Genomic DNA, 106,277 nt, shown 5'->3' on the forward strand with positions numbered 1-106,277 from the left:
AGGAAACAGTTTTATTTGGCTGCAGCCAGGTTCAGAGGGTATAGCCTTTGCTGTAATCAATCAATCCTCTGAACCCCGAATACAATAATTTCAGAGTTTTATACCCAGCATGTAAGGGGAGGGGCTCAGAAGTTCCCAGTCTGCAGAAGTTCACACAAAAGCAGCTGTTTCCTTCACTGTTTTGAGCAAGTTAACTCTTCAAGGACAACACCTGAGAAGGGAGAGCTTCTTCTCCCCTTTCTTTCTTCCCCTGCCAGCTGTTACCATGGAGCTCAATTGGTATCTTCTCTTAAAAAATGTAGACATCTCTGTGAAGCCCAGCTCAAGGCCAGAAGCCTCTTTACCACATATCTACAAACTACTATACTGGGTACATTTGAGAGAAATTATTAAGGGGGTGCCCAGCACCTGGAGTGCTGGTATCTTCCTGGCCGGTGGCCAAGCAAAACAGGGCAACAGGAAAATGGAAATTTATCCATATTGAACTTTTTCTCAGAGACTCTTTGGCTGACAGTCCCGAAATCAGCCATGGTGAGAATTCCTGGAGAAGCCCAGTTAAGACTTTTTCTGTGGAGAGAAGGGATGCCACTTCAGTTCATCCATTTACTTTCTCGTCATTGTGAGATCAGGTCAGACAGGTAGCGACCAAAGGAGGTAGATTTAAAAAAAAAAAAAAACAAAACTTTTTTTTTGTAGTTGTAGATGGATAGAATGCCTTTATTTTATTTATTTTTATGGAATGCTAAGGATCGAACCCAGTGCCTCACACATGCAAGGCAAGCTCTCTACCACTGAGCTACAGCCCCAGCCCAAAAAACGCAGCTTTAAAAAGATCACCAAAGGAGGCTTTATTTGAGACTCTCTCCTGGGGGGAACTGGATCAGACCCACAGAGGGGACAGGAGAAAGGTCTGAGGAGAAACCACGTGGTGACAGGACTGGAATTTTATGGGGCTCCTGGCAGGAAGGGAAGGGCTTACAACAGGAAGAGGGATTTTTAGGGTCCCTTGTCCTGCTGGAGTTGGTCAGGGGAGCTGGGAAACTCCAGGATTGGCCAGGGGTCCTGCTGATTGACAGGCATTTTCGTGGGCTCCTGATTGCTGTTTCTTTCCCGTGCGCCTGTGCGTGCTGTTTGTGTTTTGTTTCTACTTGGTGCTTCCTTCCTAGGTCATTGCCACCGACCTGACAGTCATGTAAGCCAATCTAATAAATCCCCTTTTTGTAATAATACTTCCTGTTGGTTCTGTTCCCCTAGAGAACCTGAAAAACCAGCCTCTACCTCAGAGCAAAGCCTGTCCAAGGAAGGGACATGACCTTAGTCCTTGGGAAAACCCACAGAGAACTCCTAAGTACATTCCCACCTTGCTAAGTTGTTTATCTACAAATAACAGGAGAGATCTGCTGCACCAGGTGTCTCTGACTTAGTCAGGCTAGGTGGGGATCCATAGCAGCCCCCTAGCAGCCACCAATCAGCATGAGACAGGGAAATACCTGGGATGCCAGATAACCCTCCCAGTGGTTTATGGTGGTTAACAAGTTGGGAAACCATGTAGTTCAGCACGTACACCCCTCTTGGATTAAACCAATCATTCAAATGAATACCCCTTTTGTACTGACCAATCACCCCTACCCAACTTGTTCCCGCCAGTGAATGTGCTAATTATGTTTTAGAGTTGTTATTTGATTTTTCCGTGGTGTGCTATGATGTATGTGATGTCCCTGCCCTCTCCAAAGAATGTATAAAACTGCTGCAAACCCTGGGCTCGGGGCCTGTCAGTGTCACCAGTTGCTTTGTGTGCGTGCTGAGGACCAAGCTAGCTCGCAATAAACACCTCTTTGCTGCTTGCATCGATCTTGGGTCTCTGGTGGTCTTTGGGGGTCCCGAATTCGAGCATAACAAACCCTGACTGATACAGAAGTTGGTACCAAGAAGTGCGGTGTTGCTGGACTAACCTGATAATGTGGTTCATAAATTTTTGGAGCATTTTGGAATTGGTGGGAGGAATTTTGAGATGCTTAGCAATACAACCTGGAAATGCTTTAGACTGTCATCAGTGCAGCTTTTTGATGGGAGCTCAAAAGACCAGAATGCCAATAGCATCATGGACAGTGAAGAGAGGGATCAAGAGAGTTTAGAGGAAAAGGAGGAACCTATGGGTAATTGGACTAGAGGCCATTGGGGTTCTCTTCTAGCTAAGAAGGTGTCTGCATTTTGCCCGTGTCCTGAGACCTTCTGTGAGGCTGATTTTTAAAAGTGATGGACTTCTTAACTGGGCAGAAGTAATTTCTAGGCATCATAGCATTCAGGTGGTGGCATGGATATAGCTGGTGGCTTTTAGCCTAGTTCTTTGTGATATTCAGGAGCAGAAAGCAGAGCAGAAAGATTTGAAAAACCTGGACTTGAAAGGCCAGAATAAAAGGAGGCTAAGGAAGTTGCAGTTTTTAAAGACATTAAGGCCACTAAAGAAATGCTAAAGACTTTGCCCAGAGACAATGTCAAAGATGGCCTGAAGGCATCTCTGGAATTGGCAGGACTACACCCATCTCAGACTCTAGAAAATAAAAGTAAAAATTCTCTTGAGAAAAGACCTTTGGGGCACACTTTTTTGCACTAGGGGGCCTAGGAAGTTTTTCAACATGCTCAGCTACCCATGCACTCAGAGGCTGCTACAACCAGGGTCCCTGGAGGCTTGGCTACTGCTTGAAATGGAGAGATGGCAGTAGACCTTGGCATCAACCATGTGGTGCTAGTTCTTCAGGAATGCAGGATGCTGGAGTTAGGGCATCATGGAGGATTCCACTAAGATTTCTAAGGAAGGTCTTGGAGGCCAGGAAAAGCATAGTACGGCCTGAGTCCCTGCAGGGTCCCCCAGAAGTCCAAGTGTGGAGATATGAGGAGGAAGCCAAAGCTGCAGTGGACACCTGAGATTAAGAAATGCCAGTAATGTGAGACATCATCCTAGAAAAGCTGCAGGAATCAAGCAGAGAAGAGCCCACAGAAAGGCCTGGACAGGAGAACGGGACTTGTTTGCAAAACTACAATTCAAGGGGCTGGGGATGTGGCTCAAGCAGTAACGCGCTCGCCTGGAATGCGTGTGACCTGGGTTCGATCCTCAGCATCACATACAAACAAAGATGTTGTGCCTGCCGATAACTAAAAAATAAATATTAAAAAAAACCTCTCTCTCTCTCTCTCTACCTCTCTCTCTCTTTAAAAAACAAAACAAAACAAAACAAAAAACTGGAATTCGATCTAGCTCTGGTTCCATCCCTTCTCTATGCCCCTAGTTTTGTAAATAGAAATGTTCACTCTATACCTTTATATATTGGATACTTATAAATTGCTTTTATTTTGACAGGCGCTCACAAGGTGATATTACTTGAGCCTCAGAGAAGACTTTGCACTTGAACTGTGAGCAATCTTGGAACTGTTGAGTATGGGGACTCTTGGGAATGGACTATATGTATTTTGCATGGTCAGACGAGTGTGAGCTTTTGGGGGCCAGGCGCAGAATTTTATGGTTTGGATGTGAGGTGTCCCCCAAAAGCTCATGTGTGAGACAATGCAACAAGGTTCAGAGGAGAAATTGTTACTGCTGTTTACTGGAGTCCTTGCTTCCCCAAATGCTGAAGTATTACACCACAGAAGCTCGCTGAGGGAAGTGTAGAGCCGAAAGTGGAGGCTTTATTAAGGACAGCAGAAAAGACTTCCTCCCAGAGGAAGAAGGGGGCCTGAAAGGTGGAAAGGGGAGGTGGTCCCTTTTTTATATTTAAAGTCTTCTTTTAGTCTCCCACGTTCCTGTCCTTTGTTTCCTTCCATCCTGCAGTGATAGAAAGCAGGTGCAAGGCCAAAAAGTGGGAGACAGGGGGACTGATGGGGCTGGGGGGAGTAATCTGGGCAGGAAGGGCCTGGGGTGGTCTGATTAGCATCTCCCTGTTTGCTGGGAGCTGCTTCATTAGTTCCTTAGGATGGGTTCCGGGCCTTGAGGACATTCACTTTTCAATTTCCCCAGGTGTTGTTCTGGTTTCCTGGACTCCATTCTCCATAATGGTCTCCATTTTCTTTATCCTACTCAATATTAGACCCGACTTACCTAACTACACTAACTACCCATCTTTAAATCTGGCTTCAAAATGACTAGGTTATAAGAGTTTTAACCCAATCAATGAGTTAAGTGAAGTGGTAGGGTGTGGCTGGAGGAGGTGACAATTAGGGGCACAGTGTTGGGGTATACATATTTGTATCTGGCAAGTGGAAAGCTGTCCCGACCGGCAGGACACATCAACAATGGCCGAGAACCTAGGTGGGGAGGAATGAGGGGACAAGAGGCAGGAGAGATGACAGCAAGACAGGAGTTCTGATCAAGCTGCAAATTTTTATTGTTCACACAGGGGTATTTATATGCTGGGCATGGGGAAGCTCTCTAATCAGCAGTTGCTGGATGTGGGTGGTAAAACTGCCAGCTGCAAGATGTCTGATGATCCTGATAACCGCAGGATGTTCCAGGGAGATAGGTAGCTGCAGGATGTTTCCCAGGCAGGATGTCTCCCAGGGGGCTGTCAGGCTATTCTTTGAAGGAGAAGTTCCTTCTAGCCCCTGACATTTCCCCCTTTCTTTTATAAAATATTTGACCATACCTTACTGGCCATGTTTTTAAGGGGTGATAGAGCGAGCATATTCATTAGGAGATTTTGTGGTGGCCTTGGCATGTTTTTGGAGGAGACGGTTTTGAGGGGGAAGCATACCAACCGCCATGCACCAGAGCATGTCACTCAGAGGTCTTGGGTTTTGGGATCCGTGGATCCATCCTCCTGCAGTCCTTCCTACACCCTCCGTTATTATGGCCTAACGTCTTCACTCCATGGGTGCGTCCTCCCCCAAGCGGAGGGGTCCATGGAGGAGCGATAACTTAACCCTTATGGCAAGGGCAGAAGATGGTTGGTCAGAGCTGTTACTTATACTTTTATATAAGAAAGAGAGATCTGTGGGGATGTAAACTTAAAAAATAAGCCTGTGAGAAGGGTAGAACATCCTTTTAAATGTTGGCAGCGCGGTCTTCCATCTCCAGATGATGATAGTGGACCTGTATGGGCTTAGAGGCCAAAATATTAATCTGTTCTTTAATAAATTTTACCAGCCTGTTTATAATGCAGGGTCCTATGGACACCATTAAAAGTAAACCCAACAAAGGGCCTAATAGGGGAAGAAGGTAGGGTAGAAATCCATTAAGCCCAGTCCAGAGGGGATTTTCAAATAGTTCCCTTCTTCTCTTTTCTAGATCTTCTTGAAGCTACTTAATTTTAGTGCGTACTATGCCTGATTTATTGGCATAAAAGCAGCATCGTTGCCCTAGGGCCAAGCAAATACCTCCCTGGTTAGCTGTCAGCAAATCTAAGCCTCGTCTGTTTTGAAGGACCACTTCTCCAGGGAGTCTCTTTGGTCCTGTAAATCTTTAATGGTTCCTGATCGAATTTGTACATCATCTATAAGTTGTTGAGACAGGTGACGGTAAGAGTGTATAGCCGTGCCTAAACCAGCTGTACCTGTGCCCACAGCAGCTGTTATTCCAAGGCTGGCAAGGAGTGGTAAGGCCTGTATTGCCCACCTGTGTCTTTTGACTAAGGTGTCTAGGCTAGGTTCATCTCCTGGGACAATAGTTATATCAGGGAGTAATAAGGCAAGAACACAGTCACCAGTCCAATTCACTGGAAGCCTGGGGAAGGCCGAGTTTCCTCCACACATAAAAACTGTGCCATTGGGGGGACAAAGAGATGGGGTGGGTGAGGAATAATTTTGTGCTGTTGAGCAATTTCCAAAGGAAGTAACTCCAACATCAATATCATAGGTATTATTCTGCACCTCGCCTAAAAGATATAATGTAAAAGTGCCTATCGGCTGTACTTTAAAAGTAAATCCAGGTTGGCATGTATTATCACTGTCTATGATAGAATTAATAGGAACTGCCATAGGCATGATTGCCCATGTTGTCATGCAGAGCCAGCAATCACCAGCAAGGGTGGGGTTGGAATTATTAAACAAGGAGGGAGTTTGGGAGGGAACAAACCTTATTGCCCCTGGGTTTGTCCTGGGGGAGGTCAAGGCCAGGGGCTGGCCCCAAAAGAAGTTTCCCGAGAAGAAGAAATAGGCTGTCCAAGGGCATTTGTCTTAGATCTACACTCATTGGCCCAGTGACGACCTTTACCACATCTAGGGCAAGGGGTGGCTGGGGGTGGTTTAGCCCCGATTTGAGGAGACGCTATCCCTAGGCTTTGTTTGCCTGTTAACACTCGCGTGCAAAATGGCCTGGTTGTTTACAAGTAAAGCAAGTACATGAGCCAGGATTGCAAAAGGCCTTGGCAAAGGCGGCACCTATGGTGAGACCCATGGCATGGGCTGCACCCACCCCGGCACAGAGTCTAATAAAATCAGAAAGTTCCCCTTTATCCTTATGTGGTCGAAGAACATCCTGACATGCCGGATTGGCGTTTTCAAAGGCAAGATGTTTTACAAAGGTGCTTTCACTTTCACTTGGTCCAAGCAAGCGTTCCACGGCTAGGTTAAGCCGGGCAACAAAGTCGCTATAAGGCTCCTCAGGCCCTTGTCGGATTTTTGCCAGGGAAGTGGTGGCCAAGCCCCTTTTTTTTTTTTTTCATGTTTGTATTAATTCTTTTTTTTTCTTTTTTTTTATTGGTTGTTCAAAATATTACAAAGCTCTTGACATCTCATATTACATATATTAGATTCAAGTGGATTATGAACTCCCATTTTTACCCCCCAATACAGATTGCAGAATCACATAGGTTACACATCCACATTTTTACATAATGCCCTATTAGTAACTGTTGTATTCTGCTACCTTTCCTATCCTCTACTATCCTCCCTTCCCTCCCCTCCCCTCCCATCTTCTCTCTCTACCCCATCTACTGTAATTCATTTCCCTCCTTGTTTATTTTCCCCTTCCCCTCACAACTTCTTATATGTAATTTTGAATAACATTGAGGATCTCCCTCCATTTCCATGCAATTTCCCTTTTCTCTCCCTTTCCCTCCCACCTCATGTCTCTGATTAATGTTAATCTTTTCTTCCTGCTCTTCCTCCCTGCTCTGTTCTTAGTTGCTCTCGTTATATCAAAGAAGACATTTGGTATTTGTTTTTTAGGGATTGGCTAGCTTCACTAAGCATAATCTGCTCTAATGCCATCCATTTCCCTGCAAATTCCATGATTTTGTCATTTTTTTATTGCTGCGTAATACTCCATGGTGTATAAATGCCACATTTTTTTTATCCATTCATCTATTGAAGGGCTACTAGAACTAATAAATGAATTCAGTAAAGTGGCAGGATATAAAATCAACACGCATAAATCAAAGGCATTTCTGTATATCAGCGATAAAACTTCTGAATCAGAAATGAGGAAAAACACTCCATTCACAATATCCTCAAAAAAAATAAAATACTTGGGAATCAACCTAACAAAAGAGGTGAAAGACTTATACAATGAAAACTACAGAACCCTAAAGAGAGAAATAGAAGAAGATCTTAGAAGATGGAAAAATATATCCTGTTCATGGATAGGCAGAACTAACATCATCAAAATGGCGATATTACCAAAAGTTCTCTATAGATTTAATGCAATGCCAATCAAAATCCCAATGGCATTTCTTGTAGAAATAGAGAAAGCAATCAGGAAATTCATATGGAAAAATAAAAGACCCAGAATAGCAAAAGCAATTCTAAGCAGGAAGTGTGAATCGGGTGGTATAGCAATACCAGATTTCAAACTATATTACAGAGCAATTGTAACAAAAACAGCATGGTACTGGTACCAAAACAGGCGGGTGGACCAATGGTACAGAATAGAGGACACAGAGACTAATTCACAAAACTACAACTATCTTATATTTGATAAAGGAGCTAAAAGCAAGCAATGGAGGAAGGATAGCATCTTCAACAAACAGTGTTGGGAAAACTGGAAATCCATATGCAACCAAATGAAACTGAATCCCCTCCTCTCACCATGCACAAAAGTTAACTCAAAGTGGATCAAGGAATTAGATATCAAATCAGAGACACGGCGTCTGATAGAAGAAAAAGTTGGCTCCGATCTACATATTGTGGGATCGGGCTCCAAATTCCTTAATAGGACACCCATAGCACAAGAGTTAATAGCAAGAATCAACAAATGGGACTTACTTAAACTGAAAAGTTTTTTCTCAGCAAGAGAAACAATAAGAGAGGTAAATAGGGAGCCTACATCATGGGAACAAATTTTTACTCCTCACACTTCAGATAGAGCTCTAATATCCAGAGTATACAAAGAACTCAAAAAATTAGACAATAATATAACAAATAACCCAATCAATAAATGGGCCAAGGACCTGAACAGACACTTCTCAGAGGAGGACATACAATCAATCAACAAGTACATGAAAAAATGCTCACCATCTTTAGCAGTCAGAGAAATGCAAATCAAAACCACCCTAAGATACCATCTCACTCCAGTAAGATTGGCAGCCATTATGAAGTCAAACAACAACAAGTGCTGGCGAGGATGTGGGGAAAAGGGTACTCTGGTACATTGCTGGTGGGACTGCAAACTGGTGCTGCCAATTTGGAAAGCAGTATGGAGATTCCTGGGAAAGCTGGGAATGGAACCACCATTAGACCCAGCCATTGCCCTTCTCGGTCTATTCCCTGAAGACCTTAAAAGAGCGTACTACAGAGATACGGCCAAGCCCTTTTGAGGGAGGCATCTCCAAGCATGTAAGACAGCTGTCTGAATCTGCGCCAAAAGTCCAGCAGGGAAATGCGCCTGTTTAGGGTTAGTGTCAAGAGGCGCATTGCCCACTAGCTTAACATAGTCCAGGATTTAGAGGAGGCCTTAGTTAAATTTTTTTGAGCAGTTTCCCCACAGTGCTCTTTGAAATCTGCATTCCATAACAGGAAGTCTCCGGTACTGAGGGTAGCTCAGGCTAAAAATTTCCAATCATTGGGAGTAAGCCATTGTGCGCTGTGGCTTTCTAATAAAGCCAACGTGTAGGGCGCAGTGGGGCCATAATGAGCACAAGTCTTTTTAAGTTTTTCAAGAAAATGCAGGCTTAATTTTTTGTAGACACTCTGGGTTCCCTCCTGCCTAGGGGTGGACTCCTCATCCTCTGAGTCCTGATCTTCCTCTTGCCATTCCCCCGCTTCCTCCCCTTGATCCATTTCCCCGCTTCCTCCTCTTGATCCTCCTCTGAGTCTTTGTCCTCAGCCTGGGCGGGCTTATCTATCTGACTGCGGGTGACTGGGAGGGGAGAACAGGCCGATGGCACGGCTTAGCCTTTGTATTAGACCGCCTTGGGCCAGCTGGGGTTGACTCCGTCTTAAGGCTACTGAGCAAAGCTCACAGTCAAGGGATCTTAATTCTTTTAAGAGTTGGATCTGTTCCCGTCTATGTTGGAGAGACTCTCACACAAGGGAGCCAGGTTGGGCAAGGGAAGTGGAGAAAAAATATCTGGGGGGGCAGTTGGCCCCTGAAGGGCCGGAGCACAAAAGGCAGGAGGGATATAGGAGGGAGGGGGATGTGTAAATCCTATAGGCTGTGGGGGGTCCTGAGAGGTGGCGGGTCTTCTGAATGGCAGCCTCCTCCCAGGGGTCAATGTATCCCCGGGATTTAAAACTGGATAAAGGCGGTTGGTAACCATTGGAGCCTTATTTATTAGGGTGGGATTTTGAGGCGGACGGAGACTGAGAAGGGTCTATGTCTATACTACCTGAAGGGCATGCCGAGGGGCACGAGAGGTCTTTTGCATAGCCTCTACCCCAATCCTGACAAGTTTTAAGGTACCATTGTCAAAGGGTGAACTTTTAAGAATTTCATTAATTAAGTTCCAGTAAGAAAAGGTGGGAACAGGCACCTTTTCTGGGCCAAAGGATTCATAATAATCTTTTAAACAGTCTCCTACTCTAAGCCATCTTTTACCATCAATGGTCCCTTCAAGGGGAAAGCACGGACACAAATCTCCTATGTATGAAAAGAATAATTTTAAGTCCTTTTTCTTAACATGCGCCCCTTGAGGGCCTCCTTGAGGCCTGACAAAAACAAATCATGTGACGAAACTGCTTGTCCCATGGTGGGTCACTCACCGTGCGTCGTCCCCACTCTCCTCCTGGATCTGTCTCTCAGTCGTGTCTGCCGAGGCGATCGCGAGCTCCGCTTGGCCAAGTCTTCCCGGAGGACGGCGTTCCTTCTCAGTCAAAGGCTCGCGCACACAACGTTGGACGCCAAATGTCCCGACCAGCAGGACACATCAATGGCAGGACACATCAACGAGGGTTGAGAACCTAGGTGGGGAGGAACGAAGGGACAAGAGGCACGAGAGATGACAGCAAGACAGGAGTTCTGATCAAGCTGCAAATTTTTATTGTTCACACAGGGGTATTTATATGCTGGGCATGGGGAAGCTCTCTAATCAGCAGTTGCTGGATGTGGGTGGTAAAACTGCCAGCTGCAAGATGTCTGATGATCCTGATAACCGCAGGATGTTCCAGGGAGATAGGTAGCTGCAGGATGTCTCCCAGGCAGGATGTCTCCCAGGGGGCTGTCAGGCTATTCTTTGAAGGAGAAGTTCCTTCTAGCCCCTGACAGAAAGCGCTCTCTCTGCTTCCTGATCACCATGATGTCAGCTGCTTCCCTCTGCCACAGTCTCCCACCATGATGTTCTCTCTAATGTTGTGCCTGAGGATTGGAGCCAGCCTATAGACTAAGACCTCTGAAACAATGAGCCCTCAGATAATCCTGTCCTCCTTGAAAGTGGTTCTGGTCTGGACCTTTAGTCAAACTAGCAAAATAGCTCCCTAACACAGATACATAGAAGCAGTTTCTTAGGCCAGCACATTTTAATAGAAGTATGAAATCAACAAATGTAATTTTATATTTTCTTAGCTGTATTTAAAAAAGCCAAAGCAAGCAGATAAATCATTTTAATGTCACATAGAAAATATACTCACTTTAAAAAGAATAGTAATTTAAGGATGTAATCAATATGAAAATTGTTGCAGTGATACACACATACACTTACTCCAACTAAGTCTCCTAACTGTGAGAGCACAATAGATTTGTATAGCATATGAATTCAGACTAGTGCCATTTGAAGTGGTCAAGTTAACAAGAAAAAACCTTTTCCCAGATGAATCATGAGGGACTCTCTTCTTTATAAGCATGGTGGGTCAGTTCAGCCATCAAATGCTCTTTGGAAACCTGTAATTCTTATTGTGAAAAGGATGAAGTAAATTGGGAAACAATTTTATTATTTTTCATCAGCAAAAATGGGCAGATGGTTGGGTAGCATGAAGATAAAGCTCCACTCAGCCCCTCCAGGCTTGGGATTTTCTTGTGTGCATAAAAGGAATAAAGAGTCACATAGTTTTGTGAGAAGTAAAAGACCACGAAGCAACTTACAAGCAGGAGGATGGTGCGGGTGGCTTTGTGTTCAGGAGATGTCTGGGAGGAGACGCGGGAGCTGTGGAGGTGCTGGGCTCTCCTGTGGTGTCTGTAGAGGAGGTTCACCATGTACAGGCTGGTGCAGATCATGAAGGGCACAAACACCAGGTCATGAATCAAGGTGGCACTTAGAAATGTCCCTACGTTTTGGTTTCCAAACTGCCTGGTTTGGCAGTATGGATGGACATAGGCACGACCAACCAGAGTCAAATTTCTAGTGGCTGTTATGGTTTCAATGACGTGGATGTATATAAGCATGTTGATGATCCAGAAGAAAAGGAAGGAGGGACAAGTCCATGTAGGGAGCTTAAATTTAAGCCACGCCCACTTAGAGTTCCTGGGGCTGACAGTGATGGCTTGAAGTGCACTCAGGAGAGAGGTGGTGCAGATGGAAACACCCCGCGTCACTCTGAACATATACAGGACTGCTTTGCAACCAACATCGTCCAAAAATCGTCTTACTCCAAAGGATGACGCTATATGTGGTGTCAATGTGAACGTGATTGTCAAAGTATTGGCCAAGGTGAGGTGGGAAAAAATGGGATCCATAAGCTTCATGTGACGCTGGACTGAGAAGGTGTGCATGTACAACAGGAAGAGGAACAAGTTCCCCGCGACTCCCACGCACAGCTGCGAGACTAGAAAAACACCAAACATTGTGTCACTTGGGAACATTTTCTCCTTTTTATGACCTTGCTGTCCCTAGGACAGAATCCTCTTCTTCATGAATGCTGGGCAGGTGCAGAGAATTGAGTTACACCAGCCCAGGAACATTATCTTAATGATGGCTTAGAAGATTTTATTGAGGGAAATAAGGCCCCAAATGTGAAATAATTATTTAGAATTATTTTTAAGACATAGATTTGCAATAGTATTAGGGTTCAGGAGGAGAAGATGATGGAATGTGCAGTTCTGTGTTTCAGGGCCTGGTGAGACCCTTCCAGAGCCTGGATTCCAAGGATTCCTGGGAACAACAGATCACAGCAGGAGGTGGACAAAGAAGGTGGAAATCAAGGCACATCAAGCATTTAGGACACTGAGCAGGGGACAGGTGGCCTGAGTGAAAGACAAATGTGCAGGTTATAAGGCACATTTTCCTCTGAGCCCCTGGCTATGTTTTATCTTCAACCTACATTTCAGTACTCTCTACTCTCTAAAGAGCATGATCCTTATAACAGGCAGACTACCCTGTGCACTTCTGTGTTGGATTTTCATGACACACACTTCTGCCAAGGCGATAACTGTTAAAAACTCATCAGACACAGTGATGAGTCTTCGTACCCATGGGTGAAACTACAATGATGTGAGACATTTGTGGTGCTCACATCTTGAGCCGGGCTACTGTAATGCAGAAGGCCGAGGCCAAGATTGCTGCTCAATATTCCCCAGTGCTCCACACAAACTCCATAACACGGAAGGTCCAGCAGAACCAGCACTCACATCATGGTTGATAACCCAGGATAACAAAGGACCCTGCATCCTGAGGACTGCAGCATGAATAAAAGCTACTTTTTGGTCTGGCATTTTTGTCTGATTCTTACAGGAACAGAATTAGTTTCCGAAATGTAATTGCAGAGGAAACGATAAGATGTTCATTTAAGTTAACAATGAAATGGATGAGGTCAATATCTCAACCATACTTCTTGAATTTTGGAGTTTATTTCACTATTTCATTTGCTTGGGGATACTTTCTCTGTGACCCAGTTCTTCCTTCACCTGAACCATAGTCCTTCCTGGACCTCTGGTCAATTCCACATGTGTCTCCACACTGAGCAAGTCCATGAGAACATTCTCAGGTCATCTCAGGCTACACTTTCACCACAATCCCTGCTTGGGCATGATCTGTACTGCAATGATCCTACTGTCATTATCCTGTTAAGGGATCAGTATTCAAATTATTCTTTGAACTCCCACAGTGTTGGAGTCCTGTTCTTCCACAGGTTCTTTTGTGCCTTCCACTAACTATGCAGTTTAAATTTTGTGAGTTTGAATGGTTTGAATTTGTGAACTAGTCACAGATTACCATGGCGACCATACTCTCATTTTTTAAAATGCATCTTGTCTTTAATCATGATATGATGATTTTAGGCTCAACCTTAAATGTTTTGATCATTTTATTTTCCCTAGTTTCACTAAGGCATGGCCTCTCTCCCTCCTCACCCTAGCCAGAGGTCTTCCTTCAGACATCTTCTCTCCTTTCTTGGGACATTTGCCATCTCCTCATTTTATCATCCAGATCACAATATTCCCTTCTATATTGATGTAGTCCACGCTCCCTCTGGCCAGGGGCAGGAGGCCAGGCATGAAATCAGTCTCTCATCTGGACATTTCATACACAAGCTGCATAGTCTTTGTGGATGAATGGGATCAGCCCCACTTAGATGAGCAGAGGGAAAAATGTACAACCAAAAAGGATCAGAGATTCTTAAGAACAGTTGTATTCTAAACAATTAAATTAATTACAAAAAATGAATAAACTTTTAGAAACATGCCAAATACCAAGAATGAATCATAAAGAAATAGGTAATCTGGGTTAACTCAAATGAGAAAGATGGAATCTGTATTTTTAAATTGTAGATTGATGGTAAGTCTGGGACAGGAATTCTTCAATGCTGAGTTTTAACAAACATTTGAAAAATAATACTAATTCTCTCATACATCAAAAAAATATATAAACACAAAAATGAGTACCAAACTCATTTTGCAGAAATGATATTATCCCAAATCAAAGGCTTGGCAAGGACACTATGTGGTAAGAATGTTAATGGTCAGTGTCTCTGAAGAACAACCTTGCATGCACTTTAAAAAAATCATAACAAGCAGAATCCAACAGCACATTAAAAGGATCATTTAACCTGAAGGACTGGGATTTACACTGGGGGTGAAGTATGGATCAACACACAACTGAATAAATGGATGCTCATATTAGCAGAAGGAAATGTGAAGTCTATTCATCCTCCCAATAGATGAAGACACAGCATCCTCAATTGATGTGAAAATACCATCAACATTCTTTCATGATAAAAACTCTCAAGCAATTAGGCATGGAAAGAATGTACCTCGACATAGTGAAGACCATGAGTGAGAAGCTCACCCCAACATCATACTCAATACCGACAAGCCAAAGGCTTTTCCTCTAATAAGCACACTCTTGCCTCTTTTCTCAGCATGATACTTGAAGTCCTAGCCACAGCAATTAGGCAGGAAAAACAAATGATTAATGTGGGGACAATGCCCAGGCTACCGAATTGGATCATGGATTCAATGGAATTTCAATGAAAATTCTAATACCAGTTTTCAGAGAATTGGAAAAACCAATCCTGAAAGTCAAAAACATACCTGATAGCCAAAACTCTGCTGAGATGTAATAAACTTTGGGGTCATTACACTTGGTGATTTTAAACATTATCAAAAAATTATAATAATCTAATAAGTACATTAGTGGCATAAAAGTAATGTTAACCACTGAAGAGAATGAGGATTCCTGAAGTAAACCCAAATATATACAGTCACCTAACCTTTGGGCATCAAAAACTCACAATGGAAAAAGAAAGTCCCTGTAATTCAGGATGAGGAATATCTGGATTTCCATATGCAAAGAATGATGGCGGACCCTTTCCTACTATCACACAAAAACATCTATTCAGATGGGATTAATGATGTAATGTAAGATCTGTCTCCATATGATTTCTTTTACAAAATCATAAGATAAAAACCTCCTTGACATATATTTTTGGATATGACAACAAAACTACATGTGACAGAAAAAGAAACAAGAAGGATCAATTCAAACTATAAAGTCACTGCGTGACAAAAAGGAATAAGTAGAAAAGGCAACTTGAATCAGAGAAGGTGTTCACAAATACTATATCAGACAGGAGGCTAATTCCACAATATATAAAGGGACATGATACAACTCGAGCAAAAGAATATTATTTCAATAGACAGGTGTCATGAATAGACAGTTATTCTAAAGAGTTCTTTAAATGGACAAAGGCAAATGAAGTGGTGTTCTACCTCATAGACCATGAGAGAAACGAAAATCAAAATGAGAATGAGATGTAACTTCATCAAATGGCCATTATGATAAAGCAAGAGGAACAAGCAGCGGTTGAGATGGGAATCAAAGCAGACTCATGGGCACTGCTGGTGGGAGTTCAATGGAACAACCTTGATGGAAATTGGGTGGAGTTGGCTCAAAACTTTGCAATTGCAACAATCGTGTGCCCTGGCAATCCTGCCTCAACACACACAGAGGAATTGACATCAGTCTCTTAAAACTGTCTACCTCCTGCGTTCACTGTAGCATGTTTATAAAACCAAGATATAGATACAACTTGCGTGTCCACCAATGAACATGAGGATTAAATGATTGTGATGTGTGGATGGATACATGACACACACACACACACACACACACACAATGAAATAGTATTCCTTCACATGCATGAAGAAATCCTCTCAATTGTGTCAACTTGAATCAATTTAGAAGACATTATATTTGTCAAAGAAAACAGATAGAAAGGGAAATATTGTATGATCTCCCTTGTATGTGAACCCTAAAAATGTTGAACTTAGAGGAACAGGGAGGAAGAGAGGTGGGTGCCAGTAGTTGGGACCTGGGAACTCAGACGTGGTACAAACTTTCATGCACTTGAGAAGTAAGTTCAGCATGTCCAAGGTAAAATACAACAAGAAGATGGTATTAAGGTGTGGTGTACTTCAAGTTTGCTGAAAAGTGATCTTAAATACTCTCAACACATACACACACACTTTGATTCGTCAACCAACTTGCGTTTTTTTGTGGTCATTTTACAGAGTACACCAGGTCAACACATTCTTCACCTAAAAGATTATTGGTAATATTTATTAATTAGACCTCAAAAAAGTTGGAATAAATCTGTAAAAAGTAACTGAATTAAACAGACTAAGCTGAAGGCAGAGATTGCAAGACTGAAAAATACCACATCTCATGTGTCTTGGTGTGGGTCTGCTGTAATTTTGTACAGCAGATCCACACTAAGGTTGACTGGAATAGTGGTGGACCCCTGTGTGCTGTCTAATAGAGTCACACTGTTCATCCAAACGCACACAGGTCAAAAGCAACAGCATGAGCTCCTCAGCAGATCCTGGAGGGTCCCAGTCAGAGCAGATGAACTGGCCTGCAGCACCAGCACACGAACTGAGTAAGACCCACCCAGTGAAGGAGATATGGGGACTTCCAGGGAACAACGATGATCACAAACTGCACACTGACTTACCTAAAGGTGTCGCCCTCCATATGTTGGGAAATGTATCTTAAAGAACAGAAATCCTGGGTAAAAAAGCCCACTGCATTGAAATGCACCCCTTAAATGGCTGTCCTCAAATGCACATGCCGTCAATATTTATGGTGTAAACACACACATCCTTAGTGGACCACAGTGGGTGGAACACACCAGGTCAGGACACAACAAACCCACAGGTCAATTCACACTCCACCTAACTGCTATAAAAACACCACCCCCACAGTCACTGTGAGATCCCAGCTTTCTCCCCAGGCACTTGAGAAGCAGCAGGGAAATGCACCCAGCAGCCAGCCCTGAAGTGAGGGCCACCAAGTGCAAGGGCTCATGTGACATGGCAGTTCATCTGGAGTCACAAAAGACAAACAGGAAAACCCTGATCTTCAGTATGATCAAAACACAAAGCACCTTTTACTTACCACCTGGTGACTCAGACTCTGTTCTGCAAAGCACTGTGGATGTGCCTTCCAGAAGTAAATGTGAAGACTGGATGAGAGCCTGTGAAAGAATGATGGCATTAGAACAGGAACAGCAGAAGGAGCCCTAGAAAAGGAGGGAGAGAGAATTTCTGTGAAGGCAGCAGAAAAATATCAAACAACCTCAATAGAAAGGAAAAGCAAAGGCAAACACAGTTCCTTGCAAAGACTGCTGCATTTAACCCCTCCTGTGGGACTGTCCCACTGCCCCATGTGAAGGCTCCACAGTGTCAGGTGTACAGTGTGAGAAAGACACTGAGAAACCGCAGATGTGTGTGAAAAGGTGATGTTGGATGGACTGTGTCAGTGAATTCTGAGTATGAGACATGAGAAAACCCTGGGAGACTCGACTTACCATAGATTTCAGACCCGCAGCAGCAGCACAGTGCAATGCTCCCCAGCATGACATCGAATACTGGGGAAAAGGGCTTCCTAAGGATTCCCAAGGAAGGCTTCAACAGTGAAGGATGCCAACCACCAGATGCAGAAACATCTGCAAACACTTCCTAGGGGCAGGAAAGCGGATTCTCTTAATCACACTGTGAGGGCAGCATAGCCTTCACAACAGAAGGAAATGTAGTTGAAACGTTGAAGACAGAGTGTGTCCTTCCACTTCCAGATGAACAGCAATCTGCACAAAATCATGGCTGACAGGAATCCCACACTGTGCAAAAGGATTCCAACAACAGAGCAAGTGAGTTGTCATAAGTGCAAGGAGGTTCAGCATTAGAAAGGTCAGCTGTGTGACCACCCCCAGGAGTAGACTCAAGGAGAAATCTCCTCATCAACCTCAATAGACACAGAAAATCACGGGATTAAATGACACACATATAAAGTTAAAAGTTTTAGAGATAGGAGTAAAAAGGATTTGTTTCTGTGAAAAATATCAATAATGTCAACAATACCATGTTTGCGGTTGAATATGGAAAGCTTCTCTCTCATATCAGATACCAGTGCAGGTAACCTCTCTCTACTTCTGCCCCTTATGACAGCAGAGGGCTTTATTGTCAATATAGAAGGAGTAGTTGATAATCACTGGGAAGAAGGCAATATTATTTTTTTACCTACACAGATTAAATTTATAGACAATATTGTTGGCTAAATTATATAAATCATCTGAGAGGTTATTAAGGCTACTGGGAGCAAAATCAGCATAAAAATCACTTGAGGTCTGTATTCCACCATAAAATATTATTCAAACACCATTGAAGTATGACACAGTTAAGCTGCATCCAATAAAATGAACCTACCAATTGTTACATGATAAAATTAGGCTATGCCTCCAACTGGACATGTATGAGAAGTAAAAGGAATCTGGGAAGAGAAACTAAAACTAGCTACAGAGCAGAAAAAGGAATAATGAAGTGACCCTGGAGCTAAACTGCTCCAGAATAACCCCGCATCGAGGGAGGCACTGGATGGAGACAGCGCCTCACAGAGACCAGGGAACAGGAGACCCTGAGGTCAAGGGGGACTGGAGGGAACTCTCACCTGTGCTCTAATCAGGAAGGAGAGGACCCAGCCCAGAGGAAACCAAGTGCTCTCAGTGTTAAAGGAAAACTCAGTTGAAGACAGGATGGATTTGGAGAGCTAAGAAGTACACACGACTTAAACACAGACCAGATCAGAGAGGGAAACCGTGTCTGTGGAAAAGAACAGAACAGTTGATGGAACTAAGAGAGAAGAAGATACAGGCATACCATGAGAGGAAGGGCATTCAGGAGGAAACCAGACATCAAATGCAGTCCTTACCGGGCGTGGACTGGGCAGGGGGAATAGAGCCCTGGGCTCCCCTCCTCTCTCTCCCAGGCCCAGGGCTGCACAGTGAGGAGTCTTGGAAAGGCTGCGCCTGAACTGTATTTCAGGGGCAGAATGACAGGACCTCTCCTCCCAGGGCACATCACTCACCTGTCCCCTGTTGCCCGAAGGACCTTGTTTACTGTGCCTCATTTTGAAGCCCAGGAGGAGCAACGGGTCCTCTCCCTGGGGCACCGGGACTCTCCTGGTGGACTGCCAGGTGGAGTGAATGCAGTCACTGCCTGAGAACATGGTTTTCCCAAGATGAATCCAGAAAGTGAACTTCAGCATCCAGGAAGTCATTAAAGACTAGTTTCCACACAGCTGGTGGAAATGACCACAAGCCTGGATCCAAGCTGACCCTGAGCAGGACCCTGAGGACTCAGGAGGCCACTGTGCCTCCTCCGCCCACAGTGGGTTTTACCTTCCTCCAGGCTCCATGCAGCACAGGCTGGTGCAGGGCACAGGGTGAACTGCCACCCACAGCACAGGGAGCCTCCATGTGTGGAGCACGCGTGGCCTGTGTGGACCTGTCTCTCCTTTCAGAATTGTGGAGACATGGGAAGTGCTCCAGAACTGAGCTCTGAAATGTTTCATATACAACCTGTGATAGAAGCTCAATAAATGTAGTTAAAGCACATTCCTAACGTGGTGATGAATTGTGAAATAAAGTCCGTGACTCTCAACACCTAAAATACATGCTCCCAAGTCTAATGAAATGTCACTTCTCCTAAGGCCCCAAATCCCCGCATTGCCCATATATCCTTCACCTTCTAAACCCTGTGCAGATTTAAATTTACCAGTACAATCTTTGGGTTGTTATGGGCTTGTGCTTTTGCAGAAGGCATATGCTGCCTGAATTCTTCTCAAATTGACATCTTTATCTTCTAGAGGGTTTTTCTAATTTCTGGAGCTTAAACTTGAAGTTGCTGGTTGCTCGTTTTCCTGCTGCCCTGCATTCCTTCTGTGAACATGCCCTAAATCCTTCATCCCTGAATTGATAGATGTTATCTCTGTGAACTTTCCATGGCCTGCACCCCTGCATGAAAGGCTTTCTGTGATTACTGGAGAGAGTTTCTTGCATTTCTTTGGGGAACATATAAAAGAGAGAGGAGTTAATGACACTAGGTATGTGTGTCATTGTGATTCCCCTTCATTCCAACAACATCTTTATAGATGCTGACAGCATTTAAATGGCTTGACTCTCCCAATCATATGAGGTTCAGGAGGCTGTGGGATTTGGCAATTTGAGGAGTATACTGTGGTTTCTATAATGGTCCTGATTACTAGACGTTCAAAAGTCTTAGTTGGCTCGTAGTTCATGTGATTCACATCTTGTGACTCATTCTGTCCACACAGTTTACTTTTGGGTTTATCATTTGTGTTCTGTTCCATTATCTCCTGCAGTTTACACAGCTAATATCGTATTTGAAAATCACACTTCACTTTTGAATCTTGATATCAGCAATGTATCTATGTGACTTCTAATTTTGTTTGTGTCTTTTTCAAAAGCTTCATCAGGATGTGTTCCCAATTCAGTAAACTGTATCATTTTATCATCAAATGGAAAAGTTTGGTCTGTTTCATTTAGGGTAGGAAATGCCATTGCCCTCCTAGAACAAAACTGGACCTGCACAGGAGCCTGGACAATGACTCGTGAAGTCTTGATGACATCCTCTGGTCAAGCCACCTGCACATGCAGGTGCCAGTGCCCATCAGCACACTGAGGACTTAGGAGCTAAGGAAACACAGAGGCACATACAATGGTCTGAATCACACATGAATGTTCTGGATTCTGAATTGACACTGAGATGACAGAAGACCTCATCGGAAGTTGAAAAATGCCCATGCTCGACTGGGTACAAAGAAGAAAGCTCACAGAATGACATCAAATGTGCGGGACACAGAACAGAACTACTCACAGAACAAGTGAGAGCTGTATAATAGCGTTGGCGTTGGCTCGTGAAGGACCACTGCAGAGGACACCTGCCGTCAGCCTACATGCATCTACGCTGAGCACTGAGATTTTGTTGTTCGAGTATTTTTCTGTCACTGTTTACTTTCTCTTAGTTTCCACTGAAACCCTTCCTTCAGCACCTCTTGTGACCATCACAAATCTCTTCAGTTGTTTTTACCTGGAAGGATGGGAACTTACATTTTACTTTGAAGGACTGTTGAGCCAGGTACAATACCATGCACTCTGCATGTTAATCGATCAATCCCTGCTCTCCTCCTAGCTAGGGCTCTGCAGAGGAATGACCTGCAGTCTTTTCAAAGACCCTTTATACATAATGAGTTACCTTTCTCTTTTTGCTTTCAATATTTTTCTACATCTTTGCCTATAAATAATGCAGTCTGAACAGTCTTTTTGTAGATCTCTCCAGATTCAATGTCATTATCCACCATGATGTTTGCTTCCTTAGCATATTTTGGAGGTTTCGATGTTCTTTCCTGTCATGGCCCTTCTGTCCATTTGTCTCTTTTCCTTCCTCCTCATGATGTGGCAACATGCCGCCCCTGTCCAGCACAAGCAGCTGAACTAAAGTCACTCGTGTGAATTTGGGGTGACACAAAATACCACACAGACACAAAATACCTTTTATATGAGCTTCAGGACAGCTTCCCTGTCTCCTGGCCTCAGGCTCCCCAAAGTGGGCAAGAGAAGGTCGCGAGAGGCTGAGGAGAGAGAGCAAGCATGTTTGGAAGTGGGCTTTTATTTGCGGGGGGGGTCACTGTTTCTTAGAACATTCTATCCAAAAAGGCAGAAGGGGTAGGATTAAACAGGAACAGGTGAGTGTAACTCAACCCCAGTGGGCGATGCCTACATCTGGACAAGTACTTTCTGTCAGACTCTGGGTTGAGGATCGTAGCTGAGCCAGGCAGATATCCTGTTGCTTCGGCTCTCATCCTTGCAGTTAATCTCACTGCCAAAAATACTGTATTAAAGACTGGCACAAACCTGTAATCCCAGTGATTCGGGAAGCTAAAACAAGAGAATCACAAGTTCAAAGCCAGCCTCTGCAACTGCAAAGTGCATTGAGACCCTGTCTCTAAATAAAATACAAAATAGGGCTGGAGATGTGGCCATGGTTGAGTGCCCCTGGGTTCAATCCCTGGTGTCAAAAAAAAAAAAAAAAAAGGAAAAAAAAAATTGTATTAAAAGCACAGACAGGCTCTGACCTTGAAGATGAGTCACGTGAACAGTCCTTTGTTACTATGTGAATGACGGGGTTGCAGAAGAGACCTCAACCAGATGAGAAGTGTTATTCATCCAGCATATGGGGACCAACCTCTGGTGGCCTTGATTGGAATGTCCAGGGCTATGACCTGCCCAGAATGCATGTGGGTGATTGGATGCTTTTGGAAAACATGGGCACATACACTGTTGCCACTGCTGCTACTCTCAGTGGATTCCAGAGGCCATCTACCATGTGATGTTATGACCAACACGGCAATGCAGGCAGCAAAGTCAGAACCATGGCTTCCCACCCGAAGTGGAGGAGCAGGACTTGGGCACTCCGCCTGTGCCTTGTGCTCAGGAAAGCAGCATGAAATGTCACCCGGCTGTGAGCACCTCCACTAGTATCAGAGTGTAGGTGTCACTCTGAAGCTGTTCACTGCAGGGATCTGGGGGACCACTGGACTTAATTACTGCTAGTTTTGAAAGTTCTCCATAAGAGTAGGTTGGCCCAGATGCAGCAGTGTGGAAGATTAGAAGGTGGGGTCACACTTACCCATCTTCCTACGGAAACTATTGAATGTTTGGTATGGATTTTTATTCACTTTTCAAACAAGCTACTAGAGAATGTCCCCTCAGCTGCCCAGCTGGCATTGGTAGCTTGTACAATGTCAGGATAGGTCAAAATGTTAATGTTGTGACCTGTTTTGAAAATAGAGTATCTTGAGGGCTGGGGATGTGGCTCAAGTGGTAGCGCGCTTGCCTGGCATGCGTGCGGCCCGAGTTCGATCCTCAGCACCACATACAAACAAAGATGTTGTGTCCGCCAAATACTAAAAAAAATAGATATTAAAATTCTCTCTCTTTCTAAAAAAAAGGTAAATAAAGTATCTTGAAATAAATAAATTAATTAAAAAATAAAATTTTTATTAAGAAATAAAATTTTGTAAAATGGTCGCTGGTATAGCTTAGAGAAGGAATGGTCCCCAGTGTTTCTCTCTCTCTCTCTCTCTCTCTCTCTCTCACACACACACACACACACACACACATGCACATACAGTCATAGAATGAACAAAACCCAGAGGGATCTATGGTTTTGGATAATAATAATGTGTTAACATATGTTCTGTCATTTTAAGAAGTGTTGAATTCTGGTCGGTAGATTGAGAGAGGGGAGACTGTAAACCCTTATAAACAGGGTAAAAGGAAGGGCCTGAACCTAAAAGTGGTCCAAGAAACACATTTTACAACAACAACAAAAGCTGAACCAACTCCTGAGTTAGAACTCTGCCTGTGTACTGCCTTGGAAATACGTGGAGCGTCCTTAGCCCTTTTGTCTTCACTGTCAGTTATTAAGATGGGCTTCCATTAATAAAGAAAATACTGCATTTTGCAGTGAGTCTTCCATTTGTTTTGAAAGCACACCATGTTGTGAAATCTGCCTCTAAGTTTGGATTCTGTCACCCTTGAATATTATCAAGATGAACAAAATCAGATATCACAAAACAGGAACCGAGTTTCCAGGGGTTCATGGAAGAGGGGAAGAGGCACTCAATGGAAATCAGCTTCCTGGTCACCTACTGCAGACACAAGGTAGAATGGCAGGGAAAGAAAAAGCAATCTAGGAACCCTCACAAAAAATAATGGTGAAAGGAGTTATCCGCAGCTTTGTAACATATCACTTAAGTCAGATAAAGTTCTCCACAGAGGTTAGGTATATGCACACACACAGGTACCTTCACATACATGTGTTTATATGTAAAACACAAGGCTGGGTAGATTAGGGACCCTCTTCTGAGGCCCTACTGAACTAGAGTTTTAAGATGAAACTCAATCCACTGCTTGTGCTGGCAGGTGGGTCTGCGCAAGCGGCAGGCCTCTTAGCCAGAAGTGTGGCAGCAGACCCAGCAGCTCGTCTTCAGTTTCTTCTTCTTTCTGGGTTCTTGTCTCATTAATCAGAGAATGAAACCCACAGACCAGGATGAGTGGGTGTAGAGCAGAGTTTATTGAAGAGCAGAACTCTTGCAGCACAAGAGGGAAACCAACAGCAGGTTTACGGGCCCAGCATGCTGATCTAGGCGTTTAAATAGCACTTGGTTCAAATTTATGATAATGAGGGCTTGGAAATGTACTAACGCTCTTGCTCTTGATCAGTTCTGGAGTCCCATGTTTTGTTAGGTCTGCCCCACTTCATTTTCTCTTGACAGGTAAGGAAGCAGGAGGGTGATGTCATCAGATGGCGCTGCTGTGCTATCTGAGGGCGCTTATCGCCCACATCGGCACGCGAGGGCACAGGTTACCCTTCAGTGGGATGGGCTGGCTGAGAAATAAAAGCTAAGAAAAGCAATACCATGGAATAACCACAGAACACAGAATGTAGTTTCAAAGTGAGGGCAGCAATGGGTGAAGCTGACCAGAGGGGTCCAGCTTCTAACAGAGAAAAGGGCCCACGCTTGCTTTATTTATATTGGAATACATCAAAGGCTTCCTGTAGAAAGTTCTGTACCAAAACAGGATAAATGTTAGGGCAGGTAGGCTGCTCGGTTCCTAGGGGGTCACTCCCATTTCTGGTGCTGCAGGAGACCTCTGCAGAGCTAGGGGGGAGTTCACTTATTTGTGGGCCTTCTATCCCGGTGGGGCTGGCACGGGAGGTTCCCAGTACCAGATCTCCCCCTTCACTGGCTGTGATGCTGAAAAAGGTCCCCACAAATTTCATAGATGGCTTCTGGCAGGAGCTTCTGTAGCGGGCATGCCCACTGTGTGCAGGCCACCTTCCCGGGGATGATGGGTCAGTTTGCCCTGACTCAGTGCTGGCCCCCGACACCGGCATTACAAGTTCCACACTGCCACAAGCCACCAACGCTCCAACCCACCAGGGCTGCCACTCTGTGGCTCCACAGCTGCACTTCTCCCAGCCAGCACCAGTAGGCAGGCTATGCGGTTGGCAGCAGGGATCCATGTCACTTTCTCACTTTGATGAGTAGAAATGGTGAGGCTGAGGGCCTCCCCAGCCCCCTCACGCAGGAAAGGAACTATGAACCATGGTGGTGGACAAAGTAGGAAAGGATTCAATCTACAAATCCCTGTGTGACATTCTGAGGATCTGAGTGAAGCACTGGCTTCTACAGAACAAAGACTTCAAGTAGGGGAGGTGGGAGTAAAGAAAGGGGGTGTGGGGCAAAGATTCCGAAAAGTCCATGGTGACAGCAATGGAAAGGGGCTTGCTGCCTCTCATGGAGAATGACTGAGAGAAGTCACATGTCAGCCCCGACATGAGAGACTGCATCCAGACAGGAAGCCCTCCATCCCAATGTGAGTGGGCGTGGCTGTGGAGAGGTTTTTGCAGAAGTCAGAGACGCCCCAGGGCAGCTCACTGCAGGCTCAGAGTGAATCTCTAGGCCTCCCAGTTCTCCTCCCCAGCTCTATTTGTAGAGCTCTCCTCACATCACAGATATGATCCCTGCACCTTGAAGAATCTATTAAGTCCCTTAGTTATTATGTCTTATGCTCTCAGGACACTGGAGTACATCCAAGCCCTAATATCTTGCCCTGAAGATGTAAGGAGGGCAATGGGCATTGGTGGGATACACAGGCAGTTTCTTAGGCCAGCACACTGTAGTAGAAGCATGATGCAAACTCCAAATCAATTTTACATTTTCTTGTTGATGCATTTCAAGAGAGGAAAAGCAAACAGAAAAGTCTTAATAGCACATAGAAAATATACTCATTTTACTCAAAATGTCTTTATTCAGACATGCAATCAATGTGAAAGCTGTTCCAGTGATACAAATATACATTTATTCAAACTAAGCCTTCTATTTTGAGTGCATTTTAGATTTATAGTATAAATGCCAAATAGTGGCATCTGAAGTGCTCAAATACTACATGGATCTCCTTTTCCCATACACATCATTAAGGACTCTCTTCTGTTAAAGCTTGGGAAGTCAAGCCATTAAATATTCCATGGGAACCTGTTATTCTTGTCAAGGAAAAGGATGAAATAAGTTGAGAAACAATTTTATTATTTTTCATCAGCAAAAACGGGCAGATGGTTGGGTAGCATGATGATAAAACTGCACTAATCCCCTCCAGGCTTGGAATTTTCTCATGTGCATAAAATAAATAAAGAGTCAGACAGTTGTTTGAGAAATAAAAGAACACAAACCAACCTACAAGCAAGAGGATGGTGCGAGTGGCTTTGTGTTCAGGAGATGTCTGGGAGGAGACGTGGGGACTGTGGAGGTGCTGGGCTCTCCTGCGGTGTCTGTAGAGAAGATTCACCATGTACAGGCTGGTGCCGATCATGAGGAGCACGGACACCAGATCTCGAATCACCAACAGACTCAGTATATATGTCCCTGAGTTCTGATTCCCAAAATGCCTGGTTTGACAGTAGGCATCAGCATAGCCATGACCAACCAGAGTGAAATTGCTCCTGGCGGTGACAGTTTCAATGATGCATAAATAGATGAGCATGTTGAAGATCCAGAAGAAAAGGAATGAGGGACAAGTCCATGTAGAGAGCTTACATTTAAGCCACGCCCACTTTGAGTTCCTGGGACTGACAGTGATGGCTTGAAAGGCACTCAGGAGAGAGGTGGTGCAGAGGGAGACACCCCGCGTCACTCTGTATGTATACAAGATTACTTTGCAACCAACATTGTCCCAAAACCATCTTACTTCAAAGGATGACATGATATGTGGTATCAATGTGAATGTGATTGTCAAAGTGTTGGCCAACATGAGAAGGGAGAAAATGGGATCCATAATCTTCTTCACATGATGCTGAAATAAGCATATACAGCAGGAAGAGGAATGAGTTACCAGGGACTCCAATGCACAGCAGAAAGATGAGGAAAACCCCAAAGACTGTGTCCCTCGGAAACATTATTTTATGATTATTTTGCTGGTGATGGAATCCAGGTCTTCAAGCATGCTGGGCAGGCGAAGTACCATTGAGCTACCCCACCCCCAGCACAGAAATATTACCTTAATGATGGCTTAAAAGTTGTAATGAGGTAAACTAGGCCTATAATGACAAAATAATAATTACTTACAATTATTTTTAAGACATAACTTCTGCAAGAACACCAACATTGCAGGAGAAAAAAAGGTGGTGATATGTACAGTTTTCTTGCATGTGAGGGTGTAGTTAAACAGATCCAGAGCCTGGATTCCAGGGATTCCTGGGAGCAACAGATCACAGAAGTAGGCAGAGAGAGAAGGTGGAACTCAAGCCACATCTTGCATTCTAGGATAGTGAGCAGGGGCCATGCAGCCTGTGTGAAAGGCATGTGTGTGGGTTTTCTGGCATGAGCTTCACAACTTGTGCACAACTTGTGCAGATCTACTGACATGCAGAAAATTGAGGCCAAGACTGCTGCTCAATATCCCACAGGGCTCTGGACAAACCCCATAACATGGAATGTCCAGCACAACCAGCACTCATACCGTGGTTGATAATCCAAACAAAGGTCCCTGTGTCCTGAGGACTATGACATTTGTAACATCTACCCTTTGGTCTGATTGTTTCTGAGTGCTTATGGAAACAGAATGAGTAGATTCAACAATGTTATTGCAGCAGAAATTACTGGACATTTTTTCAGGTTAATATGAAATTGAAGAGGTCAATATCTCAACCATATTTCTTGGAATTTGGAGTCTATTTCACTATTTCATTTGCTTACGGATACTTTCTCCCACTGACCCAGTTGCTCCTTCATCTGAACCACTGTCTTTCATTTCCTCCTGGACCTGTGGTCAGTTCCACATGTGTCTCCACACTGAGCAAGTCCATGAGAACATTCTCAGATCATCTCAGGCTGCACTTCCACCACCATCCCTGCTTGGGCATGATCTGTACTGCAATGATCCCACACTCATTATCCTGTTAAGGGAGCAGCACTCAAATTATTTCCTGAGCCCCCACAGTGATGGAGTCCTGTTCCTCCAAAGGCTATTTAGTGCCTTCCACCAACTATGCAGTTTATGTTTTATGAGTTTGACTTAGTTGAAATTGTGATACTTGGGCTGGGGCTGGAGCTGAGCAGTAGAGCGCTGGTCTGGCATGTGTGAGGCCCTGGGATCAATCCTCAGCACCACTTAAATAAAATAAAGATACTGTGTCTACCTACAATTTAAAAAATATTAAAAAAAAGAAATTGTGATACTTGCCATGATTGACTATGATGACCATACTGTTGTTTTTGAAAGTGCACCTTGTCTTTAATATGTGATAATGGTTTCAGGTTCAAACTTGACTACTGTGATCACCCACAATAGTAGATTCAAAGACATAAAGACATCATCAACCTCAATAGATATATAAAACCAGTGATAAAATGCAACATATATAAAAATAAAAATTTTTATGCTATAGCTATAGAAAAAATTATTTTCTATGGTAAAAATATGAACCAAGTCCATGATATCATACGTGTGGTTTAACATGGAAAGCTTTGCCTTCCAGATCACATATGAGTGAAGATCTGTGCTCATTACTTTTGCTCCTCATGATTGCAGAGGGCTATTATTGTCAACAGAGAAGGTACAGTTACAGTTACAACTGCAAAGGAAGTAATACTATCTTTCTTCATAAATTTTAAATCTTATGGAGAATAACTGCAGGATCAATGACTAAATTATTTGATTTATGAGAGGGATTTTTCAAGGTTATGGGGAAGAAAGTCAGTATAAAAATCATTTTGATTGCTGTATTGTGTCACAAAAGTATTATCAGAACATCATTTTTTTTCAGAAGGATACTATTTAGATAGCATAGAATAAGACAAACCTCAGAATGAATATATGACAAAAAGTTGTTATGCACCCAATTGGAAATGATATGATAAATTAATCTAAGTGACTAAAGCATTTAATGAAATGAATGTCCTTTAATTTTTAAAAGGTAACATATATATGATGTTTATTATATTACATATTTCATATATACATATATATGCTCTGAAAACTAAAACTTAATAGTAGAGTAGAAAAAGGAGGAGTAAATGAAGTTGGATGTAAATCATTTGAAATATAAGCAAATATCAATTGAGCCATTGAATATGAAGATGAGAGTGTGATAAAGATCACACCATACAGGAGACCTAAGATTGTCATGGAACTGAATGGAAATTTCACATATATGTTAAAAGAAAATTCAAGATCTGCACATCAAGAATGTGTGTCAGAGACTTTCAACAAAATTCAATTGATTTAAACAATGACAGATATGCAGAGTTATAACAGATACTAACACACACAGGAATGAAAGAATGGAGATAGCACAGGCATATATTAAAAGAGAATTAAGAGTTAGAAACTGGGCTGGGTTTGTGGCTCAGCAGTATAGGGCTCGCCTCGCACATGTGAGACCCTGGGTTTTATCCTCAGCACCACATAAAAAAATAAATAAATGAAATGAAGGTATTGTGTCCAACTACAACTGAAAAATAAATATTTTAAAAATATTGTTTTTAAAAATATTTACTTTTCAGTTGTAGTTAGACTCAATACCTTCATGTTTTTCTTTTATTTTTATGTGGTGCTAAGACACAAACCTGAGCCACAAACTAAGTCCAAAATAAATATTTTAAAAAAGAGAGAGAAACTAGCCAGGTGTGGTGGTGTACACTGTAATCCCAGCAGCTAGGGAGGCTGAGGCAGGAGGATTGTGAGTTCAAAGCCAGCCTCTGCAAAAGTCGAGGCACTAAGCAACTCAGTGAGACCCTGTCTCTAAATAAAATTCAAAATAGGGCTGGGGATGTGAACTCAGTGGTCAAGTGCCCCTGAGTTCAATCTCCCTTATCTTCCTGCAAAAAAGAGTTAGAAACTAAGAGAAAGGATCATGCATGTACATTATAAGGGAAGTATTAAAAATAAAAATCTAAAAATAACTGAAATCTCTGTGCAGAAGCTTAGATGTGGTAATGGGAATACAGACAAGGACTTCCTACCTTACTGTCTCCTGAGGCCGAGGGCTGCAGGGTCCCTGCTCCAGGCAGTCAGCCTCCCCAACACAATGAGGCATCTTGGAAAGGCTGCATGTGGCCAGTAGAGACTGTATTTCAGAGACAGAATGACAGGAACTCTCCTCCCAGGGGTCGTTGATCACCCTGTCACCTGTTACCTCAATGACCTTGTTTACCAGGAAGCATTTGGATGCACCCAGAGGAGCAACAGATCCTCTCCCAGAGGCACAGTGAGTCTCTGGGTGTAACTGTTAGGTTTATTAATTAGGAGTGCTACGTCATCCCTGAGGCTGTGTTTTCCCTGGTTGAACTGCCTCAGAAAGTAAACTTGAGAACCTAGAAAGCCACCAAAAGTTTCCAAGCATCTGATGGAAATGATCACAGCCCTCGATCCAACCTGACCCTGAGCAGGACCCCAGAGGACACGCTGGCTGCCTCAGGGGAGGCCACTGTGCCCCCTGCTCCTCCATCCTCCGTGCAGCACAGGCCTGACAGGGCAGTGGGGTATACTGTAGCCCTGACATCACTGAGGATTGTTACACACTTGGTTTGTTATGGAATCTGTTTGCTGTTTTAAAATTGTTTGCCATGGGGCTGGGGATGTGGCTCAAGTGGTAGCGCGCTCGCCTGGCATGCATGCGGCCCGGGGTCGATCCTAAGCACCACATACAAACGAAGATGTTGTGTCCGATGAACACTGAAAAATAAATATTGAAATTCTCTCTCTCTCTCTAAAAAAAAATGCATTTACAAAAAATTAAAAAATAAATAAAATTGTTTGCCATAATATAAAATTAAAATTTCCCTCCAAATTCCACTGTTAAATATTTCCTACACAATATATGATGCAATGTAAATGAAAAGAACCCATATACATATTCAAAACAGCTTACTTAATACAATAGCCATTACTATGAACACCTAAAATGTGTATAATATATTCCTTATTTCCTCTAGGGGTTAACATTTCTAAATGTTTTATTTTTAAAATTTAATGTTGGTATAAGTTTGATTTTGAAAGTATGTATGTTTGGAGGGTTTATGGACTTTCACTTTAAAAAAATTATTTAATTTTTAGTTATAGGTGGACACAATATCTTTATTTTATGTGGTGCTGAGGGTCGAACCCAGTGCCTCGCACATGGTAGGCAGGTGGTCTACCCCAGCCCTGGACTTTCACTTTTTATAGATGGCATCATACTGCAAAAAAAAATTTTTTTTTGCACTCTGTTGCATAATGATCAGTCAGGGATGGCTACAGGAAGAGAGAGAAGGGGCTCAGGAGAACAACGTTCATTTTACTCAGAGGTCCTAGAGACAGGATGTTAATTAAGTAGGTGTTCAGGGCCACCAAGATGGGTGTAAGAAAGATGCTGCTGGAGGACCAAACTGAGCTGGATCTATATGCTGTGCACTGCTTGCCCTCGGGCTACCGCACAGCCCCAAAGAAGCCTCTTTCAGATGGTTTTAGCTTGCCTATTTGTGAATTCTATCCCAAATACAGCAGACAGGTTTGGTAGCACCAAAAGCTGGTAACACTAAAAGCTACTGAGAACATGTAGCAGCAGAGAGCTGCTGAAGAATTCCAGAATGACCAAGAGCTCCGGGAGAGCTGCTGGGAGCCATTAGCTCTGGCTGTGGAGAGCTGCTAACAATAAGAACCAAGAGCTACCGGCTCTCAGAGTTCAGAGCTGTTAGCTGCACTGAGGGAGCTGCATTTTGCTTTTCTACAATTTCTATCCAAATTGAGCAAAAGAACCCTCAGCCAACTGGTAACAATAGTATACAAATACTTAAACAATCACTGACACTCTTTCATATATATGAAAACATAATGTAAGTCAAGAAATAGAAATAAAATCTAGTTACACACACGGAACCTTCAAAACTATCCCATTTTTGAAAAATCAAATATACACAATAAATTCCCCTGGTTGATCAAAAAATTCTAGAACTTCTTGCTCATTTATGTACAAATAACTGGAAAAAGTAAAACACTTTATGAACTTATTTTAAGACTTGGTGGACACTGAAGAAGAAAAAGGATTTCATTTGAATTCCTGAACGGTAATGACAGATTTGGAATTAGGTGCAAACCGGCTTCTGAAGATAAATTTCAAAGTGTTACCTACTAAGTTTGTTTTTTTCCATCTGTCCAAATGCATTTGAAAGAAAATTCAGATGGATTCATTAACCATGTGATACAGCAGCTGCAAAAACTTTAGTCTACAATTGACTTGTCTGCAGTGATGTTCCTTCCAGCTGATTAAATTCCAGGAACTTTTAATGAGTTGCAGCTTTATGTGTCTGAATAAGCCAGCAAAGTTACAGACAGGTTGGAAAAGAATCACAAGCACAAAAGGATAAGAAGACACAAAACGGTGTTGCTGCTTGACCACAGTATTATTTCTGCCATTGTAATGGTGTGTAGATGAGTGCATGGGCAACGGGTTTCCATGTGCCCAAGACAGCATGGAGCCTGGCACAGAAGATGGGAATGCTGAATAGGCAGCACTATGTTGGTGTGTACTGAAGCACAGAATTCCAAGGAGAGCAGTGCCACATAGAAAATGAAGGTGAACATATCCTTTAAGAAAAGTTATGCTTCAAATGAAAAAAGCAGATATTCATCATAATGCAATAGTTCAAAATCTGATTAAGGGTTGTGAATGTTGGCCGGCTCTATGGATCACCTCCACGCAACTGCCCATAATCTATCCCTGTAATACACTTTGTCTTGTCAGATTTCCATTTTTGTTTTGTTTTACTTTGGTTTTTAGTCCTCCCGGACTATGTAAAATTATCAACATTAACTTTTTACAGTTTATTTATTTCACTTTCATATAATTTCTCAGAGGTATAAATTGTGTAGAATCTCTTAGAGCGTTCTAATTTGTTTTACAGATTTTATTCCAAATTTGACTCTCTAGAAGCACATTCTCACAACATTGACTGCGGATAATCATTATGTACGTACATTAAACCACTGATACTTGCTCAGAAAAATGGAGAGAAGTCCTTTTTGTTTGCTTCCATGTGTGAAAGATGACATTTCTCAAGATCATGGCTCTTTGGGTGACTGCGTGTTGTGTGGTGACTCCTCGTGGTTCTTGACCAATCTCATCAAAAGACTTAGGTTTCCATCATGGTAATTCAGATGACAGTTATAAAGTTGAGTGCATAGAAATACTAACTGCAGTGATATGTTTATATCTTTTGGGATTATCAACGGAACCAGAAACATGGAGATGGAGTAAGCAGGTTTCCTGCCGTTGGGCATGTTTAATTTCCATATATTTGTAAAAAATCCAAAACTATTCTTGTCACTGATTTCTCACTTTATTGCATTTTGATCAGAAAAGACCCTCAACATCAATATATCTAGGATACCCAAAAAAACTTGGAGTTCAAAAGTAGACGAGTGGTCATGGCCATAGAGCTAAGACAACAGCTGGAAGTGAGAGGTGGGGAAGTCAGCACAGCCTTCAAAGCCTCTGGTCAATGCGGACACCGAGAAGCCAGGGCCAAGAAAAACAAGGTCATTAAGAAATCCACTGAGACAGGACAGTGTCTTCCCTGTTCTGAAAATAATATTAGGGACTCTCCCAGATGATAAGAGGCAAATTTCTGTTGGTAAGAGGCAAATGATGCATAGAATAGTCACTCACATTGTGGTAGTAGGAGCAAATGTGACTCCATTTTGTTTTATGACTTCATCCTGAAAAACAACCATGCCAAGTAGAAGAGTCATGACTGGGGCAATATATTCTTTTCCTTTTGCTACAGAAACCTTTAAGAACACAATACTACCTAATGGGGCATTGTTTCTGTAACTAGGGTGACGGGGCTCTGTTTCTGTAACTGGGGTGACTGGGCTAACTGTGATTGGTTAGGCTTCCCTCTGCTTGACTGCACTGTCCCGCTTCTGTCACCTGGCTTGCTTGCAATGGCTAGACCCCCCTGAACATCCCTTTTGCGGTTTTCAGGCTTATAAGGAGCACCCTTGCAATTATTCGGGGCTGATCAGGGGAACAGCTTTATGTTCTGGTCAGCTGCCACCAGTGTGCTTCAATAAAGGCTTGATTCGATTATACGTGAGTGGTCTGGAAGTCAGTTTGTGAAACCCAGGGAGGAAGCTTTAACTATAACACGTGATTACCTCTATTACCGAAATAAAAGTCACACTCTTGAGTGGGGTTTTAAGATGATGATGAGATGTGTGTCCTGCAAAGACGCATGATGTAGCACCTGGGTGCAACTAACACTCCATGTGACAGCAAGAGATGGGGTCCCTGCCAACCCTGGATGCCAAAAAAGCTGTATTCCTTTGTCCTTCAATTCAGCCCAAGATTTCTGTCTACTGTGTGCTGCCTCTTTTGGCACAAGCATAAGAATAAAGAGTCAGTCTCATTTTTCAATTGTGTTTTATTGATTGATTGATTGTAGTGCTGAGATTCCAGTTGTGCTTTTATTCTTCTGATAGCACAAGAGCCCATGAAATCAGTAGCACTATGATTACAATTTTTAAATTTTGTTGAAACTTGTTTTGTGGCCTACATTGTGATCTATCCTAGATAATGTTCCATGCGCTGGGGAGAAGAATGCTTTCTGTAGCTGTCGGATGAAACATTCTGTAGCTGTGTGTTAGATCCATTTGGTCTAGGGTGCTGCTTAATTCTGCTGGTTGTTTGTTGATTTTATGTATGGATGATCAGCCCCTTGCTGAAAGTGCAGTGTTGAAGTCCTGTTATTGTGCTGGAGTCTATGTCTCCACTAAGGTCTATTAATATTTGCTTTTTATATTTGGGTGCTCTAATATTGGAGAGATATATACTTGTTTAGAATTGCTTTTCTCTCTTGCTGAACTGACCCCTTTGTGATTGTCTGGTTTGGACCTAGAATGTCCCCAAGGTCTCTTGTGTTCAGAGGTGGGGTTTTGGGGAAGTAACTGCATCCCGAGGGCTCTGGCTTCAGTGCTGGATTAATCCAGGGATGACTGAGTGGACTACTGGGAGGTGGGACCTAGCTGGAGCCCACAGGCCAACAGAGGTGTGCCCTGAAAGGCTTTTCTTGTCCCCAGCCCCTTCTGTTCTTTCTTTTTGCTGAGAAGTCTCCTGTCAGCTTCTCTTCCAACCAGCGACACCCCCTCGCTACACCGTCATGAACTCGCCCACTCCATCTCTGACTCTCCACCTAGTGGTCTTCTGCCTGCCACATCTTTTCCCTGACGAAGGTCTTCCAGTCCCCACCCCACCCTTCAAGCCAGAGTCCTCAGGAGCTCCCACTGCTCCTCTTGCAGCAGTTTGGTCCCTTTTCCCTCAGTGCTCCCACCGGCCTCCATGACAAGTATTCTGCCACCCAGATGGCCCCTTCACACCCACTCCCTTCCTCCCTTTCCTGGAATGGCAGAAGAAAACAGGCAGCAGGTGAGGCTGGGACTCAGGTGTGTAAGGGGGTAGAGGGGCCACCTGACCACGGCTCCCAGAGCTCTTCAGGTTTGGCCAGGGTCTCCTCACACTTTGCTGCCTCCCTCTTGCTTCCCATGCGCCTCAGTGCCATGCTCTGCCCCGTATGTCCAGGAGAACGTTCGGTTCACAGGACCCCCCCCCCCCCCCACACACACACACTGGAGCACTCGCAGCAGAACTTCAGGCTGCCCCATGCACCACACGGTGTATTTCTGGTGTAGGGCTGGTATTTAAGAGATTGACTTGGTCTGACAAATAGCAGAAGCCCCTCTCCATGCTGCATCACCGAACTCCACTCAAACATCAGCCCAAAGCTTCAGTCTTTCAAAAAAAGGAGAGCTGGGCATGTTGGTGCGTTCCTGTAATCTCAGCCACCTGGGAGGCTGAGGCGGGAGAATTGCAAGTGAAAAACCAGCCTCTACCTCAGAGCAAAGCCTGTCCAAGGAAGGGACATGATCTTTGTCCCTGGAAAGACCCACAGAGCATTTCTAGGCACACTCCCACCCTGCTAAGTTGTTTATCTACAAATAATAGGTGTCCCTGACTCAGTCAGGCTAGGTGGGGATCCAGAGCAATCTCCCTCGCAGCCCACCAATCAGCATGAGACAGGGAAATACCTGGGATGCCAGATGACCCTCCCAGTAGTTTATGGTGTTGGGAAACCATGTAATTCAGCATGAATACCCCTTTGGCTTAAACCAATCAGTTCAAATGAATCCCCCTCTTGTAGTAACCAATCACCCTTACCCAACTTGTTCCAGCCAGTGAATGTGCTAATCATGTTTTAGAGTAGTTGTTTGATTTTCCCGTGGTGTGTGATGATTTGCTAAGAGATGCTATGATGGATGTGGGGGTCCCTGCCTTCTCCAAAGAATGTATAAAACTGCTGCAAACCCTGGGCTCAGGCCTCTCAGCGTCACCAGTTGCTGTGTGTGCGTGGAGGACCGAGCTAGTTCACAATAAACACTTCTTTGCTGTTTACATCTATCTTGGTCTCTGGTGATCTTTTGGGGGTCTCGAATCCGAGCATAACACGTTTGAGGTCAGCCTCAGCAATTTAGCAAGGCTCTAAGCAACTTGGCAAGACCCTATCTCAAAATAAAGATAAAAAAGGGCTGAGGATGTAGCTCAGTGGTAAAACACCCCTGGGTTCCATCCTTTGTTTAAAAAAAAAAAAAAGAAAGGAAGGAAGGAAGGGAGGTGGGCTAATCTAGAATAACAACCAATCACTGGTGTATCAGCCTGTTTACTAGATGGTTTAAAGATATTATTTTCAATTTTCAAAACAATCTTGGAGGGTTATCATTACCATTTCCACAGGATGAATTCATGTTCAGAGCAAAAGAACCTTAGCAAGCGGGTGACAGAAACTGTGACTCCATCAGGCACTCTTTCTGCTAAAATGAGAGTGAGTGACAACACAGGTGGAAGTTGGGGGCACAGGGATGACTTTCCTTTCTGCTGTATATCCTTAAGCAAGTCACAGAGCTGATCTTATTTAGTCACCCCAGCTGGAAAAGAGGCAGCACGCCACCTCCTGGCGTCTGGGTGAGCACTTACATAAATGTGGCTCAGAGCACATCACATGTCATCATGGGGCAAGCAGACAACATGAATGAGAGGACAGGAGGGGACAGGGGGGACAGAGCTGCTGCTACATATCTGCAAACCACTGTCACAAAGCACAGCAGCCCAGTGTTGCCAGACAGTCTGAGATGATCTGCTTCAAAGGGGTGGATTTCAAACCATTTTGTGGAAACTCAGGGTTCTTCCCAGGTGTAATGAGGCAAAATTAAGGAACAGGAGGAGACATGGAAGGCAGGACTTTGGGTCCCTCCCCAGGTTTAACATCAGTGTTTTGCATTCCAACTGTGATTGCAGTTCTTCCTCAAAGGAAGTGATGAGATGGCTACTATTATTATTCCCATTCCACAGATAAGGAGACTGAGGCACAGAGTTAATCACCTGCCCAAGGTCACAGAACAATTAATAACCAAACTGAATCAGAATCCAGATTGTCTGCAGTTAATACCTTACTAAATTGTTCCCTACTTACTTCCTTAACCCATTTAGTTAAAGCTTATCTTTCCCCATCAGGTTCCTGTTTCTCAAAGTGCCCTTGTTCATTCTATTTCCAAGACTCTCTGGAATCCAGGTGGCTCTCTGTCTATCAGTGCTCCCTGCCCACTTCAGAGCATCTTCATCCTGACACCTCTCCTAGGGATGCCTGCAAAAGCCTCCTGACTGGTCTGCTTCCATCCTTGCCTCCTAGGCTATTCTCAGAGCAGCCAGAAGAACGTTTTAAAAAATGTTACTCTGTCAGGAAGGCATCCAATAGTTTCACAAAACATTCGGAATAAAGGTCAAACTTCTAACCTTGACATGCAAGGTCCTGCACAATCCATCTCGTTCAGTTCTCACCCTCTCACTCAGGTTCAGGCAGGCTGGCCCCCAGTCGCTCCCGCAGCGCACAGGAGCCACCATTCCTATACCGCTCTAACTTCTCCACAAAACCCAAGTCCCTCTAAAGTCACCACGGGATTCTGACATCTGGCAGTGCCTGCACTTCCTAGGAGCGCTACAGACTGCTGTGAGATGATGAGTTTAGCGCCCCAACTTTCCTTCCTGCATTTTCACCGCCCCCCCCCCCAAAAAAAATCCCAGTTACCTACTCAGGTACCGATTTCTCGGCGATCTCCCTAAATCCCCTCATTATATACGAATTTATCAAAACATTCCCACTTCTTCAAAATACCCGAACCCCCTAATATCAGCTCCCAGCTCTCTTATTTCAAACCGATTCCTCCATCACGCTCTCCATTCCTCGAGAACACCCCGGTTCCCGGGCTGGTACTCTCATTCCTGGCAAAATGTCCTTATTCCCAGCTCCTCGCCCCCCACAACTAACCCGCCCCAGGGTTACTACGGCAACGCCAATCTGTGGCTCCACCCCCTTCTGCGCCAGCCGAGACCGCCCGTTACCATGGAGACCAGAAAATGCCCCTCCCCCTCCCAATGGCCCTCATCCATAGACCCGGCACCCTGGGCCCAAACCTCTCGGACCCTGAGATGTACAGGGGACCCAAAATGGCACTCCTCCGCAGGCACCCGACTAAGCCCCAAGCAGCCCGCACAGCTCAGACGGAGCGCCGGCGGCGGCTCCTACCGCGCGCGCACTCTCCGTGCGACCGCGGTGCTTGCGGAGAGGGGGCGGCGCTCCGCCTTCTGGGAGTTGTAGTTTCGTGTTTGCCGCCGCAGCAGGGACCGGTGGCCGGCCAATGGTGAGCCGGATGGGGGCAGGAACAAGGTTACTGAAGCCAGGCATCTCAGAGCAGGCGCGATCTCCACCCTAGCAACGAAGAAATGATGACGCGCCAGCCCTCCTAGCCAGTCTGCCATTTTATTCTATGATCTTTCTAAACCAGAGTTTACTTTGCACAGGCACTGGGGTACAGTGGAGAATAAAATCGATCTCTCACTTTGGTGTGTGGGACGATTGTTAATAATTGCAAACACAGGTCAATGGAAAACACAATATGTGTTAACAGGTAATTGGGTTGCTTTGGGGGTTGCGGAAATGCAGGCAACATTAAAACATTGGTACATATACTAATCCATTTATCCCCAAGCCCCGAGGTAGGTTCTATTATTATTCCCAAACCTTAATACAGAGAGGTCAGGCAACTGAAGGCCACAAGGTTGGAGCTGGGATTTCATACTTGATAAACTTAACCACAATGCTAAACTGGTAAATAGCCCTATGGTATGATTCCAGGAAGTAGTGCTAAGAATACAGTAGAAAGGGGGTAAAGTGACTTTAGAAAGAATGCTCAGGGATGGTTTTCAGGAAGATAGATACTTCAGCAGAGAACTGAAGGGACTGATTTCACTTGTGGGATATTAAGGTGGACTATACAGAGAGGAGTAAAGGCCACTAGCCTTGTTTTTTCTTTTTTCCCTTCTTCTTGCATTTCCCAAGGGCAAAATACCACTGTACATGCTGCTACCTCTGCCAAGAATGTACTTCTTCATCCTCTTTTCTCAGTCAACATGTCTTTCAAGTTTCAGTTCTAGAAGAATCATCTACCCTGGCCTGTTCTGCTGACCATACATCTCTTCCTGCTCTGTATTTCTAATGGAACTCCCAGGAAACCTCAATGATGCTGCTCTGTGGACCATACTTTGAAAAGCAAAAGTCTAGCCAACCCCCTCGATGACCCAAGACACATAAGCCATAAGGGCTCATTGTTATATATCTCTGAGGTGCTGTTGTTGTTTACACAGCATTAATGTACCCAGAGATATCAGATAACTTTATTAAGTCCAGTTTCTTCCTTGAGATTTACTATATGGGTGCTGGTAGAAAAGTCTTTTTGCCATGGAGCCATGAAGTTACCAGAACTTCAAGTAGCTATATTTCTCAGCCAAGAGAGGGCCTTCTTTGGAAGGAATCCACAAAGAACAGGAGAAATGAGAGGAGAAACCTGACATTGTTACAGCATTAAGCAGCAATTGAAGTCCTTGACTTCTCACAACTTGAGCCTCTGAATTGTATTTTACCTCAAATCTCCTTTGTTGCTGTTCATTGGCAACTGCATTATCAGAGTTAGCTTGAATTGCAGGCCCCACTCCAGACCTACTGAATCCAACTGCATCTCAACACAATTTTGAGAAGTGCTCAGTCACCTCAACCAGGACTTTCTAGCCTACATCAGTTGTGACAACAGAAACCCCGACTGAACTTCCCTAAATCACTAAGGTATCTTTTATTTAAGAAGTCCTGTGGTAGAGCAGAGTCCAGGAACTCCCATCAGCCAAGCAAAGATCAGACTGTCTTCATCTTTCAGCTCAGTCCTCCAGTGTGGGTTCCTACTCACACCATCTCAGGGTGACTGCAAAGCAGGTCTAGACCAGACCATCTCATTCTGAAACTTCTTAGGAATGAGGGAATCTTTCTTAGAAGTTCCACCCCAACCTGAGCAGACTCATTGGCTAGGACTGGTCACAGGTCCATTCTCAAACCAATCACTGGCAAAGATGATCAGCAGGGGCCAGTCATTTGAGGGTCCAGAGGAGAAAGACGAGGCCGGAGATGCCATGGCTTGATTCACTGTGGCTCCTCCATCCATCTGGCCCCAGGAGGCTTTGTTGATAGAAAATAGAGGGACACTAGCCAGCTCAATTTTCTTCTGCTTCTGAACCTCCCACTTTCCCCCTGAAGCCATGAACTCAGCATGAAAACCAAAATAATACTGCTTTATTCTGGTCTTTAAGCACAATAGTCCAGATAGTTCCCCTTCCTGAGGAGAGTCTCCAGCCCATCCCTCCAGACCCCTGTTGCCCTTTCCCCCTTTTTCCAGGAATGGCCAACCAGAAAGTGAAGAAAAGCCAAGTGGAGAAATACCCAGACCATTCTCCTCTCAGTTCTCTCTCCACCTCTGTTTTGTCTCATCTCCTTTTAAAATTCCCTCTCTTCCCTGTCTCCTCCTCCTCTTCCTGGTTCCCATCCTCACCCTCTCTTGCCTCCCCTGCATTTCCTTACTTCTTTTCCATTTCTGCATCTTCCTGTGTCCTCTCCTCCAAGGGTCTGCCCTTTTATCTTCTCTGCCCTTTCCTCTCCATGTCTTCTTGTCCTCCTCTGCTCCCCCACCCCCTGTGCATTCCCTGGTCAGATGAGTTCAATTTGGACCAGACCCTCCCCACATCCTGGTGTCATCCCTTCCCTCCACTATTGCTCCCTCCCCCCAGCTCAGCCCCTCTCCTGCTTTCCACCTTGGCCTGACCCTGTTTATACCTCTCATCACACGTTTCCTCTTCTGAGGGAAGCCCTCTGAATCCACCCTGGCCATCAGCAGTTTCCACAGCTGTGACTCTAGGACCTCAGAGACCATTGCCAGCTTCCCCTTGAACCCAGAGAAGCAAAGTGCCAAGATGAAGTCCCTGGATGACCCAGGAGGTGACCAGAGGGACTGGGGTACCCTCCTTGGCCTCAGCACTGTTATCTTTGGGATTGAAGAACGCCCTCCAAGTGGAGGGTGGCAGGTAGAGGGCAGAAGGGTCAGGGCTCCTGGGCGCTCCCCCAGCAATCCCTGAGCAGGTCCATGTGGAATAAGGCTGCCCCGGTGAGGAGGCGGGCTGCAAAGAGGTGCCGGCAGGGTAGGTGTCGAGCTGCATGGATGGAGCAGCTGCAGTGGGTCAGCGCTCCATCCAGGAAGAAGTCTGAGGTGCCATCCTTAAGAGCAAACCCAGTTCCGGTCCAGTGGAAACCCCGGGTCCCGTGCTGCCTGGCGAAGGCCAGCTCCTCAGCCACCAGGTCTGCCAGCTCTGGCCCACAGGCTGCTCGGAATTTGGCCAGTGGCTCCCAGTCTACCTCCTCCTCTCCTGAGGGGCAGCAAAGCCTCTTTGGTTCCCTTGGGCCTTCTTCACTTCCTTCCTGCAGGGTCTCCCTTGCAGCTGGGGACTCACTCCTCATCACTGACCGTTCTGGATTGCCTTCCAACACAGTTCCCATGGGGGTGGTGCACAGGACTCCATTCCCCAGCCCTGGACCCCTCCCTCCTGTGTCCAGCCCTTGTCTTGCTCTGTTTGTGGGGCCCATGGACGGGGTTCCCTCTCCATCTCCATTTGCCACACCTGTGACCCTGGTGTCCCCGAGCTGGATCACAACTATGTCTTCTAGGCCTCGTCTTCTTTTGGCCCCCGACCTCCCTCCCCTCTCTTCTGCTAGCTCTGGCCCCCTCCTCCCCTCTTCTCCCCCCAGGGACCCCCTCCGATCTCCGTTCTCAGGGACTAAATCCAAGGGCTTCTCCAAATGGATCCCCCTCCAGTTTCTGAGACCCAGTCTCTTGTCCTTGTCCACTTCCGCCTGAGGCCCCTTCCAGTCTCTGAGTTTCAGACCACTTGCCCTTTCTTCCTGCAACGGGACTCCCCTCCAGGAGCTCCCTTCAAGACCTCCTGCCTTTTCAGACTCAAACTGGGTTCCCCTCTTTTCTATGATCTCTAACACCCTAATCCTTTGATCTTCCAACTGGCCTCCCCTCCAGTCTCTGATCTCTGGCCCTCTCAAGTGATCTTTCTCCAACTGGGTCCCTCTCCAGATAATCCCATCCAGCCCCCTCACTTTGGGGTTTTCCAAATGGACTCCTCTCTGTTCTCTGGCCTGCAATCCCCTCCCCTTCTCACTTTCTAGCTGAGCTCCTCCCCAATCACTGGTTTCCAGACCCCTCACCCTCTCATTCTCGACCTGGGTTCCCCCCCTCCCGGGCTGGCTGTCCAGCCATGCTCCATCACCATCAGCGCCCTCGGAGGCTGCCTCCCCCACTGCGTCCGCCCACTGCATGGCCACCAGGTCGCGAAGGCACTGTGCCACACTGTGTGAGGGGCTGAGGCGGCGCAGAAGTCTCTTGCGGTGGCCACGCACCAGGGCGCACGCATCCAGATTACGGGATGCTTCATAGGCACGGAAACGCACCCACATGTCATGGCGGGGTGCCCAGTTGTGCTCGAAGTATTTAACAAAGGCGGCTGGGCCCTGGGCACGCAGCTCAGCTAGTGCCTCGGAGTAGGCTGCATAGGATGACGCGCCGGCCAGGCGGCACAGCAGGGGCCACAGACCTGGGTCTTCTTGGCTGGCACCGCCCAGCTCCTGAGCCTTGCTGAAGAGCGTCTCGAGGCCTTGCGCGCGGCAGATCTGCACTCGTGCGCACGGCAGCAGCTGGCGCACGGCCCGCAGCTGTGCTGCCACTTCTGGCCCCGCAGTGAGGCAGCGCACTCGGCCCTTGACGTCGGGTGCGCTTTGAAGCAATGAGACCAGCACAAAACGTAGGAGGCTTGGCGTGCCGGGGCGCGCCACACAGCAGGCAGCCTGGCGTGCGCGTCCTGCGCTATCCACGCACAGCACCGCCAGCAGGTCCAGTGCGCCCTGCAGGCCGGGCAGTCGGTCCACCAGGAGTATGCGCGGGAAACGCCGCAACAGCGCCCTGGTGCGCGATGTCAGGAAGAACACAGTCTCTACCATAGCTTGGTCCTCTACGAACACCAGCTTCACCTGCGGGCGAGGGCAAGGAGGCAGGAAAGAGGTCAGGGAACAAAGGGGCCGCCCAGCCCAGCTCCCCAGACAGTGGCCAAAGGGAAAAAGAAAAGCAGACTGAGCCCGATTGTCTGGGTTTGAGATCCAGGCACCACGCCCTGTTAGCAATATGATATCTGCACACACACATTTTGCCTAGCTTCATTTTTTCCTGCTGGGAACGGAGTGTTCATTGCTTCATGAGTCGTCAGGCGGCCTAGGGGCAGTGATTCTCAAAGTATAGGCCCTGGACCAGGAGCAGCAGCTGACAAATAGACATGCACCTTGTGGGGTTCATCCAAGACCTACTAAGGCTGAAACTCTGGGTGGGGCCCAGAAATATTTTTTACTCCTCCATGCTGGGGCTTCCTAGGGCTGAATTAGGAGGCAGTCTAGTGGTAAACGGTGGACCAAAGAGGTAGAACGTTCAGATTGAGTCCTACCCCTACCATAGCCTAACTGCTTGACTTTCCCTCTCAGTATCTTAGTTCAGTTCCTCCTTAAACCCTCTGGGTTCTGAGACTTCTTGCCCTAGGAATTGAATACTCATTTCTTCTAGCAGAAGAGAGCAGCAGCTGAAAACAAAGCCCCTGAGGCCAGACGTCCTGGGATCTCAGTCCTGACCCTTCCTGGCTGGCTGGCTCCTGAAATTTCCCTTATCTCCCTCTCATCTGTAAAGTGGTAATAGAGTTCCTCTGTGAACAGTCCTCAGTGGGCAGTGGCACGCCTGTAATCCCTGCACCCTGGAAGGCTGAGGCAGGAGGATCACAAAGTTTGAGGCCAGCCTGAACAACTTAGCAAGACCCTAATAATAATTATAGTAGTAATAATACTAGGGCTGAGTATGTAGCTGGGTAGTAAAGCAACCCTGGGTCCAATCCTCAGTACCACCAAAAAAAAAAAAAAAAAAAAAAAATCCCTCTGATTGTTAGGATGAAATGCATCTAGATCTTTTTCTGGCCCAAACAGCATCACTACTGTTATTCATTCGACAAGTTGTAAGTGCTCTCTAAGAGTTCAATATTAGAATAATGAGCTCTGCCCCAACACCACCTTCCCAATTAAGCCAAGGCCCCATCTCTCTCCAGCTCCTGTGGGACACGGCACTTGCCACCCTCCAGGACTTGGTATCTTTTTTTGTCAATTCACCCACTACCTGCTGGCCCTCCCTAAGATGTAAGCCCCACAGGGCTAGAATGTTGTTCCCTTTTGCATCTCTGATGCTTTTCAAGATACCTGTCCCAGGAAAACAGTTTGAAACATCTGGAGGGAGGGAGGGAAATCCAATGGCCACTTCTTAGGAGTGGAGTTTCAGGTAACAGACTGCATTTGAATCTCAGGTTTGCCTCATTAGTTATGGGACCCCGGGCAGTGACATCCCCCTCAATGAGCCTCAATTTCCTTGTCCGGCAAAATGAGAATGTCTATTTAAAATGGGATGTCCTGGTGAGGCTAAAATGAGGTCAGTCCTGTCCAAGGTTTGCAGCAATGCCTGGCATGTGCAGACCAGCTATAGACCATCCACCTGTAGCTCAGGCCCAACACTCGGGGCGATGCTTCTTTTCTCTCCTTCTCCATCCTCCACATGCAATCCATGCCTAAATCCCAGAACTGTTCCTCAGAATGAGTCCAGATCCTAGCCACTTCTCCCTAACCCCATGGCTACCATCCTGGCTGGGGCCACCACATTCTCCCACCTGGGCTTCAGGAGTCCACTTTTACCCTGTCTGTTCCCCACAGTGGCAACAAGAAGCATTTTCAAAATTCCCATTAGATTGCTCCCTCCCCTGCTTGAAAGAGCTTCCTAGGCCTTCTCCTCCCACTCCAATTAAGATCAAGAATCCACATCACAATTATGGGCCTTGGGAGATGCTGTGGCTTGAATATGGGCAGTGTCCATATGCTTAAACCTTGTCCATCAGGGCAGCAGTATTGGGAGGTGCCATGGGCCTTGAAGTGGTTGGGCTTGTTGGGAGGTCCTGAGGTCACTGGAGATGTGTCCCTCAAGGGAACTGAGGGACCCACTGGACTCTCACTGTCCCTTTCTCTCTCTCTCTCCTTCCTGGATGGACATCTGGGTACTTGCTTTGGCCTGTATAGGAACCACGAGGTGCCATCCTCACCAGAGCCCCAAACCAGTGGGGCAGCTCCATCTTGGACTTGGACCTCGTAGAACCATGAGCCAAAGTAGCCCATGCCTGGTGTTGGCTACAGTGATACAAAGCTGACTAATAGGGGAAATTAGCCCTTTTGATCTCATCTTCTGTCTCTCTCCCACTTTGGTCTCAGCCACTCTGGCCTCATTATTGCCAAAAAGTCACCTGATGGGGAGGAGAGATTGGTAGCTATGAGCCAGGGTCCCCCATACTGTGCCAGTGGCTGGGGTCCCTCAGCCAGTCCCTAAGAGAGCTGATGCACAGCTGCAGAATGAGGCAGGATTGAATCCAGTGAATCCAGTTGGACCACACGTCTCTCCACAAACATCTGCACCACCCAAGCCCATCCTACAGGACCGTTTCAAAAGTGTTGTGCTGTGTTGTTTTAAAAAACAAAAACAAACCTACTGTTTGGTTCAAAAAGAAGAATGAAATGCTTTCCTAACCCTGAAATAATATATTCAGCATTGAAATTCAAAATATTTCTTAAAAAACCAGTATGCTTACAATTGCATGAGTTACATAACTGCTAACAATTTTTTGACCATCATTAATCTGTACATTATTACTCTATGATTTAATCTTCTTAGTAGATGTTCAATCTAGACCTGCTCTGTCCTGCTAGCCATGAATCCCATGTTTAAATTTAAAAATTTAAGACTAGGGATGTAGCTCCAGGGGTAGAGCCCTTGTCTAGTATGAATGCATCTCCAGCACTGCAAGAAAAAAATTTAAATACATAAAAATTCATTTCCTCAGCTGCATTAGCCATACTTCATGTGTTCAACAACTACATGAGGCTAGTGTCTATTAGGCAGCAGAGATATATAACATGTCCATGATCACAGAAAATTTTATTGGACAGCAATGGTCTAGAAACTGACTTAAATATAAAAGCCATAATGGGTTTTTATAAAGTGCACATTTCTACAGAATTAGGGAAGTTCACATCATCTTCTCCCTGGGAGTCAGGAATAGACATAGACAGTAAAACATTTGCCTTGAGACTTGTCCAGAAGCAAGCATTTGACTAACCAGAAGCTAATTTCTGCTCTTCCATGGAATACTCTGATTCCTGATCTTGGGTTTTCTTCAAAGTCTATAAGCTTTTCTTGTATACCCACTTTTTCCTTAAACCCTATGCTAGGCCAAAAGGAGAAAAAAAGACCAAGGCAGGCCCCAAGTCCTGTCCTGTTGGATGGTCAAGAGTCAATGAGCAATAGGACAGTTGGTGCTGCTTTTAGCTGAGAGGCACAAGGATCAGAAAATTAAGAGTTCCTAGAGCCAAGAGCCAGACTGTCACAGAAATCCAAATCCAGGTTTGTCTACCTACCAGCTGCGTACGTTTACACACCAGCTGCGTTACTTAGGGAAAGTGTCTGTATTTCTCTGTGCTTCACTCTTTCCTGTCTGCAAAGACAGGGAGCATAACTGCATCTTCTTTATAAAGATAATATGAGGACTGAAAGAGTTAATCTATGTGAAGCATGCAGGCAGTGCTGGCATGAGTGTTCGCTGGGTGTTAGTGGTTACCTGAGTGTGGAATGCATGCTGAACAGAAAGGCTAATGGGACGGGGTTGCTGTGTGGCTCCCTCTGATGGAGTAAGGGTCATCGCTGAGAAGGAATCATTATTTCCTAATATTGCAGATATGCACACTGAGGCTGAAGGGCCCGAATGTGCAGTAAAGGATGAACTCAGCAGACCTGGGCTGTCCAAACCCTGCACACTTCAAAGAAAAGTCTGGTCCTTGATCAGCTTCTGGGAGGGCCCTTCTAGGCCCTTGGCCATTCTGCCTGATAACAGAGTCTCTGTTCTGCAGACATAGGTCACATCAAGCAGTCTATGCTAACACCGTGTGACTCATGGTGGGGGCCTTGGGCCATGCTGTATATGCTGGACCTCTGGAGAGGCTAGAGACTAAGGTCAGACATGTCTATGTGACAGACCACCACCAAGAACCCTGGACACCAAGGCTCGGGTTAGAGTTCCTAGGTGGTAATGCTTCATGCAATGTTGTCACCTGTCACTGCTGGGAGAACTAAACATTGTTTACATGTCCTCCAGGCGGGGACACCTGAAATCTCATACCTGGTCACTTGGATTCCATCCGGTGTGCCTCTTGCCTTTGCTGACTTAAATCTGTATTTTTTGCTGTAATAAATGCTAACTATGAGTATAATGATTTCTCTGAGTTCTATGAGTCCTTCTAGTGAATCACTGAACCTAGGGATGGTCTTAGGAACCCCCAACTACCCCAGGGGAGTGACCTGCCAAGTTCATGGAGTTAGAAAGTGGAGGGGCTGGGAGCCAGGTTCAGGCCTTTAGGAATGGTTGGGGATCAAAGGTAGGGGTGGGAGGAGATGTGTGGGTGGTACTTCAGGGTGTGGTGACATGACCAAGGTGGGATTGTGTAATGAATGCCTTGTTCTACCAAAGGCTTACTGGGCAAGTGCGATGTGCTGGGTACTGGTCTGGACACTGAGGAGAACAATAAGTCATCCCAGAGTGGGAGGAGACAGCTAACAAACCAAAACAAATAAATATAAAGAAGATGATTTCAGTGAGTAAAGCCCTTGGGAAGGTAACAACGCACATGAAGTGGGTTCCCTGTGCCAGGTACAGTCCTGTCCCTTCCCCAGTACTGGAGATTGAACCCAGGGGTGCTTTATCAAAAAGCCAAACCCCAGTCCTTTCTGAGACAGAGTCTCATTAGGTGCCGAGACTGGCCTTGAACTTGTGATCCTCCTGCCTAGGCCTCCCAAACTGCAGGGATTATATGCACACACTATCACGCCTGGGTCATCTTCCTGTTCTGGAAGGGGAAACTGAGGCACTGAGGTCCGGCTGCTTGCCTCAAGTCACCCAGATAGTACCTGCCAGGTAGAGCAAGGATTTGATGTTTGTTATCACTGTATACTCACGACTTTGTGAAAGTGACCAAACAGGTCTGACCCAGAGTTTTCTGGCGGGAGGTATATAGTGCATGGTGGTTCATTTTGGGGGGACACAGGAGCCTAGGGAGGAGCAGACTTTGAGGACCCAAGTGAGTGTAGGTGTCACCTCCAGACACACAAGTTGGTAGCAGAAGAAGCATCTACCTTAGAAGATTCTACATGTGCTAACACCAGAAATCACAGCACTATGTTCTACCTATGCCTCTTCCTACATCTGAGTCCACGTTTCCTTTATCACAAGATCAGAACAGTACTATTTTCCACTCTGATGTGTGGGGGACGGGGGTGGGTGGGTGGGGGATTGAGGGAATAAAAATACTAACTGGAGAGCTAACACCTAGAGGGCTTCCTACTTTCTGGGCATCGTTTTCTTCTCTCCCTGTTACATACAAACCTATTCCTCACATAGCAATAGGTATTATCTGTTGTTCTATAAGGTATTATCTATTGTTACTGTCCCCAAACTGAGGCTCATAGAAATTAGGTAGCCTGTTCATAACTTGTTCAATGTCCCAAAGCCACACACAGCACAGTCAGAATGTGTAAAAAGCTGTCTAGCACATATCAACATAGAAGTTGGCAGCTGTTATTTTGTCCTTCCAAAGTTGGCTGATCTAATGCAAAAACAGGCTCTTGAGCATAGAGAACACTCCTTCTGGGAGTGAGCTGCAGGAGGCCCGGAGTCTACAGAGCAGGGGGACCCTGAGCCTCAGATTCAGGCAGGATTTTGGGAGGGTCTTGGTGAAGTAGCTCCCCAGAACGTCCTTTATCCTTTTCCAAGTAATTGCAGTTCTCTCCATCCGGGACACTAGGTAATTATGCACCTCTCCTTACTACTTGCAGGTAGGCAGGGTCATGTGACTTGCTTTGGCCAATGAACTGTGAGCAGAAATGACCTCAGACATCACTTCTGGACAGAGCCCTAACTGTCACCCCAGACAGATAGAGTACAGCCTGTCCTTCTGGGTGCCCAGATGAAAGACTGGCAGTATTTCCTGCTTCCTCTCCTCGTGGATGAGCAGTGAGTAAAGCCCACTGAGCTCAGCCACTGAGATGCCAGGGCTGGTTGTTACTAGAGCAAACCCCAGGCCTGATGTGGCCCCATCATTTGCCCCCTAATTTTTCCTCTTAAAAGAGAAACAAATGGGTATAGTACATTGGGACTATTTCACACTTTTCATTTTCTTTTTAAAAATTAATTATTGGAGCTGGGTTTGGTGGTGCATGCCTATAATCCAAGAAACTTGAGAGGACTGTAAGTTTGAGGGCAGCCTCAGCAACTTAGGGAGGCCATGTCTCAAAATAAAAAACAAAAAGCGCTGGGGATGTGGCTCAGTGGTAAAGTGCCCTGGGTTCAATCCCCAGTGCCAGAAAAAAAAATTAATGGTTTGAGTGTGCAAATTTCACATGGCCCAAAAGTGAAACGATGGAATTCATGTAATTAAGCAATTAAATGTCACACTCCCAGCTCTCCATTCTAATCATCCCATTTCTGCTCTCTATTCCACCCCATCCACTTCTCTTGGCATGCTTTTGAAGTTTCTTTCTGTGAATATAAGCAAGCATACCTGTATGTCTTATTTTCTCCAATTTATACATAAGATGGCGCATTATGTGCAGTTTTGCAACTTGCTTTTTTTTTTTTAAACACAAAAATGCATCTGAGAGGGGCTTGGGTTATGGCTCAGTGGTAAAGCACTTGCCTCGCATGTGTGAGGCTCTGGGTTTGATCCTCAGCACTACAAAACAAATAAATAGATAAATACATAAATAAAGGTATTATGTCCATCTACAACTAAAAAAATATAGATATTAAAAAATTCATTTGAAGCATCTTTCCAGATCAGGGCCTAGAGTTTTCTCATTCCTTTTTAGAACTTCATAGTGTTCCATGGATGAATGTGCCATAGATTAAATAACCAACCATCACCCACTGGTGACATCTGGTTGTTTCCAATCTTTTGCTTTCACCAATTACAGTTATCAATTTTGTACCCAAGTCACCCCACAGCTGTGCTGCCCAGTCTTGGACTGGAACCTCCAGAACTGTGAGATAAATAACTTTTCCCTTTATAAATTAATTGCCTTGGGCATTTTGTTACAGTGACCCAAAGAGATACATTCTCCTTTGGAAGACTGCTGCAAAGCGAAAAGAATAATGTACGACACTTGCTTAGCAGTCTTGGAATGACAATAAAGCTTTCTTTTTTATAATTATTGACATATTAATAATGCAGAACTCTTTAAATAGACCCTTTAAGTGAAAGCAAGCTGGTGAAAGTATGTGAGTGATGGCCTGGACACATCTCACTTTCTCTTGAACCTCAAACCCATCTATAGGAATGACTTTTTACAACCTGAAAGACAGGGGCAATAGGAAAGATGGCAGGTACCAAGCTTTGGAATTTGGAAAACAGAAGAACAAGCTGACTCCTCTCCTACCAAAAAAACCCCATAAACCTTAAGCCAGAGCTAGAGCGTACTGAGTACCAACTGCACAGTCCTCCTACGGACCTGGCAAAACCGCAGTGAGAAGTTACAATACAGGTGCAGTGAAGAAGCAACTTGACCTCCAAATCCCACCTTTCCCTCCTCCTACCCTGTCTGCTGGTCCCCATTACTGTAAACAGTAAAGCAGAAAGGGGCACTGGCCTTGGGGAATCAGGCCCATCTCAGGATGAGGGAGGGGGAATCCCATATGGGTCTGGGTGCATTTTGCTGACCAAGAGCCACGTCCCCTGCCTCTTCCCCATGAGGTTCCAGAAGTGGGCAGCCTGGCCTTCTCCTCCAGCCAGGAGGATGGAGCTTTCTCAGGGGGATCTGACCAGCCAAAGAGGAAGAATGAAAGATGCTGACCCCTGGCCCTCCCCAACACATAAAGCCAGAAGCAAAGTCGTGTGCAGAACACGCAGCCCTGCTGAGTGGCAGGGGCGGGGGAGTAAATGAGGTTAAAAATACAGAAATGCAAACTTACCTGCACATTTATAGCACTGTGCTGTCCAACGCAGAAGCCGCCAGCCACATGGGGCTGTTGAAATTTCCATTACTTTAAGTTTTAAAACTCCAGTTCCTCATTCATACTAACAAAGTGGTCAGTAGTCCCAGGAGCCAATGGCTACTACACTGGACAGCACAGATGTTTCTATCATTATAGAAAGATCCACTAGTCAATGCTGGGCCATAGAATAAGAAGATATTAAATCTATGAGCAACTGGTAACTCTGCTGACCTGTGAGGAGGGGACCTGGGGTCAGGAGGTGACAAAGGGGCTTTTCATTAAACCCAGTTTGGGTTGGCAGCATCCAAGATGGAAGTTTTAAAGCCAGTCCCATTCCATAAATGGCTTTAATTCATGGAAGACCTGCGGGGTACTTCTGGGGAGACCACCTGAGGTTTATTTATTCAATGGGGACAGTGGGTGACAGTTATTAGCTCTGTGAAGACCAGTGGAGTAGGGAGTTTGTGTGCACATACCCCCATTTTTCTCAGGGCAGCAAACTGACATAGGTAGGGCTCTTACCTTCTGGAAGATGGGATTTTTGGAGTGGGGCGGGCCTTGCTTCCAACTGGGCAAGGGCACAGCAGTGAAGACTACAGCCTGGATCCAGACTGTGGGCCCCAACCCTGCTTTGCCATTAAACAGCCCCTGACTCTGGGCCAGTTACCTGACTTCTCAATGCCTCAGGGGTTTTGTTTGTAAAATGGGGATTGAGAATAGTGAAGGCCTTCCTCATCCATCTGAGGTGAGATTTCAACAATGACAACAAGGGCAGGCATGGAGCTCAGTGGTAATCACTTAAAGCCCTGGGTTTGATCCCCAGATCAAAAAACAAACAAACAAACAAACAAAGGACAAAGAACAGAATAAGGAAGGAGGATATGGAAAGCACTTAGGGTAGTGCCTGATACACTGAAAACTTTAGCTAAGTTATCAGCATTATCTGAGGATACAGGCCGGTTACTGGCCAGGTGATGGGTGAGTACTCTGGGCCTGTGCAAGGGGGATGGGTGCACATCTCAGCTCTACCCTGAGCTGAGTTCATTTCCATGCTTGAAAGACAAAGACACAGCCAAGTGGAGATACCAGTTTTCCCCCCTCTTTGCCTTTTTTTATTAAACTTCAAGCCCCCCTCCAAGGGCTACAGAGATGGAGGGGCAGCACCCTCGACTCGCCAAGCTTGCTCCAGCCTCTAGGCCTTGGCACTGGCTATCCCCTCTCCTGGAGCTCTTCCCTCTGAGGACATGGGCGTCCCGTCCCTTCCCTGATTCACCCTCTCTTTAAAAAGGCCTTGCCTGACCACTCAGATCAAACAGCACCCTGCAGCGCCTCTCTGACAGCCCCGGCCTTGCTCTGCAGCAGCGCCTCTCTGACAGCCCCGGCCTTGCTCTGCAATACAGGTCTCCACTCGATCACCTTCTAGGGCACAGCACCCCCTTCTCATTCTTGATCTGGGTGTGGAACCCTGTGAACACTCTTCAAACTATATACTGATCGTTTTGTACTGTGCATTTTCTATCTGTAGTTTAATTTAAAAACAATTAGCATCTGCTGCCAGCTTTGGCGTCCTCCCCCCCCCTGCAGTACTGACACCTGGACGTGTTTGTCCATTGCTGCTTCCTCCTACCGGAACTGCAAGTAGCCGAGGGTCATAAATGGCTATGTGAATTTCAATGAATTAATATTAAACGCATCCAGTTCCCCTCACACTGGCCGCAATTCAAGAGCTCACAGGCACAGGATCAGAACATTCCCACTGGGGACAGGTGCACATTCCCACAGGGGACAGGGAGGCTCACTGAGGGCAGGGACGAGTCTCTCTGCCCCATGCCAGCTGCACACAGAGCTAAGGAATGCATGGGTGCAGGGAAGGGGTGCAGGGAAAGGGGTGCAGGGCAAAGTGGGTGGGGAAGGGACAAGTGACTTGCTGTCTCCTGAGATCCTACCTTGGCCTCAGGGTCGGTGCGGAAGAGCCCCTCCAGCACGTGCAGGGCGTCCAGCACACCGTGGTCGGGGCCCTTGCAGTGGGACAGCAGGCGGCGCACGTCAGCGGGGGCCACGAACTGCTTGGAGATCTGGTTGGTGATGCGCACTGGCAGGCAGGCGTTGGCCAGCAGGTGCCCAGGGCGGAAGTGGTAGGCGAACTCCCGCGGGCAGGCTGGGTGCGAGTGGGTCAGCTGGCACTCGGACACCACTAGTCGGTCCCGCAGGGGGCTCAGCTTGAGTGTGATGAAGGCCGGGCAGCTGGGCTGGGGGGGCCTGCGGGAGGAACCACCACCGCAGGTCACATCCCTCTGCCGCCCTCTCCTTCCTCTCTGTTTTTTTCTTTCTTGTTTTTAAATAATTAAGTTTTAATCATAGAGAAGGGTAGAGGGCCTTTTAAGAATATGCCGGCTGTGTGATCTTGGGCAAGTCACTTCAGGTCTCTGTGCCTCAGTTTCCACATATATTCAAAGGTGGATTAACAATCATCAGACCTTCTTCATAGGATTGAGGATGGAAAGGGCTGATACGTGTAGAGCACACAGTAAGCACTACATGTTTGTGAAAATTCTGTACCCACCACCAGCTGTCAAAAGTGAACCAATGCTTTATTATATTACCTCCAAAGACTTCAGCAATAAAACATCTTAGTCTTGTATCTGCTTCTGGTTTAGCAATAACAGCATCACACATCGAAGTCCTGGGTGAATTCTGCCCTAACAAACCCCTCTTCATTCTGCCCCCAGAGGTAGCCACTACCAAAATCATGGACTTCACCTTCCCACATGGTTTTACGTGCCCCTAAGCAAGGGAAGGTGTGTTTCTCTGCTTTCCAACTTCATATACCCCAGGGGCAATGACCAAGGAGATGACTAGTGAAAAACCCAAAGAAATACCACTATACACCAGCAGGATGGCCCTGCCAAAGAGACCAGTGAGGGACATGGTGGCAGGAGCCTGTAGTCCTAGCTGCCTGTCAGACTGAGGCAGGATTGCTTGAGTCCAGGAGTTCAAGGCCAGTCTGAGCAGCCCAGCCAGATCCCTGTCTCAAGCAAAACAAAAGAAAAAAGCACGAGAGAGAGAGAGAGAGAGAGAGAGAGAGAGAGAGAGAGAGAGAGAGAGAGATATGACATGCAGCCTTGACGAGGACACAGAGCAACCAGAACTGTCATGCCACCAACACAAGCATCAATGGAAAACCGTGTGGCAGACCCACTGGCAGGGCCCCGCCTCCCTGTGCCCTTGCCATCCTGCTCCAGATAAATACCTGCACATGGGCACCAAAGGAGACGTGCAGGTGCTGTGAGCTGGCTTGTTCACCGCAGTGCCACCTACCAGCCAAATACACGAAACCCAACATCCAAGAGTGAGAAAGCAAGTTGTGGCAGATCCCAAGAGTAAAATGCTCATCAACACTGAGAAGGCACAAACTTTATGATCTCCAACATGGACGCCCTGTCACACCAGCTATCAGAGGCCAGATAGACTTCAACAGCAGGCAGCAGCGAGTGGCTGTTGGGAGGAGGCTAGACAGCGATTTCCCTGGGCTTAACCCTCAGGGGAGGGAGGCAGTGTGTGGGGGAGTTAGACATGTTCTGGCTTCTGTTCAGGGTGCCAGTTACACATTTGATTTTGGGGAAAAATCACCATGTTGCCCATGTATGATGTTATATTAAACTTTTTGAAAGTTTGATCCCAGTGGCTCTGGGAGGCTTAGACAGGAGAATTGTGAGTTCAAACCCAGTCTCAGCAAAAGCGAGGCGCTAAGCAACTCAGTGAGGCCCTGTTTCTAAATAAAATACAGAATAATGCATTTTGTATAGGGTACAAAATAGGGCTGTGGCTCATTGGTCAAGTGCCCCTGAGTTCAATCCTTGGTACCAAAAAAAAAAAAAAAAAAGGTCCTAAAATGGGGGGATTCTGGATTATTGGTCGAATCCAATGTCATCTCCTTCAAGGGAGAGCGGGAAATAAGTGGACCAAAGACAGAGACAGACGAAGATGTTGCTCTGCTGGCTTTGACAGTGGAGGTAGGAGCCGAGCCAAAGAACTTTGGTGGCTCCAGAAGTCGGAAGCAGGTTCTCCCAGAGCCCCTGGGAGGACCGCAGGCTGGAGTGAGACCTTCTGACCTCCAGAACTCTAAAATAACAATTATCATCTCAGGGCAGTGTGGTGGTCGTGGCTCATTACAATGAAAGACCCCAGCCCAGCAATCTTAGGCTTAGTTACAAAATTATTAGGGCACGTCACAAACCTGCAGACAATGTGTTTTTCAGATAATCAGTTAAGTGTGACCGATTGAAAAGGGAAAAACAGGATGGTTGGGAAAGAGCAGAAAAACAGATTCCAGGGCATGCCTGAATAAACAGGGGCTAATAAGCAGGAACAGAAAAATCAGAATGCTCATATGTAACTGTCATGTGGTATTGTTCCAGGAACATAAAATGAAAAATAACTTTACCCTTTAGGTAACCTATATGCTGGGTTCAAAATAGCCAATAAGAAACCTGTTGCTTACCGCGCGCGCGAAACCTGCCCCTTGACCCTATAAAAGACCTGTACCCCAAAGCCCGGTGTGCCAGTTCACCAAAGCTCCGGCTGAGGTTTCGCTGAGCACCCACAGGCGCCTGTGTCTGAATAAACCTCATGCGTTTGCAGCCAGTGCCTCGTGCGTCTTTCCTGGACAGGGAATCAGTGGGTCTTTCAACAACAGCAATGGAGAGAGACGGCGTCACTGTGTCCCTTGGCAGCCTGCCAGCTACTGCTCAGAGACTCCCTTTTCAACCTCGTTCCTTTACCCCTGTCTCACGCTCACTGCAGACTCTCTGGCTGGGAGGGTTCCCAGGTCTTCCTCCTCACAAACAGCATCCCACTGGGCCCTCTCCAGGCCACCTCTGAGTGTAAGCAAGCTTGTCTGGGGGGTGGTCCTCAAGCTGCAGGGTGTAGCCCATGGCACAGGCAGTTAGAACCCCAGGATGAAGAATGAAATAGAACAGGAAAAAGAAACGGTGTTTGGGTTTGATCCCCAGCACTGTAACCAAACCAATAAAAAAAGAAACAAAAAGACTCAACACACATTTCCCTGGTAATGTTCATGTTGGCATCTGCTTCCTTAAAGGTGGCGGAAGGGCCAGTGCTTCTCCATGAGAGGGCGTGACATCAGCATCGTTGGCAGGAGGTTTCAGGTTTGTGGAGGAAACTCTTTCTACAGAGGGCCAGATAATAAACTTCTACACACATGCCATAGGCAATGTGCAAATGAATGGATGTGGCTGTGTCCCAATAAAGCTTTAATTATAACAATAGGTCACAGGCTGGGCTTGGCCCCAAGGTCTCCTCCTACTTGGTTGAGCTTGGCAACATTCCAGGGCCCAGCCAGTAGTGAAGAAGCCCTGGTTCCTGGTGAGGCAGTAGTGCCCCCTGGAGAATGATCATACATTTTCTCCATGTGCTCCTGAGAAAGGGACCCGCCTCAGGACCACCAGGATAAATACTCAAGAATTTTCTTGTTAAACCAAAAGGGGATCTTTGACAGCCCCCTTTCCTCTTACATGACAGTTTAAGAAAATCTAGAATTAGAATCTTTTTTTTTGGTACTGAGGATGGAACCAAGGGGCCCTCATCCATTGAGCCACAGCCCCAGTCCTTTTAAATATTTTATTTAGAGACAGGGTCTTGCTAAGTTTCTGAAGTTGGCTTTGAACTCAGATCCTCCTGCGTCAGCCTCCATAGTCTCTGGGATTACAGGTGTGTGCCACCACACCTGGCTAGAGTTAGAAACTTTTTGCCTAATTTAAAGCAACAAAATAATGCAAATTGAGAAAAATTTAAAGCATATAAATCATTATAAATAAAACAAATGTCCACTCACCATGCGGCTTCAGGTGAAAGCAAAAGAAACTGCCAACATGCAGTTTTGTGTTGGTTTGTTTTTGCAGTGCTGGGGACACTCTGCCACTGAGCTACATCTCCCAGCCTTTACTTTGCCCAGACTGGCCTCCAACTTGATCCTTCTGCCTCCGCCTCCTGAGTCACTGGGATTACAGTGCCACCATGTCCCACATGCAGCTGTTTCTGATGCACCAAATGGCAAGTTCACAGGATTCTACCCAGGCCATTTTCCTGGAATAGTTCATGCACTTTTGTGAAACTGCTCTGGCCTCTCTCAGCCTAGGAGTTTCAGTCCCTAGGACAGGCCCTCCCTCAGGGGAGGCCACCTCTTCATGAAGCCATCCATCTTGCCAGAAAACAGTGCACCCACTGCATGAAGCCTCACATAACCACCTACAAGTGCCCCAACACCCCATTGTTGTGATTTCCTTCCACCTGTGGGTGGGGGTGGTAATGCTACCCATCCCCCACTCTAAATGCAAACTCCACATGGACAGGAACTTTTGTCTGTTTTACCCATCTTTGTGTCCCCAGCACCTAGACCAGTACCTTGCCTCTGCAGGTGCTCAGGAAGTATACAGTTGGCCCTCCATATCCACAGGTTCCACATCCTCAGATTCACCCAACCATGGATCAAAATATTTGAAAATAACGTGTGTACTGAACATATAGACCTTTTTTTTTTTTATCAATTCCTAAGCAACACAGAACAATTTACATAGCATTTACACGTATTAGGTGTGTCACCTACGATTTGAAGTAGATGGGAAGATGTAGAGGTTATGTGCAAACACTAAGCAATTGAATATAAGGGACTCAGCAGCTGAGGATTTTGGTATCCTGGAACCAATCCCCAGGGACAACGGTATGATAAGTGAATGCCTGAATCCACTTGGTGACCTAGATACTTGTCACACCTTCCCTGGGATATGCACCTCCCATCCCATCAAAACCATCCACACCACCACCTGCCCATCACTCCTCGGAAACCTCTCTGGACCATCCAGATTTCTCCACAGCCATCAGTGCTTCCTCCTTCATGAAACACCCTTCTCCCTTCCTTCAACCTAGTCCACTCTTACTCATCTTTCAACTGCAGAACCAGCACCACCTCCTCCAGGAAGCCCTCCCTTGGTCTAGGACAAATTCCATCACACACCAAGGTGATGGTTTGATTGATGCTATCTGTTCTGCACACGCCTCAGAAAACCCCAGCATCGAAGATATATATCCTGCACTTAGCAAGTGCTCAAAACAATTCTCTTGGACAAAGAGGCTTGTGCCTAGAACCAGGAGATCTTTAGGGTGCTGGTATGTTCAACTCACATACTGACTGAAGTAAAGACAGAGGGAAGGGAAGATCATGGCTATAAGAAGCATGACTTTGCAGTCAGACAGTGGAGTCCCAATTCTGGTTCTCCCTCTTAGCAGCTGTGCTGTCTTGGGAAAGTCCTTTGACCATTCTGTGCCTGAGTTTCCTCATCTGGAAATTGTGGCTGAAATAATATCAGCCTCACAGACAGAGTTAAATAATGTAGAAAAGGGATGAGTACCTAACCAACACTTGAAAATCTGTAGCCACTATTTTCAATACATTTTTTTTCTTCTTCTAAAAGTACTTTTGATTTATTTGTGCTCTCCTTGCCCCTTTTACTCTTGATCTTGCAGGTTTTAAATATCTTTATGTTTTCAAAGGCTGGAAGGTGTTGGGAAAGGTTGAGCAATCCTGACCTAGAAAGGGAAGTGCCCAGAGGTGAGGGAGAGGGACTGGCACTTGGACAGCTGGAGCAGCAGGGAGACTTGGAGGGGGTCACTGTGCAACTTTTGGAAAGAGGGGAGGAATGGCCAGAAAGAAACCCCCTGTTTCCTGGACTCCAGGCTGCAGGCTCCTTTCCAGCATCCCAACTCTCCTCCATTCTGTCTACCACGTGGCTCAGAGGGATTTTGCTACACCCAGAGCTGATCTTGCTCACAGCTTTCTGGGGCTCCCTGGCACCCCCAGGATAAAATCTCAGCCACTGGACTCAGCCCTGCCATGTCCAGGCCTTGAAGACATTCCTCACTTCTTGCCTCTTCTTACACTAACATTTTGAGTCTCGGACCTTGGCTCAGGGACCGTGACACAGAAGAGACCCTGCTTCAAGCAGCTGGGGGTAGGTGTAAGAGCTCAGAAATGATTAATAGGTCCAAGTCACTGACCCCTTTTGAGCTTCCCACCCCATGGTCCAACTGGTCACCAGGCCCATACCCAAGGCACTGTCCTCACGTAGTCTATAGCCCTGTCTGTCCTGCCCAGGGCTCTGATAATCATTGGGACATTACTTGTACATACTAAGCACCATGTACTTATTAAGTCAAACACTGTGCATACATAAAGATAGAAACAAAGTCCTTCAAGGTTCCATTTACTGGTCACCTCTTATAGAAAGCCTTCTACAAACCATCCTGTAAGCTTTCAGGTACAGTTGACCACATTCTTTTTGTCCTATTCAATCTTACTCTCGGAACTATGGGCCACTACTTCCATTTACTTATTTAGTCTTCTCAGTCAGATTCTGAGCAGTTCAGGGGCCTAGCTAGCTCTGGGTTCCAAATGTTCAGCAAAAAGTGTGCACATAGTAAGTGCTCAATAAATATATTACATTGAATTGGACCCTGTTAGTGATTCCTGATTAGGCCTGAGCTTCTTGCAAGCCCATGTTCTAGACTGCCGTGTGATGTGTTGAACGTACCAGCACCCTAAAGATCTCTTGGTTCTAGGCACAAGCTGCAGGGAGGACTAAGCAGGATGGACACTGTTCTGCTTTTGGCCTTGAATCTCTCCTTCTAGAATAAAGAGGCAACTAGAGAACAGTAAATGTTAAAATAACTGTGGGCGAGGAGAGCTGTGGAATGCTCCTTTTGTATTGGATGCACTTCTGAACAATTAACATCCATCAGCTTACTCAATCCTCACCAAACCTATCAGACAGACTCTTCCATCTTCCAAGTGAGGTAACTGAGCCAGAAAGGTGAAGTCACTGGCTCAATAGCACTGACTCATCCTCCACAGAGGAACAGTTCACTCTGAGCTCTCGACTCTTGTTACGGCCATAATTTAACCAGCTGTCCTGGGTCCTGGGGCAGTGCCCTTCTCCTGCACAATCTTACGGCATCCTTACAACAGCCCTCAGAGGCAGATACTATGACAACCCCATTTCAGGACTGAGAAAACTGAGGCTTAGAGATGTGAAGTCCATTGCCCAAAGACCTGTCTAGTAGGCAGCAGAGCTGGCCTCAGGCAGCCTGAGGCATAGCCTGTGTTCTTAAAGCACATCACTCTTATCTATGGCTCCAAAACCCAGGATCTCAAACTCACACACCTGCAGAGGCCAAGCAGGTAGGATAAGGAAAGTGAGAGCACTGAACATGAAGCAGCGGAGCCACAGGGTCTGGCACAAACCTGAGCACCAAAGCTCTAAAGAAGAGATGGCCGTTAGCTCCCTTTCCTGTCCAAGGGAATCTAGAAACTCAGCTTGAGTTAAATGAGCTATTTAAATGTGGATCAATAAGAACACCCCTGGCCCTGGTGAGAACTGGCTTCCCAGGATTGTTCTCCTGCCCCTCCTTGTCATATTTCACAGCTGTAGGGAGCTACCTGTGAGCTTGATGTACATCTACCTGTCCAGTCAGAAAGTTCTAGAAGGACAGGGATTTTGCTCAATGCCCCCACCCCCACCCGACTTAACTATTGTATTCTCTTGACAGAGGAATCTTTAGGTCTTGCAGCTTTCCCTACAACTTGGTCTCTTACTCTTTCTCTCTGTGTGCTAAACATGGCTCTCTTTCTCTGGCTTGCTCTGAAGTCTCTGTAATTTTCTTTTCCTGTCTTTTGGTTGTGTCTCCCTCTGTTAAAGTCTATAAATTGGGCTCCATCTCCATCTAAGTTAAGCGTCCTTCCTTGACTCCCAGTCTCTGGGTATTTAGCAGCCTCAGTCTGGCTCTCTCCCTCACATCTCTGGGTGTGGGGCTCCCTGCCCTTCCCCCCCTTGTGTCCCTCCCCCTGCCGAGCAGCAGCTCAGGCTCACGCACCAAGCTGCGGGCTGGTTGGCCGAGCGCATGTCCTTGCACACCAGTAGCACGTAGCTGTACTTGAGCACGTGGATGAGCCTGTACAGCGGGGGTGCGCTGGCCCAAGGGCTGCGGGCCACATGAGTGGAGCTCTTGACTGAAAAGACGACCAGCCGCTGCTGGCACCATTTGTCGAAGAAGCGGCTGAACTCAGCCCAGGAGAAGAAGGCTCGCTCCAGCAGCTCCTGCTCTTCCTTTCCGGCCGCTGGGCTGGGTTGGGGCTCTGGCAGTTCCATCCTGGGGCCCTGAGTGGAAAGGGGGGGTAGTGCTATACATCAAAACCATCCCCACCCAGGGTATCTCATATCCTTAGTCTACCTCCCCGACTGTGATGGTACCTCTACTTGTAGGGACCCCAGCTGGATCCAAGATTTTTTTTCTCTAGATACGAATCTCCACCCCATCTTTCTTCTCTCCTTAACCCATTTCCCCCTGGCTCACTGGAACTTATTCTAACTGTGGTAAGGTTCAGTTGGGCTACTTCTCCCAATATGACCCTTAAACTCAACTGCAGATGACTCCTTATTTTCTGAACTTCAGACAAGGTTTCTTTCCCTTGGTATGTGTCTCCTACTCTTGGCAATAATCTGAGTGTCCCATTCATCTGCAACTCCCCTTTTCAGGTGCCTACACTTGGCTATCCATGCCCCTCTCTGCAGATGCTCCATCTCCAGATGTGCTTCCCATATCCAAGCACAGACCTCTCATCTTCAGGCATATTCTTCATGCACCTGTGGCTCCCTCTCTTCTTCAGGCATATTCTTCATGCACCTGTGGCTCCCTCTCTTCTTCACGCATATTCTTCATGCACCTGTGGCTCCCTCCTCCCCAGATAGATCTCCCATATGCAGCAGTTGCCTTTCCCCCAGATGTGACCCTATGAATCATCAAATTCAGCTATGGCTGCTGCTTCCCAGAGATGCTCTCATGTCCGGATGTGCTCCCCACGTTCAGTCTCGGACCCTTTGCCTACAGGTGTGTGGCCCACTTGTGGACAATTCAACTCTGAGGTATCACCAACATTCATCTGTGGTGCACCTCCTCCTAAGATGCATGCCCTACAGGTCAAGTTGCGGCCCCTTCCTCCCAGCTAGAGCCACCGTCCTTTCCAATGTGCTTCTGGTTTCAAGACAGGGCCCCTGGTCCTCCGACAGGCTCTTCACCCCTGATGCTCCCCCCATGCCCGGCGTCTTCCCCTCCCTCCTACACCTCCCTCCAGCCTTCTTCCGCCTCCCCCAGCGCTCCTAGTCCCACTCGCCGCGGCCCCTCCCGCCCCGCCGTCCCTCCCAGCGGCGCTTCTCGGCTCCCCCAGATGTGCACCCTTCCCGCCCCCCCAACTCACCTACCCAACCCCGAGCGGCGTCCACCTCCCACAATGCCCCGCGCTGAAGCCCGGCCCGGCCCTCGCTCCCGGGATGCCCCGCGCGGCCTCTCGCCTCTCTTCCCGCCGTGCCCGGCGCGGCGGCTTCCTCCGAAAGGAAAATCCCCTTTTCCCGCCAGTCACCCCTGGGGCCTGCAGCCACACCCGCTCATTCAGGAGAGGGCAGGCTCGGGCCGGCTCGGGCCGCTTCCCAGCATGCTGTGCGCGAGGGCTTGCCCTTCTTCACCCTCCTTTCCAGGCTGCCTCACGTTGAGGAGACTACGACTCCCGGCGTCCTCCGTGCGGCGCCGGCGGCACCCAGGCCCCGCCCCCACGGCCCCGCCCCGCCCCGCCCCGCCCCGCCCGCCGAGTTCTGCGCGCGAATTCCGTGGCGCGAACTTGGGACTGTAGGGTACGCGGCGCCGAGCTGAGCGTGGCGTCCGGGGGAGCGGCGCGCGGAGCGGCGCGAGGCAAGTGGGGCCACTGGGCTGGGGCTGGGGCTGGGGCGACGAGCGTGCCACACGCTCCGGGCCCATGGCTTCGCCGGGTTGGGGTGGCGGGCCAAGGAGCGGGTGTGGGGACGCTGAGGCGGCCGGGAGCGCAGTGGAGAAGGGAGCGCGCGGGCAGCAGGCTACCGGCCGCCGGCAGGAGAGGGGCAGGTGACGGGGACGGGGGATGAGGACCCGGCCGGCTGGGCGCCCCTGGGTCTGCCTAGGGGCGGGGACGGGGAAGGGCTCGCGCGGGCGTGGTCAGTGGGAAGAGCCGGGGAGGCGGGGTCGCCTGGAGGCCCTGGGCTGCGGGTCGGGGGATGGGCCCGGCGGCTGGCTTGGCGCGCGACGTTCGCGGGACGCGCGCGGCGGGAGTGGGGAGGCGGGAGAATAAGGGTGAGGTCTGGGTGGAGGCCTCGGGCCCTCTGAATGGGTTCGAGGGCTGCCTTGTGTGTACCTGGGCCCGGGCGGAGTAGGAAGCGGGCCCGGAACAGGTGGGCCGCAGAGGCGGGGCCCCGGAGCGCAGGGAGTCGGGCTCGCCGTTGCCCTGGCGGAGAGGGGAGGGAACCGGGACGCGCGGAGGGGCGAGGGCAAGGAGTTGGCAAAGGAAGAGGGACATTTGGAGAGCGGGCCTGGCATCTGAAAAAGCAAAGCTCCGGGGCGAGAGGGCGGCGGTTAGCGAAGCGGGAACTGGAAAATGGGATTAGGGCCACTTCTTGCCTTCCACCCCAATTTCTGCCTACCTGAGAAGCAGGAGGGCTTGAGGGAAGGTTGGGAAGGTCAAATCAAGGGCTCCTTGATTTCCTTGTCTTATTCCCCATGAGCCCTGGGGCTGCAGCTTCCCACTGTGATTAAAGTGCGGGAATGTCACTGTGGGGGGTGGCTATTCCTTGGCCGGGCAGTCGCTGAAGGCCACCGGGAGGAGGTGGCTTATAAGGACAGAGCTTCCTGAAGCTAGGACGTGATTCTGCAGACAGCCCAGTCTTGGGGTAGGAGCTGTGAGTGATTCTGAGGAGCAGTGGGCAGCCAGCTTGGTTGCAGCAAAGGACCCGAGGAGCTGAGGCTTCGGAGCCTCCAAGCCGGAGGTAGGGAGGGGATCAGGGATCCGGTTACCCGCTGACTGGCTGAATGAACTTGGGAGCTTATGCTAAGCGAGGTGGGAGGAGAGGGGACCCTGCTGGCCTAACCTGGGTCTTAGTGGAGTGGCCAGCCATGGTTGATTTGGTTTGTCCTTTGGAGGTACAGCCAATGAGACTCATTAGTACACGAATTTGGGGTGTGATGGAAAGCATTAGTTAGCAGGAACTCCAGGGTTTTTAAAAATGTCTTTAAAAGTATTACATACAGTAAAGTGTACTCATTGGTGTGAATATTTTGCTGTGAATTTTGAAATAGGAGTGGAGTCATGTAACTACCATGATCAACTTTCAGTTCTTTTACCCCTAAAAATTGCCTTGCACCCCCTTTGCAGTACATCCTTCCCCCAGCAACCACTGCTTTGTCTTATCTTATCCCTGAGGTGTAACCAGAGTTCGTTGCTTTTTATGGCTCAGTGCTATAAAGGAACTTCAGTACACCGACCGTGGAATACTGCTCTGCAGGCAGGAAAGAGCCTTTTCTAACATACATATCAGTCGTCTTTTACCCAAAGGACACTCAAGTTGTTGCCAGAATTTGATGATTGATCTTGGACAGAGCTGCTATAAACTTTCCCCCAATAACTGCTGGTGGCAGGTAGCCAGAGCCAACTCGGTTGTAGTTGTGTAGGTGGCTTGTGTTGTGGAAGCTTGCCTTTCTCCTGGCTGCTTCCATTTTCTCAGCTGAATGAAGGTAGAGGGGGAGTTGCCGACTGGGAAAGCAGGTGTGTGGGTGAGCAGGAGAGTTGATGGGCTAGAGAAATGTCCGGAAGTTCCAAGGGATGCTGTGGGATCCTGTAGGTGCAGGAACAGAGCATGTGGACAGTGGGTTGAATCTGCTTTGTGGTGTTTGTTGCCAGCTAAGTGAGAAAGTGAGGAGGGGGGGCGGGGCGGGAAGGAGCACCAGGATGGGGCAGGGCCCCTGTGAAGAGGGAGTATATCTACCAGGTGTGCAGGCAGGAGTTGAGTTCCTATAGGAATTTGGCTGGAAGATGTGGCGCTGGAGAATGGGGTGTGACAGAAAGTATTGGTTAGCAGGAATTGAGACAGACAAGGTCAACATCAGTGAATAAGTGGTGTCTAATGCCAGGCACTGAGTCCTTAGCTGGGAATTGAGAGGTTTTGGTTGAGTTCATTGATTGACTTATTTGTTCATTTCTTCATTTCTCCCCCTGCATGTGTCTGTCCTTTCTTGGACTGTGAATTCTTTTTCTTTCCTACTTTTTGCAGAGGGAAGAGCCTGGATGAAGTGAGGGAGACCAAAAGTAGAAAAGTTATTCGGGTCTGGGATTCATCAGTTTTTAGATCAGTGTTCAGGGACCCCTGTTTCTTTTTCTTTTTCTACATTTTTTATTGTGTTCAAATAGATGTACAAATTGATGGGATTTGTTATTGCATGTTTTTATATGCACCCAATATAACAATATAGTTTGGTCAGTATTGCTTCCTAGCATTTCACCCTCCCTCTCTACCTTCCACCCCTTGGTGGGGATCCCATTTATTATGAAATATCCCACCAGTTTCCAGTCTTTTCTCATTACAGGTAGCGCTGAAGAGAGGAACTCTGCTCACAAGCTTTGGCCCACACGTGGATGTCTCTCTTGGCGTTGCCATTCTGATGGCGAGGACAGGAAACCCTCTAGTGAAGTTGGCCAGCTTGTCACCCACCAGCCCAGCAATATGAGGCCAACTTTTAAAATCCCCAGGGTAAAGAAGAAGGAGCTTGGGCTCTTAGCCAGCCACACCTGGGTTCCAGGCCCTGCTGAAGCACCAGTTCTGTCCCTCTGTCCTCAGTACCTTCATGTGGAAAGTGGGGCTGATCATACCTCCGTAAGAGCTGACTTGAGTATTGGTTGGGAATGTAACCAGTTTGTCAGATGTTGAATTAGCCTCCAGGTCAGTGGCCAGCTCTTCCTTCCTCCCTTGCACCTCAGCCTGTGGTTGAGAGGTGAACTGTGGAGAAGGCAGGTCTGGGTGGAAAGTACTTGGCCTGGGTCGAGTCCGTGTACCTCTCTGTACCTCAGTTTCCTCATTGATATTAGGGTTGTTGTGGAGATTGAATAAGATAATGCAAGTTCCTGCAGGGAGGCACTCAGCAGGGATCAGAGTCATCAGTGTGCCTTTCTCTTTCCTCAGGGTTTTGGTGGCTGATTCCTAATCTCCTTTCTTTGTGAAGAGTTCTAGAGGGAGTTTGGCTCATTTCTTGCTTCCCAAATCGCCTTAAGGAGCCCTGTTTAGAAATTAATATGTTTTCTGATTCCAAAATCTGAGTCTGAGTTCCTGGAGCCAGGACTGTACTGGGTGAGGCTGTGGGAAACTGGCAGACATGAGGCAAGTGTCACTGTGCCGACAGAGCGTTATCCAGGGTGCTAGAATAATTCCAGCTGTCCACCCAGAGATCCTGCTGCTACTTCTTGTTTTATTTGCCAGTATTGATAAGGCTCAGTTCCACTTGCAAGTTGGTAAAAATAAAGTTATGATTTATTTTTCATCAAATTTCATAGACCTCTTGAATTGTATTCTTGGACCCCTGTGTAATGGGAATATTCTGTGGACACCAGATTAAGAACCTTTCTTTAGGGTTGTTCTATAGAAACCCTAATGACTTACGATTTCATTAAACAATAGATTTATATTTAGAAATACTTAAGTTTTAAAATGACATTTTGTAATGTATTCGGGTGGCCTTGCACACAAAAGGGTACCCAGTAAACAGTCTCCCTCAGTGACTTCCCCCAAGATTGGCCCCTAAGAGCGCAGCATTGCCCATTGCTTTCTCTCAGCAGACACGTTCTGTGCATGTAGAATCAAAGACACACTCTTCCTTTGTTTATATAATGTTACATATTCTTCCTTTTTTATTATTTTTTAATTCTAATTTGTTATATACGTCAGCAGAATGCATTACAATTCATATTATACATTCTACTTTTCTTACTGTCTGTGGTGTCCTGCCCTTCATTTCTATTAACATGTCTTAAAAATTGCTCCACAGCTGGGTTTTGTATACCAGTAGGTACAATTTTATAAATTATGTTTCACGGTCAATTTAGGGCTTTACATAACCCCTAAACCCAATTTTTCTCTAACCTGAAAACTTTCAAAGAAAGGAAAAAAAACTCCTCAGGTCTTCAGTGAATTAGTTGAGAAACAGGCTCCATTTGGTAAAGGAGGCATCTTCCCTTTTTCTCTGATGTACATTTATTCTTCACCAATAAATCTTATTAGCAAATCCGTTTTGGTTCATAAAAATGGGAGTTTCTTCTTGAATAGGAGACGCCTGTTTCTGAAAGTGGTTTTGTTCTTTTGTTTTTTTTTCCCCCTGAGGAAGGGTTTTTTGTGTTTTGGCTTCTGCACAACCAGTATCTTCAATAAGTCTTCGGATTTCTGTTTCAGGAACAGCTGAAAAAAGAGGAAGTGAGATTTAAAGACCATCATGCAGCGAAGTATCAGGTAAGGACCCTGCCATCCCCCTTATGTTCCCCAAACCCCTAGCTTTTTGTTCCAGATGTGGCCTTTTCTTAGAAAAACTCCAAAAGTAGATTTTATGTCGTAATTCCCAAGAGTTGGCTAGGAGGGAGAATGGGGAAGGGAGTATTAGAGATAGGAGTGTATTAACCAAAACTCCTTTTGATTGCAGGGCAGAATCCCTAACCCAAGGGTCCTCAGGCAGCTGCCCCCAGGGAACGTCTGGTTATCACAGCTTGGGGTGGGCGGTCTGCACGGGCACCTCATGGGCTGGAGTCAGTATGCACCAAGCATCCTGTGCTGCATAGGAGAGAGCCCCATAGGAGAACCCCGTGGTGAAACATGGCCTGGCCTCAAATGGCAGTAGTGCTAGGCTGAGAAACCCTATAATAATTAATGCAGGTGGGTTTTGGGAAAGAAAGGGGACTTTATGACTTAACTAAGTGAAACCTCGAGTAAATGGCCTTAGGCTTAATGGGATCCATTTGCCAAAGCTTTGTCACTCGGACCCTGTCTCTTGTTCAGCTCTGCAATCTTTGATGATATTGTTACTCAGGCAGGCTTGTCCTGTATTAACAATTCCAGAGGAAAGAGAATTTCTCTCTCCCAGCTGTTCCAACAATATATAGTCAAGTTTCCTGAGTAGCCACTGTGGCCACAGGCATGTGATGCATGATTGGCCAAGCCTGGGGTATGTGTCAGTGTGTAGCTGTAGGTGAAAGGTCAGCCCTACTTTTATCATGTGAGCTGAGAGAATTCTGGGGGAAGAGACATCCCAAGAGGAAAATGGAGGGGCTGTTACCAGAAGCAGGAAATGGATGCTAGACAGACCCAGACCTGGACAGCTGCTGGAGAATCTGGGAGTCAGTGGCTCACATGGATTCCAGGTTGCATTTTTTCCATGTGAAGAGGAATTTGGGGATAGTCGGTCCTGGGCTGACAACACCTTCAATTGCTTTATGTTCTCTTGCTTTGCTTCCTTTTCTTTCTTCCTTCCTTTCTTTTCTTTTTCTCCCTTTCCTTTTTAGGTTAAAAAAAAAAAATCTGTGCTGGGTTGGAAAGGGTATCAGAAGTTGTAGGGCGCAGCACAGATAGGAGGGGTATTGGTGCTGTTATCATTTCCCATTTTCCCCCCTTGTGTTCTTCTAGGTCATTTTTCTACCCCACAAAAGAGGGTAAAGCAAAGAAACCTGAGAAAGAGACAACCAACAGCAGCAGAGAGACGGAGCCCCCTCCAAAGTATGTATAGGGACCAGGATGTGGGCTCTTCCCTCAGTGGTCATGGTTCTCTGGGTTGCAAGTGTTATAAATCTCATTCAAAATATCTCCGACTCCAAAAGGAAAATTTTTTACTCATGTAGCTGGAAGTCATAAGGCAGGTCCAATTTCAGGCACAGCTGGATCCAGGCCCTCAGAGTTGTCTTCAGGGCTCTGTTTCTACATGTCTTGGCTTCATTCTAGACTAGGCTTTTCTACAAGGTCATGGTCTTAGGGAAGTCTTTGCCTGGGTCACATGACCACCCTTGGGCCAGTCAGCTTGCTAGAGCGTGTACTTGAGCCAGATTTAAGTTCCTGTCCCTCATTTAGGACCCTGGGTAGGTTTACTTCCTGTGCCCCAATTTCTTCACTGTGAAAGAATATCTAATCTACACCAGGTTGTTGGATTCCATGAGTGAACAGATGTGCATTTTGTAGAACGATGCTTCATTCATAAAAGGTACTCAATAAGTGGCCAGTATCAAGTAATGAAATTTTTTCCAACATCTTGGATTTTCAGATCTGGCCCTTCAATGTACACATTGCTGTAGTTATATTCACACTTGGTTTATTTAATTTGAAAAACCAAATTATACTGTGTGCATCTATGTACACTTCATTAACTTGCGCCTTTAGTTAGCATCATGACAGAGGTTTTTTCTGCTCAGGAGCACAGGTGCACCTTAATCCTTTCACCCTCTACTTGTGCTCCATTTTGTTGACGGTCTACAGAAATTGTTAAGCATGCCCCTACTGCTGGGTGTTTTGGTTGTTTGCAATTGGTTGTAACAAGTCTGTGCTACAGGGAGGAGATAGCCACATGTGGAGTTACACATGGCAATTATAAAAACATCAACTCAGAGAAGTAGACAAAGCAAAAATTTAAACTTCTTCCAGTGTTCACTTCCCAGTTTGAGGTAATACATCTGACACAGTTATTGGCATGTAGTAGGCATTCAGTAAATACTCCTTGGGTGAATAAGCATCCCCCGTACTAACAGGAACTGTCTGCTCACTTGAATAGCTGGCACGATGCCTGTTGTAATAGATTGGCGGCAATGCAAATGCCTTTAGTATGTTTTAAAATATCAAAGTAGGGCTATTGTATATGCATACTGCTTGCGTATTATTGGCAAACACTAATTTTTCTTTACATTTCCTCATTCACTGTTCAGAAAATAACTATTGAGTATCTAGTGTGTTCTAGACCCTGTGAGTTCAGTGGTGAACAAGATGGATGACCATCCCTCTCATGGGCTCACAGCTGATTTTATTTTTTCCCTCATTAAAAAAGCCATAGAGAGGTCTCTTGGCATTGCATATGAATCTACAGCATTCTTTGACACAGTGTTCCATAAAGTGAATGTCCACAATGGTAAGCAGGGACTTGGCGGTATAAATGCTGGGCTCTCTGTTCAGTCTGTGAGCTCTGTGTGCAGAAGCTTGGAGGCAAAGGCCATGTTCTTAGTGCCTGCATGACCTCCATCAGCATGCATGGCCCCTGCATTGTGGTGAACCGTGTCTGTCACCTTCACAGATCTGGAGCATGTCAGGGAGGTTGGGCTGCTTTAACACTAACCAGAGTCACTATGAGTGACTAAAGTACATGTTACCCTTCTCTTGTAGGAGACCCTGAGCTGTGGGCAGTGTAGAGCAGGTGGGTGGCCCAGTACCCCAGGCTGTCCTAAGGGCTCAGGCCGCTACCCTCATCTGCATTGTCAGTGAGTGGGCAGGTCAATTCCGGGGTGTAGCAGAGTAGTGGGCTGGCAATAAGGAGCAAGTTGGTTGCCTCCGCTGTGCCACCTGTATCCTATTCGTCAGAACTTGTCACTTTCCCATACCTAGCTGCAGGGGTAGCTGGGGAGAGTCCTTGGTTGGGTGGCCATGAGCCTTGCAGAAACTCAGGGGCTTGTGTTGAGTAAGAGAGACTATCTTCCAGGGGATGTTGAAAGCCATCCCTTCCCTTGCCTCTCAGTATGGCCCGTCACAGGGCAGGTGTCATGACATGACTAAACTGGTCAGGGTGACTCTAAGTGAATTTGGGGACACACACACAGAAAGTACCTTTTCTTTGGGTTCATTGAACACTCCTCAGCCGCAGCTCCCAAAGGGGGAGGCAGGCAAGAAAGAAAGAGCATGCCTCAAACCCAGGTTTTATTGGGAAGAAGCCATTCAAATGAGGCAAAGGGTCAGGTTTCAGGGGGTTGAGTCTAGCTTTGTGAGGTCTTGCTGTCAGCATCTTGGAAGGCCACACCCATCTCTCGTGCTGTGTGATGATCAAAGGCAGAGTGCGCGACACCTATGTGCACAGCCCAGGCAGAGCAGCATCATCAGTCCTATCTGCTTTGTGTGCTCAAAATGCTCACAGCTCACACACAGCTTGTGGCTGGCTCACCACAGGCGGGCACTAAGGGGCCTCTGGAGTCCTGGGACAGAGGGGTGAGTGGATGATAGGGAGGGAGTGTGTGCCAAGGAGGCACCTAGAAAGTGTCCCCTGAGAGCTTGGAAGGCAGAAAGGAGAAGTACAGTGAGGCAGCTAGAACTTTGAGGGTAGTGCTGCCACACTGTCTAAGGCCCACATGGCCCTGTTTTCCAGAGTGGCACTGAAGGAGCGGAATGGAGTGCTGCCTGAGAGTGACTCACCAGTGAAGAGGCCAGGGAGGAAGGTGGCCCGGGTCCTGAGCAGTGAGGGAGAGGAGGAGGATGAAGCCCTCAACCCACCCAGTGGCCAGGTAGGTCCCCATTTGCTTGTGGACCTGGGACGTTCCCTTAGAGCAGGGCAGGTGCTCTGGTTATGCCCTGGAACACAGAGCTGTGGGTGTCAGCACAGCAGGCCACCAAATGCAGTCCTTTGGCTCGTGACCAGCCAGCGGGAAGGAGGCTGGAGATGTGGATTCAGTTTGGGCCATCTGTGCAAAGCTGAACGGCAAATTCTACTGCTTAAATAGCATTGTTAATGGGTTTTTGGTGGGGAGAATCTGGCACCAAAAAGCTATGTGAGCAAATGGAGAGATGGCCCAGGTGGGACAGGTGCCTGGACTGTGGCCAGAACTGTGGGCCAGGAAGGAAGGTAGGCACAGCCCCAGCTGCTCTCAGATGTTGGGAGCTGAGATCACCAGGTTGTCCCTCCTGCCTCCCCTCATCTAGAACTTTTTCTTTTCCTTCCCAGAAGCCTGTGCAAGACTCCCCCCAAGGCTCTCCTCCCAGTCCTGCCCTGTCTTCTGGGAATAGCCCCTCCGTCTCCAACACCTCCCTTGCAGACACCTCCCCATCGGGGATCCCAAAGCGTCTCACGGGTAAGGACATCTGGGCCCCTGCCCTTTCAGCTGCTATCTCCCCGTTGGGGTTTCTGTGCCAGGCAGCCATCCTTCTTTTAGCACGCCCTGATCTCAGCACTGTGGTAAAAGCACAGCATGACCTTGAGCAGTGACTTACCTTCACCGAGCCTTAGTCACTTGATCTAAAGGTGATGGCACAAGAGTCCAGGGGTTAGAGGTTAGTAGTATAAAGTGCTGGGACCCGGTCCTGCCCACAGGAGCTCTCAGTGGACGTTGGTCATGTGCAGTGATGAAAGCTGCAGAGCTCAGGGAGACTTCTAGAAGACGGGTTGACCACGCTGTGCCCAGAAGGGCAAAGAGGAGTCAGCTGGGAAAGGAGGAGGGAAGAGCATGCATTGGCAGGTCCTTGGGGCTACTGGGGTCTGGGGTGCCTGCATGGGGAGCGCAGGATTGAGGGCTTGGCGTGGAAGATGGAGGAGGTCTGCACAGCCAGCCTGAGGAAGGGCGCCCTTGTCCTGAGGGGAGGGGAAGGAAAGGAGAGATGCATACCTGACGCAGGAAGCTTGAGCCTGCTGGGCCTGTGGCCTGCTGTGCACTGGAGTGAGGGCAGGGTGACCAAAGGGCTGAAGTGTAATGTTGAGCCATTTTGATTAGATTAACGTTTGGAAGCCAGTATGAATCAAGTATCCCTAAACCAAAATTCAAATTCTGTGAAATCAGAAACATTTGAGCATCAAATCAGTTCAACAGGTAAAGTTTATGCAAATAGTAAAAGATGAAAACTCAAATCTGAGGCGCCTCTGGTCCCAAGCATTTTGGATAAGGGATAATCAGCTATTCTAGGATAAGTTAGTGAAGACTTTGCAGTGTTTTAGCAACAACTTGGATGTGTGGATCTACTGTTGCCACTATAAATTTTATGAAACCTAAAATCAGATAAGTATTTCTGCTAAGTTTTGTGTCCAAGTTGTGATGTGCAATCAAGGCATCCAGTTTTGAAAACTTAGCTTAAAAAAAGAATGTTGATAGTCTATTATTGCACATGTTGGGATTGTATTTTGAATGTACTGAGTTTAGTAAAATAAGTGGTGAAACCAAGTTTACCTGTTGAGAGCCACAGCCGATGGCTGGGCTCCTGAATTGTGCCCAGCCAGACTGCGGCATTTACCTGTTTTGTTTTGTTTTTTTTTTTAAATGGCTGCTCTGAAGTTTAAGGTCACGTATGTTCATTGACCATCTCCCTGGATAGTGCTGTAGCAAAGGGCATGCTGGGAGCTCAGAATTCAGCTGGCCCAGAGGAGGCGACAGCTGAGCTGAGTCTTAGCGGTTGGGATAGGGCTGGCCGTGCTGAGAAAAGGCAGGTGGAGAATGTTACAGACAGGAATCTGCACGTGGGAAGGCCTGGCTTCCCAGGCCTGATGTTTGGAACATCACAGGTTTATCCGTAAGAGAAAGCAGAGTGTGTGGTGCAGAGGAGTGAGGTCAGGAGGAAAGACTCGGGAGGGTGAGTGGACATCAGGAGATCCTATCCTGGGAAAATGGAGAGTGGGATCTGGCAGGGTCCTGAGCAGGGAGGAGCAGCACTGGCATGGCTGATGAAGGTCCTTCTGTATGAAGGAGACCTTGGGGACTGGGAGACCAGGGAGGAGCTGATGCAGTGGTCTAGATGGGCCCTGAACTTGAAGACACCTGTGGCTGCCTTTGAGTGAGTGCTTCACCGCGAGTTGTATGTGTTTGGGGTCCTACAGAAGCAGCCTCTGTAGCGCTGAGGCGATGTTCAAGTGCAAGGTGTTTCTTGGGGAGGGGCCATCCACAGGGATGACTGGGAAGGTCAGCAGCCACTGGACCTGTGTTACTAGGTCGGTTACTGTGGTAGACAACTGGAGCTTAATTCTGTGTGACACCCGGGAACAGCATATATGTGGGCTTCAGAGTCACCCCCAGGTTCAGGGAGCTGGGTGGTCATGTACCAGTTCCCATCAGTCACTGGGGCAAGGCCACACCCATGGCCTGTGGATTCCCTGCCATTTCTGGACTTCTGAGTTTCCAAAAAGCCATTTGGAACATATGGAGATGGCGGGTGGGGTGCTGAGAGCACCTGTTGGAGTCAGGTACCAAGCCAAGCATGTCATCTGAGTCTGTTTACTTGTTGGGATCATTTCCAAGTGCTGGAGAGGGAAGCACAGAGAGTCCAAGGGACCTGTTCAAGGACTGGAAGGGTGAGGCCTGCACTAGGGCAGTGGCTGTGGGCAAGTGCAGAAGGGAAGGGATCCAGACCCTTCCCAGAGCCCTGTCAGTGGGATGTGATCCCTCAAAGGTAGAGACAGGCCAGCAAGTTCAGCCACACTGAGCGCTCTGCCTTCCCAGCTCGGAAGCAGCTCCCGAAACGGTCAATGCAAGATGTCCTGGAAGAGCAGAGTGAAGACATGGAAAGAGAAGCCAAGAGGAGGAAGGCAGAGGAAGGTGAGGTCCCAGGAGGTGAGAGCACTGTGTGGGTGTGTCTGCTCACACGCATGGTGGGGTCTGGAGGGCAGGGAGGACTCTAGAAAGTCACTGATTTGGTGCCTGTGTTCAGGAATCCAAGCATGTCAGTCGGAATTTCACACAGCACAAGAACATTGCTCTAAGAATCATTTGGAATACTGTTTGGTCCTGTTAACTCAGTACTAATTCATTCATAGTTTCCATTGTTGTCTAGTGTTCTAATATTAATTTTATGGGAAATATTTCTTTTTCCTTGAACATTTTACCATAAAGTAGAGGTTCCCAAACTTTCTTGGTTCACAGTGCCCTTAGTTTCTCAGTAATTTTAAGATATTGCCCCTTGGGCAGTCCCTAAGGAGTTCCATTTATTCAGTGGATGTCTGAACAACTACTAAGATATAAACACCGTTGAAATAAAACACTGTATTTTCTTTTTAACTGCAGTCATTACTAATAGGAGGTACCCTGGCTACTATACAGCATCTCAGACCGGAGTATAGTATAAAACTATCCTCATTTCCTATCCCACGTTGGTCTCTGCACAGTACTTGATTTTGTTGTTGTTGTTGTTGTTGTTGTTGTTGTGACTGGGAATTGAACTCAAGACTCGAGCCACATCCCCAGCCTTTTTATTTTGAGGTAAGGTCTCACCAAGTTGTAGAGGCTGACCTTGAATTTGTGTTCCTCTTGCCTAAGACTCCTGAGTTCCTTGGATTGTAAGTGTATACCACCACACCTGGCTAGTTTGATTTTTATAATAGCAACCAGCAAAGACCCAAATGTGCAGAGATGCATTTTCATTGAGAGGAATATGATCTCACACAGTTGACCCTTCATATCTGAGAAGGTTGGTTCCTGGAACCCCCTTGGGTACCAAAATCTGCAAATGTACAAGCCTCTTACATAAAATGGTGTGGCCTTTGCATAGGACCTACATACCAGATACAATGTAAATGCTGTATAAATAGTTGTTACACTGCTTTTTAGGAAATGACAATAAGAAAAATGTCTGTACATGTCGAGCACAGACACAGTACTTTTTAAATTTTTTAATTGTTTTTAGTAGTTATACATGACAGTAGAGTGCATTTATGGGTGTGTGTTTATATATATATATACATGAATTTATGTTCATATATATTTTGTTGTTGAACATACAAGTGTGTATGTATATGTATGTATGTATATAAAGTAATACTGTCTGTTTTGTTCTAGCATCCTTTCTATCCCCAGGTCCCCTCCCCTTCCTTCACTTTGCTCCCCTTTACCTAATCTAAGATAACACTGTTCTTCTATAGTGACCCTCTTGTTGTGAATTAGCATCCACATATTAGAGAAAACAATCAGCCTTTGGTTTTTTGAGATTGGCTTATTTCTCTTAGCATGATATTCTTCAACTCCATCCATTTACCAGCAAATGCCATAATTTCATTCTTCTTTAAGGCTGAGTAATATTTCACTGTATCACATTTTCTTTATCCGTTCATCTATTGCAGGATACCTAGTTTAGTTCCATAGTTTAGCTATTGTGAATTGAGTTGCTATAAACATTGATATGGCTGCATCACTATAGTGTGCTGATTTTAAGTCCTTTGGGTACAAACCGAGGAATGGGATAGCTGGGTCAAAAGGTAGTTCCGTTTTGAGTTTTCTGAGGAATCTCCATACTGCTTTCCATAGTGGTTGTACCAATTTGCAGTTCCACCAGCAATGTATGAGTGTACCTTTTTCCTCACATCCTCACCAACTTTTATTGTTTCCTGTATTCTTGATGATTGCCATTCTGGAGTGAGATGAAATCTTAATATAGTTTTTATTTGCATTTCTCTAATTGCTAGAGATGTTGAGGTTTTTTTTTTTTTGTACGAAATTGAACTCACAGGCGCTTGACCACTTAGCCATATCCCCAGTCCTATTTTGTATTTTATTTAGAGACAGGGTCTCACTCAGCGCCTGGCTTTTTGCTGAGGCTAGCTTTGAACTCATGGTCCTCCTACCTCAGCCTCCAGAGCTGCTGGGATTACCAGTGTGTGCCACCATGGCTATCTTTGAATATTTTTTTATATAGTTTGTTGATTGAATATATTTCTTCTATGAAGCACATAGAATTTTTCTCAAGTATTTTTGATCTCTGGTTCATTAAATCCAGGATGCAGAACCCCTGATAACATTGGACCAACTAATGATACTGAAAACTGAAAGAGGCCAAGCTAGTAGTTCCTAGAGCATCCAGCAGGTGTCGCTGGGTTTCCTCTGGGAATGGGAACTGCCTGCTGCTCCTCAGGAAGTTCCCTCCACATAGAAGCAGCAGTGAAGACCTGCCTGTTGACCACTGGGGATCTGGAGTAGGCTCCACCAGTTGCAGCCTTCGCCACAGCCAGGGTTTCATTTCTTTATTGTGCTCAGATTCTCCAAGAATTTGGATATCCGAATTTGGTGGAAATTGGATTTTCTATCGGCATTTTCTAGTCAGTAATAAATTTTATTGTAAATTAGGCAGTTTTGACCATTGTGGGTGTCCAGGGATGGAAGGTCAGTAACCTTTCTGTTAAGGCATATTTTTCCCAGTTTGCAGTTTTTATGTTATCTTAGAGGTATGCCTTTTTTGTCAGTTTTCAAAAATTTTACTTTTTGTGTATCACAAGCTATCATATGCATTTTGAACCCTTTTAAATTCTATTTTGAGGTAATTCTCAAGAAATAGTTTATGAGAAAATACTTGCATTTGTTTTTCAACTGCAAAGGTGAACATTGAGATTGGATTTCCTCAGAAGTCCCTGCAGCTCATGGTTGACCAGGAGCAGGCCCTGACAACTCCCCACACTTTGCAGACCCAGTCTTCCCTTGGTGTCTTGGGTACTGGTTACAGGAAACCCGCAGACACCAAAATCCAGGGTGCTCAAGTCCCTTACGTAAAATGGCACAGTATTACCCCTGACCTGCACCCTTCTTATCATACAGTGTAAATCATCTCAAGATTGTTCATATGCCTAGCATCACGTAAACATCGTGGAAACACTTGACACTGGATTCTCAGGCAACAGTGACCAGAAAAATAAGTTAGTACATATTCAGTATAGATGCACTTTTTTAAAATTTTTTTTACAACTTCATTTTATTTATTTATATTTTTATGAAGTGCCGAGGATAGAACGTCTTACGTGTTCTAGGCAAGCGCTGTATCACTGAGCTACAACCCCAGGCCCCAGTATAGATGCACTTTTTGAAAATATTTTTATTAGTTGAATTCACAGATGCAGAACCCACAGGCGTGGAGGGCGGCTGCACTTGATTGGTAGAAGACCAAGCAGTGGAACAGAGTGTCTTGAGTGGAGCACCTGGGTCATCAGAGTCGAGTTTTGCTATCTGACTTTTCTATGTGTCATCCATCAGAAGCAGACACTCCAAGAGAAAGTCCCACAGAGGCTGAAGTAGTAAAGCCAAAGGAAGAAGCTGAAGGCGAGCACCCCAGCACACCCCCTGACCCTCCAAAGCCCCCTAGTGAGTTCTTCATCCTCTTCCCCCAGGCCCATCGCTCTGATTTTGGGGTTGGAGTCTGAGGGTTGGTTAATTTACTCAAGGTGTGGATTCTTCAGTTTGTTGTGTATATGCAAGATCTGGGAGAATCAGATGCATTATTATGATCATTGGGCTTTTTTTTTTTAATCTTTAGTTTTCCCCAGACCTGTGGGAAAAGAGGAAAGAGCCAGTCACCAGTATTAACAGCTTTTAGGGGTCATAGGTGCCAATTAAATGGATTCATTGAGCAATGATTTATTCAGTGGGCCATATAAGCTGGGTCTAGAAGTTGGGCTCACTCCACAGGCTATGGGATAGCTCTTGCAGCCAGTGTCCCTGAGCCCCACATTAGAGACAGCACTGTAGGGACAGTTTTAGAGATGCCACACCAAATAGGATTTCCTGCAACTGCAGGAGAAGGGAGAATCTTTTCTTCCAATACTGTTATGATTTCTTTTTGCTGCCATCCTGGGCCTCTGATTTCAGGCTAACTGCTTTGATTGCAGTGGTCAGCACTAAGGAGTAACACCAGGCCCCAGAGGCTCAGAGCCTGGGCTGTGGAAGGGAAAGTGGAAGAATTCGCTACATTTCCCCACCAGGCAGAATAACCTGGGGGTCAAAGGGCAATGGAAGTGGAAACAGGTGGATACAGTGGGTATTGTCTTCTGCTCTCTTTTTCTTAGAAGCAGAGACTCCAGCAAAGACAGAAGGCACTGCGGCACCTGAGGCACCCAAAGCAGTCAGCCGGCAGGAGCCACAGGAAGAGGACCAGAGCAAGCCTCCTCCCAGAGCCCCCAGGACGCTCAGCAGTTTCTTCAGTGAGTGTCTCTTCCCCTCTTGTCCCTGGACTGTGCAGGCAGGAGGTGGGTGTGTCTGTCTGTCCCTCTGAGGGTCCTATCTGTTTAAAAAGTCTGACTCGTCTCTTGGCTTATCACCCATTGCTCTGAGTGATTGCTACCCTGAGTAAGTACCCCAAATGTCAGAGTGATGCTGGGTGCAGAAAGATGGGAGGTGGGGGCCATCAGGAGAAAAGACCTATTGTTCCTGCCTTCATTCCTAGCCCCCCGGAAGCCGGCGGTCAAAATAGAAGTGAAAGAAGAGGAGTCGAGTGCTCTGGGAAAGGACGAGGCCAAGGGGTGAGTTGGCGTTCGGTCTCACCAACCTCTCCTAGGCACGTTCCCTCTTTTCCATTCCATGGCCCATGCTTGGCTCCGCTTCCTCCTCTTGCAGAGCTTGGCAGTTGTTTTTCTTCTCTGAAGATCCTTAGGTAATAGATATCTTGGGCTTTGCTGGCCACATGTGGCACCCTTTGCAAAGCCATTCTTAGCTCACAGGCTCAAAAAAGAGTTGAGGGTGGAGTGGGCCCACCCTGCCCAGCCTCTTCTCTGACCTCCAGCCTCCAGTTTGCCATCCTCAGTTTGACCCCCACAGGGCCTGGGAGCATCTTTGTGATACCTGTAATTGACCCTGCCTCACATGGCTTCATGGTGTCCCCAGGAAAAAAAGATCTAATCCCTTGGACCCCCACCTCTGTCTCCTGCTTTCCCCTCTGTTTCAGTTGCACTGGACTCGGTGTATTTGGAGGGTGCCTTTGTAGCAGCAGGCAGGTTTCCTCTGCTATCTTGGTGGCCTGTGAATGGAGTTAGACCATAGATAGCCATCCCTCCCTCTTGGACCCCTTAATGCCTTCATTAGGACAATGAAGGGTTAAGCAATCACGGCATTGTAATTGTTAATTCTTGGAAAAGAAGATACCTAGGCCCATCTGTGATACCTCATAGATAGGAGGCTTCATGGAAGATTTGTTGAATGATCAGTTGGAGGGTGGACAGATAAATACCCTATCAAGTACCAAGATCAGACCCCATCCTTGCCGGCTCAGAACCCCTCTGTGGTTCCCCAGCACCCAGCATAAGCACTGGGTTCCTTCCGGCCCTTGAAGATTCCCTGGGCCACATTTCTGGCTCCAGACAGGGCCAGGCTTCTCCTTGCTCCCCCAGCACCGCATTCCCGCCAACTCTCCCTGCTTCTGAATGTGCAGGCCCCTGCCTAGAGCACTGCCCCAGCCCACTCTGCCCAGCAGGGTGCCCTTGGGCTCCTCCTCTCTCACCTGCTCAGCGAAGCCAGATGCTTGCTCTTCCCTCCTCCCTGTGTCAGAGCCAGCACCAGTGTGTGTCCCCAGCACTGAGGATATGTGCTCTTTCCCTTGGGGGCTAGTGCTGCTCTGCCCTTGAGGTCCAGTCACTTCCAGGAGTGCATCTCAGCACATTGAATACTGGGCATCAAGCTTCCAGCAAGCCTTTGGGGGACGTTCGAGACCCAGATAATAGCAGGGTATAAATAGCAAGTGAGCAAAGTGTGTCCCATGACGATAAGTCTGTGAAGAAGGGAAGGGAAGGACCAGGGGAAGCAGCTGGGAGGAGTGGCCACAAGGGTCAGTGGAGAGGTCCAAAGGGTCCTGCTGGGGAATGTGAAATTTGTGTAAAAGACCTGAAGGAGATGAGGGAGTGAGCCAAGGGGAAGAAGGTTCCAGGCAGAGTGAACGCAGGTGCAGAGGTCCTGAGGTGACAGCTGTGGATGTCTATGGGCAGTGAGGAGCCCTGTGCCTGGAGGAGAATAGGCAGAAGGGGCAGTAGCAGGAGACGGAATTAAGAGGCAGAAGGGTGCAGGGTTACTGCCCTTAGGGCCCAGCCTGCCGGGCACCTAGTTGGCTCTTAGGAAACACTCGTTGGAGGATTGGCGTCTCTGGCTCAGAAGTCCATCCGGTTCAGTCTCCTTTTTGCCCCCACAGACCACTGGATCCGACTAGCTACAATCCTGCCAAGAACAACTACCACCCTATTGAGGATGCCTGCTGGAAACCAGGCCAGAAGTGAGGCTTTGCCTTCCTAGACTGTGGGGTCTCCAACCAGGGCCTCGTGGAGGACTGGCCATTCTCCCTCCTGTCCTGGGGCACAGTCGGCAGTGTGGAAGGGGACAGTGGGCAGTGAGCAGAACAGCTTCATGCCCCTGTGTTGGCGAGTGAGGGGGCGGTGCTGAAGCACCTGGGGCCATCTCAGCGGCTCTCACCTCTCTTCCTTCCAGGGTCCCTTATCTGGCTGTGGCCCGCACATTCGAGAAGATTGAGGAGGTTTCTGCTCGGTAATTATCAGGCCTGGGTGGGGCAGTGACCTGAGTGGGGCAGTGGCCAATGGATAGCTCATCAGCTGTCCCCTGTATGACAGTGGACACTGCCTCCTGCTGCCCACTTCTCTGCCCTCTCTTCTCTCCCTCACATATGTGACATGGGCGCACAAGCCTGTCACAGGGCACCTCCAGGTCCTCTTGAGGCCCGGCCTCTGGAGACACATGGTAGCATTTCTGCCTCATTCTATTGTCAGAGCAAGATATAGGACCAGCTCAGAGTTGTGAGGTTGGGAAACATGCTCTACCTTGGGACAGAAACGGCTGAAACTGGCCATTTTCAATGGACTTAAGTCACCAAAAGTGACTTCATTCTTGCTTCCATGCCTCATGGTTAGTGGAAGGAAGTTGGGTCTCGGTTATATAGTGAGGGCATTTCTCTCACAGAGCCCCCAGGCCTGGGGACACCCTAGTGCCAGCCCTAGTGCCCTCTGTGCAAGGGAGGCTTTTACTCTGGGTGTGCTTGCCACCCTCGTCATCACTGTCACTGTCAGCCAAGTTGCTCCTCCAGCAGCTACTTGGGGTGGTGCTGGTGGCTTCAGCTCACACAGCGGCTTCTCTCAGCTTTTCCTGTTCTTTCTGATACATCCCCGAACCCTCCCATGCTTTCCTTGACCTTGAAGAGGCAAGTGTGACCCTGTCCCCTCCTCCAGGCTCCGGATGGTGGAGACGCTGAGCAACTTGCTACGCTCCGTAGTGGCCCTGTCACCTCCAGACCTCCTCCCTGTCCTCTATCTCAGTCTCAACCGCCTTGGGCCACCCCAGCAGGGCCTGGAGCTTGGCATTGGGGACAGCGTCCTCCTTAAAGCAGTGGCCCAGGCCACAGGTGAGGGGATTGTGGAGGGACCAACAGGAGAGGAGCTCAGAGGGAGACGTGGGAAGGGCAGAAGGACATGAGGGCTGATGGGAGTTGAAGGTGAAGCTGGGAAGGGAGGACCTTGAGAGGGGCCCGGTCCCCATATCACCTTTGAAGGGTGGGATTGTAGGTAGCCTCATCTTTGCATTCAGTGCAGACTAGGAAGGCTGTGCCACAGGGTCTCTGGGACCGGGTTGTTGGTCATCTGTCATGATGATTGGCGTCTCCATCCTCCTAGCCTCCTCTTACCTCTAGGGGTGTCCTTGGGGCCCAACTCTGGACAATAAGACTAAGGGATGTCCCACATACAAATTGGTGACATCAAAAGACACTTGACAAAAAGCAAAAGGCTCATGTTTGCTGCCATGAGACATGGTGCCAACTAGAGATGGGGTCCCTTGTCTCTTCCCTGGGGGCTCCTCCCGCCATCTGCACACAGGCTGCCCACTCAGTCGTCCCTGACTAGGCCTGGTGCACCCAGCTGCTGGCCTTTGCTGTGAGCAGATCTCGGGCTTCTTACCCTGACATGACGGAGACAGAAGTTTCAAGAGCTTTCCCCACCAGTGAGCGGGACATTGCCATGGGGGTGTCCAGGAACTTGCCCAGCATGTGGAGCCAGAGGACACATCCTGCCACCAGCAGTGGCAGCTGTGTGGACATGTGTCCCCTCAGCATTGCCTGCCTTCTCCCCTCCAAGGTCGGCAGCTGGAGACTGTGCGGGCCGAGGTGGCCGAGAAGGGCGACGTGGGGCTTGTGGCTGAGAGCAGCCGCAGCACCCAGAGGCTCATGCTGCCGCCACCACCCCTTACCACCTCCGGGGTCTTCGCCAAATTCCGCGACATTGCCCGGCTGGCCGGCAGTGCTGTGAGTGGGGCAGGTGGCTCACCCTGTGCAGGACATCCGGGCACCTCAGGCCAAGCGGGTGACTGGAAGGCTCCTGCTGCTGGAGTCTAGGGCTGAGGACACACTGCTGGGCGGAGAGGGAGGTGGAGAGGGAGGACAGCCAGAGGCTGTGGAATGGGGAGGACAGGGATTCCCCCGTGACCACCAGGCACTCTCATCTTTCCCCACCTGCTCCAGTCCATGGCCAAGAAGATGGACATCATCAAAGGCCTCTTTGTGGCCTGCCGCCACTCGGAAGCCCGGTTCATTGCCAGGTGAGCGGGTAGGGCCGAGGGGGCCATGCACCTGGCAGGTGAAGGTGGGAGGCCTGGCAGCTTGTGGACTTCTTTAGGTGGGAAAAGCTGGAACAAGAGCCAGACCCTGAGGGCATAGGAGAGCAGCCCAGGTTTTCTCTCACAGACTGCCCCCTTCCTTCTGTGGTACTGCTGGAAAAGGACCTTGGGTTCTTGGCCAGGCCTGCCCTGGTTGATCAGTGACATCTCCCCTGGCCTGATGGGGCCGTGAGCACAGAGCCATGAGTTTGCTGTGAGGAGCAAAATTGTGCCAAGTGTTCTCCCAGGACAACCCTGGTTTCCTTGCTCCCGTGGACAGGGGATGTAGGCGTGGGGGTTAAGCCAGCTTCCAGCCAAGGAGGTAGAAATAGGCACGCTAGATTGGGAGGGAACCGGCCATTGCACACCCTGCTGGCCTCTTTCCAGGTCCCTGAGTGGGCGGTTGCGCCTTGGACTCGCAGAGCAGTCAGTGCTGGCCGCCCTTGCCCAGGCTGTGAGCCTCACACCCCCAGGCCAAGGTGAGCTCCATTGGCTCCTCTTCCTGCCCATTGCTGGTATCAGTGGTCTTCCTTCTCCTCAGAAGCCTGTGCCCCACCCGACCCTCACAGCCCCCACAGCTCCAGCCCCTTCTCACCTTAGAAGAGTGCCCAGGCGCCTGCACCTGCATTCCTCACCTAGCAGTAAACCGCTGTCTGTTGTTTTCCTAGAATATCCCCCTGCTGTGGTGGATGCTGGGAAGGGCAGGACAGCAGAGGCCAGGAAGACGTGGCTGGAGGAGCAATGCCTGATTCTGAAGCAGACGTTCTGGTGAGATCCAGGGGCCTTGGGTGCAGCAGGAGTCCCAGAGAGCAAGAAGTGATGATGGGGATAGGTGATGAAGATCAGGAAGGTGGCAAATGTGAAGGGTGGTGACCAGGGATACTGAGATGCTGACCTGGAGTGAGGACAGCAGGTGTTAGGAGGCCTGAGTTCTGGCCACGCTTCACTGAAAAGGTCCTGAAAGACCTGGGGGGGGGGGGGTGGCTGGAGACTGACCTGGATTGAGAGGTTGTGATTGTCACAGAACATGATGGTGAGGCCCCAGAGCGAGCCATGTGGAGGGACCTCAGCCAGCAGCTGGCCTAGGGCAAGTGAAAGCAAAACAGTGATTGTGTCAGGCAGGAAGGCTATAAACAGTTCCACACACGCTCCCAGGACACTCACTCTTGGCCATGGCCCTGGGGCTGGGTGTATGGCTGTGACCAAAGCCCTGATCTCTCCTGGTCAGGCACTGGCTCCACCAACTTGTGAGCTCAGGCCCTGACCATTGAAGTCAGGGTCTTTGCAGGTGGCGCCTGGTCCTGAGAAGCTGGGTTTAATTTGATTGGTCTCCCTGTGCAGCTGTGTAGAGAATTGCCAGCTTCACAGAGCGGGTGGGAGGTGACAAAGGGAGATGGTGACTTTAGTGACTGAGGGAGGACACAAGGTGGCAGGGAAGCCGGGACATGGTCATAGAGATGGGCAGAAATGTTCTTGATCTCAGGTCTGAGCAGGGCTGAGGCCCTGCCTGCAGCATGTGCAGCCACACAGCACAGTTTTCAAGTTGTGCAGGTTCTAGAAAGACTCCTCCATACTGTTCTCACCCTACCCCAGTGAGGTGCCTGACCTGGACCGAATTGTCCCTGTGCTGCTGGAACATGGCCTGGAGCATCTCCCGGAACACTGCAGGCTGAGCCCAGGTACCACCCACAGGCCCTGGAGGCTGGCTGCAGCCCACCCTGCAAGGGGTGCAAGGGGCCCTGCCAGGTGTCTACTGAAGACCTAGAGTTCCCTTTGTCCCCACCAGGACTCAGTCCTGCTCCCTCGTCCTGAGACCCCCTTCTTGCCTCCCCTTCTGGATAGCCCGTGTGTGGTAAAGCTACTAAGGTAGCCCAGAAGACAGTGGGTTGTCCAGATAGAATCTGTCCCACACATGAGTGTCTAGAACAAGGCAGGTGGCCAGGGAGGGTACCTGGCTGTGCTCCTGGGGTCATCCAGAGCCCCAGGATCCTTCTATTGTGTCCCTCTGCCATCCTGAGATTGGTGCTCTGACAGGTGTGAGTTATCACGTCTTCATGCCAGATGGAGGGGAGGCAGCTACGTTGCTTTTAAGGCTGTGGCCAGACATTGGGCACGTGTTCTGTTTGCTTTCTAGTCACCTTTCCCAATTGCCAGGGAGACTGACAGGTACCATCTCAAGTGGGGGCCCTTCAGAAATGTGGAAGCTTTGTTTCTTCTGCAGCACTCAGGGGAAAACAATCCTGGGCATTTGGCCACCTCCCCCCACCCACTCTGATTCAGGAACTCCCCGCCCTTCCTCTGCCCCAGACTTCCCTAACACGCTCTCCCCCCCTCCCAGGGGTTCCCCTGAAACCGATGTTGGCGCATCCCACTCGGGGCGTCAGCGAGGTCCTGAAACGCTTTGAGGAGGCAGCCTTCACCTGCGAGTACAAGTATGACGGGCAGAGGGCACAGGTAGGGGTGGGCACAGCCCTGGCTCTGAAAGGAAGCACCTGGCTTGAGCACAGAGCCAGCCTCTTGTGAGCTGCCTGTGCCTTGCTTGCCTTTGGGCTCTGGTTTTCCCTCCGCAGTGGGTGTGGTAACCCCCAGCACACACTAGCTTGTCGGAGGGTAGTCCATACAAGTCCTGACCTGCGATAGGGGAAGGTCCATGATACCTGCTCCGCTTGGGGATGCTATGTATGAGGACATCCTGGAGGTTCCTATGTGACCCTTAGTGCTCTGATATGTGCGTGTCCTGTGACCCACGGGTGCCATTGGTCCTGGCTTTCAGTGTGGGTGTGTCATGGCTCTCCTGTCCTGGTGGGGTCTGGGTCCATTTCTGTGTTCACCACATGAGGGTGTGGGGCATGCGAGGCAGGTGATGTCTATGGAACGCTGAGGCTGTTATGAGCAGGAGATTCCATAGACACAGTGTGACAGGTAGATCTTACAAGTAACATTGAGAAATCAAGAATAACTTACAGAGGTGTTGTGATTTTAAATACATAACTACTACCTGATGAGCCAACACTTGTGAGATGGCTTTGTGTAGCCCTGCATGGGGTGGTGACTTAAAATAAATAACCAACAGTAGAAACCAGGGGCCAGGCGCTGTGGCACATGCCTGTAATCCCAGTGGCTCAGGGGATTGAGGCAGGAGGATCACAAGTTCAAAGCCAGGCTCAGCAATTTAGCAAGGCTGTAGTCCCTAAATAGAATATAACAAGGGCTGGGATGTGGCTCAGTAGTTAAGCACCCTGGATTCAATCCCTAGTACCAAATTAAAAAATAGAACAGAAACCAGGGGGCGGGCATAATGATCTTCAGACCAGTGTGTGCACTCGCAGCCAGGGAGACGTGCCTGCAGCAGCAGGGTAGGACTGGGGGTGGTGACATGGGCAGGAGGTGCCAAGGAGACGATTCGCTCAGGTCTGCATCTTTGCTCCTCAGAGCTGCTGAACCTCTGCCGGGGATGTGGGGTGTGAGGAGAAGAGAGGGGCTGCGTGGGCTGGGCTGGGCTGGGCTGGGCTGGGCTGAGGTTTCTCTTCTCACCCCTTGATGGCAGATTCACCTTCTGGAAGGCGGGGAGGTGAAGATTTTCAGCAGGAATCAAGAAGATAACACGGGAAAGTACCCCGACATCATCAGCCGCATCCCCAAGGTGGGTACCCACCTATGCTCTGTAGGGCTGCAGGGGTGATGCAGAGCCCTGGGCCCATGCAGGCCAGCAGGACCTGGGGGTCTCTCCCCAATAACTGTTACACTTCCAGACAGAAGGGGTTCAGCCTCTGCTACTCCCCTGAGAAGGTTGTTACTTCATGGGACTCTTCCCCCACCACTGGCTAGCACTGGGTGCCATGGCTACCCTAATGCAGCAGAGGTCTGGGAACAGGAGCTCTGCAGCCTGTTTCTCCAACAGGAAGACGGGGAGGCTTGGGAGGAGTGGGCAGCAAGCCAGCCTGGAGCCGGCCTGGAGCTCAGCCTGGAGTCTCAGATTGTGAGCCCAGAGATGTGGCAGTGCTGGGCCTGGAAGCAGGGGGACCTCTGCACCCAGAGGACATCTGAAGCTTGTCTCGGCAGCCCCCCTATTGAGGAGCACCTCCCCTCGCCTGTCTCTGATCAAAGAGGAAGTTGTTTCTTCAGTGAGCAGAAAGCACGGTTGGGGATGCTGCCTGTTACAGGCAGCAAAGGCAGTGGCACCTCCACGTACCCAGTGGAGTCTCAGTGCTAAGCACCGGGCGATGTTTCCTGGTGTATGTCAACACGCATACACCCATGTGACCAGCATTGCAGTCAGTGTAGAAAACGTGGCCACATCTCATCAGCCAAAGGGTTTCCTCGAGGCTTGGTGTCTGGGCCTGCCCCTCTGCCAGAGGCAGCCCCCATGGTGCTTCTGTCTCCCAGGCTGGCTTTGCCTCTGGAGCTTCCCAACAATGGCATTGTGCAGTCCATGGCCATCTGTATCTGGCCTCTTGCTCACTCAGCAGGTGTTACTAGGGGCCTGCTCTGCACCAGGCCCTTGCTGAGCCCAGGTGTAGCATGGATGGGCCCTGGCCCAAGCTTCTGTCCTCACAGGCAGGCGGGCAGACCTTTGTCAGGGTCTGTGCTTTGGCTCTGTGATTCCATAGGGAGATCAAAGCTCTGAAGAAAAGATCCAGCATGCTGTGAGCTGGTGTAAGAAACAGACTGGTCACACAGTCCCAGCGTGCAGATGAAAGGCACCCCCTGGAGTTGTTACCAAGGGAGAAGAAGGCTTCCCAGGAATGCCACGGGCTGGACAGGAGAAGGGTGGGGGCAGGCATCCCAGAGGGACCAGCCTGTGCAGAGAGCATGGTGGGACAGGCACAGCCCATTTGAGAACTGGAGAGGCTGATGTTCTGGCCCATGGGCCAGGTGTGCTGGGGAGAACCAGGGATGATGGAGGAGAATCCCCACAGCAGGGTTGAATGATGATCCGATTCAGGGTTTGCCACAATCCCTTGCCTGCTGCAAGGAGAGTAGATTGATGGGGTGCAGGAGGGGACCCCCAGGACAGGGCAGAGAAGTAGGAAGAGGTGACTTAGATTTCAGGGGAAGTCACAGATTCCTAGGGATTGAGTGATAGGAAATGGGAGATGACAGGCTCCTGGGCATCCAGTTTGCAGGACTCCATAGTCTTAGAGAAGTTAGTTCTGCTCAGTGGGAAGTCAGAAGGGGCCAGTGTTCATGTCTCAGGTTGGCAGCAGTTGGTGGAGTGCTATGGAACGAAAGGCCATTTGTTTCCCTGTGTCTGTTTCTTGAACTCATCTCCTGTGTCTCACAAGTCCTGAATCTTCCTTCACTCCTCAGATTAAACTCCCATCAGTCACGTCCTTCATCCTGGACACGGAAGCTGTGGCTTGGGACCGAGAAAAGAAGCAAATTCAGCCATTCCAAGTGCTCACCACTCGCAAACGCAAGGTAGCATCAGCCTGCCCCCGCCACCTGTCATGGCCCCTCCTCACAATGTCACTGTCCTGAGGGGGCTGAATGCAGTCCTGTTAGCCTTTGGTAAAGTCACTGCTGTAGTTCTAGCCATCATGTTCTACCCCAGCATCCCAGTTAGGAAGAGGGGAAAGACCCTTTTTCTGTATCTTACTTGTTTTAGAATGAAAGTAGATCTGTCCTGGAAGTCCCCCAGGCTTTCCCTTTACCACAGAATGGTCAGAATTGTCTTATGTCACCACCATTAGCTACAGAGGAGACTGGGAGAGCAAACGTGAAGGGAAATGAGGCTGCTGGGGTTTGCTAAGAGCCATCTTGACTCAGGACCTGCCTTCTCAGGTGCAGCTGCAGCAGGGGGAAGGGGAGAGTGTAGGTGACTGGTGTGTCCTGGCCAGTGGGAAGGGACGCGGCCTGCCTGTCTCACCTTGCCCACTCATCGTCTCTGTTCTGCCCCAACCAGGAGGTAGACCCCTCGGAGATCCAGGTGCAGGTGTGTCTGTATGCCTTTGACCTCATCTACCTCAACGGAGAGGTGAGTTCCACCTGTGGCTGGAGCAGCCAAGGGCTGGGGTGGGGGTAGGCTTGGGGCTGGCAGGGTGGCTTCTATTGCTTATTCTGCACTCACTTAGCTGGGAGACCATGCTCAGGCAGTGCTTTGAATATGTGATTCCAGGACCCCTGGGGTCCCCAGCCCCTTTGAGGGGGGTCTGTGAGTCCTATGGCTCTCCATTTGTGGGGAGCAGATTTCTCCATGTTTGTCGCCCAGACTGACATTGAAGCCATCAGAGTGCCATAGGCAGATACGAAAAGCCAGACAGTAAAGAAGCTGAAAAACGCCAGGCAACACCCCTCTTCTCACTTTTTTTTTCTTTGTCTCTTTGTTTTTTGTTTCTGTTTTTAAACAGAGGTGTGTTTTATACAATGTACTGTTTGGGATCAGGGAGTGTGGGTCAGTGTTACAGCACTTGCCTGACACATGCGAGGCCCTAGACTCAGTCCCCAGCACTGCAGCAACAAGAAAAAAGTGCTATTCTGATGAGCATATTGGATTTATTCTTTAAATGGATTACTATTATTTTAATTTCCCATTTTTAATTTCTAAAATGATCGATATCAAGAGATATAACCCACATTAAAAAGGAAAAAAAAAAAACTCTTTGTAGTGAGTTCTCAATGCTTTTTTAAAGGTGTAAGGGGTCCCGAGACTGAGAAGTCTGAAGACGATTGCTTTAGGTGTCCATTAAGCCTCTAGGGGTTGAGGCAGGAAGCATTCTCGCCCTGACCTGGGAGGGGAGAATCATTCTCTGGTGGGAGTGAGGAGAAAGCTCTCTTTTTTCTCTTGCCTTCTCCCTCTGCCTCTCCTGAGATACTCCCACCCACATGATGCTGGGCAAGGAAAAGGCTGGCCCCAGTCCTGGGAGAATTTAGAGCCTGGGGAGGATAGTCTGCTAATGCCCAGAGAGCAAGTCACCGGAGTTCATTTCAGGGCAGAAGTGAGCAGCATCTACCACTAGATGTGGTCTCATCCAAGCCCGGAGGCTCACAGCCACGTCTGTCCCATCCACCACCTGTGTTTGTAACTGAGGCTCTGCTGGAGCGCAGCCTCACCCTTTTACGCACTTCAGTCTGCGGCTGCCTTTGCCCCACAGCAGCAAGGCTGGATGACTGTGGCAGACACAGCCAGGAACACAGTTGCCTTTGTATTTTCAGGCTCCACGACTGTGGGTTCCAGCAATCTGGGATTGAAAATATCCAAAAGAATTGCATCTGAATCAATGTGTGCAGAGCTTTTCTGTAATGATTTCCTAGTCCCCACAGCGTGGCTTGCACTTAGATTTACACTGTCCTAGGTATTGTAGCTAATGGAGAGACCATTTAAGGTGTGTGTACTCGTGCTACTCCCTGCATTACAAGGGGTCCTAGAACCAGTCCCCAAGGATACCAGGGGACAACTGTATTTACTCTGATTCTTACTGGAAAGAAGGTGCCAGATCCTGTGTTGATGTAGAAAACATGTTCTTGGGAACAATGTTACTAATCTTATGGCCGTTGGTTTCTTTGCTGTACTGGGCTGGCGTTAACAAGAGGTACATAAAGTCCATTCCAGCTCTAGCTAGGCCATGCTTCTAGCCAGGTGCTCCCAAGGTCACCAACAACTCTAAGCTGGGTCCACTCTCTTGCTGATGCCTCAGCTTATGCTTTACATTCTGAGTCCTGCTGATGACCTGTGCATGTGGTTCCCTTTGGCCTCAAGGTCAGGGCTTATGGTGTCCCTCCCCTCTTTAGTCCCTGGTCCGTGAACCCTTGTCACGACGCCGGCAGCTGCTCCGCGAGCACTTTGTAGAGACAGAGGGCGAGTTTGTTTTTGCCACCTCCCTGGACACCAAGGACGTTGAGCAGATTGCTGAGTTCTTAGAGCAGTCGGTGAAAGGTGAGGAAGCCACTCTTCCCTCCTGCATGGTCCCCAGCCTGCGCCAGCCTTGGTGAGTTGGGGAGTCCCACCAGCCATGCTTCCATGTCTCCCTCAGACTCCTGTGAGGGGTTGATGGTGAAGACCCTGGATGTCGATGCCACCTACGAGATCGCCAAAAGGTCACACAACTGGCTCAAGGTGATTACTGCCCCAGTCTGTCCTACCGGGGCCTGAAGCTGGTCCCTGTTTCACGCAGTGATGTTTCTGTAGCTGCATGCGTGCGCCCAGGTCCCCTCCTGTCCATCCCCCCTGTCACACGTCCCCTAGATCTCCTGGCTGACCAGCCCACCAGGAGTTGGCTGTGATCCTCTGGCCTAAGCCCCCAGAGCTGTGAGGAGGAGGCCAGAAGAGGCTCCGCCTTTCCTTGAAGGCTTCCCTATTGGGCCAGGAGCCTGGGAAGGGAGTCAGCCAGATATGGAGGGAATGAAGTGACCTCAGGGCTAGTGAGGACGGGCCTCCTCTGGGTCATCCAGAAAAGCCCTTGTGGAAGCAGTGTTTGGGTGGGGACCTGGGTGGCAGGAAGGGGTTGGCCACATGGATGTTTGGGCAGGAGACCCACAGGTGCAAAGGCCCTGAGGTGGGAGGTGTATGCTGGGAGCAGGGTGGAGTTGAGAGTGGCCCCAGGTTACACAGCCACTCAGGCCATAAAAATTGGATTTTCCTTTGAAGGTTTGGGAAGCCAGCAGAGGTTTCATACGGGGAGTCATGTGTCTGATGGTTTTTTTGTGGATCCTCTGGCTGCGGCCAGGCATGCTGGGGGCTGAGCAGCGGTGGGGGCTGGAAGGGAGCAGGTGGGCAGGATGGGAGGGGGCCAAGCAGCAGGGCGGGAGCTGAACTGGCCGGGCTGCTGTGTGTTTCTGTGTGTCCCTGGTCTGCGTATCTCCTGGACTAGAAGCAGCTGTGAGCACACAGACCTTTCCTGTCTTGGGAGGTCTGCACTCTGCTACCCACGGTCCCAGGCGCCTGGGGAGAGGACTGGGGGGAGAGGGCATCAGGTGGCCTCCGTGCCCCCTGTGCCCCCCAACTTCCCACCCCTCCTCCACACATCGGCTTCAAGCCTGGAGGCTCTTCCCATGTCTCCTTGGGGTGGCCACTCCTTCTTTCCAGAAGTTCCCAGATACCCCAGGCCCTCCTCAGCCCTCTGATGAACCTCCAGCCTTGAAGTGCCTGGGTCCCCCTCACCTCTGGTTCCCCTCCGCAGCTGAAGAAGGACTATCTGGATGGCGTGGGTGACACCCTGGACCTCGTGGTGATCGGTGCCTACCTGGGCCGGGGGAAGCGGGCTGGCCGGTATGGGGGCTTCCTGCTGGCTGCCTATGACGAGGACAGTGAGGAGCTGCAAGCCATATGCAAGGTCCTGGGGAGGGTGCCCACCACTGAAGCAGGAGACCAATAGATGAGACTCTGGGGGGACCTGGACCAAGAGGCTTTCACCTCTTGCATATGGGGGATGATTGTTTTCCTCATTCTTTGTTTTTCTAATTCTCTGAGTAACTCTTGCTTCATATAGAAAAATAGACTCATCTAGAAGGCGTGCGGAGGGAGTGTAAGGAATGGAGGTCATCCTGCACAGGACGGGGAGATCGCTACAGAATGAGCAGTCTCTGGAGCAGGCACCTCTGCAGCCTGCTTAGGGACCTGGGCTCCTCCTGTCTCTCCATGGTCCTTCTTGTCATATGCTCTGGCTTCCTTGTCACAGTGTGGCTGCAGGTGTTCCATCATGGGATTCGTGTCCTAAGCCGCAAGAGGAAGGCTGGGGTCAAGGAGGGGCGGCCGCCTTCTCAGTCCCAGCCAGGACTGTCAGAAACTTGTCTGCCCAAGTTTCTTGTCAGAGTCACTCCTGTCCTTAGGAAATGTGGGGGTTTTTTTCTTTAAGTTTAGAAAAAAGTGTTTTAGAGCTGTGTGCATTGTGACTGGCCTTTCCTGTGCATTTCCTGTTTTCCTGTATCCAGCGACTTTGGGTCTTTAGTCACAGAGACAGAACAGAATATCACCCAGGAAGACACCCACTGCCGAGCACCAGAAGCAGGGCAGGGCGTGTTTCATTTATGTTCTATGATGTTGCGATTCTTCTAAGTAATTTTTTTTTCTTTTTGTCTTAAGAATACGGGAGGCTGAGGCAGGAGGATCATGAGTTCAAAACCAGCCTCAGCAACAGCGAGGCACTAAGCAACTCAGTGAGACCCTGTCTCTAAATAAAATGCAAAATAGATTAGGGATGTGGCTCAGTGGTCGTGTGCCCCTGAGTTCAATCCCCAATACCCAAAAAATAATTAACTTTATTTCAGATGCTGTCATATGAGTTTAAGTAGCATGGTGACCAGACTTAGTGCTTGCACAAGAGTCTTCAGGGTCCAGGCCCCATTTCCTGAGCCCATGCCCTATGTTTGATGATCAGACTCTTGCCAGCCTCACCTAGGACTTCATGAGCCCACATCAGTGATCAGAATGATCACAGAATGATCAGAATGATTCACCATATTTTGGGGCACCAGTCTGTCACCATTTTACATTATTCCTGTAAGCAGAGATACTTTAAGTAGCTGCTATAAGGACAAGAGGGGAAGTATAGGAGCAGGAGTCTCCAGTGGAGACTTTCTGTCAGTGGCTTAAAGGTGCCTGTCTTGTCTGCTGGCTTTGACTGTTTTGGTAGTTGAAATCGTGGGCAGTATTAAGATGGAAGGTTTCAGCTGGTTTGCAGGTGGGTGGGATGTGGGTGAGCCCAGGGGAGCGACTTCCTGACCTGGTGGAGCACCAGGAGGAGGAGAGGAGGGCGTTTCCTCCAAACACAGGGCAGTGAGTGGTTGAGGGGGTGCCTGCTGGATGAGAGGTGGCACCCGCTTGAGGGTCCTGGCCGACCATCCAGGTGCTGGCCAGTGCTCAGCATCACCCCACCTCTTTGTCCTGATTCTGTAGACTCTGGTTGAACCAGAGTAGGTTGGGGGCTGTCAGTGTGCACAGGTGTAGTCCTTAGCTGGCAGAACAGGGAGGAGGTGCTGGGCCAGCTGGCCAGCCCAGCTTCTGACCTGCCATGTGCTCCCTGCAGCTTGGAACCGGCTTCAGCGATGAGGAGCTAGAAGAGCAGCATCAGAGCCTGCAGGTGAGCCCCGCTACTGCAGGCCTTGCCCTCCCAGCCCTTGCTCTGTGCAGTGACCGGTCTCCTACATCTTGGGGTCAGGGATTGGGAAGGAGGGCAGCAGCAGGAAGACTGGCTTTAAAGCTCCACATATCCAAGTTCGAGGTGTGGCTCTGCCAGTTACCAGCTGGTAACACTGGCCAAGAGGTCTCCTCTCCCTGAGCATGACACGTGGCTTTCTCATGGCAGCATGGAACCAGGGCAGGGGTTCCTGTAGGGAGGCCTCTGTGAGGTGCTTGGTAGGCCCCCAGGGGAGGGAGTGCTGTCGTGGCTGCAGGTAATTGGGGTCTCTATGATGTGTATTGGTGTCTCTGGATCCTGGTTCCATCTCTGTCCCATTCTTTGGATCTTTCTCACTGTCCTCTGCTGAGTCTTCCATTCTTGGGGCCCCTGCCCACCAACCCCCTGGTGTCTGTCCCTCCCTCTGGGTGTCTGCCTCTGTTTTTTTCTTTACTGTCCTGTCTTGTTTCTCCCTGTCTTCCATTCCCCATTTCTCCTTCATTGTTCTTCCCTCTTGCCCTACTTTCTAACCTCCCTACCTGTTGGCCCTGACTCTGAGGTCTGAGACCCTCCCTCTTCCCTGCTGCTTGCCATAGGCCCTGGTGCTGCCCACCCCACGTCCCTATGTGAGGGCTGATGGTGCTGTGGCCCCTGACCACTGGCTCGATCCCAGCGCTGTGTGGGAAGTGAAGTGTGCGGACCTCTCCCTCTCCCCCATCTACCCCGCTGCCCGGGGCCTGGTGAGTACAGGGGCCTGGGCGAGAGTGGGTCTGGCCACATCTGCTCTCCCACCTGATGGTTAAGAAAGCTTTAGAGTATTGGGGTGTCCAGTATTGAGGTTGGAAATCATTTCTGTAAAAAAAGATTCTCAGGTGGTAGAAAGAGAAGTGACCTTGCTCTGTTAGGGTCGTGGTCCTTATGGCAACTTTGTGTTCTGCGTGGACACTCAGTCCATCCCCAGGCATCTCCTTTCAGGCCTGCAGTTGCTTCCTCTCCCGGGTTCTCACAGTGCTGAGTGTAGATCCCAGGGGCGCTGTTGCTCCCTGGGTTCTGCCCTCAGAACCAGCGGTGGTTGCAGTGTGACCACGTCCCTTACCCTTAGTGCAGGGAAGCTCACCTTTAGTGTCGTGCTGCGAGTTTTGTCCCATCCTCAGAACCTAGCGGCATGTTGCTGTTAGAAACTTAAAGTTTCTCCCTCATGCTGCTCATTGAGTCAGGGTGTCCTGGTCACACACGCAAGGAGCTTTCATCTGTCCTGTGCTCACTGTGCAGCCAGCACTGTGCTAGTGACCAGCTTGTCCCCATATAGTCCTTACAGAAACGTCCACAGGAATATCTCCGTTTTACACACCAGGAGATGGTGCCTCCGAGAGCTGAGGTGACTGGCCAAGGCCACCTGGCTCTGAGGGCAGCAGCTGAATGGGAGCCTCACATGGGCCTGGCAGCTGGTGCCTCTGAAGCACCAGGCACAGGATCCAGACTCTTCCTCAGCTTCTCTGTGCCCCCAGTCCCCCATTGCTGAGCCCCACTGTGTGGATCAGGAAGTAGCAGGACGGGGCAGGAGGAGGACCCTGGCTAGAGTACCTGAGCCTTGCCTCCTCCCCAGGTGGACAGCGAGAAGGGCATCTCCCTTCGCTTCCCTCGGTTTATTCGTGTCCGTGAAGACAAGCAGCCAGAGGAAGCCACCACCAGTGCCCAGGTGAGACCCTTGGAAGATGGGGTTTGCCTAGGGTGGGCTCGTGTGGCCAGACCAGCCTCTTAGGGAGTTGACTGGCTTGGAGTCCTGCAGAGGTGGGGCAGCAGGGAGTTGCTGACCCACCCCTGCCCCCTCCTCAGGTGGCCTCTCTATACCTGAAGCAAAGTCAGATTCAGAATCAACATGACACAGACTCAGACTCCAACCCTGAAGATTTCTACTAAGGCCTGGCCTCCCCGGGGCTGGGGAGGAGCGCAGGGTGGAGCAGGTCTGCTTTCGCACTCTGGTGGGGGGGGTGGGGTGGGTGGGGTGGGGGTTGTTATACTGGGTCTGGGATTCATTCTGTTATTTCTTTCAATAAATAATTACCAAACTCTTGGTGTGTGACAAAGGCCATGCTGGGCTCTGGGCTCTCACACTGGGCATTGAAGAATACTATGGGGACTGGGAGCCCATGCTGTCCCACAGGACCCTCCATAGAGCTAGTGGAGTTTTTGTTCTCTATGTCATATGGTGACAGCTAATAGTCACCTGTGGCCATTGAGTTCTCCACATGGGGACAGTGCAATCAAGGACTCAAATATTTCATTTTGACTATGACAGTTTATGTTAGCTTGTTGGATCTCCAAGCAATCCAGCTGGTGGTCCCCATCCTAAGCCCTGTGTGCAGACATCAGTGATTTACCCAGGGCCCTTTCTAATGAGGTCCCATCTTCCTGGGAGACAGTAAGTTCAGTGGTCAGTGTGTGGCTTCCAGTTCTGCACCCCCATCTGGGGACTAAGTGTCATTTCAGATGCACTACACAGTGTTCCAGGCACCCCACCAGAGCAAGCAGTGACCACTCCTGTTCTGGCTGTTATGCCCTGGACCCAGGCTTGGAGCCTGGCATATCCTAGCTGCTCAGGAGATCATGACTGAGTGAGAGCCGGGCATTGTTGCTAGGCTGCTGGTCACCCCAGTTTCCCCATCCTCCCACCACTGCTGTGTGCTTCAAGCGTAGGGGCCCCTGGCCTGTGTATAGACACTTGGAGCTGGTCATGGTGGCCCTGTGCAGTTCCACAAGGCTTCGGTGACACAGACCAGCAGTGGGACTTTGGTCAGTGCAGTGGGAGTATCTTGGGTCTAGTGGGAGGAATCTTTTGCAAAAGCTTGTTTTCTGAGAACTGCAGCCTGGCACCTTCCGGGGGACTTGCAGCTGACTTGTGGTCACCAACTGGAGGAAGGTGGAGCAGGGCCCAGATCTGCACACCTGGGGCCTCTCTGTGGCCTCCAAGCTGAGGGACAAGGAAGTTCCCCATTGTTAGGCAGCTCTCGGGTGGGTCCTGCTTGCTGCAGTTGGAGGCACCCTCAGGGCTGCTGTGATGGTTAGTGAGGCAGGGAGAGGAGGGCTTGGGGCCGAGGAGCTCAGCAGGGTCCTTGGCCTGGATGCTCTAGAGAGCCTTCCTGCCTGGCCTGTCAGCTCCTGCACTCTTCTCACTAACAACAGCCCTGCAAGGTGGGTACATCCATATCTCCATTTAATAGGTCGGGACACTGAGGCTTGCGGGGAGTTGCTTTCCCTGTGTCACTATTTGGGAAACGGCCAGGATTTGCCTGGGCTGTCTGCTCCAGGCCCATGGTCTCTGCCATGGAGAGCCTTGAGTGCACCTGTGAGGATGTGGGACCTTATGCCATGGCATGATGTGAAGTGATCAGGTCTGGAGGGGAGAGATCTTGCTCATGTGCTCACTAAAGGCAGGAGCCTAGCCTAGAGGTGGGGGAGCAGTGGAGACCATCTCCCTCCAGAATGGGATCCTCTTTGTCCCTTAAGGATTGTCACCACTCACCAGGGTAGGGTGCCGATGAGCTGGGCTCTGGGTCATGCACATGGCAGTTTTGGAGGCAGCACACCAGGAAGCAGCACTCCCTTCTCAGGGCCTGCCTTGACCAGAACACATGGTCCCATCACATGACCACAGGTGTCAGAAACGTTGCTGGGAGCTCCCAGCAAAAAGTAGTTCACACTGAAGGAGTTCCCTGGAGTTTTTTATATTGGATGGCGGTTGGTTTTCTTCCTAAATGGAAATAAAATGAGGTAGATGTGGCCTTTAGTGTCTAGCGCATTACCTCATTTAATTCACCCCAGAAATCTGTTGTGTTAGTACAGTTATGATCTCTTATTTTTCAGAAAAGAGAATACTTGTTGCTATCAGGATTTGGTTGCCAGCTACAAAGCTCAGCTAGTACGAGGTAGACTGAGATTTGGCCAGGACTCTCAGCCTCCTAGGCTCTGCCTTTATCTGTGCCATCAACAAGCCAGTCCCTGCTTTGCATAACATATTTTCTCCAACCTCCTCCCAGCTCACTCTGGGTAGAGATCAGTGAGCCCTCTGCCCCCTCAACAGCTAAGGGGTGATGAGGCTGCTCATTCAGGGAAGTGCCCACTTTGCAATGCCATCTTCTTATCTGGAGCGTGGCCTCACCAAGGCCCTTATCATGACTTGCCTGGGGGTGGCAGAGCTGTCCTGGGCACAGTGCCAGTCTGCTTCAGTGTGAAAGTTCCCTGCTCTTTAGCAACAAAGCAACAGCTTGGGTTGCAGCCAGTAGCCTTCAAGTAAAGGGGCCACTGCTGATAGCAGTCTATTCTCCCATTGTTGAAGATGAAATACCCAAGGAGTGCTAAAACAAAGAAAGCAAGTTTTATTTAAGAAAAAAGTGGTATCGTCTGACTTATCGGGAGAGAAGTCAGGCCCAGAGCTGGGTGCTCTGGTCAGAGATGGTGTGTCTTGCTTCCTTACAGATCCCAGATTCTCTCCCTCCCCATCTTCTTTTTCATCCCTGTGTAAGTGCCTATGGTCAGGAAGGGGCAGCCCAGGGGGATAATCTCCTGAGGTTGATCCTGAGGTGGTACTTGAGGGGCGGGGTGCGGTTGGAGGTGTGGGCAACACATTGCCTTTTCTTTGATAACCAGCCCTGATTCTTTCCTCATCATTTACTATCTAAACTGACTTCCTGTCCTCCCCACTCTGTCCCATCTCAGTGCTGCTTCCCTGGCTGACACTCCCAAGTCAGTTAAGCCCTCCCCAAAGGGTCCAGAGGGTTGGGACAGCAAAAGTTTTATGGGGCAAAAGGCCTTTTTCCAGAGTGGGGATCATTTGAAGGCAGAGGAAAATTTCTCTTTTGGTCTTGGAGACCAAGTATGTGTTGAAGGAAAAGGGCGCCGTCTTCTGAGACGAGCCACACGGGTCGCTTATCAAGGAGACTGCTCAGGAGACCTCAGAGCCTAGAGCTGATCTCAGGCCCCTTCCTTCTCCCCTATGTCTTGCTGCGTGTGTCTTTCCACTCCACCTCCCCTCCAGCTGCCTTCCTCACATCCCAAATCACTTTGCGATTACAGGTCACTGCTGCATGTTGAAGTGGACCACGGGACTTACTGTTTCTCGCAGAATCTTAGGTGTCAGTGGGTAGGATTGGCCTTAGCCCCCAGCTGGTTCTTGCCATTTGTCATTAACCTCTTACATTGAGCTCCCGGCCAGTCCTGCCTCACCTCCTGCACGGAAAATATTCCCAGGTAGACAAAGTCAGGTCTGCCCTTGGCATAGGAGCAGGTGCTGAGTCCCCTTCATCCCTGCCATCTGGGGCCTCTCCAGTGAGCAAGTCCCATGGACTTAATCAGTGCTATCTCTCAAAGGCCCTCTTGAAGCTCTCAGTGAGGCAGTGACAGACACAAAGGGGGTACTTCCACGGAAAGCCAGGCACAAAAAGCAGTGAGTGTGAAAGGTGCCCGCAGGGGCAACAGCTCCGAGCTGCTCACTGAGCCCCCAATCCTCAGGGACAGTGGAGAGCCCTCAGAACCCCAGGAGAAGGACCCACAGCTTTGGCCTCATTTTAAGGCTCCCATCTCCTCTCATCCCGGGTTTCTGAGACGGGGGCCGGGCATGTCGCTAAGGACTCCCCAGGCACTTAGCTGCCCTGAGGGGGTCTCAGTGTGCAGTGGAGGGGACAGGAAGGGGTGTGAGGTTTGCATGGGAGGAGGTGACACGGACACAGCTGAGAGCAGGTCCCTGGGGGGCGTGGAGGGCATTTGGGGGGCAGATGTTACCTTGGATCTCATCCTGCCCCAGGGGTCTCTCCTGGAGGGAATGCAGGGAGGGAAGGAGGAGAGACAGGGTCCTGTGCTCCTCAAGCAGGCCCGTCCTCCATGTTCCCTTCACCTCTCCTCCTCCCTCGGCTCCTCCTCCCTCCCCAACTCCCATTCCTCAGCTTCTGCTCTCCTTCCTTCCCATCCCCTCTCACTCCTCTCTCCTGTCCTTGAACCTGGATCTGCTCTTTCCCAGACACACGTTCCATCCTACGTGGAGTCTGAGCCTCCGCAGATGGACAGGGTGTGATCTGCTGTCCCAGCCCAGGTGTCAGAGGCTGGCTCTGCTGGGGCTCCTTGCACTTAAACCTCAGGACGACTCTGGGAGGCAGGCCAGGTGTCATTCCCATCTTACCCATGAAGACACTCAAGAACAGGGAGGTCAAGGAAGCTGTTGAAGGTCACACGGCTCTGAAACAGCAGGTCCCCGACCAGGGGAGGGGAAGTTACCCTTGAGGTTGTGTGGCAACTAGACTCCAGCACCAGGGCTAGAGTCCAGGGCTCCTGACTCCAGGTCAGAAGTCTTCCCAGGGCACCCCAATGCTGTCCCCACCTGCCTCCCCTTCCTCCCAAGAGGGAGAGTCCCTTGGGGTGGGACCAGAGCTCAGTGGCATTCAGGAGGGCCACTGAGTGCCAGCAGGACCAGTGCCTGCACCTCTGCGAGCGTCTGCCCTTCACTGCCTGACCCGCTGCTGGACATGGCCTGGACACCTGCAGAGAGCCTAGAGGCTCCACCAGCCTGGCCTCCACCCTCTAGCTCCCTGGCCGTCTCCCAGTGTCTCTCTTGCTGTCCTCTGTGCAGTCTCATCTCTGTCCGCCCTGTCCTTCCTTCCCTTCCTGACAGTCGCAAGCACAGGAATGGACCCGCCTGCCCTGCCACTTCCTCCCTGGGGGCTTATGGCGAAGGACTCGTGTCTCAGCACCTCGGTTTCTTCACCTGTAACACGGGAGTGAGAGTCTTGGGGACCTCAGAGTTGTTCTGGGAGTTAAATGACATCAGGGATGTGCAGGCCTTTGCACAGAGCTGGCCACACAGCAGGGACTTGGTAAGTGTCCAAAATTGCCATCGTCACCATCACTGGCCTCTCGTACCCAGAGCATAGAAAGGGACACCATCCCAGCCCCCGTTTATTCTCCTCACAACGCCCCCTCCTGAGTTTTCTGTCCCCCTTCATCCCATGGCCCCTGGGAAGCCAGAGCCCCCTCCTGTGTTCTGAGCTTCCTGGTTCCTGCCGCTCACCTGCCCCATGGGGCCACGTGGGGGCTGAATCCCCCGACCGTCTCTGCTCTTCGTGGAGTCTGTGATTGAGGGGTTGTACCCACACTCTAGAGCCATAGGGTGGCTCCTGCTGTGAACTGAATTGTGTCTCCCCGGCAGCCCCCAGACTCGCATGCTGAAGTCCAGCCCTGGTGCCTCTGAATGGGACCTTATCTGTACAGAAGCTTTAAGAGGTCACTCACTTGGGACCCAATCCCAGGTGCCCCGTGTCCTCAGAGGAAGAGATCAGCAGGCACACAGAGGGAGACCACCCTGTGAGGACACAGAGGACGGCCACGTGCAAGCCAGCAGAATCCTCAGGGGACACCAGCCCTGCAGACGCCTGGATGTCCTTCAGCCAGGCGTGCAGGTGAGAGCCACCTGGTCTGTGGTCCCCAGCAGGCCAGCACGGGTCCCTTAGAGCACAGGCGGAGATTGCCCAGGGGAGGGCTTGCTGAAGCCTTCTGGAGCACCTGCTGGCCAGGCTCAGAGGGCTTGCTCTCCCTGAACGCTGCGCCCTGATGCTCCCAGTTCCCGCCAACTACTGCTCAGGGCTGGAGCAGGACAGCATGGACACTGTGCTGGCCGCAGCTGCCACTCTGGGCTCTCACTGGCACACAGGGGCAGCTTCCTCCAGGGGGGACTGCAGGAGTCTGAGAGGACAGGCAGGTCCTCAGAATCTAAGGTCACCATGAGCTGACTTTGGGTTGACCTTCATGACTCTGGCTGTGAAGTCCTACATGGAGGAGGGAACAGGCTTCCGGACATGGCCTCGGAGCTACTATCAGTCAGCCTGAGCCCCAGGCCTGGCCTCGGACTTGAAGTGTGTGCCCTAGGGTGTAAACTGACGGAGCAGACAGGAAGGGGCTCACTTGAACGTCACACCTGTCCTGTTGGTGATCTTGATGCCCACAGTACAGGAGCCCCGCACGTCCACCACTGTGTCCTCCAGAGAATACTCCTCTTCATCCCCAGATGGGAGCTTTTGGTCCTCGCTGAGATCCAAGCAAGAAGCTGTGACTTTCCCCCACAGGGACCTCTAGAGCCTGGGCAGCTACTAGTGAGACACAGCAGGGAGTCCCCCGATGCCCCCTGAGGTTCCCACCCAGAGCCGCTGCCTTCAAACACATTTCCCCCAGTGACAGATTCAGGAGCTGCTGAGTCTCCCAAGCTCTGCTGCAACCACCTCCAGCCCACCCAACGTACCTGAACTTGAACTTGACTTCTTGGTGGAGCCCTCCTGGGCTGGCGATGGTGAGCTCCTCCACCTCTCCTGAGCAGAGCCCCCCAGGGTCCCTGGGGCTCGAGCAGGTCTCTGTGCCAAGGGCCGACCTCGGTGCCGAGGGCAGAGAACTGACAAGACAGGGCCCAGTCCTGCACCGTGGCAGCTCTGGCCCTGCACCTGCACAGCCTGTCTTGTCTTGTGTGCCCACTGTACCCCTAGGGTCCAGGGAGCAGAGCAGGGCCCTGTCCCGGGTGCCACCTCCTGAGTGCTGCAGCTTGAGTCCCAGAGAGGCTTCACCCAAATGGTGTCACCTGCCTCCATTTCTATCCCCAACTGAGCAAAAAAACCCAGAGGTGGTAACACTCAGTGCTGGCAGAGGGGACCCAAGGGACTCAAGGCATTCATCAGGGGCCACGTCAGGGTGTCCCATGTCTGGCTGGACTGTCAGACCGTCAGGGAGATCTCAGGGAACTGGCTGCCCTCAGGTCCTCTAGCCACACGCAGCCTCCTCAGTCCAGGGCTCTGACTCAGTTTCCCCAGTCTCCTCCTTCCAGGAGGCCCCGTGACCACAGAGCCAGCACAGAGTCCACCAGCAGGACATGGACACCTCACCAGCTCCCATCACGGGGGCTCATCTGCCTCCACCCCACACTCACAGCCACCAGGGCACACGCAGTAGCACTGCCACGTCTTAAGGACCAGAAAGTGGGTTCCCAAGCTCTGCAAGGCCCAGAGTCGTCAGCAACGCAGCTGAAGTCAGTCCACCCAGGAGAAGAGTCCCCACTAACCCCCTGAGGGCGTCCACTTGCTCAGTTATGCCCAATTCTCCTGGAGTTTTCTGCATGCCCCTGTCCAGTGTCTAAGCCTCTGATCAGGCAGAGCCAGGCTCTCATGGAGTCAGCGCCCACAGCTGTAGGGACACTGTCCTAAAGGAACCTTCTGCACAGCACAACTCCTGAAGTAGCTGTGATTTGACATGTCCTAAATGCCATCCAAAGAGCATTCCCGACCCTTCTTAGAGCTGCAGAAAGCACATTAGGTCACTCAAGCCCCTGATAAGTCCTACAACAAAGAGGACTGTTTAAGTGTCATCTAGTGACAGCCATGATTCTGGACAGGGGTGAATTTTGCTCTGTGGGGTCTTGGGAAGTTCTAGAGATAGTTTGATTGTCATATCTGGGAGGTGCTCCTGACTTCTGAAGGGCAGAGGCCAGGGATTGAAAATCATCCTCCAGTGCCCTTTGGCCCCACAGTAGGGCATCATCCAGCCCACATGTCAACTGGGAGGGGGCGGGGGGAGGGGCGGCGGCCTGGGGTTGTGGCTCAGTGGTAGAGCGCTCCTCTAGCATGTGTGAAGCCCTGGTTCGATCCTCAACACCACATAAGAATAAAAAAAAGATTTGTGTCCAACTACAACTAAAAAAAAAAAAACACAAAAAATGTGCTGACGTGGGGCCTGGGCCACCTGAGAACCAGTGTGTGGGGAGCCCTGCACCTTGTGGATGGGGCTGGGTGCCTGGTGATCCCCTGTGGGACAACCAGAGCCTTTCCAGCCAGCTGGAGTAGGGACTCCATCTTGCAGGAGAGATGGAGAGGTGGAGGCCTGGGAGTGCTGGGCCACTACCTTCCAGTAGGCGCCCACCACAGAGAGGCCACGGCTGCAGAAGACAGGAGGTGCCAGTGAGGGGCAGGGACACTGCTGGATATGCTGTGCCATCTGCATTCCCAGGTCCCCAGAGCAGGCTTGCATTGCCCTGGGGCCTGGTGCTCCTGATTCTGTGAGATGCACCCACATTTTCTGATCAGCTCCCTTGTCTCTTCAATTGTCTGAGATCAGCTTTTTGAACCAGGTAAAGATCTCAGCCTTTCTAATGCTCTGAACGTCTCTGAATGACTCAAAGGAGTCACCATCATGGAATTTTGAGGAAAATGCTTGAGAATTAACTGAGAATGATTAAGGACGCCAGCCGTAAATGATACTTCTGTGTGTCCCTCAGGCTTTACCTACTGACCCTGGAGAGGGGCAGAGCCACTTCCCTACCTTCTCCAGATGGGAGAAGTGAGGCCAGAGAGGAACCTGAGGACCTGGAGTTTCCCACCTTGCCCCCCTACGGAGGGACGGAAAGACAGTCTCCTGGGCTCTGTGTGACCTCTGCTCATCCAGGCTCAGACCACACAGGAGGCATCTTGGTGAGTGCAAGGAGCAGTGTGGGCAAGGTGGGGTGGAGTGCAGAGTGATCCCGGATCACACAGCCACTCAGGCCACCATAAGACAAAACTGGCTTTTCCTATGAAGGTTTTGGGAAGCCAGCAGAGATTTCATACAGAAGTCACATGTCAGATGACCTTTTTGTGGGTTCTCTGGCTGCTCTGTGGCTGTGGCCAGGCGTACTGGGGGCTGAGCAGCAGTGGGAGTGGGCGGTGGGGGCTGGAAGGCAGCTGGTGGGCAGGATGGGAGGGGGCCAAGCAGCAGGGTGGGAGCTGAACTGGCCGGGCCGCTGTATGTTTCTGTGTGTCCCTGGTCTGCGTACCTCCTGGACTAGAAGCAGCTGTGAGCACACAGACCTTTCCTGTCTTGGAAGGTCTGCACTCTGCTACGTATGGCCCCAGGCACCTGGGGAGAGGACTGGGGGGAGAGGGCATCAGGTGGCCTCCGTGTCCCCTGCCCCTCCTCAACACATCTGCTTCAAGCCTGGAGGCTCTTCCCATGTCTCCTTGGGTGGCCACCCCTGGAGTTCTTTCCAGAAGTTCCCAGATACCCCAGGCCCTCCTCAGCCCCACTATGAGCCTCAAGCCTTGAGGTGCCTGGGTCCCCCTCACCTCTGGCTCCCCTCTGCAGCTGAAGAAGGACTATCTGG

General features: G+C 48.7%; 3 protein-coding genes and 2 pseudogenes across 11 annotated transcripts; 2 read left to right on the top strand and 3 right to left on the bottom strand.

The window, feature by feature from the left end:
* Window positions 1–11,251: 11,251 nt before the first annotated feature.
* LOC143638136 (vomeronasal type-1 receptor 4-like) lies at window positions 11,252–12,142 on the bottom strand. Its single transcript, XM_077105666.1, has one exon. It carries the CDS (start codon window positions 12,140–12,142, stop codon window positions 11,252–11,254), a length of 891 nt encoding a protein of 296 aa, XP_076961781.1.
* Window positions 12,143–20,925: 8,783 nt separating this feature from the next.
* Window positions 20,926–22,639, top strand: LOC143384321 (ornithine decarboxylase pseudogene; annotated as a pseudogene).
* A 3,494-nt stretch (window positions 22,640–26,133) lies between these two features.
* On the bottom strand, window positions 26,134–27,109 carry LOC143638137 (vomeronasal type-1 receptor 4-like; annotated as a pseudogene).
* A 14,308-nt stretch (window positions 27,110–41,417) lies between these two features.
* On the bottom strand, window positions 41,418–63,265 carry Zswim9 (zinc finger SWIM-type containing 9). 3 transcript variants are annotated; one of them, XM_076838523.1, is made up of 4 exons: window positions 63,169–63,265; window positions 61,784–62,067; window positions 53,785–54,097; window positions 41,418–43,706 (listed from the first exon to the last, which is right to left on the bottom strand). In XM_076838523.1, exons 2-4 carry the CDS (start codon window positions 62,056–62,058, stop codon window positions 41,718–41,720), a joined length of 2,577 nt encoding a protein of 858 aa, XP_076694638.1. In that variant the 5' UTR covers window positions 62,059–62,067; window positions 63,169–63,265; the 3' UTR covers window positions 41,418–41,717. The 3 variants fall into 3 exon arrangements, with proteins under 3 accessions (XP_076694638.1, XP_076694637.1, XP_076694636.1); XM_076838522.1 differs by having other exon boundaries at window positions 63,165–63,265; XM_076838521.1 differs by lacking the exon at window positions 63,169–63,265 and adding an exon at window positions 62,524–62,972.
* A 296-nt stretch (window positions 63,266–63,561) lies between these two features.
* On the top strand, window positions 63,562–97,077 carry Lig1 (DNA ligase 1). 7 transcript variants are annotated; one of them, XM_076839706.1, is made up of 28 exons: window positions 63,562–63,652; window positions 68,203–68,259; window positions 69,424–69,513; window positions 72,128–72,263; window positions 72,701–72,827; window positions 75,177–75,287; window positions 78,687–78,794; window positions 79,496–79,630; window positions 79,873–79,948; window positions 81,604–81,684; window positions 81,897–81,953; window positions 82,649–82,821; window positions 83,549–83,715; window positions 83,932–84,008; window positions 84,453–84,544; window positions 84,734–84,833; window positions 85,659–85,744; window positions 86,404–86,519; window positions 87,613–87,708; window positions 89,376–89,486; window positions 89,971–90,042; window positions 91,797–91,941; window positions 92,039–92,121; window positions 93,185–93,337; window positions 95,030–95,083; window positions 95,716–95,859; window positions 96,726–96,818; window positions 96,956–97,077. In XM_076839706.1, exons 2-28 carry the CDS (start codon window positions 68,243–68,245, stop codon window positions 97,037–97,039), a joined length of 2,784 nt encoding a protein of 927 aa, XP_076695821.1. In that variant the 5' UTR covers window positions 63,562–63,652; window positions 68,203–68,242; the 3' UTR covers window positions 97,040–97,077. The 7 variants fall into 7 exon arrangements, 6 of the variants coding, with proteins under 6 accessions (XP_076695821.1, XP_076695825.1, XP_076695826.1 ...); XM_076839710.1 differs by having other exon boundaries at window positions 75,177–75,272; XM_076839708.1 differs by lacking the exon at window positions 63,562–63,652 and adding an exon at window positions 64,024–64,066.
* Window positions 97,078–106,277: the final 9,200 nt, after the last annotated feature.

The sequence above is a fragment of the Callospermophilus lateralis genome, chromosome 18, assembly GCF_048772815.1.
Source record: "Callospermophilus lateralis isolate mCalLat2 chromosome 18, mCalLat2.hap1, whole genome shotgun sequence".
NCBI classification, from domain to species: Eukaryota; Metazoa; Chordata; class Mammalia; order Rodentia; family Sciuridae; genus Callospermophilus; species Callospermophilus lateralis.

Coding starts and splice junctions, on each gene's coding strand:
- LOC143638136 (XM_077105666.1), bottom strand. CDS start 12,142: ATGTTTGGTGTTTTTCTAGTCTCGCAGCTGTGCGTGGGAGTCGCGGGG.
- Zswim9 (XM_076838523.1), bottom strand. CDS start 62,058: ATGGAACTGCCAGAGCCCCAACCCAGCCCAGCGGCCGGAAAGGAAGAG. Junction 54,098..61,783: donor GCCAACCAGCCCGCAGCTTG/GTGCGTGAGCCT, acceptor TTCCTCCCGCAG/GCCCCCCCAGCCCAGCTGCC. Junction 43,707..53,784: donor GCACCGACCCTGAGGCCAAG/GTAGGATCTCAG, acceptor CCTCGCCCGCAG/GTGAAGCTGGTGTTCGTAGA.
- Lig1 (XM_076839706.1), top strand. Junction 81,685..81,896: donor TGCTGGAAACCAGGCCAGAA/GTGAGGCTTTGC, acceptor TCTTCCTTCCAG/GGTCCCTTATCTGGCTGTGG. Junction 90,043..91,796: donor TCATCTACCTCAACGGAGAG/GTGAGTTCCACC, acceptor TCCCCTCTTTAG/TCCCTGGTCCGTGAACCCTT.